The following is a 144,179-nucleotide window of genomic DNA, read 5'->3' as shown; positions in this document are numbered from 1 at the left end:
TGATTACTGATTGGTTCCCATGAGGATGAATTCGTTTCCTGAGCGATGATTGGCCGTTTTCAAATTTCTTCGCGAGCGCTCAAACAGGCGACAGCGCGGCGGCTGTGCCGGTTGGAACCGGCGTCCACGGATTCGCCGGCGTCCGTTTCAGACGGCTGGTGTTGTGTAGCGGTTGGGTTGGAGTATGAGTTGTGATTCCTGTGATATGTTGTGATTTCCTGTTTAAAAACGCAAGCTGTATCATGTGAGCCACATCACATCACATCTGCCAGGGAAGATGCCTGCGCAACATTTCTGCTCTGCTTCTTGGTGTAGAAACAATTCGAGAGTCCGAACGCCTCGTGCCCGATACCCGGTCAACGACTGCCGACAGGTAAGTCATTTGTCATTGCTTGTTGCCTTACAACACCGCATTCACTTCGTGTATTGTGAATAAGTTGCTTAGCAGTCAGTAAATCGGGACCGGAATACGCTCTGACCGAGACAGACAGCGTAGCTTTGCAGATACGATGGTAGACTATGTTTCTGTTTGTGAAAGAATATCATTTAAATGTTATGATTAAACACCCGCTCACGTCGTACCATATAAAGGTATGACGCTACTCTAAGTCACCTCTCGGTGATTTCGCTCGACAAGTTTCGTCAGACGTTGACTTAGTAGCTGTTCTGTACGTAGCGCCAAAGCCAAGTTTGTCAGGCTATTCGGCATGAATATCATTGTGAAGTATCGCAATAAAAGGTATTTTTTGTGCTAAGGTCGCTCATCACACCCAATGGCTACGAGCTTCTCACAACCCAACCACCGTTCTCAATAGCACCTTTATTCTTTCTATTTAAATTGCAACTTTCACACGCATAGCTGTATATCTGATACTAATTTTCATCTTGCAGCCACTGAGCTCCAGCCCCCAGTAGCAGTCCTTGCAAGAGGCAGTCCGACATTATCAGGCTTCTTCAAGCAACTTCCGGAGCAATATTAGTGTCATGTTGTTTTCGTTACCGCATCATGCTGTATACGTCTTGCTTTGTATAAACGCATGTCGCACAATAAAATGCTTCATGTGACAAAAACAACCAAGGCTCAGTCGTATCCCTGTAACTACTACTGCATTCCGACAAACGCGAACCAAAATACAGCGAATGGAAGAAAAACAAGGAACAACAACAGAGGACGGGAAGCAGACCAGAGAGGAGGGGAGTAGTGAGAGAGAAACGGATGACACGTCATTTACGTCATTCGCGACATAATCAAAAAAAAAAAAAAAAAGGGTGGCTAGTCCTCAGTCATTGGTCCAGCTCCGGAGGTCACGCGAGTTTTCAGCTGCAATAGATTTCTACTACAGCTTCGCGCCCCTGGCTCCACGACGTTCGCGTTGCAAATGGCGGACCCGGTGGATTTATATCTGCTTTTCCTCGAAGAAGATGTTGCTGAGGGGGAGCCGGTGCGCAACTTCCGCAGTCATCGAGATGCTTTCGAAGCATTATCGGAAGACGAATTCATCGCTACTTTCCGTTTGTCGAAGGAAGCTGCCAGGGAGGTGTGCGAAGCTGTTAGGCCGGACTTGCTGCGCAGTAAGTACACGGTCATAATGTTGTTCATTCTTTGCGCGTGTAAGTACCCATTTTTATAATATACATTTCAGCCCGAGAATCCCGTCGGACGACTCTGAGCGTAGAGCAGGAAGTCCTCATAGCCCTTCGTTTCTACGCTATTGGAGCTTTCCTTGGAAACATTGGGAATGAGGAAACGATCGCCTGCAGCAAGCGTGCAGTATCACAGGCTGACCATGAAGTTAGTGAAGCCATCTTGAAGTACCTTGCGCCCAAGTACCTGAGATTTCCCACAACACCTGAGGCAAAGCCAGAAGTGAAACGTGGCTTTTACGAGCTGGCAGGCTTCCCAGGCTGTGTCGGTATGTGACCACCTATGATAGCGGCATATACGTATGCATGATATATATTAAGAGATAAAAAGGCTAATGCACAGAGCTAATGCTGTGTTATCTTACGTGTTTTCAATGCACTGGTTTTCGGTGCAGAGGCGTTTCGTGCGATGCAAGGATCTATGTTAGTCACTATGTGCACTGTGACTTGTAATATAGTACAGTGTACATGCTCTACTGATGAATTAGGAGTGATCACATATAGTTCGTTTTGATTGTCAGTTGGAATGTGTTGCCTGCGGCATATATCTAAATATGTGTTTATGATCCCAGGGGCTATCGATGGTACACAGGTGGCAATTTTGCAGTCAAGCATTTTCGACCCGAGGTTTGTAGACGGCAATTACTATTGCCATAAAGGCTACTATTCCATCAACGTCTTAATAGTACGTGCCTTTTCTGCTCAAAATTTCAGTACCGTCGATGTCTCAAAACAATACAAGCACAATTGCCCCATCTCTCTCTCTCGTCCAATAATGCTGTCTGTCCATTAATGCTGCATTATGTCTGTCCACGAAGGTCGCCTACAATGAGGTTGTCATTAAATGTCTTTTCATTTACCCAGGTTTGTGACGCCTCCATGCGAATCCTCTTCCTGAACGCCAGGTTCAATGGTTCATGCCATGACGCAGCTGTATGGGCTGCCTGCAACCTACGGCAAGCCACCTCAACTGTATTTGAAGAAGGAGAGTGGCTAGTTTGTAGGATGCGTTTATCTGTGTATAATGTAACTCGTACTCGTACAGTACACAGTGCATTACACTTCATATTCAATTCATTTCAGCAATCAGTACATGAACTAAGTAACTGTATTCCATTAATTAATATGTACATTACATTAAATTAAGTAATGAATTAATTACCATCAATTTATTACACTGTTGCAAGTTGTATAAAAGAACATGTATCTTGATAACTATCAGTCGTGGGAGCTCTGTTTCACTTTATTGTGTTATTGTATAAAGGGATAAATTATTGTGTCAGACGCAACTAAGAATATTTATTTTCATACATTTTTATTTACATTATCTATTTGCACAAATTTCAGTATTATCTATAGCAGCATAACAACACATTGTCAAGATGAATACATACACACATGTAAATACACACTCCTCCCACTTCTTCCTGCTCTCATTTCCCTATCAATTTTTCTGAATGTCAGATATAGCTACAACTGTTTTTTTTTTTTTTTTGCACAAACGCCAAATGAACACATACAAGTACTTTTAAGGGCTACGTTGCCGATTTTCAAGAGTATGACTACAACTTTACAACTATTTACAGGTGACAGTGGCTACCCTCTCCAACCTTGGCTGATGGCACCAGTCCGCACACCAATGACACAAAAAGAAAAAGACTACAATGACGCACACAGCAGGACCCGCGTGTGCATTGAACAATGCTTTGGGTTGTGGAAGATGCGGTTCCGGTGCCTACAGAGGTACCGCACGCTGCACTTCGCTCCTGATCGAAGATGCAGAATCATCAATGCCTGTAGTGTGCTTCATAATATGTGTTTGGCATATAACACTCGGAACCTCGTAATGATACAGATGAAGGTGATGGGCCAAGTGGGGAAGGGGCAGAACGTGGAGCAGCAGAGGAGGCAGAGGAAGACGGAGCACAGGAAGAGGGAGTGCATGACCCTCAGCCTATGAGAAATCGTGCAGCACAACTTACGAGGGTCGCCCGGAAAGTAATGCACCACAGTTTTTTTCTTCAACAATTCTTTATTGAACACAATGAAAGTTACACACAAGAAAGAATGATGTTTCTTCTACACTCCCTATTTTTCCACGTAGTCTCCGTCCCGTTCTATGGCCTTCCTCCAGCGAGACACAAGGGCGTGTATGCCCTGTCGGTACCACTCCTTGTTCTGGTCACGAAGCCATTTCCGCACTGTGTGGATCACTTCTTCGTCATCCTCAAAATGTCTTCCACGAATAGCATCCTTTAGTGGCCCAAACCAAAGTCTGATGGAGCTAGGACAGGGCTGTAGGGTAGATGGGGTAACACTGTCCAACCCTGTTCAGTGATGTGTTCCGAAGTCCTCACCGAGCGTTGTCATGTTGAATCAAACATTCATCTGGGTTGTTATGGCGCCGAAGTCGCTGGAAGCGCTTCTTGAGTTTGGTTAATGTCTTCACATAAGCTTCAGAATTAATGGTGTTCCCTCTTGGCATCACATCAATGAGTACGACGACCTCACAGTCCCAAAACACAGTGATTATGACCTTACCGGCGGAAGCAGTTGTCTTGAATTTCTTCTGGTGTGGGGACTGGGGATGACACCATTCCATCGACTGTCGTTTTGTTTCGGGCTCAAAATGATGAACTCAGGTTTCATCATCTGTCAGAATCCTAGACAAGAACGCTTCCCCCTCATCTTCAAAACGTTTCAGTAGCTCAGAAGAAATGGTCTTTCTGAGAGATTTGTGGTCCACCGTAAGACAGCGCGGAACCCATCGTGCACACACTTTTGAGTACTCAAGAGCACGGATAATTGCATCCACACTTCCTTTACTGATTGAGAGCTTCAGCGCCAACTGCCGAATCGTGATCCGTCGGTCCTCGCGAATGAGTGCGTCAGCAAGCTGCGTCTTGTCAGATGTGACAGCCGTGGATGGCCGCCCCGAACGCTGCAAATCTTGAAGCTCTACGGAACCGCCTTTTAATGGCCTCACCCTCCTTGCCCAGCGACTAACCGTACTTCTGTCGACTGCAGATTCTCCGTAAAGTGTACACAAACGTTTGTGAATGTTCCCAACAGTTTCTTTCTCCGCAATGAGGAATTCAATGACGACATGCTGCTTGTAACGTACATCACTTACAGACGCCATTTCAAAACACTGCTGCAGCTACGCCATGCGTCTGAAGAAACGCAAAATTTACACATGCGCTCTTGAAGGTCCAAATAATGTGTTCGCATTCCTACCATTACTGTAAGCTGAGAAACAAACTGTCGTGCATTACTTTCTGGGCGACTCTCGTAGCCCAGCCCATTACGCATGGTTTTAGGCGAAGAAGATAACCTACCTAATTGACTGTCATTCCGCCTGTCTCTCTCCAGATGATACGCAAAATATTCGCTCACAGGAGTGAGGAGCTGCAAGTGATAAGCAAGCTGTGATATGTGCAGAGACTGGACATTTTATCATTCATAGAAAAAGCAACTGAGGCACATCTGTGCTGTGAATTTTTATATGTATAGTTTCCTAGCCAAGTCAACCCCTATTTATCCGGACTTTACAGATGTAGATCCAACATGGTGATAGATTCCAGTCCATACAATTTCATTTTTTCATTTCATTTATTTTCATTTTCATTTATTTAACCCTTAAAGGCCCGAGGGCATTACATAAGGGACATAGGCAAAGCAAAACACAGTAATGCTAATTACAATGTTACAATAACAATAATAATAACAATAACAAATTACAAACAAAAAAAAAGACTACGATGATGATGCATCTCATTAGTGTACAGCCTACTTTGCAACTATCAAGGTAAGTCTAGTGATAATGAAAACACCTAACAAGTTAGTTCAGTGTTAATCTTTCAGGTGTTCTGTCAGAGACTGTTGAAAGCGTGTGTTATCTGTGATCGTCACTATACTGTTCGGCAGGTTATTCCAGAGGTCAATAGTTCGTGGTAAAAAAGAGTTTTGGAACGAGGTTGTAGAAGCATGAATTGGACAGATTTTTTTCAGGTTGTTAATGCGTGATGAAGACCGGAAGGGTTTCAATATCATGTCGTGTTTTATGTCAAGAGGGCTGTGGAAAAGTTTATGAAGGAATGTTATGCTGCCATGTATACGTCTTTGTTTCAGTGTGGGTAATTCGAGGGTATGCCTCATATCTGTGATACTGCTGTGCGGGTTATAGTTGTTCATTATAAACCTGATGGCGCGGTTTTGAATAGACTCCAATTCAGTGCTTAGTGTTTCCTGCCAGGGGTGCCATATTACAGATGCGTATTCGAGCTTGGGTCTCACTATTGTTGTGTACGCAAGCTTTTTAACAAGTGGTGAAGCCATACGGATGTTTCGCCTGAGGTAGCCAAGGGACTTGTTTGCACTGGATGAGATAGCACGGATGTGTGTGCGCCATGATAGGTCTGGTGTTAGGTGAAGTCCAAGGTATTTATAGTTAATTTGCCTTCATTCATCCGGGCCTGAGTTTCTAGATCAGAATAATGATTTTCTGAAAATGCTTAGGACATTCCACACAGCTGCCTCCACATATCCGGATTGGAGGGCTCAGTACAAAGTGTGCTACATTTGTATGCGGTATTGTGTGAGAGACAGTGTGCGACCTATATTTCATCAAGGCAGTGTGACGACCTTGAAGAATTTTCCCTCCGACCTGTGTAACATGCATTGACCATCAAGTCATTTAAAGCCCTGGAGACTGGTGACTGTAAAGCTTTCACAGACACCTTCAGCCATACACATCACTTTGTGAGCGAATGACTCGAAGATTTGCATTTAGCATGCTAGGCAGCACTTCATCGTGCAAGAAGAAACGTAAGGGGAACCCTGTGGCGCAAAAGGATGCACAAAGTGCACAAAAAATGGCTTTGGCATTCTTTCAGTGGAAGAATAATGTTTCTCAATTTGACTACGTTGGTAGTAGTTTACAGAACTTGAATGTGTACAGTAATTTTATGCAAGTAGTACCGTTGTTGTACTGTAGTGAACTGTTCCATATGCCTTCTAAAATCAACATCTACTTTACTATCATCTAGTGACTGAGCCCCTCTTGAGTTCGATTCATCAGGATACTTCACTTTCCATGCAATTTTTGTTGTTGCAACAAACTACAAGATGAAGATAAAAAGGGGTTGATTGTGAAGAAGGCATTCAAAGGCTACCCGTACCTATTATTTCATTACATTTTCTTCGTCCTCTGCATAGCTGTCGTCATAACTCAAGTGAGGAATACAGTGTGCACAATCGGTACTACTACTACTGCTGAAGTCAGCTGACATGCTACTTTAATGTGCTATGACAATTATCATTCACAAAATCATTCAATCCTGTTTCCCTTACTGACAACATTGTCTTACATGTGCCTATGTAACGGTCAAACAGTTGACCGTTTTCTTTTGCTCTTCCAGGAGAGCCTTCTGCTCGCCGAGCAACTCTTGCTGGCGCTGCATTAGTTGCCCAGCAATAGAGGGAGGTACTCTCCTCCGTCGTCGTCGGCATGCGCCACCTGTGCCCTGGAGCCTGCTGTCAGACGCAGGAGGTGCTTGGTCCTGTAAGCCATGGAATCATAGGTTTTCAGAATAGTGGCAGGACAGTTTTCACCATATTGACATTACCGTCTCGGTTGGCTCAGCACCAGCAGGACCGGCTGAGGTAGACGGCACAGGTTCTTCAACGTCCTGAAGAAAAAAGTACAACACATCACTCTTTTCGAAGGAAGGAGGACTCTATATAAAAAGGATGGAATGTGAAGTGTTCTCCATTTGGGTGTGCTGTTTCATAATTGCTTCAAAATCGTGTTAATATAAGATTACTGTAGATGTCTTGCAGCAGAAACAGAAAGTCTCACTTCCATGACTCCGGTTTCCACAGATGGCTCCACTCCTCTGGGAAATCCTGAGGAGGAGTCCCATCCAACGAGGGCCATTACCCTCTGGTCGAGTCCAGACAGGTGGGCAGCGATCTCCACAGGAGTGGCCCCCTGGCTGGTCACCACGTATCCACTGCCTCCACCCGTGGCCTGCATTTTCCTCGTCATCTCCCGTGCGCGGCTGCGCACGCGGTACCTCCAGTCTTTCCAGAGCTGCTGCCACCCCTTAGCAGCTTTATTAAATGTCCCAAGAGCGTTAAGGGTGACAGCAATCCGGTCCCATTTGGCACGTCGATCAGATGCTGTCTCACCCCGGAGGAAGGTCCGGTTATTGCAGAGTTCTGGAGCTCCCTCCATGTAAGGTCGGTTTCTCCCGAGCCCTGCCTAAATGGTTCAAAAGATTGTTTTGTCCCATGGTCACTAGCCACCTGGGGCATAAGCAGTCAGACACGCGCCTTATCTAAGCTATGCTAAGCTAAATTGCTTTTAACTTCTGGCACCTGTGTTGCTGAAACGCTGTCCCTATACCTTCAGGGTCAGCTGGAAGCTTTCTGACGCACTGAAAGGGATCCTCAGTCTGTATAGCGGGGATTAACAGCGCCACTAACTAAAGGGGGATAACAACGCACGCGACTGTTGACTTTTGGCCTGTCCTTGGGCCGTGCACTTAAGGGATGTTTTCCCTTACAAAGGCTTTTGTCAACTATGGTAGCAGATGCCGGAACGAATATTACCGGCTGTCTTCGGATCCGCAAATAATAGGCGGGGCCACAGACTCTGGCTATAAGATGCTAAGTTAGCCTTGGCGAAACAACTCCGCCTGGGGACTTGCGGCTGGCAGGTCCGGGACCTCGTCGTCAGCCCTAACACCGGCGGGTTCCTGTCTATGTTCCTCTGCTGTAAATATTGCATAATAAACGACACTGCCTTCATCCTCACCGAAGAAATGAAAGACACCTCGTTCTCTCGTCTGATCTCCCACCTGGACGGTACGCGTCCGTCTTTGGACCGCCGAATCATCCGCCAGAGTAAGAACTTCACGTTCGTCGACAACATTTTGTACAAACGGAAGTTCTGCCCCGACGGTACTCGTAACCTGTTGGTCGTCCCGAAAACTATGCGCCCGGAGGTGCTCCGTAGCCTACACGACGATACCACGTCTGGACACCTCGAATTCTACAAAACGTACGAGAGAGTTCGCCGAAGGTACTTCTGGCCCCGCCTATACAGTTCCGTCCTCCGCCACGTCAATACGTGCATCACATGCCAGCGCCGCAAGCGCTCCCCACCACCTCCCACAGGATGGTTGCAACCCCTCCCACCTCTCTACCAGCCTTTTGACCAAGTGAGAATCGACCTCTTCGGCCCTCAACCTCTCACCGACACTGGCAATCGCTGGGTCGTCGTCGCCACCGACCATGCCTCCACTTGGAGACCTGCTGAGCGTGCTGGCACGTGAGACGTGCTGCCTTGCCCTCTGCCACATCTGAAGGCACTGCCCGCTTCTTCATCCACTACATCCTTCTGCGTCAGGGCGCGCCGCGGGTTATTCTCGGCGACCGCGACCGCTGCTTCCTCGCCAGGACACTACTCCAGGACATCTTCACAGCCACCTCTATGGTCCACACACCAACCTCGGCCTTTCACCTGCAAACAAATAGTGTCACCGAAAAGCTTAGCCACACCCTTGCGGAGATGCTCGCCTGCTATGTGTCTGCCACTCACATACCTGGGATGCCGTTCTCCCTTATGTCACCTTTGCCTTGTAGCCATCTTCTCCTGCCCATTCGCCTACCGGAGGAAATACACGCTCCACGCCAAGATGGCTTCGGAGAAGACAGCCTACAACTCTGGGATGAAATAAGGAGATAAGATAGAATCCCTGTCCGTACCATCGCCGGTGAAACCAAGGGGCATCTAATTCACAATCAACAACACATTTATTCACGTACCGTGACAACAGGCCAACACCGCGCGTCCGCTCCCCAAACGGTCAACCGAACCGCTCCAAGACGATGGTAGAAAGAAGGCCCCGCTGCTAACGCAGCTCTGCTTTTATTAGCCGTGATAGGCCCCAAAAATGCATCGCAGACACGCGTACAGAATGATAAGTTCTCGCGATCTTGTTGATGACCACATATTCAAAGATAAGATACAAATAGAAACTCTTGTTCCCACAGCCTATAACTCGGCAGTGCAAGCCACAACGGGATTCAGCCCTTTCCGGTTCGTTCACCGTCGCGACCCTCTCTCTAGTATTGACACTCTCTTCCCGTACAGCCCGGAGACAGACCGCAACGCCACTCTCGCCGACGCTGTATCCCGTGCAGAAGAATGGCGCCAGCTCGCAGCACCCGCACATTCGACTACCAGGCCCATGCGAAACGCCGATATGATGAGCGTCACAAGCACGTTGAATTCCACCCAGGTGACAAAGTCTGGTTGTGAGCTCCTCTTCGACAACCGGGCCTCTCCGAAAAACTCATCTGCCGCTACATGGGCCCCTACCAAGTCCTCTGTCGTCTTTCCGACGTCAACTACGTTGTCGAACCCCTTGGCCCACCATCCGATCATCGTCATCGTTCCACTGAAAGAGTTCACGTCACACGTTTGAAGCCCTGCACATACCTCTGATACCGGCTGTCATCGTCGCCAGGATGGCTCCCTCTCGGCCGCCGGGGAAGATGTGAGACAGAGCGGGGACACATCGCCATCGCGAGGAAGTCGCGCGAGATTCGAGCTAGATCTATTTCGCATCTTGGCCGACTCGGACAGACCTAGGGCCCGTTACCGAACACTGCGCGAGCTTGCGAGCTCGCGACGCTCCGCCCATCGTCGGGGCTGCGCAGGTGGCAGCCGCACGATCAGTAGGGGCCGGGCCCCATAGCTTTATGCGAACAGCAGCAGCAAAGCAGCAGTGCTGCGGCAGCAGCAACGTGGCAGCAGAGCAGCTTTCTGCTGCCGCTGCTCTGCTGCTGGAGGTGTCCCATAGCTTCATTTTGAATTAGCGGCAGCAGCGGCTTAGGAAACACAAAACGTGTTGGCAAGTGCGGCATTGTTTACATTTCGCTCCAACAAGGTGCGTTCCCTCAGGAAATGGCTGGATTTCGCCGCCACCGAAGTTCTATGGATGCCGTTCTCGATCTGGTCTCTACAGTCCAACATGCTCGTGCTCATCGGCGGATCGTTGTATCGGTCTTCCTGGACATTAAGTGCGCCTATGATACCGTCTCGCACATCTGTGTGCTCCACGGGGTGCGGTCTTTTGGAGTCTCTGGTCGACTTTTCAGCTGGCTTCACGATTTCCTTACGGACAGAACTGTCGCTGTCCGCGCATCCCACGGCCAAAGCCCCAAGCACCCTATTCATCAAGGCGTACCCCAAGGAAGCATTCTCAATCCTACACTCACAGGACTCCCACCTGCGCTGGGCTCGCCACATCAAGCCCCTTGAAACCAAAGTGCAGTGATTGCTTCCTACCATTCAACATCTTCCTGGCTTCGGCTGGGGCTGTGATCAACGCTCCCTCCCCACTGCAGTCACTGTGGTGCTGTTGAAGATCTCGGCTACTTTCTTCTCCATTGACCACACTACCACCCTTCCCGCTCCGTACTCTCCGCCTCCCTCAACCAGCTAGACTCCCGCCCCCTCTCCCTCACAAAATTACTTGGGCCCCTGGCCCCATCCAGCTCACCAACGCTCTGCCCTCAAGGCTCTCTTCGCCTTTTTGAGCGCCACAGGACTTCGATCCTCACAGTAAAGGGACCCATTACTTCATCCCCCGCTTCACCTCCAGCAATGGGGTAGAGTATCGCCCCCGACGATGAAACTCCTGACCCATCATCCTGAAATAAAGCTGTTGTGTTTTTACATTTCGCACATTCCGAAGGTGTACTAAGCCTTTTAGTACACGCACCTAGGAACGCAATCCTAGGTGAAAGCAGTTTGTGTGAGAGGTATATTGCGAATTTGTAGCTCATAAGTGATGGTGGTCTGAGCCTCGTTTTACCTGATTGACTCTTCGTTGATGTGTAGTCAGTTTCGTGACATTCAACGTAGGTTCGTCCCAATGCAGTCCTTTCTGTGTTGTGTTGAGATTCTTCTACGGGATTTTTTCGTATAAATATTGCCTCGTTACTAGTGTTCGATATTTTGATTTACGGTGACTGTCAAATGAGTAAGTTGCTGTTCGTGAAATAAAATTGTCGAACGAAGACAAAGGCCCTTTCTGCTAGTCTTCACTGCTTTCTGCCTGTTTTCACAAGCAATGAGTTCATTACCTATCTCTATCGAACTTTTTTTGTTGTCTGAACATTGTCTATCTCCATCTAACCCTTTTCAAGGGTCAGTTTCATTTACAACAACCAAGCTCGCAAGTTGTGGACCCCCACAAGAAATGTGGTCGGTATGGTTTTCACACAGCATGGACGTGAAAGTAATTTGCTTGTACGTTAAAGTACGTTCCAGAAAACAAGTGGACATGTTAGCTACAACTTTGGTACACAACATATGTACCACGTAGGTTCGGTCGAACACTTTATTGGACTTTATGAACTGAATTATGTCCTGTAAGCGCACTTCACGCAGTCCCGATGATTGAACACTCGCTCCAAACTACTGGCAATCACAAGCGTGTCCAGGTCTTCAGAAGCAAATCACAGAACAACCGGAAACAAACCTTCTGCCGTCACTCACCGCCCTGCTAACCCTAAACACTGTCGAACGAAAACAATACCAACCAACCTCCTGATTGGCTTGTGAGACCGGCTGCTCAGGCTGCAAAGCAACAGGGCAGCACAGCAACCAAAAATTCGGATACGGGAGCAGCAGGGAATTTCTGCGGCTCGGCAGCGCTGTTGCTCTCTCCCAGTGCTATGGGACCACTCCTGTCGCTGCAGCTCTGCTGCTCCGCTGCTGTTGCTCTGCTGCTGCTGCTCAAATCGAGGCTATGGGACCCCGCCCTAGCACTACCGTTGCGCCATCGCATCGCGAGCCGTGGCGGAACAAAGAAACTCTCGACAACACGTGCGTCTCGTAACAGCAATAAAATAACAACAGGTTGAAATAAACTTTAAGTGCAATGTATACTTTTGTTCACATGAATAAATGAGTTGTTAGTACACCTCGAAACAGCATTCATTTCGGTGGTGTGTCTTATTATTCAACTTCACCAATGGGAGAACACCTTCTCGTCTTCTGTTAACAAAAGCGCCAGATTCATCTCGCGAAAGTGAACAACGCAAAAATTTACCGATAAGTATGAAAGTATTGTCAGAATTAATTGTGTGTGCTATCGCACAGTCGTGTACCACCTTTTGCAAGTTTATATCCCAACAAGACTTAGTATAAACCATGAATATGTAAATCAACGAAATGAAATTGTGTAGCTACCTTCCCGGATTGCTTCGGGAGTTCGCATGCTGCACTTTGTTGTCATGACGAGCTTTTCGTATTTAACTTCTTCCACTGACTCGAGTTATATCACACCGCGCGACGCAGTTTTATCTCTCGTCACACACCACACATGATATGGGTCGTCAAATTCTGAATTCATTTTGATGTGCCTTCATTTAGCACCGGCGTAAAATTTAAGCAACCTTTCACACAGTATGTAGTGGCGCGCTACTGTAGGGGTTAGTTAGTAACTTACAATGATTACTTTGAATTAAGAAAAAAAAACAGCAGGGTGGTGAAAAATAAGGAGATGTAGTGACAAGTTTCAATGTCCAATCCCTCCTCTCTAGTGCAATTGACAAAGTGAGCAGTCGTCTCTATGAAGTAACATCTGAAACAAAAATAAAAAAGGCGAAAGGCCTGCACCACCCATCGTGTAAATGCTGTTCATGCTGGAACTGTATAGCTACCTATTCAGTCTCGCCTAAATATTACTAAAGCTAATGCATGAATACATGCAATTTCAGCCGCACCAAGTCCTGTACATGACCCACTGCCTCCATTCACATGTTTAAAGCGTATTGTACAGTTGCATGCAAAAGAATAAACCTGCGGAAATTTTATTAATTATGCAGTATTTCAAGTTTGACATGCGTCATATCATGTGGTCAACGTAAATGTTTTTCCTCCCTTTACAGCCATGGCAACCGAGGCACAACGGATGTTGCTGTTGTCACCTACTGGAGAGTAAAAGTTTCCCTTTCCGGGAGTGCAGGATGTTGAGATGGAAATTCCGATGATGGTTCCTTGATATCCCTGGAGTCGGACCAGTTGAAGTGGAAGCAGGACGTCGACGCAACTGAAGTTGGCAGCGTCGTACGCGACAAGAGAACAGTAGAGCAGAGAGAGAACCTCGTCAGTAGGGTTCGGAATCCCGAGCTGTTTTTAGAATCCCGGGATGTCGGGATTTCGAAAATGTGGACCGCGGGATCCCGGGACGGGATCGGGATTTTTTCGCAACTATACCCAGGATGTTGTATAGGACTGCTGTATCCACTTGCACAACCATGCTATCACAAATTGCGATATATCCACGGAACATTCCACGCGTTGCGAGCTAGAACTAGCTCGAATCTCGCGCGGGTTCCTCAAGATGACGATATCTCCCCGCTCTGTCTCACAATATATACATACCAACAGCTTTTTCCATTTTGACATTCCTAATGGTAACGCATTAAAGGACTTCGGGTATCCATAATAACAAGCTTTCATAGCACGACTGTCAGTGCATGAGAAAAAACATCTTGTTGATAGATTGATATTTTTCACAGTTCTACGATGCATGAAGTATGAGCCGTACTGGTTCTAGAGTTATACATATACTACCTTTCTGTTAGCAAAAGTGCATAAATATTTTCCTTTGTTCTCCTAAAGATAGTAGTGCCGAACAGAATCTAAGGTTATTATACGTATTCCATACAACTTCTATTAAAGGGGTACTTTGGAATGATCGGTGAAAAAAATTGCTGCACACCGTAGATAACATCATCATAACATCCATAGCATACCTGCCATCAACTTCGTTTCGTTCTCGTGTGACGAATTATGCATAAAATAAACGAGCAATCAAACCAAAACAGGAATGTGGAGAGGAGTCTCAAAAACGTTCCCTTCGAAAGGCCAACGCGTTTCGTCACCCTGAATGGATCTGACAAGTAGTATACCAACACGATCGTAGCCGCTGTGTTACATTCCCGGAACAAAACAATGGGGAAGATTGGGGATCAGATCACTCAGATACGGATGGAAAGGAACAACGGTCATCTGCTTCTGAGAGTCAGAAAACAGCGCAGGAGTGGTATGAGCACATGACTAATGCACGGTGACGTTGGCCGTGCAAAGAAAGGAAGAAGAAGTACTTCCATAGACGTTAGGGTGGGAGCTAGACCCTTTCAAATTTCGGAAGTCGTTTTTATGATTGCGCATTCGTTTCCAAGTGAGATATTTCACAACTGTGTTCAGTTCGTGTAAATGATTGTGGGAATAGCGCAAACTTGAAATTCATTTGGTTCCGAAGTCTCCCTTTAAGCGAATATTTCTGAAGCAAATAGGATACATATGCAGGACAAATGACAGTATACATTCATATGCCCAAGATTCGTGGACAAAAAGTTAAAGCGTGCTTCGCCTTCATTACACCCAGAGACGCAATGTATAAGAAACTTATATTTTCATTTTGGAGGAAAAATGTCAACACTTTTCACTAGTTCCACACTGGGTCCTGTGAGATATATATACAAGAAATTATGCCGAAAAAGAATTATGAAATGCTGTTTGCATGTATATAATGTATGCATATTTTCATGTTTCACACTTTTTCTTAATTTTTCCTCGTAACACCACGGGGACGCTTGGTTGCCACCAGTATGAAATTTCACGGGTAGTTTAGTGGCTGTGAGCTCGTATGTTTTGTATAACGACGTTATAACCTCTTTTTAAGAGAAGCGAACGCCAGGCATTTTTTTTCTTTCTTTCATGTGTTGACTTGTCTCGGCGACAGCATGCTTAATTTGTGCATGGCCGAGCCGTTGCGCCTGCGCTGTCCGACAGCATTATTCACGCACAAAATATAAATGTCATCTAGGTAAGACATATGCTTCTATGTTCAACTCATTCAAGTGCATCGAATACAACCCGAACCTGGTGATGCACCTGCACTGTGGTGATGGCAGAGCGAGCGCCTGAACGTCCGCTCCTGACGAGAGTCAGGCCACGCCTGATGTGGAGCTCCTCTCCGAGGGCGGTACGCTTTCGCGAGTGAGCACGCTCCTATCACCACCTGCAGCACCGGGTTTCGGTTTCGCTCTCCTTTCTCTGCGCTGCCGGCCGTCACGTACGCGCGTGCTACCAGTGCCACCCCTCACCAACGGGCTTCTTTTCTGTTTCAGTTTCACTTTTGTTTCTTTGTGCATGTTTATGTGGAAGTACTCTATAAAGCGAGTGCACACTGTGGTCACGTCATCATTCTGACCAATAGGTGGAAATTTTCTGCTGGAAATAAAAGCTGTTCAGTTACCACTCTTTGCAAACTTGTCCCCGCATCCAAGCTTCTTGGGAAGAAGTCTGTTTCAATAAGAAGAGCCCCGAAATGAGCTTCATCACTGCTTTTCGCCACATCATAGAAATTGTTCTGTTTGGAACACATCTCCAGGGCTGCTGCAAGAGATGGTGCGTCGGATCTACGCCCGTTACAAGAATGTCTCCATAAGCGTTGTGGTTGGGCTCTTGGGAGTGATGAGTGAAAATTTTCGATCAGCAAACAATGAACTGAGCTACATGACCGCAGACGATGTGGATCTCCTCACTCTTTCAATTGCACACGTTAAGTACGCACTGTGGTGTCGAAGCCATTTGCAATTGGTATACATTGTGAGCTTTGCCACTGATTTATTGAGATACCATGTACTTATCGAAACACAACGCATTAAACAGTCTGAATAACTTTGACGAGACTGTTTTTCTGACTCATAGAAAAAGCTTTATTGAATCGAAACATACAAAGACTTCCGCTGAGCTCGCATATAAGCGCTTGTGCCCTCCCTGACTTGACTGATCTCACGAGCAGAACCTTACAAGTATATTAGGCGGGCCAGAAAATCGAGAAGAATCGCTGTGTCATCAATGCACGGGTCATGGCACCAGCGCAATAACAGAGTGATTAGTCCTTTTATACGCCACCAACCTGCCACGATGACCTGTGCTTTTTCACTATTCGTCTTTTTATCGTAGCTTCTACCTTGCGCTTTGCTACCGACACAGTATGATACTGCAATAGACCGTCTTTTATGCGTTCACAGCACCATCCGCGACCGCGCTTCACCTGCATGCGATAGAGAGAAAGAGAGCATATCTCGACTAGAAGTTTTTACCTGCATTCTTGATTATATGTGCGTGTATGAAAGCCTTGCTCTTTGTTCCATGGTCACTCGATCCCCAATGATGTTCTCGGGCATTCTTCCGGGATGCTGCTCAAACACAGTACTACCGTAATACGATACACGTCGAAACACCAACAAAGCTTACCATATTCGCAGCTTAAGGGAAGGAGTGCACGGCGTTAACGAGATAACGCTTTTCATCGTAGGGGACCAAGCTCTTCTTGAGTGTTGAAATGGTGTAAATTGGTTGCTTTCTACTTTGGATGGTGCACTGCTTTTTGAGACTGTCCTTCCTTTAAACAGAGAATTTCAGTGAACTTCGTGCAATAAATGTCTCCTCGCCATGGCTTTCTTTACCCGTTTCGCTCTCGCGATCTGTTTTTGTGTTCCAGCAAAGAGAATGCTGTACAGTTTGGCACGGATGGCCACGACTTCCTGAATAACACTACCTCCCGTGTAACACCACCCCTTCTGGATCGCGTGCTCGTCATTGAGAAGCTGGTGCTCCGGTGGATAGGAGGACAGATCCAGCTCACTCTCAATTTGAATCGGCCTCTCTTCAAGGCTTCCGCGCGTAACAGAAAAAAATATACTATCTGTAGCACCATAGGTCAACTGCACTGGACAAGTCAAGCGAGAAAAGAGTGGCTCGTAAATGAAGCTGTACTTGCGGACAGTGAATACCTCAAGTATGGCAAAGCCCTCGTAATGGGGGCGTGCATTTGATGCGACGCTGTTTCATCTCGTATAAGATGCACTTGTCACTCACAATAAGAAAATGCTGACAGTCGACGGAACTAGCTTTTTGGAGCGCGGTTTCTTTGTCGTAGGCTAGGGCGTACCCTTTCATCCATCTCACACTTTGAATCGGGTTACTGAAGGTACTGTTCGACATGGTTGTGTGCAAAAGTGCTCGAGTTTCGTGGTCGCGGCATTCCTAAACGCGATATTTCTGTGTGCAAAGGTTCACGAAAAAATGTCTTAGCATAGTGAGAGGTTGCTGTGCACACGGTTTATTTTCATGCTCAACCTCACGTACAGAGCAAGCAACACATAATGAACGACATAGCATTCTTTATCGTATCACGTCAGCAGGAGTTTCTTTGCAGGTGGCGCGCTCAGGGCCAGTGCACCTTTCAAGAGTAGCTGGCAAATGAGCTTGCTCTCGCCCACGCACCTGTGGTCGGGTGCCAGGGGAAAATCCCTGGTGGGCGCATGTAATTCTTCTGGATACGACAAGTCTGCTACGTACACGTAGACCATTTCTGAATCGTTACGAATGTTAAAGGGACAATGAAGTGATTTTTTTCTCGTTTTCATCAGAAAGGAAACCTTTTCCCCAGTCTAGAACCAAAATTTTACCTTCATCATGCGAGGAGTATTCTCGGGAGCGAATTTAAACGGAGCGGCGAAGGAAGGACAGCTGGCGCCGCGCCGTGGCGAGCTGCCGAGCGGAGACACAGCGAGCAACTTGACGGGACCACGGCCGGCTCGGCAACACGTCATCGTGACGTGTTGCCCAGCCGAAGGATCCCGCGTATGCGTTCATCGGGAGTGGAAATCTCCATGACGGCAGCTTCCGCGCGATGGTCGCAGTCTATCGCAGTCGCATCTAGTGATGGGCAACTCGGTTCACTTTTGTGAACTAATTCATTTAGTTCAGTTCACTCCACTGAACTGTCTAAAAGAATACTTCATTCGTTCACCTGTTCGCAATTAAACACAATCAAGTAATATAGTCCCAAACTTTAAAGTGGCTCGACCAAGAGAGATACAACAAAATGATCTTGCAATTCAGTTTTCCAAAGGTTCGAGAACATCAACATAGCAAACGTAATCTTTTAGGTCGCTTTTTTATTTTGCTTTAATTTTCTACGCATATTTTTAACGAGAAAAGTTTCAGGTTTCAGGTTTATTTGGTAATGTGCACGCGCAAAAGGGACACAGTCCCCGACATGGCGAGAGCACAGCCAATACAGTCAAACAAACAAGACAGTGAAGACGATAATCTATTAGTATAAAGCAGTAATAAAATAATAAAGTAATAAAAGCAAAACAAATCTTACAACAATACGTATTCATCGATCAATGCTCCGAAGAGCTACAAGAGAACACCTGCTAATTCTTTTCTGAAAGTTCGAACAGAGTCGCATTTCACCATTAAATCATAAAAGCTGTTAAAGTACTTAGCAGCTAAGAAAGACAATCTTTCTTCCCCATATTTCGTCCTGCATCTAGGGATACAAACCAGTGGAGCAGTACGTAAGAGATAAGGAACAACGAGAGTATTAATACCATATTTACTACAAAAAATGTCCGGGTTCTTTTTAAATTCCTTGAAAAATTTTAACACCAAGTTATGCTGATACATAGCCTGTACACTTAAAATGCGATGTTTTTTCATGATGTCACTTACAGGCGAAAGAAACGGCAGATTACCAACGGCCCGAACAGCCTTGTTTTGGGAGCGTTGAATAACTGAAAAATTGGTTGGGGACGTCGAACCCCAAACCAAAATACAGTACGATAACCGCGAGAACACCAATGAATAGTAAAGAATCAATTTAACATGCATGGGGAGTATCATTCGTGCTCTGTTGAGCAGCCCGATAGCCTTTGCGAGCTCCTGCCTCAACATTTGAACGTGACTATTCCAGGAGAGATTCTCTTGAAAAACAACACCCAAAAACTAAGTAATACACAGATCAATATGCAAGGTGCCGTCGTCGTTCAATGTTACAATCGTGTATTTGTGATCACTTACGTCTGCTTGCTGCGAACTTGAGAACACAGAAGTGTGATGGAGTAACCGCAGTTTCAACTCATTTCATTCAAATGCATGAGAGAGCTTGAAGAAAAGTACAACATCTAGCGTTGTGGAGGAAAAATTGGGAAGTTTGCAGTGTATTGCGTGCCCGCTCCAGGGTGTGCCAGTCACAAGCAGTCAGCCAGAAGTCAGAACATAACGGCGCCACTAGCAGTCCACAACTGCGAGAAGGAGCTCAGAGCGATCTCAGCGCAAGCAGTTCTAAATGATTTACTCTTGTTCAACGTTCACCGTTCATATAGTTCACTTGCCCACAGTACTTCAATCCATACGGCGTTCAAAGCCGCTCTGCTGGCTCTCCCCCCCCCCCCCCCCCCGCGCGTTTCCTTAAGCGCATGCGCCGTGGACGAGTAACAGTTCTGACAGGCGCTGCGAGTACTTCCAAACGACCCGCGGCATCGTTTAGTTCTTTAGTTCATCCAGTTCTCTTCCTTCACACAGTCCACTCGAAGCTCTCCCTCCCCGCGCTTTTTTCTTAAGCGCATGCGCTGTGGACTAGCACCTTCTCTGACGGGCAACGGCAGACCCTGCGAGTGCTTCAAAACGTCCCGCGGCATCGTTTAGTTCTTTAGTTCATCCAGTTCTCTTCCTTCACATCTTCACTAAGTCCATTGAGGCTCTCCCTCGCCGCAACGCCCGCGCTCTTCCTTAAGCGCATGCGCTGTGAACGAGCAGCAGTTGTGACAGGCAACGGCAGGCTCTGCGAGTACTTCAAAACGACTCGCGACGTCGTTTAGTTCTTTAGTTCATCCAGTTCTCTTCCTTCACACAGTCCACTTGAGGCTCTGCCTCGCCGCACCACCCGCGCTTTTCCTTAAGCGCATGCGCTGTGGACGAGCAGCAGTTCTCACAGGCAACGGCAGGCTCTGCGAGTACTTCAAAACGACTCGCGACGTCGTTTAGTTCTTTAGTTCATCCAGTTCAGTTCCTTCACACATTCACACAGTCCACATCAGAGCAGCGTCACAACCAGTCAAGGCAACAGCCTATGCGCCGTGGTCTCCCGCCCTTCTTCTTGCGCGCATGTGCGTTGTTAGCTTTGCAAAACGTTCGTTAGATGGCGCAGATGTCACACTCCGAAGCGTATCAAAGCGTATGGCGTATGCGTTATGGGTGTCGAGGCCCAATGAACTGAATTGCGGAACTAATGTTTTGGTTGTTGTTGAACTAGTTCGTTCAGTTCACCCGAATGACTAGTTCAGTTTGAAGGGTTCGTCCACGAACGACGCATCACTCGTCGCATCCTGTGGTTTTCGTCGACGTGCCGAGACGATATTGGATTGTTGCTTGCCCTAATTTAAGTCAATATTCGCCTGGTATCCAATGTCTCATGCTTCCCAGTGACGAGACGGACAGCTTTTGATGCCACGGAACAATCGGACCGCAAGTGAAAAGACGCGTGGAAAGACGCCGGAGTGGAAAGACGTGGATGTGGTGCCATCGAGTGCTCGTGTTTGTAGCGGACATTTGCATGATCGAATTTACGAAGGGTATGCTGAATCTCTTCAACGTACTGGATAACGAGCTCAGTGCCGTCTGAATCAAGGTGTAGCATCATCACAATACCTGTCCACACAGGGAAAGAACATCCACCTAAACGGCGCAAAGGTGTGAGTATTTTTCGTTATTGGGGCTAACAAAGGTCTCTCAGTCCGTGTGGTTCAAATGCTATCATAGATTTCAGGATTTCGTAAATGGGTTAATTCTCATCTGTGTTATTTTCTTCTCTCAAATCAGGGCAGCCCATGTGTATGGCAGCTGAAGTCTTTCACCAGGGTAACATGCCAGGACAACTCCAGCAAGTGCTCTGCAGGTCACCTCCAATATAAAGGAACCTACCTTTGATGCACTATGTCCTCATAAGATTTTGTTCCTGCTACAACTCTGCGCTTTGTTTCGCATTACCAAAAAATAACCCTACCACCCATTATCATACAAGTGGTGTACTGCTGTGTTCAACCAGTTCAACTTGCTATGGGCATCCTGCAAGGCCATGCAGCTACTTCAGCCCTTATTTGCTGGTAACACTGGTGCCAATTGAGCTGTGTGACAGTGTAAAATGGAACATAACCTGTGTTCTATTAAAAATAAAAAATTATGCATGTATAGCATATAATGTGTATATGTAGATGTTAGGTCTTAGTTGTTGTACTATTTGAGCTAACCGTCGACATTTCAGCTGTTTGAGCCTGTAGTACGAATTACTTGTTTTTTTAATTGCAAAATATAGGGCATGCTACGTGACTATGTGGCTTCTTTCCAGTTACCTCAACTGGTGACTTCAAGCTTATGTAACACAATAATATAAGATGACAATGAAGCAGGCGAACTGGTGTCGTGAGATTGTGTCCCCCAGTCTTAGGGTTATGGATGTATTACACAGTATTGGAAACCTGGTTGAACAATAAATTCGTTAAACGACAAACAGTTATGAGAAATAAATACGATGTGCAGACTACTCTTACACAATACGCTGCAGCTGAGTTTCTGTAGGCATGGTGGTTGGCAATGCTAAATGTTGATTTACGACGTGCTCAACATTGAATACAGAATACGTGTCGTGCTCATAAATAAATTATTGCGTGAAACATATTCTTAGGCAAACAACAAGTCCTTCGACGGAAGGAAATACAGCCATCTGTAGAACAATAAATAAATAATAATAATAAAGTAAAGCAAATAAGTAAATAAATAAAGTAAAGCAAAATCGCCTGAAGGCGGGAAGCTGCTTTGAATAATAACAGTAATGATGTCGAAGAACACGAGTTGAAACAAAGTAAAACAAAACATTAGACCACCCAGTCTTTTAGGATAATTCGTGCAAACAAATCGAGCAACGAAGGGGGCATCTTCCAAATATCACAGTCACACTTCACAACGCACTTCCTTTGTTGTCAGATTGCCAACACGTAAACATAACTGCAACTGACGTAAATATAACTGCAACGCCCAGCAACCACCAGACACTTTCCATTGGTGACGGAGGTGCAACCAATACACGTTGCGGTGAATCGCTAGAGGCCCACATAACACGTCAGCAAAACTCAAAGCCACGGAGGTACTTGAGTTCCTTGTTGTGAACGGCCGCAGAGCAGAGGACGAATACATTCGATGAAAAAGTACAGCTCACATGTCATACTCGCGAGCTAAACTGTAGCAAACGATTCACACGCAAAAAGCTGTTCATTATAGCGTGGTATCCGAACGCCTCCAACCAAGAAAACGTAATGCTTCAACTTCAACCCTCAGACGCGACCTTGTGACCTTCTACGTGCGACTCATGGAGGTAAGAAACTAAGGAGATGCCCTAAGCGCCTCTCCCAATGCAAGCGAGCGTGCTGTGACCCGCGCATGGCATTGTGGTTAGTTGCCCACACACGTGACCCATAAACGTCACGGCAAGACGTCATAAAACATGGCGCCCACCATGTCCGCGGCGTACCTTACCTGAATACAGAGACGAGCTGCGGCCGAATAACTTGTTTTCGCTTTCATAACATCTTTGGAGTTAGAAGTTATCACACCCGTTGAAACACAAGATAGATCATCTCAGTGTGGAAGCAATGGATCACTAAATCGCTAGAAGACGTACGTACGTCATCGTGGCATTGCCTGGCTTCTCTTCTGTTTTGCTCAACCTTTGCTGTGATTTATCACGCGGCGAATGTTGAAACACCCCATAACCTTCAAAGTATTGTGCGAATGGACTCCTTGAAGGTAAGAGGTTTCCTGAAGATGAGGTTTGCTGAACTTCCAAGTCTCCGCGCAGACCGCCATAACGCCGAAACATGTGGGGATCACGTGACTGGGCAACTAGATGGGCGTGGTATTGCCAGGAGCGACCGCTAGAGGGGTCCCACGGCTCTCCGATCTTATAGCCCTCTCCTTAGTTTCTTACCTCCATGGTGCGACTGGACGGCGACAGCCACAGCGGGCTCGCAGCATTACTTGCCATTGTGCAACACCGGTGACGTAACGGGGTACAGAAGTGCGGTCCATACAGTTACACCATCGACGGGAGAACGTGCGCGGGAGAGGAGGAACGTGGAAGAGACATTTCGAGCGCGCGCTTCTTACGGAGTGGAGCGATTTCGTCCGGAAAAATTTGTGGCATATTAGTTTCTCGTCGGGAAGAACAGTTTCCAGCGAAAAAAAAGTATGGGGGTTCGGGAAATTTCAAAGTCCCTTTATTCTCGCTGAGAATCGATTTCACTCCACCTCGAAGGATCGACCCACTCCAAACTACCCTACCCTACTACAGAAGATGGAGAGTCATCGCGTATGAGTACAGATTGTTCACGTCGAGGACTAGATAAAAGTCTTTTCTTGCTGGGGATCGTAATCGATCCCCCCTCGTGAGTAGCCCGACAGAGCCTCTAGAAGCTGTTACAAATGCCTCTCGTGATTCCCTTGTCAGTCGTTTTGTACACCTCTTGGGAGTTGGACTTTGGTGAGCTTCAGAGCGCTGCTCCATGCATAACTGGCGGGGAACATAGTGCATAAGATATCTATCCCATCTTTCTGACATCACGACGTCGCACAGCTGACAGGTGTCGAGAGTAATGTAGCGACACGTGCGACCATCCAAGTTTCCTTGCATTTGAACAATTCGAAAATCTTGAGGGCATACTTTTAGTCCTCGTTCGTGATCTCTTGATAGTTCAGGTCGCTTGTGAAAGCTTCTTTTGGCAGTAGCGTGAGTAAATTGTATGTCTCCATACTGCTGGCGAAGGTGATGGATAAATGCCCTGAGGAGTTGCGGAAATGGTCAACAAACGTTTGACAGGTGCCGCCGCTGGCGAGCACCATTTCGACTAGGTTAGACAAGGAGAGGTTGAAGCAGTGTCTCGATGATGACAATAGTGCTGTCACACCCTTGATCTGGACGGGAGTAGTGCTGGCATGATTCTTAATAATTTCGTGATTCAATTACTGCAGAAGGTAACCGCAAGGGGATAGATGCATGGCTTTAATTCTGAAGGAAGAAAGCATCATTGTTCAGTTCTCTGCCTGGCTCTCGGATGGAAGGAACGTGGTAACTTTGTCCCCACTTTGTTGTGATTAACAGTGACGTGCGCGTGCATGTCCGACTCTGGTGGATGGTGTCGGAACACATCGTTCTGCACTCCTCGTGACTGCTGTTGTGGTGGACAGTGAACTCATTTGTTGTGTGCCTAGTCCTTTTTGTTGTTTGCCATTAATGATGTCCCTCGTTAGCATATTTTACTCCTGCTTTCACAGCAGTTTGCATTCCTCTATCTCGATTATAAGTGTTTTTCTTCTTGCTTGTCCAGAGCTGTCTTAAACTGCTCAGACATGCCTTGATAACGTCACACCTGACGTCCCAGGATGTTCAGAACTCGTGGTCACAAGAAGGATGACGGCGCCACCTAAAGTGATGCTTTGCAAGTAGGTAGTCACCTGTTTCTGTAACCATCGCCCCAGCGATGGTCAGCGGCCATTCTGAACCACTTCCTTCATGATGACATCGTTGATCTTCAATTAAACTGTTTCTCACTACTATATTTCTGTCTCTTTTTTCTGACGCCGCTGGTTGTCGGCAACACACAGGGTGGTGTGGACACGAATCAGATGGTCCCGAATTAGTGTAATGACTCACTGGATGATCCTATTTACTGTGGGGGTCCTAATTACTAATTGCTAATTAATGGCGTCCAGACCCTCTGTGTGTTGCTGGCAGCTAGCGCTAGCTGGCAGCTAGCTCACACCATACTACTGAGGAAATATGTGATTTCTTCCGGAATAGTCATTCACTTGTCTACTCACCCTACTTATCGAAACGCCGAATAATTATGCACGGTTTTGAGACACAGCTGATGATAGGGAACTGGTTTTAGGAATGACCTAGGTCGAAGCTGTTGTTGAAAATGGAATGAAAATGGGAAATATCGTCGGATAGCTCGTAATTTTTCATTGTAAATTATTGCCATTATGTACAACAAACATATACAATAACAGTGTGGATCATGTGTTTCCTTTTTTCTCCGAAGTGGTGGAAAGTACGTTATTAACACGAAGTTCCGTGAAATAATTTGTTTGCAGTATTAATTCATAGCAAGTCTATCATACTTAATGTGTACAGCAAATTAAGCAAATTCTTTATCGTAGTTGGAATAGCAGTTTTCGTATTTTGGGTTCCTTATTTTTCGACCCTTCGATAATTCACTTTCATGGCTTCTCGGCCGTCTGATTGTTCGGCGTTTTGACTTTCGGCCTTCTGATAATTCTTTTTTAATTCTGTGTTAGCGCCGCGAACCAACTGTGGCTATGAGCGACGTACAGGCGTGGACAGCTGGGGAGAGGACAGCTGGAAGGAGAGGGGGACAGGGGGTTAGTATGCTTCCTGGGCAGACTTCAGGGGGAACTGTGCCGACATTCGTCTGGAAAGTCTTCGGAAAACCCAGGGAAAACCTCAGACAGCACAGCCGGTGACAGGATTCGAACCCGTGTCACCTCCCAGTCTCGGCGTGGAAAACAATCATCGTAACCACTATGCCACGGGAGCTGGTCTGATAATTCTGCCTTATAAGTTTCGGCGTTATGATTGCCACCCCCTTCGGAAGCTGGAATGCCTTTTACAGACATAGAAAGTTCGTGGATTCGTGTGGTGAAATACGAATGTCGGATTTTTAAACACGGTATATCATCTTACGAAGCGATTGAGCATTCTCGTTGATTTTCCTTCTTTCGAGAACGTGAATTTGGGTTTCGGGTTTGGGTCTCCGATTGCGCGAGCGGAAAAAAAAAGGTCCCGTGGGCTTCTGTGCTCCGAAAAATATAGTTGGATCGTTATCAACAGCTGAGGAAACGGATCATAGCCGATTAAGGGCTACCTTTCTCCCTCATTATGTGTTGAAATAGGGAAACAGGCGTTTTTCAATATTAACATTGAATTTAATGAGCAATAAAAGCTGCGAACCGTTGAACGAGGAACACGAACGCGGTTATATCCGCTGCACCGCTTGTATTGCGTGTATTGCGTCTGTTCTTTCAATTCCTCTCTCCCTCTATTTTATTTTGCTGCGTACAGACAACGCGGCAAGATTAGGAAGCGATTCTCCAACAACAAATGTATCTGGACTATGACAGGGGGTGATCCACCATGGTGATTTTCCAAAGTCCTGCTACCTTCTACGTATTCCGGGCAGATGTGTTAAAAAATGGTAGCCGTATTTTTTATAAAAAGAAAGTACTACAGAATAGTGAGCAAAATGGCACATACCTTCTGTCTTCGTACCAATAACATGGAGCGCATATGCTCACAGGGTGGTACTCCTGTATCATATATCGTATCTCCTATATGGTATTTTCCCATTGTTTGTCATACACAGATTTTGCAGTTGTCCTCTCATAGTTTAGTAGTTTCACAGTAGTAGTAGTTTCTGCACAGTTTCTGCACAGCTTCACACGGTGTTTCCTGTGAGACAGCAGGTGGCGACAAAGAGTGACATGCTTTACTGGGGGGATATGTTTATTGAAAAAAGGAAGTGAGGAAATTGTTCATAAACATCGACACAGAAAAGATGCAGGGGACAACTGTAAAGCCCGTGTAAGACAAACAGTAGCAAAATACTAGTGTAGCAGCACTAGCTGCACCACCACCGCCTTTGGCCACATGACCCTTTTCTGGCCTGCCACCTCGCGCTTGCGAGATGCGAGCGAGTTAGTTCTTTTTCCACTCGAGCGACCGCGCCAGAACGGTCAATAAAATAGTCTGGTCCGACTTGACGCCTCTTGTCTCCTGGCCTCACTCAACTCGCGACAACTGGTGACCCGGACGTGATGGCCACTGGACCCCCTTCCGCTACTGGCCCTCTCGCAGGACCAGCGGGCCACTTTCCGCCAGTCCAGCAAGTCCCAGGACCTCAGCAACAGAACGTTGCGGTGCCCCCTATTGCGGCGCCCCTGTTGCCCCCAACTCAAGTTTCCGCCGTCGCTCTCAAGCTGCCGACGTTTTGGGCCGCCGATCCCGTCGTATGGTTCGGGCAAGCTGAGGCACAATTCGCCCTTCGTCGCATCAGTGACCAGCTGACGAAGTTCTACCACGTCGTTGCCGCACTTTCCCCTACTGATGCTTCCGAGGTGTGCGACTTGGTTGCCTCCCCACCGACACAGTCACCTTATGCCGTGCTCAAGACTGAATTAATTCGCCGGACGTCTATGTCAGAGCAAAAGCGATTCCAGCGCCTGCTGACCCCAGAAGAACTCGGAGATCGCGCGCCTTCTCAGCTCTTACGGCGTATGCGCCAACTGCTCGGCGACCGTCCCGACAGCGCCGTAATCGACGATTCCCTGCTCCGCCAACTCTTCCTCCAGCGGTTGCCGGCCAATGTCTGCATGGTTTTAGCTGCTGCTGGCACCATGAGTCTGAACGACCTGGCCAACCTTGCCGACAAGGTCATGGAAACCACCGCAGATCGCAGCTGCGTGGCACCACCGCAGATCGCAGCTGTTGCCTCGCACCCCCTTTTCCGCCTACGGCTACTTGTTCCAGCTCGTCGCAAGCAGTGGACCTTTCTCAGCTCGCGGAACAGATATCCAACCTGCAGCTGGATGTCGCAGCCCTCCGCCGCTGCAGTCCTTCTCCGTCTCCAGCTGGTTTGCTGGTATCATCGTCGTTTCCGCACCAAGGCTCGCAACTGTATACCACCATGCACTTTCCAGGGAAACCCCCGAGCCGGTCACTAGAGATAGCGGATGGTGACTCTGGCACTCGTCCTTCCCGCCTCTTCTTTGTTCTTGACAACAATTCCGGACTAAAGTTTCTTGTTGATACCGGCGCTGACGTCAGTGTGCTTCCGTCCTCTCTTTTTCGTTCACCAAGCAAGCCAACGTCCCGCACCCTGCAAGCTGTTAATTCCACGCCGATTGCGACGTACGGAGAGCATTCTCTCACTCTTAACTTGGGCCTCCGTCGCTCCTTCGCGTGGGTTTTCCTTGTGGCTGACTTGCAGTACCCTATTCTGGGAGCAGACTTTCTGAGCCATTTCGGTCTCATGGTGAACATGAAAAAACGCTTGCTCTGGGATGCAGAAACTCGGTTTCGCGTCAACGGCATTCCCTGTCGCCATTCACTGTGCAGCCGCATCGCCCGCTTCAAGGCTGGAAACTGTCCATACTCCGCCATCCTGCAGGAGTTCCCATCACTCTTGAAGCCATGTAACACCTAGCGGCCTGTGATGCACACAGTGACTCACCACGTTATCACTACAGGTCCACCCGTGCATGCCCGTCCTCGTCGCCTGGCCCCCGAGCGCCTCACCATTGCGAAAAAGGAATTCGAACACATGCTCCAGCTTGTAATCGTACGGCCTTCTTCCAGCAGTTGGTCATCAGCCTTGCACATGGTGCCGAAGAAGACCGGGGATTGGAGGCCGTGCGGCGACTACAGAGCCCTTAGTAAGGTTACTGTGCCAGATCGCTACCCCATTCCGCATGTTCACGATTTCGCCTGCAATCTCCACGGCATGACCATGTTCTCCAAGGTTGATTTGGTAAAAGCTTACCATCAGATTCCAGTAGAACCCTCCGATGTTTCCAAGACTGCCATCGTTACACCATTCGGCATGTTATAATATCTCAGGATGCCCTTTGGTCTGCGAAACGCCGCCCAGACCTTCCAACGTTTTATGGATCAAGTGCTGCGCGGCCTTCCCTTTGCGTTTGCCTATATACAGGGTGTCCCAGAAAACGTGTCATTGAATTATAATTAAAAAACTACACCACCTAGAGTCATGCGGTCAATGGCATTTGTTCTTACTGGGTTTTTGCCACCTCATCATGTGAATGACGTGTAACGTAAGTTTAATTATGTAAATTTTTGCGAGCTTAAGTCGGAAATTTGCCTAGTAAAGGTCACTTTTTTACCCCACCAATGTGAAGAGCGTGTCTAATTTTGTCAAATTAATGATAATTGACGGGGCTATTCAGGGGCTATCCCATCGGAAAAAATAGCCGAACATCATGCTCTACGGAGGTCGCACAGAATAGCGCACGATGAATTTTTCAGCGCAATCTTTGTCAGTCCGACGAAAGGAGGTTGGAAACCCAGCCCTCCCCGACATCGCAGAAAGAGATAAAACAGGCACGGCTTATCACGTTCGACTTTCGCTGGGATAATGCCTTCCCTCTCCCAATTTTAGGAACTGTTACTTTTTCTACTATTATTCTGTGGGCTTGCTTCGGAACCTCTTTTCGTCGCACTGATAGCGATTGCGCTCAAAAAGTCATCGCGCGCTATGGTCCGGTGCTGCGAAAAGCATGATATTCGGCTATTTTTTCGGATGGGATAGCTCGTGAATGTCACTGTGAATTATCATGAATTTGAGTGAATTCGGCACGCTCTTCATATTGGTGGGGTAAAAAAGTGACCTTTACTTGGCAAATTTCTGAGTTCAGTTCGCAAATATTTACATAATTAAACTTGGAGTACATGACATTCACATTAGGAGGTGGCAAACACCTAATAGGAACAAATGCTGTTGACCGCATGGTTCTAGGTGGCGTAGTTTTTTTATTATAATTCAATGACACGTTTTCTGGGACACCCTGTAGATGACATCCTCGTTGTCAGCGGGTCCCCCGAGGAGCACGAAGACCACCTTCGCGCGCTTTTCCAGCGTCTCCAAGACTTTGGCATTGTTGTGAACGCCGCAAAATGCGAGTTCGGCAAGCCATCGCTGGAGTTCCTCGGGCACATAATCAGCAGTGACGTCATCCGCCCTCTCGACCACAAAGTTCTTGCCATACGCAACTTCCGAATGCCAACATCACTGCGTAAGCTGCGAGAGTTTTTGGGAATGGTGAACTTTTATCGACGATTTATTCCCGGCTGTGCACGCATTTTGCGACCTCTGACCGACATGCTGCGCGGTACGCCCTTTTCAACGCCGTTTTCGTGAACGGAAGAAGCGAACACCGCTTTCCTTGCTGCCAGGCAAGCCCTGGCAGACGCTAATGTCCTCGTCTACCCGAAACACGGCGCGCCAACTAACATCATGGTTGACGCCTCTGACCATGCTGTTGGCGGTGTCTTACAGCAGTTTATCAACGGGCAGTGGAGACCTTTGTCCTTCTTCTCACAGAAGCTCTCTCCAGCGCAGTCCCGCTACAGCGCGTTTGGCCGTGAGCTGCTCGCTGCCTATTTAGCCATCCGCCACTTCCGGTATTTCGTCGAAGAAAGAATGTTCTACGTCCTGTCAGACCACAAGCCTTTGACTTACGCCTTCCTCTCCAAAGCTGCCGACAGTTACACTCCCCGTGAAGCCCGGCAGCTGGCCTTCATAAGTGAGTTCACCGTCGACATTCGCCAAGTGAACGGAACCGACAACCCTGTAGCGGATGCTCTGTCCAGGATGCACGTCGATGCTGTCACCTTTCCGAAGTTGACGATGGACTCGATGGATTCCAAGATCGCCGAGGTGCAGCAGTCAGACGAAGAACTTCGGAAACTGCGAGATTCTACCACCACTCTTTCTCTCGAAGAGGTGCCTCTGCTCGGATCGCTCCTCAAGTTAACTTGCGACATCTCCACGGGCAGACCCAGGCCGTTCATTCAGGTTTTCCGTCGCCTTGTCTTTGATAGCGTGCATGCTCTAGCCCACCCTGGTATCCGCGCCACGCAGAAGCTGCTCACCACCCGCTTTCTATGGCCATCGATGAACGCCGACGTCCTGGCATGAACCCGCGCTTGCCTCGTGTGCCAACGTGTGAAAGTCAACCGGCACAACAAGGCACCTTTAGCAGCCTTCCCGCTCCCTGACGCCCGATTTTCGCACGTGCACATCGATCTGGTGGGCCCGCTTCCCCCGTCGCATGGTCATTCATACCTGTTAACATGCATTGACAGATTTACGAGGTGGCCAGAAGCAATTCCCATAGCCGATTCCACTGCCGAGATCGTTGCCGAAGCCTTTTTGCACGGCTCGATAGCCCGTTTTGGTGTGCCGGCTACCCTTACCACAGATCGCGGCCGCCAGTTTGAAGCCAGGCTGTTCACCCAGCTCTTGGAGACCCTCGGCACACATCGGATACGAACCACCTCATACCACCCCCAAGCAAACGGGCTCGTTGAGCGTTTTCACCGACACCTTAAGGCCTCCCTTTCCTCCGCGCGTGAGCGTACCCAGTGGTTCGCCGCTCTTCCTACAGTGCTGCTCGGTATTCGGACGGCCATCAAGCAAGACATTGGCGCCTCCAGCGCAGAACTCGTCTACGGGACGTCACTGCGTTTGCCGTCAGAATTCTTCCATCCTGTGCGTCCCGAAGCAGCCGAGCCATAGTCATTCCTTCGCCAACTCCGTTTGACACTGTCCCAGCTCTGCCCTTCCCCAACCCGACGACGCCTTCTTAGCCATCCCTTCATCAGCCCCGAGCTTAAAAGCTGTACACATGTTTTTGTTCGCCGGGATGCCGTTCGTAAGCCTCTTCAGCCTCATTTCGACGGCCCCTTTCAAGTTCTCCACCGATACGCCAAGTTCTACCGTGTACAGCTTAATGGCCGCGAGGACAACATTTCCATCGATAGGCTGCAGCCCGCTCACCTAGACCCCTCATCTCTGGCGCATTTCACCCAGCTGGAAGTTTCTTCCGACTCTTTGAACGAGCCTTCCGCACAGCATGACGATCGAACCGCCCTCTCAGCTGCATCTCGACCTTTTCCCGTGCGCTCAGCTTCCAGCAAGCACATATCGTGGGATCTGCACCGCACTAACCGCACTGTCCAGCCTGCGGATTCAGCATCATATTTCTCCAGGAGGAGGAGGGAGGTGAACTAGCTGCACCACCATCGCCTTTGGCCACATGACCCTTTTCTGGCCTGCCACCTCGCGCTTGCGAGATGCGAGCTAGTTAGTTCTTCCACTCGAGCGACCGGCCAGAACGGTCAATAAAATAGTCTGGTCCGACTTGACGCCTCTTGTCTCCTGGCCTCACTCAACTCGCGACACTAGCATTCAGCGAACTTTATCACTGGCGACGTAATCACGGACAATTGTTCACGGACAGTCGCTCACCAAAAAACTGCTGAGGCCGTGGCTGTGTTTTTATGTGGTGTGGTTTTATTTCTCATTAAGGGCTCTCATATACTTGACTTTTTTATGTTAGCTGAAATTGGGTATACCTCGAAATGAAGTGCTCGAGATCCCCGTTGCAAAACAAACTACTGCAAATAAATGTTATCTGATTATAAAATGCACAGTCGCGCGCGTGAAACTGACAACAGCGAGCATAACTAACCTGGACATAGAAATGCAAACACTGAACTTAGACTAACCTAATAATAAACCATCCGACGTGCTGCGCCGTCGTGTCCGCCCTGCTGAGTCGAACAGTCGCTAAAATGTGGCTTTCGTTCGCTACACCGACTTTCACAGACGTAAAAAATTAATGACTTTGAGTGGTTAACTAGTGATCTGTTTTTTAAATCTCCCCACGGCTTCTTTCTTGGAAGACCATGGTGACGCAGGTATGGCCGTACCGAGAGCGGGGCAAGGTCACTTGTGACAATTGTTCACATTTTATTCATAGGTCATGATTTTTTCTCAGACGTCATAATAATATCAACTTGTGAACACCCGCACAGTCCGCAGCGTTCCTCTCCAGGAAAGGAGGCGAGGTGGTTGCACGCTTTGCTCCTGGAAGAACTTTGCTTCCCCAATTGAAAAAAAAAAAAAAAAAGGAAACACCTGTAGGAACGCCCTATGGACGCAGGTAGTCCTGACAAAGACGTTTCAGGCGCGCCTGCAAGTGGACGACCTTTCGTCTCGCCCTGTTCACTGGTGGATTTCCTAGATCTATTTGAAGCAACGTAAAAAAACAAACAAAAGAATGCAAAAAAGAAGTTCAGCTAACATAAAAACACTAAGTGCCATAAACGCGAAATAAAATCACAATATGATTGTGGTGAAAGAGGCGGTAATTGTCCGGCTTCAACGGTTCTGTGGTGAGCAACTGTCCGCGCCCCCTAGCGAACTAGTGCAGCGAATTTTATCGAATTGATGTTAACCATTAACACACGAAAAAAAAAAAAAAGAAGAGAAAACCTACGTCCTTCAATTTCAACAAATCGGGAGAGCGAATAATAACACTCGGCAGGGTGTGATGTGCCTCATTGGCTATCTGCAAGTACACTCTTAAAAATGAACTTCACCGCATAGCACGCTCCTAGCCAACCATTATCTCGAATGATATCGTTATCTGCCCTGATTTGTTGAAAACACGGGGCGTACGCCTTTTCTGTGACAATTATGAACAGCATAAGTGTCACAGAAATGGCGTACGCCCCCCGTTTTCAACAAATCAGGGCAGATAACGATATCATTCGAGATAATGGTTGGCTAGGAGCGTGCTATGAGGTGAAGTTCATTTTTAAGAGTGTACGCCCCTGTATTTTTGGCAGCGCAGGCGCTTGCAGGACCATCTTTTTTAATCCACACAACCAGGTATCATTTTTCTGGGACCATATTTTGCGGGACCATTTTTTCCGTGACAATTTTTTCCTACACCCCGTGAATTTCGGGGTCGGAGGTTTCGCAACCGGGAATATACCGCTAAGCTAGAATCTGGCTGTTTGCCCTTGGCTCCGCCGCTGTTTGTGGATAATAAAGATCAATTCAATTCAATTCAATATTGAGGTTCTCCCAAAAACTTCATAAGTTCAGAACTGACTGAGTCCTGCAGCGAAAAGAAAAGAAAACGGCGAATTATTATTATAGGAGGCGAAGGTTCAGTTTGTAAGCATTGTTTCAGCATCACGAACATTACAGGACCGTCCTGTTGAACGTTACTGGAATGGATGTAATGTGTCCGTAATTTCTCGTACTCCGAGGTACGTAATGGATGTAATGTGGCCGTATAATTGACGTTTCATGTGAAGCTTTGCAGGGCTTGCGCTAACAGGAAATACGAGAGGTTCTGGACTCAGACAACACGAAACTTTTTAGGGACATCCCAAACAGGTCCCAACATCCGCAGTCCCACAGGCGATGTATCTCGTACATTGGTTGGATGTGCGTTTGAAACGCAGCATTTGAAATCCGCGAAATCGCCCTGTGGATGCCAAATTGGGACGTTCGGCAATGAGCAGTACGGAAAGCGGCGGGAAGGAGGCCACTCTGGCGTCCATTGTGATGCGTGTCTGCTAGTCTGCTACGGAACTGTCGTAAGCAATGACAAGCAAAAGTAAGTATATTTAAACTTTCCGCAGTCTTGAACTGAATTGTTATGTGACTACTATTGCGGGTGCAGGCCCATCGTGACCACGTCAGTCAGATGCAGCTGAAGCAGTCCTCCTCAGGTAACCGAGGATGCGGCTGTAGAGTATGTACCACTGCGCCAATCTACAACGTTGCAAGCTCATTGGCCCAGACTGTGTGCGCGCTCCGATTGGTCGACAACGTTTTGAAATCGCATTTTGTACGCGCGCATGTGTGTGCAGCGTCCCGGCGGCCGTTTCAGCAGTTTCAGCATAGTTTCGAAATAGCTCGCATCGGTCGGCATGGCGTCCGTCCTCTTGTGTTCCGTGTTTCGGTGATGTCAATCGGCAGAACAGTTTGTGATTCTACGCGTGTTGTGCTGTTCCTGGACACGACTATTATCCCACGTACAGTCTATCAACTACGGAACTGGAATGCTTCGTGGGCTGGTGCGGTTGGAGCGTGAAGAACGCGTTCGGGCGCCGTCGGATTTTGAGGCCTGACAACAAAGACAGGATTACAATAACGTGCCACACAAACGTCTTTTCTGCTCTGCAAACAACGAAAGAAGATGCTCATCATAAAATCGGCCGGCAAGGCGTCCTCTTGTGTTCCGTGTTTCGGTGATGTCAATCGGCAGAACAGTTTGTAGAAGTGTTCGCTGGTTTATTCATGCGTCGATGTGATTCAACGTGTGTTGCGCAGTTCCTGGACACGACTATTATCCCATGAACAGTCTATCAACTCCGGAACTGGAATGCTTCGTGAGTTGGAGCGGTTGGAGAGTGAAGAACAAGCGCGGGCCCTGTCGGATTTCGAGAGCTGTTTTCGTTTTGCTTCAAGTTCGAACTTAGTTACAGTGCGTAAGCAACGCAGTGGACTTTGTATTCACAGTGCACCCATGTATCAGATCTCTGAATCAGTGCTTTGTGTCAAATAAATATTTCTTTTAGCCAAAAGAAGCTTCAGTTATTTTGAATATCGGGTAACGGCGGTAGGCGTGAAATCCGGTAGAAGTCGATGGTAGCCAGAACCGGTCGAAAGGTCAGCCAAAGTTAAGGCTCCTGATTGGCCGACTGGCATTGCATAATTTCTACAACGTTGCACTGTCATTGGTCGTGTGCCCAGTGTTGTGTGAATTATCTCAAACTATGGGCTCTATGGGGAGCTGTTGGAGCCTGGCTGAAGCACAAGGCGCGTCTCCCGCTTACATCTTTGCAGACGATGTGACGTGATCGGATTATATATGGGCTGCATAGTCTTGAGAGGTATTTCACTATAAAGAAATGTAGACAAACCGTCACTTACGGAAAGCGGTGCAAGGTAACCTATCAGCAATTAATGTGCCCTCACTTGCTGCTTTTACTTCCTCCAAAACGTGCCCTTCGAAGATGAAATGTGTTCTGTGTCCGTTGAAAATACGGCTGCGCCAGATAACATTTTCGCGGTTTATAGTCTATTACTCTTTCACAACGTTGACACCTTGTTGAGTGAAACATCTACGGAATCGAGTTGTCAGAAGCAAGAATACGAGGGAGACTCTTCCCCATCCAGTGTTCCTCCGCATGCTAACTTTGAAGAGCGGCCGAGGTTGTGGGCGCTTGCATCGTCTGTGTCACATGTAGATCTGACAAAACTGTTGAAATTGCTGAAGACGCAGCCGTCATTTATCGATCTCCCAACTTGTGCAAGGACGTTGCTACGAACCCCACGTTTTGCATCCGGTGTGGAAGGAATGGAAGATGGAAAATATTGCCATTTCGGTTTGGCCAGAGGTACGCACATGGAAGGATTAAGTCAAATACTATACGAAATTGACATAATTATGAACGCCAATGGACTTCCACTGACAAAAGATCAGTTTTGGCCTATACTCAGCCACATCGTGTTTGAGAGCAGGTTTCGCGTTCTTGTGATATATCTCCCATTTGTGGCATCGTTGCATACTCACCTGTACATTTAACTCCCTTTGTATGGTTGTCTTGCAGGGAGCCGTATTCGCTCCATCTCTACTTCTGCTCTTCCTTCGGCTGCCCAGACCAGAAGCGCAGTTGAACTGCCCCACATTCTGTACCAGGAACATTCCAGTTTGTACTCTTTCGTTAGTTTCGGTTCTTTTGTTTCTTGTTTCGTTTGGACGAGTTCCTTCCACACTCAGTGAATATTTTGTTTGAATTTTTTATATAGTCTACCGGCTTGTGGTATGTCTTGCATTTATAACATTGTTGCATATTCACCTGTACATTTCATTTCCTCTGTATGAACAGTGAGTTTTAGTGGATCGTACGTTACCGCATTTGCGTACGCAAGAGGTAGCGTTGCTTGTTCTGTGCACGCGCAAAACATAGAGAGAGCTTCGCGCATTGCGCAGAACCACCACGCTATTCCTTATGTACGCAAAGGCGATAGCGTACAATGCATTAAAACTCTCTATTGAATTGCAGTCAGCCGTATTCGCAATACATCCACCTCTGCCTCTGCTTCCGCTCCTTCCTCAGCTATCCAAGCCACAAATGCGCCTCTATGAGGTAACATAATACAATTTCAGGTAAAATTTTCAGTACCTGTCATTACTTACAACATCCTATTTGAACTTTTGTACAGCCGTTTCTTGCTGCAAGTTGCATTATCAAAGTCCGACGCTGCGGTGTGACGCCGAAGGGATTTCATGAATGTTGCAGTTGCATATTATAATGCCTATACTTGCTTATAATGAGCTTAAACTACTGCTACCTCACCATTTGACCCTTTCGGGTTAGGAACCTCTTTACAGTTTTTACAGAGGGCACTTTTAACAATCTATTTGGAGCTTTAAATTTCTTTAGAAGCGGCAGCTGCTATCTCCTCATTTGGATGTTTTCGTGTTTACAGGGAACAGTTATAACCCCGTACAAATGTTTGTATTCGTTCGAACTGTGATATTTTATTAGCTTCATAGTATTAATAGTCAACATGCTGCATGATGACAAATGTAACTCAAAGGAACAATAAAATGTTGCCATGTTTACTCAAAGTGTCTGCATGTTGCTTGCAGTGCTTATAATACATTATATAGCTTAAAAAGTGGAAAGAACAGCACTAAAATGGGGACGGGACGAGGGGGACGGGCTTCTCAGCGATATCCCATTCATATCTGATGCACATCCCTCGGGGACATCCACAGGATCTCCCTGAAACATTTCTCGGTGTCTCATTTCTTCATTTTTGGGACAAGTTTAGGCTGTGTTTGGAACATGCCTGGAACGTCCGTAACATCCCCAATGTGACATCCCAGTAACATTTATCGGGCCATTTCGTGTTGTCTGGAGGTTTATGAGACAGTTCAAACAGTTGAGTGAGTCCGCGCGGACTCGACCCGATATAATCATGCGTATGGCCGTATAATTGACGTTTCATGTGAAGCTCACCAATCCGTCTCACTTGTATACGCGCGGCGTGCATAGAGAGAGTGAGAGAGAAAAAAAAAGAAGACGGTTGTTGGACACTGTGGTGCTTTCTCTTTACATCCCGTACGGAAATTCCTGAATCAGGAAATAATCAGGTTCCCTGGTTCCGACCTGATTCCGGACTGAACCCAAAATTGGGCTGGAATGACGATCAGGAATCGTTCAGGACCAAGGTATCAAGAAGTAATCCGGTTCTTTATTGCGAAACTGAATGAGTTCTGGAGAGAAAACTGAACGTGACCGGAATAAATCTATCAGATGTCTGATAATAACCGGATAGGCGTCTGATCATGAACTGAGGCGAACCTGATGCTAACCGGATACCAGTCTGATCACAACCTGATAATAACCGTGTACAGGTTGGATCATAACCTGATGTGAATCTGATAATAACCTGACACGCGGCTGACAATATCCTGACAGGGACCTGATAGGATACCCGATATAAAACTGACCGAAATGGGACACAGAAAGGCACGTACGGAACAAAAATATTCAAAATAAAATGGCAGTGTGAAACTTCGAATACTGCATTGTAACCGTGCAAGGGTAAACCCACTAGAACTCTGCAAGTGTGAAAAGCACTGTGGTAGGGCTGAACATGACCATGCATCCTTATCATCAGAGAAACTTTGTGTAGACGTATAGAAGACGTATAAAACAACCCAATTGACAAAGGACTCAATCGACATTGTCATTTTTATTTTCATGATTTCGTCTGTCTCTCAATTCGCTTAACTTGGTGCCAAGGGACTTGACCAACGCAGCAGTCGAGACCTCCATTATGGCCGTCCTGCACCGTGCGCTTGAGTGACGTCTGCAAGTAAGGCATACATAATAAGACAAGGCGATCAGACTCACCCTAAAGCTGTGGCACGATACTTACCGATTATCGCATCGACGGCTCTAGGATAAAGCGGTGTCCGCGTCTCTTCCACGTGCCCACGTGCTCCGTTGTGACGCTCACCCTTCACTGAGCAGTTCATGAGCGCTTCTTCGTTGAAAATGTTGACCAGCAGTGATCTGGCCATTGTCGTTGCCGACTTGGCCAGCCGGGCGCCTGCCAGTGCCCTTGTGGGTACATATACGCCGGAGAGCGACACCAGCTCGACTACCTGCCCGAACATGATGGACACAAATGTGCATAAGCAACTCTCTGGCTCTGCGATAAGATTTCAAAATATGCAGACACAACAATCTTCACACACGTGACAGCTTTTGTGATATGTGGCGATGTAAATGAAAGAGTCCTTCACAGAAGTACATACCTGATAGTCATTGCGCTTGTGTTTAGGCTGTGCCAAATGGGGATTGTTCTTCTCCTCGATTGTGACGAACGAGTACTCCGTGTCCAGTGCGGCTGCGCTTGCATCATCCGTAACGGCGGGTGTTGGACCTGCAGGGTCACTGGCAAGCCGCTGAGCAGCTCTTAAAAGTCGGCGTGCTGCCTTAAGGTGGCCTTCTAACTCTGCAATAGGTAGCAAAAATTATTTGCTCCTCCTTTCTGGTCAATTCACTATCAATCGCGATCACAAAGTTCGTAAACGGCCTGCCTGTCCGTCAGCGCTGCTATATCAGAATCATCCCCCCCCACACCCACATACATACAAAAAAAGAGAAACGAGAACAGTAACTAGAGGAACACTCCAAGAAATACTTACCCATATGCTTCGTCAACTGTGTTCTCCAGCTCAGCCTCAACGCTATGAAGCCGCTGCTCTGTAGAATGAAGCTGTTCACATAGTACAGCATTCTCTTCCTTGAGGGAAGACTCGGCATTAAGTTCATCGAGCAAGGAAAGGGCTTGCCTTGTGACAGGGTCGTCCTCAGGAGTCATAGTCAAATTCTTGTTAAACTCTTCAATTTGGACGTCCATTTCCTGCTGGAGTGCCCCCTGGTCATCTATAATGCGAAATAAATGTAGTTATGTAATACCACGTGCACAAAAAGCGCACACAAAAGTGACCACTTACCAGAGATGTTTTTCAGTGTTGCACGATAATGTTTTCTTCCTTGCCAACGGACTTTCACTTCGCTACCTATGCCCATCTCTTCACTGAAGTTCTTGATTTCTGATGTGGAGCAGACAAAAAAGCGGTTTTCCTTGTCAAAGTGCACCAGCGCGTAAGCCATCTTGAAAATCCACGAAGTAACTGTGTCTGTGAGCCAGCTCCTTCACAAAATAAATCCGGGCCGGGTCTTCGCTGACGTTCGGTCTCCGCCAATCACAACCACTCTGTAGGTCGAGTGACCTACTGGGTTTCCCCAGATTCGGGAAGAGGGAATATTCCTCAGAATTCCAAAGTTGCCTGGGAGCACGGGTCACCGTACGGTTCCTATTGTGCTCTAGAATTCCCCATTGCCACAAAAGGGTGAAACCAGCTGATCTCTGTCATGACCACGCCAACAAAAGGGGTTGTGCGCATGGTTTGGGGGTCAGCTTCAGCCGAACAAGAAAGTGAAATTTGCGCCACATGAGTATAGGGAGCGAGGCAGTATAGTTTGCCGCAAATGTAGCGCCGCACTGCGGAGCCTCTGAAAGTGGCGTCGGGATAGCCGACTGGATGCGACTGGATCACAGCACGTTTGGCAGCAGTTTCGACGTATTTCGGTCGTTACACCGCTGTTCGGATGTCCAGCCACAATAATTGCTGCATAGTTGGATGCAACGCGACTTATGCGAACTCTCCAGGTGTGAAATTTTACAGTTTTCCCTGGAAAACTTACGAAAAAGAGCGACGCGCCATATGGGTGCAACTTGTTCGCCGGCTGACGTAAGTAACAGTTTATTTTCGCACGAAATATGTCTATTTTTTACCTGTCTACTTTATAGTGCTTCCGGCAAGCCGTGGGTGCCTACCAAGCGCTCTCGAATATGCAGCAAGCACTTCGTGGGCAATGCAAAGTCCGACAATGCTACACACCCTGCCTACACTCTAAATCGTATTACACCTTAAAGAGTGTAAATCAAAATGTTCATGGCGCACACCTTTTAAGGTGTATTTTAACACCCTCATGGCAATTTGGGTGTAAAGGGTGTAACGCTGAATAAAACTGCTGGGTTCGTGACAATATTCTGGTAACTGTGTATTCACAATTACCAGCATATTGCATATAATCACATTGAGATCCATATATGTATGCATATCAAGGTGATTAAATGTGTGTAAACACGCACAGGCGACAAACAGACAATCATGTATGGCACGGCAGCTGTGCATGACAATGAAGCATCGCAGCTGTATAGAGCCTTTCGTGAAATTGTACACCTTCTCATGAGCAGGCACCTGCCCCATGTGCATGTTAATTACTTAGAACGTTGCATTTATTCGTTTCTTCAAGGATTTGCAGTGTGGTATGCACAGATATCTAACCCCTGTAAAATGCATTACACTGTTCATTAACCGCGACTCATCAGGGTGTTTGGCCCTCTCCTAGCTCTATGGTGTATGCGTTTCGAAGGGAAACACTAGCATTTTAAAGATGTTGCTAGAAAAACTCGAAATTTTAAGAACGTAACCCTTTCATTAGCAAGAAGACATAAATTTTATCAAATGTATGTCTGGTCGCAACCCTTCATCAGAAATGCCACATCTACTGATGGTTCCAAGGAGATACTACTTCAGCATGGCCCAGAAGCAATTCAGAGTTACATTCATGACCGTGATATTCACGCAGAATCTATTGTCTATGTGAAAAGTGCAGTTGGTAATGATAACACATTTGCTGTTGGCTGTGTTGTTGCAAAAGAACCTTCCGAGGAGGACTTACATGTGTTCGTTGAGATTGCAGGCATATATGTTATTAACTCTGATACCATTTTTCTCATACAAACATTAACTGCAGTTGAGTATGATGAGCACTGTCATGTATTTGTTCTGTCTTGCAATGAGGAGCAACGTGTTTTAAGAAATTCGAGCACTATCTCAACAGATCTTCTAAATATGCATATATTATCTGATGGTAGACATGTTGTAAATCCACGCCATGCACTTTTGTAATGTGATTTTCCGTTCCCTGTTGTTGTATATATTTACTTTTGTTCATGTGAACGAAAATAAACATACTCCCTTTATACACCCAGGTGACACACTTATGACCATATTTCACCTGAGGGTGTACTACACCATTGTTACACCCTCAGTAACTTCTAAAACAAAGTTGTAGGGTGTGAAAGGGGTGTGATCTTTGTTAATACACCTATTTTACACCTTTAAAGGTGTGAAACGATTTAGAGTGTACAACCCGTCAATCTTCCCCGAAGCGTACAGGAAGCGACCGATACGTACCACCGATCGCTACGAAAGGTAAAAAGCCCTACTCTCTGTTGGAGGGTTTTCTTGGTCACTTTTGTGGCAATCTTGATCAATATTAGCAGGCAGCGGTTTAGAAACATGGCGTGTCAAAGCCACTATTTACGCGACTTGCCGGCTTAAATTGCCTGTGGAATTGCGTGTGTTAAATTCTAGTATGTACGCGTGTGCACATGTGAGGTCCACCGGAAGAGTTCATATTTACAGGGCATATTATCTGTAACAACTGAGTAATGCAACGACATTACAACGGCCAGCCTTACTTGGTGTTTTAGAATGTCGTCGCAGCCGTACAGGTAAAGTGGGAATGTTTTATGGTATTCAACGTATCCCTGTGGAGTGACGTAAACAAGGTGTTCACACCACAATTTGCGGGAAAGAACTGAGGGTTTATTTCAGTGGCGGTTGCCACCAAAAACGAAAGTGGAAAAACGTGCAGCGTGCAGGCCGCGGCTTAACGATGGCGATGCGGGCTGCTACACTGCCTCCCCCCCAGACTCCGAGAGGAGCGGTCAGCCCAAGTGACATGTCTGGTGGCGCTCAGAGAAGGCTGAGTGGGGAAGGGAGGCGGGAGGGCTACTGGGGGCTCGGGTGGCTCCACGAAGGCTGGCTTGAGTCTGTCCAGGCTCACGGTTTCTGTTTTGCCATCAACGGAGATGGTAAAAAACTTGTCCGAACGCCGGAGAACGGGGTGAGGGCCGGTGTAAGGTTGCTCAAGCGGGCGGCGGATCCTGTCACGGCGCATGAAGACATGTGAGGCAGAAGACAGCTGCTGGGGGACAAAGGAGGATCTGGGCGAGGGAACACGAGGTGAGGCAGGACGGACGTTTGCGAAAGCGCGACGAAGCGTGTCGACGTAAGTTCCGGGGGGAGTGGAGACCTCTGTTACGTCAAAGAAGTCAGCCGGGAGCCTGAGGGTAGTGCCGTACACCAGTTCGGCCGCGCTGCAGCCGAGGTCGGCCTTGATGGATGCGCGGATGCCGAGGAGGACGACGGGCAAGACAGATGACCAGTGGGCGGTGTCCTCGTGGGCCATGATGGCACCCTTTAACTGGCGATGCAGGCGTTCTACCATACCGTTAGAGGCCGGATGGTAGGATGTGGTGCGAATCCGTCGCGTGCCCAGGAGTTGGAGGAAAGCGGCAAAAAGCCTCGCTTCGAACTGGGCGCCACGGTCCGTGGTGACGACAGCTGGGGCTCCGAAACGGGCAACCCAGGTCGAAAGGAAGGTCGAGGCGACAGTGGCGGCGGTGGCGTCGGACATGGGGGCCGCTTCTGGCCATCTGGTAAAACGATCGACGGCAGTTAGGAGGTATCGATGTCCAGCAGAGATGGGGAGGGGTCCGACTATATCAATGTGGACATGTTCGAAGGGGGAGTCCGGGGGCAGGAAACGTCCCAGTGGTGCAGACGTGTGCCGCGTGATCTTTGACCTTTGACACGCGGAACAGGCGGCTACCCAAGATCGGATATCTGCGCGCATCTTCGGCCATACAAAGCGGGTAGCAATCAGTCGCTGTGTTGGGCGCGCTCCTGGGTGCGATAGGCCATGTAGTGAGTCGAAAACTGCGCGGTGGAGGTCGGGTGGCACGTAAGGACGAGGTGGAGTGGTGCTGGTGTCACAGGAGAGTAGAAGGTCTGTGCCGGGAACGGGAAAGTCGTCAAGACGCAGAGATGTTGTCGAGCTACGCATGGCCTCAAGCTCGGGGTCATTGTGCTGGGCGCGGGCTAGAGCTTCTGACGATAGCATCTGGACGGTGGCTACGCGACTCAGTGCGTCTGCTGGACCATTTTCCGATCCGGAGACGTGCTCAATGCGAGAGGTAAATTCGGCTAGAAAAGCGAGGTGGCGCGTCTCACGAGGAGAATAGCGGCTGCTGGCCGATCGCAGGGCGTATGTCAACGGCTTATGATCAGTTAGAATGGTGAAATCCCGGCCTTCCAGGAAGTACCGGAAGTGCTTGACTGCGAGGTAAGCGGCTAAGAGCTCCCTGCCGAAAGTGCTATACCGCGTCTCCGCGGGCTTCAGGGCATTTGAGAAGAAAGCAAGAGGTCGCCAGCCTGTTCCGACGTGCTGCTGCAGCACGGCGCCGACAGCTGTTGCGGAGGCGTCGACCATAAGTGCGGTGGCTGCATCGGGCGTGGGATGGGCCAGAAGGGTTACCGATGACAGCAGCGACTTGATGGACGTGAAGGCGTCAGAAGCAGCGTCGGTCCAAGAGAGCGGAAAGGAAGTGTCCCGGGACTTCCGCTTGCGGCTCTTGCGACCGCGGGAAACGTGGTCTTGGGACAGCATTGCTTCGAGGGGGCGCAGCGTGTGGGCACAGTGTGGGACGAATCACCGATAAAAGTTGACGAGTCCTAAGAAACGCCGGAGCTGGCGCACGGACTGAGGTTGAGGAAAATCGAGGATGGCGGCGATCTTCTGCGGAAGCGGAGATATGCCCTCGGCAGAGACAGTGTGACCGAGGAACTCTAGAGATGTTACTCCGAACTCGCACTTCGCGACGTTGACGATGATCCCGTGTGCAGCAAGCCGTGAGAAAAGTAGCCGGAGGTGTTCGATGTGCTCGGCAGGGTCTCGACTGGCAACAAGGATATCGTCTATGTACGCGAAGACGAACGGCAGGCCTCTGGTAACGGTGTCTATGAACCTTTGAAATGTTTGGGCGGCGTTCCGAAGGCCGAACGGCATGCGGACGAATTCGAAAAGGCCGAACGGGGTGGTAATGGCCGTTTTCGGCACGTCTTCGGCGGCGACGGGTATCTGATGGTAGGCCCTCGTAAGGTATTTTTTTCGAAAAGGTTCTCATGCCGTGGAGGTTGCCGGTGAAGTCTTGAAGACGCGGGAGGGGATAGCGGTCAGGAATGGTAACTAGGTTTAGGGCGCGATAGTCACCACAAGGCCTCCAGTCCCCGGTCTTTTTGGGAACCATATGGAGAGCCGAGGACCAGTTGGCGGAAGAAGGGCGAGCGATGCCGATCTCCAGCATGTGCTGAAACTCGGCCCTGGCAATCTTCATTTTCTCAGGTGCCAAGGGGCGTGGTCGAGAGAACACTGGTGGGCCGTTCGTCACTATGTGGTGCACAACCTCGTGGCTCACGGGCTTCGTCCAGTCCGGAGACTGCGTGAGCGATCGGTACTCGCGGAGAAGTGAAGCATAGGGAGCAGGAACGGCTGGAAGGGATGTTCCGCAGAGGTCGCGACAAGGTTGTGCGGCAGATATGGCGTGGACGTGAAGGTGGGTGTTGTCATCGACGAGAAGGCGGCGGGAAACGTTCACAGAAAGGCCGAAGTGATGAAGAAAATCCGCGCCGAGTATCGGCTGTGAGACGCTAGCGACGAGAAACACCCAGGGGAAGACTCTTCGTAAACCGAGGTTAACGTTGAGGAGCTGTTCTTTGTAGACAGGTATGGTAGTGGTATTAACGGCCATCAAGTGAAACAGCGGGTCACGACGCCGCTCATTAAGGGACGCGGGCAAGACGCTAACAGCGGCCCCGGTGTCGACAAGGAACCTAGTTTTGGTGGAACGGTCGACAACGAAGAATAGGCGACTTGCAGCTTGAGGAGGGGAAACGCCGGCCGCCATCAACGGTTCCCGGGTGAGTCTCCCGGCCAGCCGCAAGGGCGCGTACATCGCTGTGCGGCGTCGCCGAAGCGCTCATGGTACCAAAAAGGTGGTGGGTTGGAGTCGTCGAACGGAGACTGGCTTCGGCCGTCTTGTCTTCGCGGAGAGTGGCGGAAACGACAGGAGCAGCTGGATCTTCTGGGAGACCGGCGACGGCTATCGGGGTAGCGCAGGGCAGCGACAGTCTCGGAGAGGCGTTGGATATCCGCTCTCACGGCAGCCATGTCGCTCGTACTCGCAAAGGCGGCAGGTGAAAACGGCGGCACCGTGCCCTGCTGCAGAAGGCCTGAAGAGGAAGTAGGGTGGTTATGGCCGACGGCGCTTATGCTTGCTGCAGGGGAAGCGACCTCCATGACCTTGTCGGCAAGGCCGGCCAAGTCACAAAGTGGCAAGCTGGCGGCTGTAGTGAGAACCATCTGTACGGTTGGGGGTAGCCGTTGCAGAAATAGCTCGCGAAGCAGTGCTTCGTCGAAAGAGGCTGAGCGATCCGCCAGGAGAGCCTGCATGGCGCGAAGTAGCTGCGAAGGTCGTCGGTCACCGAGTTCTTCGGCATTCAAGAGCTGCTGCAGGCGCTTCCGCTCTGACATCATAGTCCGCTGGAGAACAGCAGTGCGCAACTGGTCGTAGGGCGCCTGAGGTGGAGGGCTTGCTATTAAGTCGGCAACGTCCATGGCTATCTCTGGTGGTAGGGAAGAGACGATGTGCCGGTACTTGGTGAGTTGGGAAGTAATTCCAGCGAGCAGGAACTGGGCTTCGACCTGCTGGAACCAGACGTGGGGTCCTCGATGCCAAAATGGCGGCAATCGAACAGCGACGTGGGACATGGGAGGCATCGCAGCAGCAGCGGGGGCGGTTGCGCAAGGCGGAGGGTGTTGCTGGTCGCCAGCAGGGTTCATAGCAGCGGTGTTCTTCTCCGGGTCACCAGAAATTGTGGAGCGAAGTAAACAAGGTGTTCACACCACAATTTGCGGGAAAGAACTGAGGGTTTATTCCAGTGGCGGTTGCCACCAAAAACGAAAGTGGAAAAACGTGCAGCGTGCAGGCCGCGGCTTAACGATGGCGATGCGGGCTGCTACATCCCCCTCACCTGATGCAGGTCAAAACGGCGCAGAGACTGGGTTGCCTGTAACGTTCTATCTGCTGCACCAGGACCTGACAACAATGACAACTGTGAGCCCATCGCTTCTGACACTGAAGATCTCGCAGTAGTGGAAGATTAATCAGGATGTGGCATGCATGAAGAAGAACCACCAATAAAGGCGGTATGATTAGATATTGTGAATGGTGATTCCTAACATTTCACAGGAATGCTTATTAGTGTGTCACATTCATAGGCCTTTACAATGATGAATGAGTCAGTCGAAAGCTCGAGGCTCTTAACTTTCTACTGCACTCGCAACGGTGATGACATTCCAACAGTTGACTGTGGCACCTTATGCCCAAAGGGAGTGCACGAGACACGGAGTGCTGGTCCAGCCTACAAGGAAACTTACTTCGGTGGCTATAAAAGCATTGTGGATAATGACCAGCGGCTGTTGGATTTAACTGGGGTGACATTAGTGGTAAGTCAACGATTTGTGGAGGTAAGAAAAGCAGTAAACTAGTATGAGGATAGTATGACTTCACTGCCGCAATTAAATTATACACTTACAAGTACATAATTTACATTATTTGCCTGCAGGTCCTCTCCCTTCTGCAAAGCCTCCCCCCAGAGAAAGGTCGCCATGCCCAAGAGCTGCACATTAACGACAAGCTCCTCCTTTTCCTGATAAAGCTGAAGCATGGCTTGCTCTTCTCATGTCTCGGCGCTCTATTTGGTGTCCATCGAACAACTGCTGCTAAGGCTTTCAAGGCTGTCCTTTTTCACCTCTGTGCCACTACAAAGTCATGGCTTTTCTGGCCCGGCAGGGCTGCAACCAAAGCAACTATGCCACCAAGCTTTCGTCATCTATACCCGGACTGTCGACTGATTATTGATTGCACAGAGTTGAAAGCAGAAATGCCAGACGGGGTCTGAGCACAGAACATGTGGTACTCTCACTACAAGGGCACATATACTATTAAGTATCTCATTGGAATAGCACCAAATGGACTAGTGACATTTCTTTCACCAGGCTTTGGTGGAAGAGCCAGCGACCCAAGTGTAACTGTAGAGTTAGGGCTTCTGCCGCGGCTAGAGCCAGGGGACCTTGTGCTCGCTGATAAAGGCTTTCCTGGAATCCGGACAGGTGTCGGGCAACAAAAAGCTACCCTAGTAATGCCTCCATTTGCAATCAAACCTCAGTTTACCGAGGCTGAGGTTGATGCAACCTACGAGACAGCGGCTGTACGCATACACGTTGAGAGGGTAATCCAAAGGCTACGGATCTTCGACATCTTAAACAGGAGGATACCACATGACCTCACAGAATACATGGACAAAATAATGCACATCATATGTGTCTTAACAAGCTTGAGACCGGGCATATTTCAAAAGAGTAGTGAAGCGGTGCACTGTTGATAAAAGTACACTTCGTTTAGCATGATCTTAGAAACCATACTTCAACAGAATATTTATGTAATATGTTGAACATACGTATCCGTTCTTTTCTTTTCACTCAGCTGCTTTCATGTTCACAGGTGACTTAGTCAGCGGAGCCGGAAACCCCTCAGGTGAGACATCTGTGACAGTAGCGTAGGTGTTTTGCAACAAGCCCATGAACAAGACTAGCCCAAATGTAAGACACTGTAGTTCAAGGATTATTAAAGAAATGGTTCTCCAGCATATTGTATACTCTGCCTTGTACTACAGCTACAGTACACACAAGTGACAGCGAGACAACTCTAGGAACAAGATTTTTAATTTTCCTCAGAAGACATTTTCAGCGCATTAGTGAATGGTAGTACAAGCCATGACTACTGCTTACAGTTATCCACTAATGTGGGCAAGAAATATGAAAAATAAAATTTTCTCACGTGTGGAATGCAGCATTCCAGAAACTCGTCGTTGCGACGGACATAGGTAGTTTGTCTCACAGTTGACAAAAAAAAATGCACTTTTTGAGACCGAGAACATACAGGGAGACTTGAACCTGGGTATAATACTGGTGCAATTCTCTTAAACGGTAGTCCGGCTTCCCCTGAAGATATATGAGCTGTGGGTCGTCAAGGACACTGCCCTTCCTCTTCGAATACGGACATTTTATTTCCAAGAGGCTAACTTCACCACTGTCATCCCTGCAAACCAAGTTCAAAGGGTCGATACAAGAGATCAAAATCAACTCTGAAAAAGCCTATACCTGAAGATCCCATCTGGTGAGCATGCAAGCCATGGGTTATCCGTGTCTACAACCACACCAAGCTGTGTCACCGTAACTCCACAGACATCTTCAAACTTCCGCCTTGCCAGGGGCCCCATGGCAATTCCATAGGCCATTGCGGTTGTCCTGACGGGCACTGGAAGTATCATTTTTTTGGCGAGCTCCTCTGGAGACAGAGTCTATCGTAGGATCTGGTTACTCTGCAGGTAGGAAACACAAGCATCAGTCATCTGAAACATTACAACAGGCGTGAGAAAAGGAAAATATAATGGGAAGTTCCACAATTCACACAACACTTGTGAACATAACAAGCTAACAGAAGGGAGTGTAGATTAGAGCCCTGCACGGGCCGACTTTTCCGGGCCCGACCCGGCCCGGAGCATCGAAAAATGGCCCGGCCCGACCTGGGCCCGGAACTTCATATTTTTATGCGGCACGGCCCGGTGACCCAGTGACTAGAGCCCGGCCCGGTCCGGCGTCTAAGCAAATAGAGCCCGGCCCGGCCCGGCCCGGTGACCCGGCGAGTAGATCCCGGCCTAGTATTTCCAGCCGCGACATACGCGTTTCTGGCGATTATCAAACAAATTTATAAGTAAATTTATAAGGAGAGAAGACAAACATACAAGTGATGGCGGTTTAACACCGTAACCGCACGAGACCAAATTAAATCCAGAACGCACGCGGGCATGGGCGTTATCGTTACACTGTCAAGATTTTGCGGAGGTAGAGCATGCTCTCGACAAACTGCTTCTCTCAGTCCCTACCCCTCTCACCAAGCTTTGCCAAAGTGATTGTGAAATACGTGAGGAGTGAGGAGCAATATAAAGTGGCTTTGAGAATGTTCTAGAGGGTAGAATCATATGCATAATGCAGCATCCTTTGCTTGCCTTTGCAAAATCTGCACAGGAATGACGCAAGCGCATGATGATATGAACTAATGCATCTCCATTGTGTGGAATTAGCTGCGTGGCCCGGCCGGGCCTGACTCTCCGGAACATATTTGTCGGTCCGGGCCCGGCCCGGCCCGCGGTGCTGGCGCATTTTGTCGGCCCGGGCTCGACCCGGAGCACACAGCCAATAACAAGCCCGGCCCGGCCGCGGGCCGGGTCGGGGGCCCGTGCCCGTGCAGGGCTCTAGTGTAGATCACTGCCATACCTTGGTTCCCGTTATTCGGGACTCACGAGCTTTCAGCCATGCAGATCTGTCTGCGGCTGTCGCGGAACAGATCGCGGGAATGTTATCCTTGGTGACTGACACCTTCTCGGCGTAGAAGGCTCTGTCCACATTCCTAACCTTGTCAATAGGAGAATCGCTCTTGAGCAGCACTCCTTTCGCAGTTACAACAACAACAACTTTATTTTCGACCTTGGAGAGTGGGGAGCTTCATCGCCACAGGCGATACTCTACCCCATTGCTGGATGGAATGGGGGGAATAAAATAACAGTTATACTGCTTGCATAATTTGGAAAAGCTGGCCTAGACAGCTCCCAACTGTACACCGAAATACTATCTCGCTCTGCCATGCTTCCTTCAGCACCTGCTTCTCCCAAAACATTTGGCGCTCTGGTCCATTCGGCACTTAACATGGCTACCATTGGGTAGCCAATGCCGCCGAAATGGTCCGTAATGTGGGTTAGGAGGACCTCACGAACATTGCTGGGCAGCCCTGGAAAAGGTTAGTAGTATAGGGGGACCGCTATAAGAACATCCTTTTTCTAATCCAGTTCTAGGAATTTCTAATCCAACACAAGCCAGTTCTAATCCCTCTGGTTAGTGGCCCCACTTTGATTGACAGGCCCCTTTTGGCTCGCCCATTCATGCTGATTGGTTTGAGATGACCCCACTTCGATTTACAGGCCCCTTGTTTGGCTCCACCCCTTCACGCTGATTGGTTCAAAATGACCCCACTTTGATTGACACGCCCCCTTTTGGCTCCGCCCACTTCACGCAGATTGGCCCCTCCAAACCTACTGATTGCTGATTGATCCATCCACTTCGCGCTGATTGGCTCCTTCTAGGACAGCTGATCGACCAACCCAGTGACCCCACTACAGCTCTATCTTAGACAAACAAAAGGAATACATTGCAACGTTTATTGAGTACATCATGGCTGTCTTGGAGAGATTGATTCCTTTGATGCTGGGCATGGTTCCTCGGAAGTGACGAATCATGTAGGTGTCTCTGGGACAGCGGCTAAGAAAAGTTTCATCCTCCGTGAGTTGACACATTCCACGCGCACTGGACGCTTATGTCCAGTGGTTGAAGGCACGTGCGTAGCGATCCAGTAGCGTTCTTGTCCAGCTTAATGTTGGACAGCATAGGTACCACATACCAATCTGTGATAGTGAAGATATCACCAGGGCATTCAAGCGGGTAGGTGTGCTTATCCTTCTCGAGCTTCATGCGTCTTCAGTTGCAGGTGTCCAGCGCCAGCGTGCATGAGACGAGCGAGAAGAGAACGAGCTACCATATCCTTCCACTGGTCCAACTGACGCTACTCCTTCTCATCCTCTGCATTATCTGAGGAGAGAAAGAATGCCCAGTTAAATCACGCTATCTCCATCATACACTCAAGCTTACCATATTCGCAGCTTCCGTATGAGTAGGAGTCGATGTCATTGTAGAGGTATCGTTTGTCGTCGTACGCCATCAGACTTCTTTTCACATTTCTGATGGTGTACATGCACTGTTTCTTTCCCACTATTGACACCTGTTCGTGCGATACGCTAGTGTGCTTGAACAGGGTATCGTGGTACGTATCATGGAGGAGGTGTTTGCGCACAATGTTCTTCTTGACCCCTTTAGCTCTTGCAATTTGTTATCCCCCAGCTAGTTTGATGGAGTGCATTTTGGTTTCAAGCATATTACTTCCTCTATGGGTATGCTACCGGTTTCACTTTTGAATGCACCAAGCCTACCACGATTCCTCTCGCTGTACAGTGGATGACCCCGATCGAAGGAAGACAAGTCTAAATGGTCGTCGGCGATCACACGTAACTGATCTTCGTAATCCTTGCAGAATAGGCCGAGGATCAGAGAATCCGTGTCAAAGTAGCAGGTAATCACCGGACAAGTGAGCTTGCTCAGCAGAGTTTCGTAGTAGAACGAGTACATCGTTAATTTACTCAGTTCTAAAATCGTGAAGCCAATCTGCAAGGGGAAATCACATCGCACTTTTCTTTTGCGCATTTCGTACATGACACAATCGGGGGACAAAATTTCCATTCGCACGCATTCTGCCCGACTCCCGAGGCGACTCGCCGTCTCCTCATCGAAGGCTACTCGAATATCCCTCATGTTAAATTTATTTAAAAGCGTTCTTCCGAAGACCACATTATTTGAGATTTTATAGAAATTTTTTTCAAACGTCGTGCCTGAGGCAACGCGCCTGGCAACATTTTCCTCAATGTAGGGACGCAGGAATGGTGCCTGACGAAATTTTAGGATTCGGTGAATTTTTGTCACCCTCGTGCCCAATCTACAGTAGAGTGCGAGCAGTGCATAATGAACGACATACTCGACCTTGTCCTTGCACGTCAGCAACAGCTTTTTGCTGTTAGCTGGCTGATACATTAATTCTTCGAGAAGACCTCGCTGGAATGGCGAGAGCCATTCCTCCGGGACCACAGCCTTCTCGGGAGCCAGGGGGAAGTACCGCGTTAGAGCGTGGATGGATTTTGGATACTCCAAGTCGCACACATACACGTACCCCACCTCTGAATCCGTGGGGTGACGCATAAAATCCACAGAGCTAAAATCCTCGACACACTCGAAATCGCTGACGGGGAGGTGCTTTACCATACTGAATCCATAAAGATTGTTGCAATCTATGTATGATATGTACACCTCCTCTTTTTCGGGATCATAGCCACTACACAGAGGGTTGTTAGCCCGCAAATGACGCCTGCTCGCCTGACAGAGCCCGACCCTAACACCCGACTCGATGGTTCTGTACATGTCCTCGTCGATGATTAACTCCAATTTTGCCTGCGTGTAATTTAGAGCACATTGCCACGAATAGGATGCCAGAGAAACACAATGAAGCAATTCTAATCCACGCGCGTCGTAGCACAGTCGTCGAAAGTGCTGCATTACATCAGCATGTAATAGGGCATCCGTTTTCAGGTACAGTGCATTATAATCCCTCAGATTCGAGCATCCAAAATGTTCAAATACTTGCAGCGCATACTGGTGGTCTTCCTCGCTTATATCCTCCCCAGTGAGATCATTTCGGAAGGCAGATTTTGCCGGCAGAGCCAATTCGTCGTACACCGCAAAAGAATTAACGTGGCTGTATGGGAATACACCTTTACGAAGCAGAATTTCGTAGTCGTTTCCAAATACCTGCTTCAGGCACTGGAACGCCTCTGCGCCCCCCATGGATTTGACGGTTTCCACGAGCTCTCCCAGCGACAAATTGAGGTACTGCATGGTATCTCTGAATAGGAAGGTGCCAATTTCGAACGATCGAATTTTTTCCATGGAACTGGCAACGATGAAGGGAGCTCGCTTCCACCCGAGAAGGTGAAATTCCCGCAGCAGTCCGGCCAATAGGGCAGATTGTGCACCATGATCGGTAATTTTTCTCTCGTCGTGCACGCCACATTACAGGGGCTGCACAGCGTCGCAATGTAATTTGTGTCCCCGGTAGTACATCGCTTGGAATGGTCGTGATGACGGACACGGGGTAGATCTCGCGTGAACTCCCGTTTACAGTACCCGCAATGGGTGGCAGCTCTGTGCTCGGCCCGTTGCCCATCATTCAGCACCATTGTGGCGGGGCAGGCATTCAGGGCAACCATCTCGTCCCGCATTTTCCATCAAAGCCTTCACGCACTGCCTCGCGGAATCTTCACCGTGGTGCGTCCTGACGCGCATCACCTTCGAGTCGTGGGTGCGGCACAGAAGCTAGAGGTGACATGACGCTGCATGCCAACACCACTGGGCGCGAGTACGCTCTCTGTGTCCAACGCGACGACGTAGTTGTACTGCTGCTTGTACTGTATTTTATTAAATTCTACAAAATTTTTGCCAGGTTCGCAAAATTCCAATAAGATTTCGTTCACGTCCGCGCACAGGCGACGATGTTTCGCCATGCTCTTTTCCTCGTTAAAAGAGCGCGTGCAACGTTCGCATATGAAACACCTATTGTCTCTCATAAGTAACCGTTCGAGGGACTTGATTCCAAAAAAATGTTCATCTATAGCCAATAAGTGAATTTTCTTTTCACACTCGAGTTTTGGGGGTCGCGACACGTGCACTCCCTGATCGACGTACTCGTACACGTAAATGGATATCTTGTTTTTGTCTTCGAATTCGTCCAGATCAGAAAATGAAACGGGGAAGTAGCTTGGCAACCAGTAATCTACTGCATAATTTTCACATTTTTTCCACGAATTCCTTTCCTGTGGGTGCAGGAGAGCGAGCGTATTGTATTTAAAACATTCGCCCTCCTTGCGTGCTGGTAAATGGATATTCGTTAACACGTTCCTGCGTTTAGCCATATTCGTGGCAAGTACCCCATTGCACCCGAATTTTTTAGTTTTCACAGCAGAAATACACATTTGAACTTTTTGGACGTCAGTGGATACAAACCCACTACCCTCGCGCTGGTAATTTTCAATGCGCCCGGTGGACTCCTGAATCACATCCATCAAAGTATTTGCGATAGCTCCGTCGCTGTGGACTTCGCGAGCAAGCGCCATAAAATGAGCTCTGTGTGCGGTTACATCCCCTCGATTTTCTTTCATCATTAGAACGTCAGAACAAATGCAAAACCTAAAGGGTATTCTTTGCGCTCGCAAAATAGCAATTATATTGTGGAGGTGGTTCATTAAATATTGTCGCAAGTCCTCTACTCCCTGATCGTGAACAGATGCCAATAGCACAAACGCTTTGACGATACCTCGAAATGCGCTATCAGTTTGAAAGAAAGGCAGGAAGGAAATGTCCACATAGGGATGTGATCGCTCGACGTGAGCATGCAATGTGGCAGGTGAAATGTCTGGAGAAGATGGTGAATTCTCTTCCATTGGCTCATCATCCCCGATATCATGAGGATAAAAAAAGCAGAACACGCATCTAGGCACTGAAAAAAAGAAGAAACACTAAGAAAACGTGCACCACAAAGCGTGGATTAAAAATGCTCACTCTTGAAGCGAGCTCCGCACACTCCCGAAGTGACGCGAAGACTGCTGCCTCTTTACACATCCTCCCCATTTATATAGCGGCGACCTCGCTGCATGCCCCAACATGCACGGGTGCGGCGAGTCGTCATAGCCTAAAAATAACCTGCTCTGCATGTTCAAGGTCGCAGCTTGCCCTTGGCTTCACGTAATGCTCCGTCCGCCTACACCATTGCCGTACCTGAGCACAAAGTTCGCTCTCATCACATGTCATTCCGATATGCAAGTTGCTTTCATGAGCAGGCACACAACCATCCCTTTTTGTTCACAGTGGCTGTGGAATTTCAATAATATTACTCAAAAAAGAAACAAATTGCAGTGAAATGCAGATTCATCTCAGACAGGAATTTCTACCCTCAGCGTTAAACCTTCAGATACCAGCATTTCTGCTCAAATAGCAAAATAGCTATGACCTCAAAAATTAAACACATGCTAACAAACTACCATCAACTGCTATCAGATAATTATTGCATAATGCTAAATACTCAATTGCATTGCCCTTAAGTGAAGAAAGCGCAGGACAAGGGTACACAAATTCACTTAAGCGATGAGGAAAAAGGCTTAAAACCTCAGGAATAAGCGCAGAGTCACCACACATCGCTACGCAGCTAACACAAGATAACAACAAGATACTAGCGGCGGGTAAGATTGTAACACTGCTAAACAAGCCCCAACATGCCATGATGACGTCACAAATCAGGAAAAAAGCACACACAGCAGCTCAGGAATGCACAAGGAGAGGTGCTTTATTGGAATCTCTACTCCTGGCTCAGTCACCAACATCTCTGCTCAAACATCCATAACTGCAAGATTAAGCTCTGCTTACTTTATCAAGATATCGAACACCCAACAAAATCAAACAAACAACCCCACTTCCACTGACAGAACAGTATTCAGCTTTTACGCAGGAGGCTTTCTTCTACATAAAAGTAGAGAAAATAAGAAAAGAGCAGCGAAAAATTACACGCACTCGCTCGCATAGCTATAAGAGGAAAAAAATAAAATAAAATAACGACGCACACGCTATTAAACTGTGACAAAGACACCCATTTCTGCTATCAGATAATTATTGGATAATGCTACATACAGTCGCATTGTCCCTGCGTAAAGAAATCACAGGACTAGGGTACACAAATTCACTTAAACGATGAGGGAAAAGGCTTAAGACCTCAGGAATAATCGCAGAGTCACCACACATCGCTACGCAGTTAACAAAAGATAACAACAAGATAATAGCGGCGGGTAAGATTGTAACACTGCTAAACAAGCCCCAACATGCCATGATGACGTCACAAACCAGGAAAAAAGCACACACGCGCGCACACAGCAGCTCAGGAATGCACAAGGAGAGGTGCTTTATTGGAATCTCTACTCCAGGCTCAGACACCAACATTTCTGCTCAAATACCCATAACTGCAAGATTAAGCACTGCTTACTTCATCAATATATCGAGCACCCAACAAAACCTAACAAACAAACAAACAAACAAACCCACTTTCCGTGATAGAACACTATTCAGCTTTACCAAGTGATTTTCTTCTGCTTTAGCAGTCAAAGAAGAAAAGAGCAATGAAAAATTACACGTACTTTTGCCTGAATAGCTATAACTGCAAAAAAACAAAACAAAAAAAAAACAAAAAAACGAGGCACATGCTAATAAACGGGGAAAAAGGCACTCATTTCTGCTATCAGATTATTATTGCATAATGCTACATACACAGTCGCGTTGTCCCAGTGAAAAGAGAGCACAGGACAAGGGTACACAAATCGAATTGGGAAAATCACTTCTATTCGCGCAGCATAATACGATATACGCTGTTTTTTTTTACGGGTGAAAATTACAATAAGAAGCCACCTGCTATGCAAGTGCAACAACCCTTACTTTTAAAACAACACTTCATGCAATACCACATAAATTTATAACTCGAGTCACACGAAAAGGCATACACAATGTACTTACTGGTTAAAGGTCAGATATGCCGATTTTGAAGTGCCGCAGAACTGAGCGATACTCGCGCTGTGTGTTCATTACCGAACACTGAATATGTGTGCGAAATATCTTGCTCCAACTGTTCGTAGTTTTTTAGAAAACAGTTTTTTTAGTTACCACGCCCGGCCGTCAGACCGTCGGCAAACCCTGCGCACGGGCGCACCGACGTCACTGCTCTCGGTTTATCTGTCTTTGGCTTGGCATGGACTCTTGGCTTGGCTGCTTGGCTTCTTTCGTTTCCTCCTCTGTGCATCGTACATTCGTACATAAGCGAACAGCTGTTATGTTGTTGCTAAGCCGGAAACAAAGCATGTGAATGTTTTTTTTTGGCACAGCGTCGTTTGGAAAGTGCACTTCCTTGTTCTGACCTTGCCTTTTATGGGCTGGAGCGATATGATTCGTGAATATGCCACGGCGAAGTTGTCGAAGATGCGACAGTGCTACGCTGTTAGAACAATGCCCATCGGAGCATTCAAGTGTTACCTATTATAAGCTGCCAAAAGACCAAGCAGTGCGAAGCTCTTGGCTGACAGTGGTGCCTGCTAATTTCCACTGCAAGGATTTCGTCCACGAGTGTTATCATAGGTTACGCGCGACTCCAGAGGCAATTTGGAATCTCGGCACGAAATCGTCTGATGAAAATCTGAGGTGCCCGACGCATAACATTTTGAACGTGCCACGGAGGATCAAGGCAAAAAACGAGAGCAAAAAATGGTAAGTCGCGGTTCAGATATAAAAAATAGCAAGCTTAACGAATCGATTGTGCAGCTGTCCTACTGCGCTTACTCTGATATAACCACGATTAGTTAGACAATAGTACTATTGATAATCTAACTTTTGAATTATCACAGGTGCACGCTGAAGGCGGAAATGAAGCATGATCTGGCTTGCATCTGGTCATGAAGAAATTGCTGACACGTTAGTTGCAGTCCACCTCCACCAACAGGTATGACAATGTGATGTTATAATTTGAGTATTCATCTATGTTCAACTTTTCATGTGCGCTCGCATGCAGACATCTTGACACCACTTTTAAATCTGCCCTCAAAGTTACAACCTGTGCTTTCAGGGTGGAAAACAAAGGTCGCCATTCCGATTAGCTGCTATCTCCCAGTTCAAGCACTTTTGTGTCTGGACACTGGTTCCTGTGGATGGGGTGTTACAAGCTTCACTGTCTGATATAGAAGGTACGTTACATTAGTTCAGTTAATTTGTCTTTTGCACATTTTTGTTACTGTTAGCTAGATGACTGTCGGACATACAATCCTTTGACACACCGAAGCTGATGTTGCCTCTGATAACGTTTTAGAATTTTCAGTGTCATCAACGTCCATTGAGGAAGGTGCCTTTACTATCTGTGAATCTTCAAATGAAGAATAGCCCAGAATTCATGTTAACATTGTCTACTCTTATTAATTCACTGTCTGTTTTCTGAGAGCTAAGAAAAATGGAAACTATTTATTTGTCACAACTTCACACTGGATACTGGTGTGGTACTGGCTTGACATGTAAGCTAAAATACCTGGATTCTACAATAATTGTGTTCAACTTGGTGCATTACCGTGGGCAATGCCACATTCACTACATTTTTAGTGGGTCCGGTGCACAAATACTGTGTGCATACTGCATACATACATTCTGTTCGATAGGCAAAAAAAAATACCTGAGCAGTGCTGTCTAGTCTTTTTACCCAAAGTCCATACTCTTACTACAAAGTCACAGTACGTAGAACAGCAATGTGCAGGTATGCTGAGATAGAGATTCACAACAGAAAGAAGACTGCTGAGAGCATCTAAATTTTAATGAGACGAGACTTTCGTGCACAAGGCTGCTCTTGTTAATGTCTAACATGAAGTTACAAAATCCCAGAATATATAAAACATGTTGTAATGTAGAGAGCGAGGGGTGGTACAGACATAAAGATAATTATACAATCATATATAATAAAATAAAAAGGGGTACAACTCCCCCCTCAACTCAACTCCACAACTCAATAACTCTACTTATTCTCTACCTTACATGTCATATATTCTGGAATTTTGTAACTTGATGTTAGACATCAAGAAGTACAGCCTTCTGTGCAAAAGTATTCTTTCTGTTGTGCACAATCATTATACAGTAAATGCGACTATCCATTTCTTGTCATTAAATGCTTTTCCTTTCTTTCTTTCTTTTTTTCTGCAGTGATGAGCATCCAGAAGGACACGTGCCAGAAAGGGAGTCTCTTTGGGATGACGAACCGTCATCTCCTCATGAGGATACAATGGTTGACGAATGGTTCTCAAGCCCATTGAAACTTCCAACAAATAATTCATGAAAAAGCCAGTCAGTGAACCAGGAATTGAACGTGGACCGTCCTGCTACCAGTCAGATGTTCAGTGGCGTAGCCATGGGGGGGCTAGGGGGGGCTCGAGCCCCCCCTACCTGCCACTGACCGACCCACACAAATCGTGCAAATTCGAGAACATAATATATGGGGGGACCAGTGTAACTATCGCGAAAGTTCTTGCAGTTCATGGCGTCTATCTAAGAAGCGCTCTTGAATGGTTTTCAAAGTATGAGCTTTTCAAAATACTTCCAATCTCATGACACCACTTCATTGGTCATGACAGCCTATACATGTAATCGTACTGTGAATGTCTAAATCAACTATTTTCGTTCCCTTTTTTAATCCTCAGTTTGCAGTGTGCACAAGTATGTGTGTGTAGTCGACACAGGATCAGCAGGGGGGGGGGCGAGTTTTCGTATTGAGCCCTCCCCCCCCCCCATCTTTGAGGTCTGGCTACGCCACTGGAGATGTTACATTTCAGGCGCTCATTGACTTTTGGTGAATTACTTGTTGACTTTGTCCCAAGGTGGAGCTCGCTACAGCTCATTTGCTATTTGTTAATGTTGTGGCGTGTGTTGCGTTGTTCTCTTTGTGTGTTCCAGACTCAGAACGGTTAATTTGGATCAGGTCAGGTACGTTTCATTTAGACATGGCAACCATAAAGTGGTGTTTCTCAACACAACTTAGCAGTGGTCTTCATGCATTACTGCTACGGCCATTAAGCGTGAATAGAAACCTGTACATTATCCATGATGTAAAACCCCAAGAGTAGGGAACACGAAGGGACAGACACAAACATGTCCCTTTGTGTTCCCTAGTCTCGGGGTTTTACATATGCATCATCTTCACCAGCTGGCTTGCTTGCAGCCATTTTTTCTGCACATTATGTTCACTCTACTTTTATCGTGTGCTATATAATCTTGTTCAAGTTCTGTCAAACAACCTGTAATGCTATAAAAAAATTCAGTACACTGTTTGTGTGGGTTGAATGGTAGCGCATGAATGCAGGAAGGAAACTGTCATGTTATGGCAAGTGTTTACGTATTGTACATTTAACTACTAATTTTATTGGTTAGCTTTCGCTGGCGTATCATGTCAAGCCATGTTATATTAATTTGGAACATGTTCTTCTTAGTAACCAGAGCAGCTGATACACAGAGAGAACATAGCCCGTGTGTGTTTGTCTTTTCCACCGCAGCCCTTGGGTTTCCTCCCTGATGGCTACACATGTCAGGGATAGGTTTCAGAACCGGTAGTTCCCGCCAAGTGTGAATTGCTTTTCAGGGGATCATCACGCTGGCAGATGAAACATACGGTTTAAATTATTTGCAGGACAGGAATTGCGCAGCTTCACACAAATACTACTACTACGACGTAAGAGTGGTTTCAAATCTAGCTTTTTTGTGTTCCTGACATTATCGCACAAGATGTAGTATCCACTATGATCCTTTATGTGGGGGGTATGTACAGTGCAATCAACAGATGCTATTTACAAATCTGTGTTTTCTACTGTGTTGAAATGGGGTAGTTTGTATCTGAGAGCCATAGTGAAACACAGGCCCTCGAGAAACATGGCAACACATTGCAGGGACTCTGGATGCTGCCTAAATTTCCAGAACACACAGCTCAAGGCAGCGGTTAAATAACAAGTGGTTAGAGAAATCCAAGACAGTTGCATCCGTAAGCAGTCCGTTGTTGAATTTCCTTCTGTCAGAGATACGTTATCTCAAAGGGAACGCACGGACACACTCAGAATGATACTAGGGCTGCCTGTGAAATAGAATGAGGAGAGGGGAAGATATATAACCCATTTTCTTGTCTGTTATTCTATTGGTTAAATTGTCATTTTCTTAGCAGCATATGTGTGTATATTCCAGAGTCTGCTAATAAATATATCAGTTTAGAGCTAGCAGTCGCATTGTAGATGTCTCATCCTGTCCTTGGTTGCTTGTGATTCACTATGGCCATGCTTGCTATTGCAAAAACAGAAAACAAAATAAGACAATAGAAAAACACGGAAAGAGCGACCTAAAAAGCTGCCTGTTCTAGTGCTCACATGGAGGCAATGCAATGAGGTAACATGTTCCATTCATGAACTGTGCATAGTAGTACATATCACAACGGCAACCGATTATTCAGATTTTTCTTGAAGTACTTTGTTTTTTTTTTTGCTTTGTTTGCACAGTCTATTATTGGAGCTTTATGTGATTCCCCTCTTCAGATACTTCAGATTGCTGATGCTGTGCAGTTTGTTAATTTTGAAACTGTACTGTGCTGAGGTACAAAAACAGAATTGTCATATCTGCATTTGAGCACATAGGAATAATTTGTAAGTACTTTACTTGTTGACATTAATATTTGCACCAGGTCACAACATTGTTGATTTATGGAAAGTGTAAATAAATATATTTATTTGCTTGCCAAACAATGCACAAATGTCTTCTTTTCTAGTGAGATATTCCCTGTTCACCAGACATAAATGTGGAAAAGTTAAAGGGGCACAATGATGGTAGAGTCTAGCATTGCTTTTTGCCACTTCACATATATGCACTGTTATTCGTGTGCACATGTAGGAATTGGAAGGTAGAGGATGCGCATAAAAAATTTCGTATGCAGCCACACATATGGTTCAGAAGATTAATTAGATGATGTCCAAGCATATATAATTGTGCTTCATGTGCAATGGGTATGCTAACGGATTGCTTCCATGAAGCCTTTTTATTTATTTTTTATAAATTTTTTTATAAATGTTATTTCTGATTTTATATAAATTTCATATTACATATTGTACACTTATATTTTTATAAATTTTATAAACTAAAAACTCAAGTTACACGGCCCCTGTAAGAGTGCCCTTTGCAAATGGTTCGGTAACGTGTCTCTAACTGTAAAGGTAAGAGGCAATCGAGAATGCTGCAGACAAGGTTGCAACTTACATATTGCTTATCATAGGAAGGGAGTTGCCTCAGGCAACTCCCTTCCTACATCTCTACCGGTTCGCTGGATTTCTACCCATCTATATTGCTTATCATGTCCTACATACAAAGTGATTTGTACAATAATTCCTGAGCACGGAATTAATCCCGAGGCTGGCCAGTGAAGTCACCCAGGACGACAAGTCACATAATTGCCTTTAACACTTTTACACCCCATGGGCTCAGTTGTGAATTGAAAGAGCACTCTACAGAAGGATAAGGTACACCTGAATTTTAGGATCTATGCTATGCCCTAACTCTTCAGACACCACATTTCTAAGTGGCAATATGTGCTCTGGTACTTCTTTTGCGTCTGCATAGTGTGCAACCACATGGCTACTGGAGCTTTCGTGTGCATGTTTTTTGTGCGACGGTGTTCATTACAAACAATATCCAGATGTTCGACATAAAATGCAGTAGTTTGTAGCGTACCACACAACGCAGCGTGACATGGGAGTGTGTGATTCAAAGAAAGCTTCTGGAAAATGCACAGAATCCCACAAAAAGTTTAAAATGTGATTTGTATTTCGTTTTACGTCTTTCGTCGTTACATACCATCGTCGACGCTGTTGCACATTGATAAATCGTACGTAAAACTTGTCCCATAGCAGTATGCGGTTTCTCAAATACATAACACAATTTTCCTGCAGTAATAAAATGCTGTCGGCATTTTCTTGCTGACACGGCTGTCGAAACGTCAGCCTCTACAATGGGCAAGTGCTGTAAAGGGGCTAACGCAGACGCGACTTGATACAAATTGTACGTGTTCACAAAACACAAACGACGAATTCCAGTCACAACATCGCACAGAGGTTGGATCGCGAATGAGTTCGCAGCTGCTGCACTGTTTACTTATCGCGGAACGGTGGAACCCAACTGTCCGCCATCTTCAAGCACAGATACGTGAAGCCGAGAGAAGCCGTAGCTGAAATCCACTGACAAGTACGAAGGCGCGTACACGTCACAATGCCCGTTCGGGTGCATCTACGTCATAAAAATGGCTGCGCCTATGTGTGTTTCGGAATGAATTACCTATTTTTTTTACATTGTACTGTACCGAACTGAGAGAATGAAGGTGTATTTCGGGGAGAGCTGGATGTGGGCTTTCAGAATATCACAACCGTTTAGACTACTTGGGATATCGGCATAGCTGACCTTTAAGTGGGGTCACAGTTGCACACACACACACAACACAGACACAACGAGCGACAGTGAAAAATAAGAAATTACACGCACTTCTGCTCGAATAGCAAAGTGTCAAGCATGACAAAACAGATTTTCTACCACCAGAAAATTATTAAACAGAATAACACAATATTCGCAAAAATTAAGCTTGTGTGGCAAACACACAACCTGAGGAACACACCTATTCACACCTGCTTTCTGAATTTGTTATACAGGCGTGAGCGATTCGATAAGAATAAAGCACGCTGCTTTGAGAAAGCATATACCATGTGTAACGCAGTCTACTCTATTGAAAATGCGATAAACCTTATTTTTCAAACAAAAAAGAAATCACAGTCGGCATAATATACGGCAATATCGGCAATATCACTGAAGTCAAACACAATGAACTTACTTGTCAAGTGGGGACCCAGCTGCACAAACGCGCACGCACACTCACATATTTTTAGTGACTCACAACGAGCAAAACCCCAAGGTCTATTCACAGCCACATAAATTCACATTATTCCTCACGTCAATAATTATCCAACCATCGTCAAAACGGGAACACGCATATGCCAATGCGAAACAATAGGCCTTCCCGCCGGATGTAATACGATATCGCCAGTATCGCTGTGTTTCTTTTTTGCTTTGGGACGGTCGACTGGCGATATCGTATTATCCGGCGGGAAGGCCTATTGTTTCGCATTGGCATATGCGTGTTCCCGTTTTGACGATGGTTGGATAATTATTGACGTGAGGAATAATATGAATTTATGTGGCTGTGAATAGACCTTGGGGTTTTGCTCGTTGTGAGGCTAAAAATGTGTGAGTGTGCGTGCGCGTTTGTGCAGCTGGGTCCCCACTTGACAAGTAAGTTCATTGTGTTTGACTTCAGTGATATTGCCGATATTGCCGTATATTATGCCGACTGTGATTTTTTTTTTGTTTGAAAAATAAGGTTTATCGCATTTTCAATAGAGTAGACTGCGTTACACATGGTATATGCTTTCTCAAAGCCTGTATAACAAATTCAGAAAGCAGATGTGAATAGGTGTGTTCCTCAGGTTGTGTGTTTGCCACACAAGCTTAATTTTTGCGAATATTGTGTTATTCTGTTTAATAATTTTCTGGTGGTAGAAAATCTGTTTTGTCATGCTTGACACTTTGCTATTCGAGCAGAAGTGCGTGTAATTTCTTATTTTTCACTGTCGCTCGTTGTGTCTGTGTTGTGTGTGTGTGTGCAACTGTGACCCCACTTAACCAGTAAGTACATTGTGTATGCCTTTTCGTGTGACTCGAGTGATAAATTTATGTGGTATTGCATGAAGTGTTGTTTTAAAAGTAAGGGTTGTTGCACTTGCATAGCAGGTGGCTTCTTACTGTAATTTTCACCCGTAAAAAAAAAACAGCGTATATCGTATTATGCTGCGCGAATAGAAGTGATTTTCCCAATTCGATTTGTGTACCCTTGTCCTGTGCTCTCTTTTCACTGGGACAACGCGACTGTGTATGTAGCATTATGCAATAATAATCTGATAGCAGAAATGAGTGCCTTTTTCCCCGTTTATTAGCATGTGCCTCGTTTTTTTTTTTTTTTTGCAGTTATAGCTATTCAGGCAAAAGTACGTGTAATTTTTCATTGCTCTTTTCTTCTTTGACTGCTAAAGCAGAAGAAAATCACTTGGTAAAGCTGAATAGTGTTCTATCACGGAAAGTGGGTTTGTTTGTTTGTTTTTGTTTGTTTGTTTGTTAGATTTTGTTGGGTGCTCGATATATTGATGAAGTAAGCAGTGCTTAATCTTGCAGTTATGGGTATTTGAGCAGAAATGTTGGTGTCTGAGCCTGGAGTAGAGATTCCAATAAAGCACCTCTCCTTGTGCATTCCTGAGCTGCTGTGTGCGCGCGCGTGTGCTTTTTTCCTGGTTTGTGACGTCATCATGGCATGTTGGGGCTTGTTTAGCAGTGTTACAATTTTACCCGCCGCTATTATTTTGTTGTTATCTTTTGTTAACTGCGTAGCGATGTGTGGTGACTCTGCGCTTATTCCTGAGGTTTTAAGCCTTTTTCCTCATTGCTTAAGTGAATTTGTGTACCCTTGTCCTGCGCTTTCTTCACTTAGGGGCAATGCAATTGAGTATTTAGCATTATGCAATAATTATCTGATAGCAGTTGATGGTAGTTTGTTAGCATGTGTTTAATTTTTGAGGTCATAGCTATTTTGCTATTTGAGCAGAAATGCTGGTATCTGAAGGTTTAACGCTGAGGGTAGAAATTCCTGTCTGAGATGAATCTGCATTTCACTGCAATTTGTTTCTTTTAAGTAATATTATTGAAATTCCACAGCCACTGTGAACAAAAAGGGATGGTTGTGTGCCTGCTCATGAAAGCAACTTGCATATCAGAATGACATGTGATGAGAGCTAACTTTGCGCTCAGGTACGGCAATGGTGTAGGCGGACGGAGCATTACGTGAAGCCAAGGGCAAGCTGCGACCTTGAACATGCAGAGCAGGTTATTTTTAGGCTATGAAGGCTCGCCGCACCCGTGCATGTTGGGGCATGCAGCGAGGTCGCCGCTATATAAATGGGGAGAATGTGTAAAGAGGCAGCAGTCTTCGCATCACTTCGGGAGTGTGCGGAGCTCGCTTCAAGAGTGAGTATTTTTCATCCACGCTTTGTGGTGCACGTTTTCTTAGTGTTTCTTCTTTTTTTTAGTGCCTAGATGCGTGTTCTGCTTTTTTGATCCTCATGATATCGGGGATGATGAGCCAATGGAAGAGAATTCACCATCTTCTCCAGACATTTCACCTGCCACATTGCATGCTCACGTCGAGCGATCACATCCCTATGTGGACATTTCCTTCCTGCCTTTCTTTCAAACTGATAGCGCATTTCGAGGTATCGTCAAAGCGTTTGTGCTATTGGCATCTGTTCACGATCAGGGAGTAGAGGACTTGCGACAATATTTAATGAACCACCTCCACAATATAATTGCTATTTTGCGAGCGCAAAGAATACCCTTTAGGTTTTGCATTTGTTCTGACGTTCTAATGATGAAAGATAATCGAGGGGATGTAACCGCGCACATAGCTCATTTTATGGCGCTTGCTCGCGAAGTCCACAGCGACGGAGCTATCGCAAATACTTTGATGGATGTGATTCAGGAGTCCACCGGGCGCATTGAAAATTACCAGCGCAAGGGTAGTGGGTTTGTATCCACTGACGTCCAAAAAGTTCAAATGTGTATTTCTGCTGTGAAAACTAAAAAATTCGGGTGCAATGGGGTACTTCCCACGAATCTGGCTAAACGCAGGAACGTGTTAACGAATATCCATTTACCAGCACGCAAGGAGGGCGAATGTTTTAAATACAATACGCTTGCTCTCCTGCACCCACAGGAAAGGAATTCGTGGAAAAAATGTGAAAATTATGCAGTAGATTACTGGTGGCCAAGCCACTTCCCTGTTTCATTTTCTGATCTGGACGAATTCGAAGACAAAAACAAGATATCCGTTTACGTGTACGAGTACGTCGATCAGGGAGTGCACGTGTCGCGACCCCCAAAACTCGAGTGTGAAAAGAAAATTCACTTATTGGCTATAGATGAACATTTTTTTGGAATCAAGTCCCTCGAACGATTACTTATGAGAGACAATAGGTGTTTCGTATGCGAACGTTGCACGCGCTCTTTTAACGAGGAAAAGAGCATGGCGAAACATCGTCGCCTGTGCGCGGACGTGAACGAAATCTTATTGGAATTTTGCGAACCTGGCAAAAATTTTGTAGAATTTAATAAAATACAGTACAAGCAGCAGTACAACTACGTCGTCGCGTTGGACACGGAGAGCGTACTCGCGCCCAGTGGTGTTGGCATGCAGCGTCACGTCACCTCTAGCTTCTGTGCCGTGCTCGTGCGCACCCACGACTCGAAGGTGATGCGCGTCAGGACGCACCACGGTGAAGATTCCGCGAGGCAGTGCGTGAAGGCTTTGATGGAAATGCGGGACGAGATGGTTGCCCTGAATGCCTGCCCCGCCACAATGGTGCTGAATGATGAGCAACGGGATGAGCAACGGGCCGAGCACAGAGCTGCCACCCATTGCGCGTACTGTAAACGGGAGTTCACGCGAGATCTACCCCGTGTCCGTCATCACGACCATTCCAAGCGATGTACTACCGGGGACACAAATTACATTGCGACGCTGTGCAGCCCCTGTAATGTGGCGTGCACGACGAGAGAAAAATTACCGATCATGGTGCACAATCTGGCCTACGATTTGGCCGGACTGCTGCGGGAATTTCACCTTCTCGGGTGGAAGCGAGCTCCCTTCATCGTTGCCAGTTCCATGGAAAAAATTCAATCGTTCGAAATTGTCACCTTCCTATTCAGAGATACCATGCAGTACCTCAATTTGTCGCTGGGAGAGCTCGTGGAAACCGTCAAATCCATGGGGGGCGCAGAGGCGTTCCAGTGCCTGAAGCAGGTATTTGGAAACGACTACGAAATTCTGCTTCGTAAAGGTGTATTCCCATACAGCCACGTTAATTCTTTTGCGGTGTACGACGAATTGGCTCTGCCGGCAAAATCTGCCTTCCGAAATGATCTCACTGGGGAGGATATAAGCGAGGAAGACTACCAGTATGCGCTGCAAGTATTTGAACGTTTTGGATGCTCGAATCTGAGGGATTATAATGCACTGTACCTGAAAACGGATGCCCTATTACATGCTGATGTAATGCAGCACTTTCGACGACTGTGCTACGACGCGCGTGGATTAGAATTGCTTCATTGTGTTTCTCTGGCATCCTATTCGTGGCAATGTGCTCTAAATTACACGCAGGCAAAATTGGAGTTAATCATCGACGAGGACATGTACAGAACCATCGAGTCGGGTGTTAGGGCGGGCTCTGTCAGGCGAGCAGGCGTCATTTGCGGGCTAACAACCCTCTGTGTAGTGGCTATGATCCCGAAAAAGAGGAGGTGTACATATCATACATAGATTGCAACAATCTTTATGGATTCAGTATGGTAAAGCACTTCCCCGTCGGCGATTTCGAGTGGGTCGAGGATTTTAGCTCTGTGGATTTTATGCGTCACCCCACGGATTCGGAGGTGGGGTACGTGTATGTGTGCGACTTGGAGTATCCAAAATCCATCCACGCTCTAACGCGGTACTTCCCCCTGGCTCCCGAGAAGGCTGTGGTCCCGGAGGAATGGCTCTCGTCATTCCAGCGAGCTCTTCTCGAAGAATTAATGTATCAGCCAGCTAACAGCAAAAAGCTGTTGCTGACGTGCAAGGACAAGGTCGAGTATGTCGTTCATTATGCACTGCTCGCACTCTACTGTAGATTGGGCACGAGGGTGACAAAAATTCACCGAATCCTAAAATTTCGTCAGGCACCATTCCTGCGTCCCTACATTGAGGACAATGTTGCCAGGCGCGTTGCCTCAGGCACGACGTTTGAAAAACATTTCTATAAAATCTCAAATAATGCGGTCTTCGGAAGAACGCTTTTAAATAAATTTAACATGAGGGATATTCGAGTAGCCTTCGATGAGGAGACGGCGAGTCGCATCGGGAGTCGGGCAGAATGCGTGCGAATGGAAATTTTGTCCCCCGATTGTGTCATGTACGAAATGCGCAAAAGAAAAGTGCGATGTGATTTCCCCTTGCAGATTGGCTTCACGATTTTAGAACTGAGTAAATTAACGATGTACTCGTTCTACTACGAAGCTCTGCTGAGCAAGCTCACTTGTCCGGTGATTACCTGCTACTTTGACACGGATTCTCTGATCCACGGCCTATTCTGTAAGGATTACGAAGATCAGTTACGTGTGATCGCCGACGACCATTTAGACTTGTCTTCCTTCGATCGGGGTCATCCACTGTACAGCGAGAGGAATCGTGGTAGGCTTGGTGCATTCAAAAGCGAAACCGGTAGCATACCCATAGAGGAAGTAATATGCTTGAAAGCCAAAATGTACTCCATCAAACTAGCTGGAGGATAACAAATTGCAAAAGCTAAAGGGGTCAAAAAGAACATTGTGCGCAAACGCCTCCTTCATGATACGTACCACGATACCCTGTTCAAGCACACTAGCGTATCACACGAACAGGTGTCAATAGTGGGAAAGAAACAGTGCATGTACACCATCAGAAATGTGAAAAGAAGTCTGATGGCGTACGACGACACACAATACCTCTACAATGACATCAACTCCTAACCATACGGAAGCTGCGAATATGGTAAGCTTGAGTGTATGACGGAGATAGCGTGATTTAACTGGGCATTCTTTCTCTCCTCAGATAATGCAGAGGATGAGAAGGAGTAGCGTCAGTTGGACCAGTGGAAGGATATGGTAGCTCGCTCTCTTCTCGCTCGTCTCATGCACGCTGGCGCTGGACACCTGCAACTGAAGACGCATGAAGCTCGAGAAGGATAAGCACACCTACCCGCTTGAATGCCCTGGTGATATCTTCACTATCACAGATTGGTATGTGGTACCTATGCGGTCCAACATTAAGCTGGACAAGAACGCTACTGGATCGCTACGCACGTGCCTTCAACCACTGGACGTAAGCGTCCAGTGCGCGTGGAATGTGTCAACTCACGGAGGATAAAACTTTTCTTAGCCGCTGTCCCAGAGACACCTACATGATTCGTCACTTCCGAGGAACCATGCCCAGCATCAAAGGAATCAATCTCTCCAAGACAGCCATGATGTACTCAATAAACGTTGCAATCTATTCCTTTTGTTTGTCTAAGATAGAGCTGTAGCGGGGTCACTGGGTTGGTCGATCAGCTGTCCTAGAAGGAGCCAATCAGCGCGAAGTGGATGGATCAATCAGCAATCAGTAGGTTTGGAGGGGCCAATCTGCGTGAAGTGGGCGGAGCCAAAAGGGGGCCTGTCAATCAAAGTGGGGTCATTTTGAACCAATCAGCGTGAAGGGGTGGAGCCAAACAAGGGGCCTGTAAATCGAAGTGGGGTCATCTCAAACCAATCAGCATGAATGGGCGAGCCAAAAAGGGGCCTGTCAATCAAAGTGGGGCCACTAACCAGAGGGATCAGAACTGGCTTGTGTTGGATTAGAAATTCCTCGAACTGGATTAGAAAAAGGATGTTCTTATAGCGGTCCCCCCTATACTACTAAGGTTATACTTGCATATGCTCTTATGGTACACACAACATGTCCTGAAAGTCTGGATCAGCTATCAGTGTCCCACTATGTGCATAACATTAATTCACAATTGACAAATGGCATAGTAAACTATATAAGGGATCTGCTATAGGGACTATGGACTTTATAAGGGCTCGAACAAATTTGGGGTACTTCGTTCGCTTCGAGCGGGCAGGTATACCCCATTGTCGCGCTCTACTTGTCCTGGTTGAGCTGCCTTCTTCCTGCACGTAGAGTGCAACAGCAGCAGCGTGTTTGCACTTTCCAGCAGCTGGAAAGTGCGTCCTTTGCACTTTCGTGTGTATGTCGCGAATGACGCTGTTTGTTAGGGTGTTTAGTGTGCTTCTCTGGTGCACTGGGGGTGCACCAGTAAAAGTATAAATTTCATTCTGAGAAAAATCAGGCTTAACAAGAACGTGGCAAAGATTAATTCGCAGGGTGCTCATCGAATTGAATGGGGACTTAACAAAACGCTCGCCGTTATAATTGAAGAGGGTTGAACAATATTTGTGGTTCAACACCCAAATAGTTGCTCTTTCCTGGGACCTCTGGTTATGTTCTCCGCGTGCGGGATGTTCACGACGCTACCATGAACACAGAATAAACAGCCATTGGGCAACGCAGTTCCAGATGATTTCGAAGCGTTTTCGGGCACAGCCATGCAGCGTCAGCAAACTTCTCGACTATTTAGATTTGGAATCAGCTATCATATGTCCGCATCGTTCAAACAGATGCCCTAACTTTTTCTTAAATATGCATACGGAAACAAAGGTTGTGCACATATACACGAGGCTATATTGTCACGAAGCGAAATGGGTCGGCGAGTCGTCGAATAAACAGCGAACGGTTTTTTAGACTACTTGGTAGCAAAACACAAGAGTGATAGCTCTCTGAACACAACTGAGTCCAAAGAATGAATGCTCCAGCTTGGAGCGCACAAGCATTTAAGCGTCGCGCCGAAAAGTCTAAAAACAGCACGTGCGTTTGCCAGAGAGCAGGCGATGTGTCTGGAAGCTTCTTCCATATCGAAGCTTCTTGTTTCTTCTTCAGCATGCGCCAGGATGAGATGTACTGTTTCGTGCCTGCCCTGGAAGTTTCGCGATGTTCATTCGTGGCATCGCCCCCTCCGTAGACGGGGCATCGCTCCGATGCCGTTTCTTCTCCTTCTTTTTTTTTCATGTTGTTTCCTTCCAGCCAGCCTTCAGCGCTACCTGCTGTAGTACGGCTTGAGTCGAACGACGTGAACTATTTCAGTCCTCGGGGGTCGTCGACAGGGAACGCTGCCCTCAGGTACCACTTCGTAATCCAGGTCTCCAATGCGTCGAAGTACTTTGTAGGAACCGAAGTACCGCTTCAGTAGCTTCTCGCTCAGGCCTCATCGTCGAATCGGCGTCCAAACCCATACCAAGTCGCCTGGACTGAAGCGTACGTCTCGTCGGCGCAAATTGTATCTTCTTTCATCGACGCGTTGTTGTTGACCAATCCGTAGTCTGGCCAGCTGGCGGGCTTCTTCTGCTCGCTGTGTGAAGTCCAGAGCGTCGTTTTCCACATCACTGGGTTCGTGGGGCAGCATCGCGTCCAGCATAGTCGATGCGTCATGGCCGTGTGCAAGGCGGAACGGTGTGAATCCCGTTGTTTCCTGGACAGCCGTGTTATAGGCAAACGTGACGTAAGGCAGTATTTCGTCCCATGTCTTGTGCTCGACGTCGACGTACATCGAAATCATGTCGGCAATGGTTTTGTTTAGGCGTTCGGTGAGCCCGTTCGTCTGCGGATGGTACGCCGTTGTCCTCCGGTGAGCGGTGTGGCTTAGTCGAAGGATTTCTTGTGTTAGCCTGCTTGTAAATGCCGTTCCCCTATCGGTGATTAAGCCGGTCGGAGCTCCGTGCCGTAGTACGATGTTCTCGATGAAGAACTTCGCCACTTCTGTTGCTGTGCCCTGTGGAAGTGCCTTAGTCTCAGCATAGCGTGTCAGGTAGTCGGTGGCGACGATTATCCAACGATTTCCGGAAGACGAACGTGGGAAGGGCCCGAGTAGATCCATCCCAATCTGCTCGAACGGCGCCGATGGCGGTGCGATTGGCTGAAGGTACCCAGAAGGTCGTACGTCGTTTTTCGTCGTTGGCATTCCCGGCACGTCCTTACGTAGTGGTGTACAGTCTTGGCCAGTTTTGGCCAGTAGTACTTTTCCCTTATACGGGGCAGTGTCCGGCTGTATCCCAAATGACCTGATGACGGTTCGTCGTGGCAGGATTCAAGAATCTCGGTGCGAATGTCCCCAGGCACAACGAGAAGCCACGTAGCGCCTTGTGGTGCGTGGTTTTCTTTGTAGAGAACACCATTACGTAGGGAAAAACTTGGGAGTGATCTTCTGAAGATGGGAGGAACATTGTCGGCGCGGCCCTGCAGATAGTCGACGACTGTCTTCAATTTGGGGTCTACTGCTTTGTAGACATGGTAGTCGCGCTCATTAGACCGAGGAAGGCGTCGTCGTCCTCGAGGCTGTTGTCCTGTCGCTGGAGTGGTGCTCGGGACAGGCAGTCGGCGTCGTTGTGTTTTCTTCCTGACTTGTAAGTGACGGTTACGTCATACTCCTGTAATCGGAGGCTCCATCTCGCTATGCGTCCTGAGGGGTCCCTTAAACCAGCCAGCCAGCACAGAGAATGGTGGTCTGTTACCACCTTGAACGGCCGTCCGTACAGGTAGGGGCGCAACTTTGTGATGGCCAATATGAGTGCAAGGCACTCTTTTGCGGTCGTCGAATAGTTCTTCTCTGCCTTGGTTAGCGTTCTGCTTGCGTAAGCGATGACACGTTCGACGCCGCCGTGAAGTTGAACGAGCACGGCTCCTAGACCATCGTTGCTTGCGTCGGTGTGTATTTCTGTTTCGGCGTTTGGATCGAAGTGGGCAAGCACGGGTGCGGTCTGTAGACGCGTCTTCAATTCATCAAACGCCTGTTGCTGGGCTTCACTCCAGATAAACGTGGATCCGTCGTTCGTGAGGGCATTCAGGGGGGACACAATTCTTGAAAAGTTCGGAATGAACCGTCGGTAGTAGGCGCAAAGGCCAAGAAAGCTTCGAACGTCTTTCACGTTAGAAGGAACACGGTAATTTGCGATGGCCGCCGTCTTCTCGGGGTCGTGGCGTACGCCGTCGCTGCTCACGAGATGGCCGAGAAATCTGAGTTCCCCGTAGCCGAATCGACACTTCTGAGGCTTCAACGTCAGCCCTGCAGTTCTGATAGCCTCGAGGACTTGCTTTAGCCGTTCAACATGTTCTTCGAATGTTCTTGCGAAGACGACAACATTGTCGAGGTACACCAGGCAGGTTTGCCACTTCAACCCGGCGAGAACTGTATCCATAACACGCTGGAACGTCGCTGGTGCTGTGCAAAGGCCGAAAGGCATAACCTTGAATTCGTAAGGTCCATCCGGAGTGACGAAGGCAGTCTTCTCTGTGGCATCTCATGGCCGTCGATGAGTATTTTCATGTTATTGGTAATTTTTCGAGCGTCGTGTTGGTGCTGTTTGCTGTTCGTCGAATTGTAACTTGTCGTCGGCCCGCAGCTTAACCTCCCGGAGCTGCAGTCTTCAGTTTTCCCTGTTAGGGCTGCGCCACACAGGTCGTCTTGCCGGTGACGGTGAACGTGCTCTTCCTGGCGACCTGCTGCGGCGGGGGACGGTCAGGGACAGGTCGCGTCGCGAGCCAGCAGAAGCATTCTGCTGCCGTAGATAGTCTTCAATTGCGGCGGGGCGACTACCGCGCGAAGGCCAAGTCGTCGGTAGGGACATCGGCGATAGACGTGGTTGGCCTCTCCGCAGTGGTAGCAGAGCGGTCTGAAGTCGGGAGTCCGCCAAACGTCCGTTTTGCAAACGGCTGAGAGTGTGGCGGGACGCTCGGAGTAGGTTGAACAGGCCGAGGAGGCGTCCAACGGTTTCCGTAGTACGACGGACGAGTAGGTGGCACCTGTCTCACAGCGGCGGCGTAGGTTGGTCTCGGTACTTCGGCGTCGGGGTTGGCGGTTGACGATGTCTGGATTGCCTGCTGAACCTCGTCCTTGATGATCGCACCGACCGAAGACAAAGGGTATTGAGCCTTCTCAAGACAGAGGAGAGCTCGTACTTCTTCGCGTACCACCTCTCGAATCAGCTGTCTGAGCGATCCGACGTCGAGGCCAGCGGTCGTGGAGAAAGCCTCGCAGCCCTGGTGTCGTTCGTTGACGGTAGCGCGAGAGAGCAGGGTCCTCTCAATGCGGACGGCTTCGTCCAGAAAAGTGTCGGTCGTGGCGGGTGGATCCCGGGACAGGGCGCGAAAAATTTCTTCTTTTACGCCCCTCATGAGTCGCTGAACCTTCTTCTCCTCGGACGCTTTGGGGTCAGCTCGCCGGAAGAGCCGCAACACATCTTCGACGAAGTCTGTAACGCTTTCGTTTGGCAGCTGGATCCACCTCTGGATCAGATGTTCAGCGCGTTCAGCTCGTTGTTGAAAAGCGAACGCCTCGCGGAGTTTGCTTTTGAAGACGTCCCAGGACGTGAGCGAAGTCTCCCGGTTCTCGAACCATGTCTTCGCGGTGCCTTCCAGGGAGAAATAGACGTTGACGAGCTTCTGGTCGTCACTCCAGGTGTTGTACGTGGCGATCCGCTCATAGTGGTCGACCCAATCGTCCACGTCGTCGTAATACTCCCCGCTGAATGTCTTCGGCGACCGTGCAGGGTCTATGGGCGTGGCAACAGGTTGCGCCACTTGGGTACTGGTCTCCGCAGTCATCTTCTTCTTGCGTTTAGAGGGTTCTAATGGACCGAATTCTGCAGGCAGACCAAGCTGTCTTCTGCTTTGTCGCAGTTGGTCTTCCAGGCCGTTGGACAAGGAATGCCCCGCACCTCCACCAGAAATGTCACGAAGCGAAATGGGTCGGCGAGTCGTCGAATAAACAGCGAACGGTTTATTAGACTACTTGGTAGCAAAACACAAGAGTGATAGCTCTCTGAACACAACTGAGTCCAAAGAATGAATGCTCCAGCTTGGAGCGCACAAGCATCGCGCCTAAAAGTCTAGAAACAGCACGTGCGTTTGCCAGAGAGCAGGCGATGTGTCTGGAAGCTTCTTGTTTCTTCTTCAGCATGCGCCGGGATGAGATGTACCGTTTCGTGCCTGCCCTGGAAGTTTCGCGATGATGATTCGTGGCAATATATTGTATATGTATATGTTTGTAAGAGCTCCAAACAACTCCGGCTATATTTTTTCCTTGTATATGTATATATGGAGTTTCTGGTGACGACGACCCAGTGAAAGAATTGAGAAAAACAAGTGGGCTGGTGAGTGTAATTCATGACAGTAAGACCCGGAGACTAGGCACGACGAAAACAGACACATACAGATGTCTAAAAACTCTATCTGTTAGCGACTTTTTTCGTCGTCCCTAGACTCGAGATCTTACTGTCACACAGCGACAATTATCCGAAGCATCGGCTGCACAGTCAACTTTTAATATAAAAAGTAGAAAACTGCAAGGCAAATACAGTAAAACGAAAAGTAAGGCTGGTCAAAGTTTTTGGGCAGCTTTATTCTATTTAGTGGCCAAGAGCCCTCGGGGCACAGAATAGCTGACTGCAAGCCATGCACATGCGGCCCGCGTGTGTGAGAGCCCTGATTACCCTGATCTAAGCATTGCTTCATCTTAAGCGCGAAATAAATAATGTACTCGAGGGCGCGTAGCACTTGTTTAGCGTTATCTCCAAATCTGCTAATGAACAACTTTATTTTTGACGTTGGGGTGTCTAATAGCCACCGGCGATATTCTGCCCTGTTCCAGCTTCTACTCCCCTATTATACAGGCTATGCTCAATCCCATGCCAGTCTTCATACCATGAATCCATACAACTGGTTATTGGAAATCTACAATAAACATTGGACATCAAGTTGAAAGGTACAGGCTGGGATTGAAGGAACGGGTCGCACGATCAAACCGTGTTGTTGTTGTTTCATTTCAAGCTGATCTAAACTCGCTGATTGCTATGCAATTATTTTTGGAGCACCTTACATTTTCCACGCATAACTATACTATTGAATACAACAGACATCTGTCGACGTCTGTACGCCGCTCACAGCCTCAGTTACTTCGCGGCGCTAACACGCAATAAAAAAAACTGGATACAACAAGATCCGTACGGTGCATCCTATGCACCGTACATTTGTAGTTGTAAGGAACTAATGTCGCCTTGGTAGAAATACTTTCACCCGCTGGATCGCGTCACGGAAGTGTTTCCTTTCCAGGCGGGGGGGGGGGGGGGGCAGCAGACGTGCATTGTCATTCAGAGATGCGATAACACACTACCGAACGCGTTTCAAAATGAACCCCAAGAAAAAAGCTCATTTTCATGTTATTTTGGTTTCGTCACTGATTTTCCTTTCCCACACTTCAGCCAATCAAATTTTCCTACCTGCGGAAGGCAATATCTGACATGGGACTTTAAGTTAGAAACTGCAGCATCCGTTGTAATTGTCTGGTCTTGTGTTGTTGTAAATTGCCGTGTGACGACTATACCTCCAAGTATGGGTGAACAGTATTGTAAATACACTAAAATAAAATTCACTCAGTGTTCTCTACTTCTTCACCGCCTCGTGTGTCGGTGACCTTCTGTACTCCTACCCACTGCTGGGATTTCAGAATATACACGCCTTTGATTCTGAATGTATTTAGTTCTGCACCAAAATCTCTGGTCCAACGAAGTCGCGTTTGATCAAATCATTGCCACTCGCAGACGCCACCACTCGCATCGCCACAGCACTCGCAGACGCCAAATTGTCAATGTCTTCCATTTCATTTAGTAATAACTCTGGATATAAACGTGATATCGAAGATGTCATCATTTAATTACGTAGTCTGTATATTCATGCTTAATAGCTATGAGTCCACGGCCCATACCAGTTTCCCTTGCTACAGCCTGCGAAGTAGCGTTTTGTCAAATCGTTCATTTTCAAGCGACCACAGAACAAACAGGACACAAGATCACACACAAGTCCCTCTGTTGTTGTTTCGTGTTTGTTCTTTGGTCGCTTGTGGATTTACACCAACCAGCCCAATCTATATACTTCAGACATTTTGCCAAATCGTCGCCCAAGTGGCACTCACTGGCGCCAAATTGTCAATTTCGTCTATTTTAGCTCGTAATAACTCTTCATTACCAACTTGATACTGGCGGTATCATCATAAAATTACGTAGTCTTTGTATCGTCTACGGACCGTAGCTGTTGTCCTTGCTGCACCCTTAGAACTCGCATTTAGCCAATTTGTCATCCAGAAGGCTATCACAGGCGCCAAGCTGCCAGTTTCATCCGGCAATCCCCCGATATCTGGAAAGTCTCATGCTCGTTCCCACAGTTATTCATCACGTCTTATACCCTAGTCAGACAGCATTTCAAATGTCAATTGCGAGAAATGGCCTTCGGACTCTCAAATGACCTTTGTTCGGGGGCGCCTGCCAGACAGGCGGGAAAGGAGTGCTCCTCAACTGACTGCCCTCACCGGCTCCCTTTTTCGATTTCGTTTTCCCTGTCTGCTGTGGAAATTTGAAATTGGTCTGTGCGCCACAAATCAAGATGCAGAAGCCATATGCACTTCTCTAAATAGGATCTAAATACGTTTATACAGTTTCACTCCATTATCCGCACTTTATAGGTTTTCCTACATTCAGCTGCGAAGGTAGCGAGGGTACAACGGCATAACACTGTTGTCGAGATTGCTCCTTTCTGCTCCTCAAATGTCGTTGGGGGCCTCCTTTCGCGTTGATGGTCATTTCTTAGAAAGGTCCTTCGAGCTGCCGTCTGACACGGCTGTCAGAGGTCATTTTTTTGCAAATGACAATTCCCCGAAGTCCTTCGAGCATGCAGTCTGACTGGGGTATTATTCTTTTTCTTACGCTAAAGCTCCCGGGCGTGTTATCGGTGTTGTTATCAGGTCGGGGCGCGAAGAGGGAATTGTTGGCCTCAGATATGTCCTCCTCTCCCTGCCCAAATCTGTTCCTCCTCACGTACACACTCACCACCCTGTAAACTTAGCTTCCTTGCGTAGTCCTCTGCTATCAGGTCAAGCCGGGTTTCAGAGGAGGTGTCCCTGAATGCTGCTCTTGCTCCTTTGCGCGCCCTCTCAACTCGAGAAAAGTGTTTTCAATTTAATCTCCTATTTACACACAGTATTGTTCCGTAACAATACAGTGTGTCAATAAGTGCTCCTTTACATTGTTATAATGATTTGTGAAAAACTGGGCATTTCTATCGAATCGTTGTTCATATCTTCAGTACCCGATTTGGCAAGGCAGCTTATTTATGTCTCTGGGTGTATTAAGTGGAACCTGTCAGTAATGAATTCTGCACACACCGTCCGGCGCTACAATAACCACATTGATCCTCTTCTTGTGTGTGTATATTTTTATTTTCATTTCATTTCATTTGATTTATTTACCTAAAGAGCCTCAGAAGAGGCATTTTATGGTATATGTTAGGGTACGCTGTAGTAATACAGTCATTTCTTTTCTGTGTGGCCATCCATGATGTGGTCCCCGGTCAATGCGGCCGGGGACTCCATTTGAGCTTGAGGCCTCTGGCTATCTCAACTAGAGTTGCAACAATTCAGGGGTCGGATTCACAAACAGTTCGCACGACAAAAATTGTCGCAAGTCCGTCGGAACACAAAGTTGCGATGCGGATTCACGAAGCGGGGGCGTCGTAAGATCGTCATAAGTTACGGCAAAATCCTAAGCGAGCCCCCGAGCTGTCGTAAGTCAATCAACTGCAGACATGGCTGCCTACTTTGACCGCTGTGGATTTCGAACAGTTGGAACCGCAACGAGATTTGCGACGTGAGAGGGCTTGTTGGAATCGTGTGACCTTGTCTGACGTCTCCGAGAGCCACTTGCTACGCTACCACAGACTGTCAAGTGCTGGGATTCGTATAGCCTGTGCGACGTGTTGGCTCCTGCTTTGAGGCGACCAACTGCTCGGTGCCACACTATTCGCGGGGACGTGCAGGTGATGGTTGCGTTTCGATTTTATTCAAGTGCAAGCTTCCAACTGGTGATTGGAGATTTGGCGGCCGTGAGACAAAGCAGTTGTTCCGGCATCGTCATTGGTGTAACAAGTGCAGTCGTGGAGCGGGCGATCGCTCAAGCCAAGTTCATTCGCACACCGAGTGAACTTCTAAAGACCACCCTGGGTAAATTATGTTTGGTCATGTCCAGGCAGTTGTCATGCAATGTAGCGTAAGCAATTGGTTCTGTGAACATTCCGTCTACGTGTGCATATTCTGAAATTGTGCAGGTGGAGTGCGTGAGGGATGGAGAGTGTGGTTGTTTTAGAAAACACATTTATGTCTGAATACGCTCCTAAATAATATCGTAACTGAAGTCAACTAAATAATTCCACATACTTATGTACGCAGTCTATTCACTGTTGTCATGGTTTAAGCTTCCGCCTGGTAATGTGTTCACCTCTTACTTATGCTGCTCTATGGCAAGCATTCGCCTTTGCACTAGCAGGCCTGCTAAATGTTTCTCAGTTTTCTTGTGAGCCTCCAAAACTTCCTCTGCCCCAGTGCGGCTGTTATCTTGACGCCTTCATGAAATGCCATGCACACACTAATCTGAGAACACAGGCAGATAATTATTGACTCAATTGACTGTACACTGTGAATGCCCGTGAGGAAGCATGAGGAGGTAGAGTATGCTTTTGGTTCTACGCATGGTTCTACTCTGAATGCCCCTGCTCAAACATGAGTCCTTGCTTGACCATGAGGCGGATGCCTGAGGCTGCTAAGAAGGCTCAGCATAGATATCATTCACAATCGCTTTTTCTGAAGGTAAGTACACATGGGAGAAAGCGTACTCCCTGAAAGGGGTGCCGTTGGACATGGTCGATGGGATGGGCCTGGATTGGTGAGTTATTGTGCTGAGTCAGAGCTGAGCACAGCATTCTCAGCGTATTAATTAACACAAATTTGTGGTGAGAATGTTCACTGGACTCACCCCCCCCCCCCTTACACACACACCAATTTCGAAACTGCCAGGAATATCATGGACAGCAGTTCGGTCAATGGCCCCAACCACTCTTTCCTCCAGTAGCGTCATTGGTCCTAGCTGCGCTGCTGTCTACACTTGCTCCTGGCGTTTGAAATTAATATAGTTGTGAATGTTAAGAAATTTCATAACCGTCCTTTCCTTTCCTCTCTGTAATATCCACCCTAACAACTATCGTAATTCCCAATGAACTCTCCCATTGTGCTGATCCTGCGAACGTCCACACCGTACCTCTCTTTTGCTTGAACTTTTAAAGTCTGTCCACTTCTACTTCTGCAAAGTTCCGTGTAATTCCCGAAACCGCGAAGAGGGATGCAGTGATGTGCTTCGAAGCCTTTTGCTTGTCTTTAGCTCCTTCTGCTCCATCGCCACTGGCGTCGATAGCGTTTTTGTTTGTTTTATACCATATCACGAGGGTCTCTATCTCCCTCTCCGTAAAATTAGACCGGCGGACACGCTTTGAGGCCCGATGAGTGTCTTCTATATCAATTTCAGAACACACTTCTGACAATACCGGGTGATTTTGTTGACAAACACCGTGGCATGTGGCGTAGAATGCAACGGGTCCCATTGGTTGAGCTAACGTCGTTGCCATAACAATAACATACCCTCGGGCCCCCTCGCTCATTAATCTCACGGTCACATTTCTGGAAGCACGTCAGCTGCTCTTTCTTGCTCGTTCTGCCCATCATGAACCTCCCTCTCCTTTACCATCCTTTCGTGAATACTGAACCCCGCGATTTGCGACGATGTCTTACGACGGTTGTAGACTACGACATCGTAGCGAATTTTACGAACTTGTTTGTGAATCCGACCCCTGGTAATTTGAGGAAAACGAAAAAGCGGGATTTCTACAGTTTATTCATAGCATTTTGAAAAACTATTTCATATAGTGGTCTGCACACCAGGCGGTTTCGACGTATATTACGTGAAATGGGTACAGGCGTGTTTATTGTTTTAACCAAGCATAAACCCACAATATTCATCACGGGGAAGACAAATTAACCCGCACTGCAATTTCCGTTTGTGACGCATTAAATTCCATTTGATGGAGGAAAAGTGTTCGTTACGGATGCTGCTTTCTTTTACCTGACATCCGGCGTAAAACAAGGAATAAGAACACAATAAACCTTTTTTAAATGAAAATTGTTTGGTTCTTGGAAGGCATTTTCAACAGTAATCCCGCTCGGCAGTTCGCCTGCTGACATTCCTTCAGGGTGCGTCACCGTCACGTGAGCATCAAATCTTTTTTGAAATTGCGGAACACACACAAAAAAGGAGAAGATAATAACAAGCCAAGGAACTCTCTTCAGACCCTGTTTTGCACTATTCTAAGTATCAGGGGCCGGATTCATAAACAGTTCGCACGACAAAAATTGTCGCAAGTCCGTCGTAAGACAACGTTGCGATAAAGTGCGGATTCACGAAGCGCGGGCGTCGTAAGATCGTCATAAGTTACGGCGAAGTCCTAAGAGAGCCCCCGAGCTGTCGTAAGTCAATCAACAGAAAACATGGCTGCCTACTTTGGCCGGTGTGGATTTCGAACGGTTGGAACCGCGACGAGGTTTGCGACGTGAGAGGGCTTGTTGGAAACGTGTGACCTTGTTTGACGTGTCCGAGAGCCACTTGCTACGCTACCATAGGATGTCAAGTGCTGGGATTCGTATAGCCTGTGCGACGTACGTGTTGGCTCCCTCCTTGAGGTGACCAACTGATCGGTGCCACGCTATTCGCGGGGACGTGCAGGTGATGGTTGCGTTTCGTTTTTATTCAAGTGGAAGCTTCCAGTTGGTGATTGGAGATTTGGCGGCCGTGAAACAAAGCAGTTGTTCCCGCATCGTCGTTGGTGTAACAAGTGCAGTGTGGACGCTCAAATGAAGTTCATTCGCACACCGAGTGAACTTCTAAAAAACACCCTGGGTAAATTATGTTTGGTCATGTCCAGGCAGTTGTCATGCAATGTAGCGTAAGCAAGGTCCTTCTCTATGAACATTCCGTATACGTGTGCATATTCTGAAATTGTGCAGGAGGAGTGCCCGGGGGATGGAAAGTGTGGTTGTTTTAGAAAACACGTTTATGTCTGAATACGCTCCTAAATAATTTTGTAACTGAAGTCAACTAAATAAATGAAGATTCCACATACTTATGTACACAGTCTATTCACTGTTGCCATGGTTTAAGCTGCCACCTGGCAATGTGTTCACCCCATACTTATGCTGCTCTATATGGCAAGCATTCGCATTGCAGAACAAGCAGGCCTGCTAAAAGTTTCTCAGTTTTCTTGTGAGTCTCCAAAACTTCCTCTGCCCCAGTGCGGCTGTCATCTTGACGCCTTCATGAAATGCCATGCACACACTAATCTGAGAAAACAGGCATATAATTATTGACTCAGTTGACTGTACACTGTGAATGCACGTGACGAAGCATGAGGAGGTACAGTATGCTTGTGGTTCTGTGCGTGGTTCTACTCTGAATGCCCCTGCTCAAACATGAGTCCTTGCTTGACCATGAGGCGGATGCCTGAGGCTGCTGAGCAGGCTCTACATAGATATCATTCGCAGTCGCTTTTTCTCAAGGTAAGTACACATGGGAGAAAACGTAGCCCCTGAAAGAGGCGTCGTTGGACATGGTCGATGGGATGGGCCTGGATTGGTGAGTTCTTGTGCTGAGTCAGAGCTGAGCACAGCATTCTCAGCGAATTAATTAACACAAGTTTGTGGTGAGGGTGTTTGGTGCACTCATCCCCCCCTTACACACATACCAATATCGAAACTGCCAGGAATATCATGGACAGCAGTTCGGTCAATGGCCCCAGCCACTCTTTCCTCCAGTATCGTCACCGGTACTAGCCGCGCTGCGGTCTACACTTGCTCCTGACGTTTGAAATGAATATAGTTGTGAATGTTATGAAATTTCATAACCGTCCTTTCCTTTCCTCTCTGTAATATCCACCCTAACTCCCAATGAACCCTCCCATTGTGCTGTTCCTGCGAACGTCCACATAGTATACCTCTCTTTTGCTCGAACTTTTAAAGTCTGTCCACTTCTACTTCTGCAAAGTTCCGTGTAATTCCCGAAACCGCGAAGAGGGCTGCGGTGATGTGCTTAGGGACCTTTTGCTTGTCTTTAGCTCCTGCTGCTCCATCTCCACTGGCGTCGATAGCGTTTTTGTTTGTTTTGTACCCTTCCACGAGGGTCTCTATCTCGCTCTCCGTAAAATTCAGCCGGTGGACACGCTTTGAGGCCCGATGAGTGACTCCTATATCAACTTCAGAACACACTTCTGAAAATACCGAGCGATTTTGTTGACAAACACCGTGGCACGTGGCATAGGATACAACGGGCCCCATTGGTTGAGCTGACGTCGTTGCTATAACAATAACATAACCTCGGGCCCAATCGCTCATTAATCCCACGGTCACATTTCAGGAAGCACGTCAGCTGCTCTTTCTTGCTCGTTCTGCCCATCGTGAAACTCCCTCTCCTTTACGATCCTTTCGTGAATACTGAACGCCGCGATTTGCGACGATGTCTTACGACGGTTGTAGACTACGACATCGTAGCGAATCTTACGAACTTGTTTGTGAATCCGACCCCTGCATTGTACGTTTCTGACGTTTATCTATGACGAAGATTTATGTTACTTTCAAAGGTATTTGCTTGCTTCAGACACCCAAGCCTTCAGCAGCAGGAAGCCGATGGTAGTTCAGGAGAGGTTCAAAAAAGAAATCGGCGTTGTCCACGTTCGTCGTCTGTCAACACTGGTGCGATCTGTGGTCACCTGCCTGCTGACTCCCACATAGTCGCGCGCGGCTTTGTGTTCGTCCCATATCATTCGTAGCCCTGTGTTTTTGCGTACTTGCACAATGACGGTCGGCTGGCTGCGTCATTAATAACTGCTGTTGCTCGAAATCGAACATGCAATGAACAGACATCGCAAGAGGGGTCTCTACAAGCGGTATTTGAGCGACTGCAGCCTTGAGGTAAGTTTGTTTATTTTACTACTAACGTAGCGAGGAAGATACAGGCTAACGGTAATATAGTTACCAGAGTCGTCAATCGTTTCGGTCTGGGGTCGCTACGTCCAACGACACGTTACATCCAACGCGCCGTTACGTCAATCGGTGGACGTATCGGCGCATTGGATGCAACGGGGCGTTGGCTATAACGGCACGGTATGGATGTACCGACACGGTGGATGTAACCGGACGGTGGACTTGGTGGCCTTTTGGACGTAACTGCTCGTTGGATAAGCGGCTTCAGGATATGTCGTGTCCTAACTAATATGGCATCGATGCAGTTTTGGAATCAGCCACTCCGTAACAGATATTTCGTGGCGTATCGTCGGAATGTTTTTGTTTGTTTGTTTGTTCGTTCGCTTGTTTCCGTGAGAGTCCGTCAAACTGCGCTGTTTTATGATTTGATATGTTCACAAGTAACGGACAGAGTTGCTGTCGTAAGAGAATAAATTAGGTGAGGTTCTAAATTACGAGGTTGGTGCACAAGTTGAAATCCCCAAATCTCAAAATATTCACGAAATAATATAGTTGCGCATTAGGTAAAAAAGCTGCTGGTGTCATATTCTGCTTGCCGTAGTTGGCCTCGCTGAGGGCGGGCCGCTCGTCACGACCAACACAACGCGTCATTTAAAGGGACTCTGACCAGAAGTTGTGGGAGCTCTTTCGTACTTGCAGTCGATAGAGCACCCAACACGGACTCTCCATGCGAAAATTCACGCATTAAAACCCCACAGTTTCTCCAAACTCGAATTTTAAACATTCGACATCATCCGAGTAGAGCACGCCTAGCGTGAAACCGAGAAAACATACGTTTATATAGAATATCCACCACGGCCAACCATCAACATGACGTCAACATGAGGGCCACTGGCAACACCCACAATTGGCTCAAACGCGTCACATGGTCACACAAAACTCTGTCAATTCCCTTTATGAAATGTCATTTATATGTTAATGTGTTTTTGTTACAGAGTCTCAAAAAGAAAAATATACCTTGCATTTAACACATGCAGTAGGTTTTGCGATTGCTTTTTCAATCTGCGTTGATGTTGTCCTGCGTTCCATATGGTTCCGTATCCGGTCAGCTGTAATGGCTGCGATATGACGAGCTTGCGAAAGTGTGTGATTCACGGCTCATCCTACCTTTTTCGGGTCATTGTATTTGGTGTTGGAGTTACTCGCCATAACCTGAACGTTTCACCTATCATTGCGGCGTACTGTTCTTGATCTGCTGCAAAGCAACGAACCGCTACGACAGTCACTCGCCTCAGCGAAATTCTGTTTGCTGCATATCAAAGGAGCATCGGGACCTGATGATGTACTGCAAATGCGGAAGTTGAATTCTTTGAACCTTCCCCACACAACCATCGATGTCCAGAAGACGTCCTGAAATGGTTAAAATTTCTTTGTCGTAAACTGACATAAATAGGATATCTTCTGGATGTCTATTAGCGATGTCCCTTGGGACAATAAAACCATACGTCCTGCAGATATCCTACAGTTATCCTGTGGCTCATGTCTTATGTGATATCCGAATTTCCCATTGAAATCATGTGGTATGAATTCCCTAAGCACGTGGTAGGTGTAATTTTCTTCCGACTTTCACGCCACATTAAACAATGTAGGTAATGTATAGTAAAAAGACAAACTCGCTTGAATAAATGAAATCGATCCAGAAACACGAGTGTGTTGAGTACACAGAAACCTAATAAAGCCAAATCGCTGCAGTATTTGAATTCCCCTAAGGCTGTGGAAAAATGAAGTCACTTGATATCAGAGTCGTCTATGTGTGCTGAAGAGTGCTTGACAGGCTTTTATTTGTCTCATCTCGCGCAATACGCCGGCCAACTTACGACGGCGCACGTTACTGTTTTGTCTACCTCTGTACGTTTTGTAATACTTTGCAGCGTTTTTTGCTACTTGCTTACACGGGGATTTCCTCGTGTCTCGTTGTTGACCGGCGTATTGTGTGAGATGAGACAAATAAAAGCTTGTCATGCACTCTTCAGCACACATAGACGGCTCGGATATCAAGTGACTTCAATTTTCCACAGCCTTAGGGGAATTCAAATACTGCAGTGATTTCGCTTTATTAGGTGTCTGTGTACTCAACACACTATTTTCGAAACTATGTAAGTTGCGCAAACGTGTGCAAATAATTCATGCACATACAAAATAAATAAATAAACAACATAATCAAACAAAGACAATAATAACATAAATATACAACCAAAAGTTCACGAAGTTGTGCACGCAACTCCACGTACCTTAGTAAGTTGCAAAAAATGATTATGCAACAGTTCCTGCGAGTCGTGAGCTTTCCCGGTCTTTCAAGCCGAAACTAAACATAGCCATATTGCTCTCGTAGTTATATGCGACCAAGTAGCATTGGCATCAACACGGAGTCTGTTTTCAACTTGAAAACGTGTGTTAGCGTGTCGGCGTCTACGCAGCCTGTTGAATAGACCTCTACCTGTTTGTAAACAAATGACGTCGTAATGTTCGACAGCGCCACGAGTTTGGTAGAGTTGAACGTTGAACTACTTTCAATGCTCGTGGCGAACAAGGTCGCGCCCGAAAGCCACGGGGCCACGGTCTTTAGGGGATTACGATGGTCTCTGAAAAGGACGCGACCTTCGGTCCTACTTTTCTTTCAATAGGAGGCAGCGAACAATTGCCCATTCGTGGAACCCAGCTCTCTCCTTCCGATCTGTTTTGGTTTCGGTGTGTCTACCAACGTCATGATGACGTTTCTCGGGTAGAGGTTTATTGTGTTTCCTTCTGTCTTGCAACTCCTCAGACCCACGTGGTCTGACCGCATAAGAATGTGAACGGCTTTTTATTGCTGTAGTGAGATGGGGGGGGGGGGCTCCATTATGCATTTTGTTCCTGAAGTCTTGCACGAGACAACAATGGGCAAGCAGTGTGTGTAGGACAGTTGATCTTCAAGTCGCAAGTCTGAACCAGCAGGTGCAGTAATCACCAGATATTTATCTATAGTTGTATGAACTGCATTCATGATGTGTAGTCGTGCACTGCTCAGAGCTCTTAAAATCTGTAGAACTTCAACATTATCTTGCCATGTTTATCTGATGCGATTTGCATTAAATGCCCATGTTCCGTGTACACACTTACGAAATACCGATTTGCGGTGCATAGTTTTACTCCAACTCGTCATCTCTGGAACAGGAGCATTGTGGTACTGGTCTGTTATTTCTATTCAGACATTTTTGCTATGCAGAAACTGCTCGAACTATATATAGGTGTCATATGATTATATGAGCTCAAGTCCAGAGCCAAAAGCTTTTTTTCTTTTCAAATTAGGAGGTAAAACTATTGGTGTCATTAAATTACATGAGCTCATCATATAGAATACAATATATGCAGGAAACATCATCAGACCGCGAGGACACCGTCAGTCGTCCGCATAGAACAGAAAAAGTCTAAATTTTCTGTTTATTTATTCTATTTATTTATTTACACTACCCTGCTGCTCCACCTAAGTGGCATTGTGTAGGGGAGAGGAGATAACTTAATAACAACACAATCACAAAAGTTCAATTACTCTAACACATACGTACATAACTTTTCACAAAAAATGGCACTTGGGGAAGAAACGATCTCGTGGAAGTCTATTCCATTCTTCAACTGTTTTAGGAAAAAGAAGAATTTCTGAAAATGGACATATGAAAACGATAGGGTTCAACCTTATACTCATGGTCTACACGTTCTGAAATGTAACTCGGTGGGAAAAGATAATGCCCTCGAGGAATGCCTGTATGTCCGTGATATATGTGATGAAAAAGTTTTAATCGAGATTGTCTCCTACGGCATTCTAGTGAAGGCCATCCCAGCATGGATCTATGTTGATGGATATGTTGTGTTGATCTAACCTGAGGAGAGTAATTATTACAAACAAATCTAGCCGCTTGGTTTTGTAGTTTTTCTAGTTTTTTCCGAAGATTTATTTCAGTGGGATCCCACACCGCGCTACAATATTCTAAGGACGGTCGAACATATGAGTTGTAGACAGTTCCTTTAATATCTCTAGGAGCCCTTTTGAAATTCCTTTTAACAAAACCCAATGTTTTACTGTTGAATGATGTCAGTGGGAATCTTTTTTGGTTAGTGCGATGAGCTTTTGGAACATTTCCAACTTTCAGGTTCAAGAGGTTGCTCGGCTTGGGCGCAGTGAAGTAAAGCAATTTGCACGAAAAATACTTGAGCACCTTCTAACGGACTGCGTTGCTGCAGAGTTCAGCTGGGTTGGTCAAAAGCGCAAGCGGAAGTTTGTGTGCAAATTTGTTTCAGTACGCCCCCCCCCCCCCCCCAATTGTCTACTTAAACTGTTCCTCCAACATTCCTTGGTGGCAGTTGCTGTTTATACTACATGTCAGCTCTACACTGTAATATCTTTCGGGTGGGAGCAATTTTCATATTTTTTGGCGTACCGAAGTCTCTGGGCTAGCTTGCTTCTATATTCCCGTTTTGGTGCTTAATTAACCTCCTGCGTTTCTCAGGGTACTCACCCATTTGTCTCGTAGATCTAGTTGTAGTTGCTCATTCAACGAACTGATGTTGACATGGTACATAGCTAGCTCGTTGCCAGGTGATATACAGATGATGTTCTTGTGTGGCAATGCAGAATATTCAATAAAATTACTATTCACTGTGGACAGGCTTGTGTGATGGAGTAGTTTGCATCAAGATGTGTATACAGGGTGCCCAGAAAACGTGTCATTGAATTTTAATTATAAGAAAAACTACGCCGCATAGAATCATGCGGTCAACGGCATTTGTTCTTACTAGGTTTTTGCCACCTCCTGATGTGCATGTCATGTAACCTAAGTTTAATTATATAAATTTTTGCGAACTGAACACGGAAATTTGCCAAGTAAAGGTGACTTTTTTACCCCACCAATGCGAAGAGCGTGCCGAATTTACTCAAATTAATGATAATTAACAGGAATATTCAGGAGCTATCGTATCGGAAAAAATAGCTGAAAATCATGCTCTATGGAGCTCGCGGAGGATAGCGCGCCACGAACCTTTCAGCGGAATCATTGTCAGTCCAACGAAAGGAATTTGGAAACCCAGCCCACACCGGCACTGTACACTGTTAAAACAGAACTTCACCACATACCACGCTCGTTGCCAACCATCATTCCGAATGATATCATTCTGTCTATTGATTTGTTGAAAATGGGGGGAGACGCCTATGTGGGACAGATTATCTTGTCCCAGATAGGCGCCTCCCCCCTGTAGACATAGCTTATCGCGTCCAGCCTCGGCTGTGACCATACCTTCCCTCTCCCAATTTCACGAACTGTCACTTTTTCTACTGCTATCACTCTGTGGGTTGGGTTTCCAACCTCCTTCCGTCGGACTGACAGCGATTGCCTTCAAAAAGTTTTTGCGCGTTATACTCCAACGCCCGAGAAGCATGATGTTCGGCTATTCTTCCCGACAGGATAGATACTGAATGTCACTGTCAATTATCATGATTTTGAATAAATTCGGCACGTTCTTCATGTTGGTGGGGTAAAAAAGTGACCTTTACTTGGCAAATTTCTGAGTTCGATTCGCGAAAATTTACGTAATTAAACTTAGGTTACATTACATGCACATCAGGAAATGGCAGAAACCTAGTAAGGACAAATGCCGTTGACCGCATGATTCTGGGTGGCGTAGTTTTGTTTATTAGAATTCAATGACACGTTTTCTGGGATACCCTGTATAACATACGGGTGGAGGACGCATACTGCATTAACGTCCTGGAATGCCGAGAAAAACATCCTGAAAATGTCACAAAGGACGCCGCCAGGATTGCCCAAATGAAGTCCCCGGCTGTTGCAATGGCAGTACGAATGATGTCCTATAGTATGTCATTCGGACAATCCAGGATATCTTATGGACATCTGATTGTCCCGTTGGTGGCATCATATGGACGTCCTCAGGACGTGCCTTGGTTGTGTGGGTCATCTAAAGAAACAAAGTGTGCTCTCGTGTGGTTCTGACGGAAAAGTAGTTTCAACAAGGTTAGCGCATTTATTTTTCAGTTACAAGTCCACGCACTCAAAACAATACAAGTGCATTCGATCATTCTCGTAGCTGTTCTGTAACACGTATGCTTTCTTATACGTATCCCACAGAACCCTCCGCTTCAGGAACCCAGTTATACTTTATGTGACCCATCTGATGGCTCCTGACTAGGCTATGCCGCTCTGAAGCATTGAGATGGCGAAAGGTCGCGAGGGCTGCACCTCTGCTTTCGAAAGATGAATCAGTCATTCCACACTGTGCTTACTGGCTTTGCATCGAGTCTAACAAATCCGACGTGCCTGGACTGCCGTTTTCAAGGACGTTTGAAATGTAAGTGTGTGTTATGTTGGTTTCACATATCCCCACCACATATTGAGTGTATATCGCTGTACTTTTGATGCTATAGCATATCTACGTACATTATTATTACACCTAGTGTGGAAAACTCGACACCAGCCACACAATGCAAACAATTGTTTATGCCTTTTCTTCCACTGGTTGTTTTTATTATGTTATTATTTTAGTATAATCGTCTGATTTTTAATAGTCACAATTTCCCCATGGTTATGGCGCACTATAGCCTGAGTTGTTTATGCGCCATTAAAATTGAATCTTCATCATCAACTTTAACTGCCATTATTCAATTGAAGTGTCATGTTTCAGTTGGATACAATGATGTGGCCAGAGATAGTTTTTCCTTTCGTTCCGGAGTTGCTCATTTCAGAAGAATAGTCACTGTGAAGTTTGTTTTCGGAAACATTAAGAGGGCTAACACCAAACGCTTTTCTTTCAGAGCATCCCTTATGCACCTGCATTTCAATTAAGATCTTTGTTACAAGAATGACAGACCACTCAACAGTGATGAACAGCAGTGTTGAAAGGTGGAAGTGCTGGAACGAAGATGCGTTAATCTGTGTGAAAGGTGCTTTGTATGTGTCTGAGTCATGGCCATAGGTCACAAGCTAATTTCTGTCCTCATAAGAGGTGTCAACTATGCTCTTTGTATCTACTAACCTGCTCCACTTTAGGGTTCCCTGTAAACTAATGGAACACATCATATACCAGCATGTTGTTAACCACGTTGAGTCTATAAATTTCTTTTTTTAAATTCCAGCATGGCTTTAGAAAAGGGTATTTAGACAAAAGTAACATAATTCGGTCACAGCATTTTAAACTGTCTTGATTTCTGGGTTCACGTAGATGCAGTATTTTTTTTTTATTTTGTGAGGGCTTTTGGCACTGTGTTTTATGCTTGCTTGTTGGCCAAACTAGCCCCATTAAACTTTGATCTTGCTGGATATGCAGTTTCTTGACTAACCGCAACCATGCCAACAATTCGTGAGGAGAACCTATCATATCGCCACCATGCAGCATTCCTCGGGTTACATATGCATCACATTTTAATCAAGTGTGAAGCAAGGCCTTTAGGTGATCGGTCTTGTATAATTACACGTCCCTCCGTTATTTAACACCACACGGTTCTTCAACCTATGACAGATAAATAAATATATTGCCAAGTAAATTGTTTACAAGACTGATTACCCCATTTCACCACATTAACGCAAACAATTGTTAGAGTAGTGGCCCAGGGTATGAAGCTTGCCACTAATCATCATTCAAACAAAGTTTGTAATGAGAACAAATTGAGAACAAAGAGAGTGAACGTTTCGTCGCCTATCCGGGTGGGCATCATCGCTACAACAGAGAACAGCCACAAACAACATCGACGGAGTCAAATCAGTGGTGTGGATTCCTTTCATCCAAGGTGTTGATAGGCCATTTGAAGGGAACTGTGCCCATCAGGCATTAAGACTGTGCATATAAAGTTAAGTGCACAGACTGTGACACAACCTACATTGGCAAGACAGACAAAAGACGTGGGAAAAGACTAAAAGAGCACACTAGGGACGTTCCCAAGGCTTCTAATGCTACTGAAACCAGGACCAAATTAGTCTACTATTGTTGGCCTGATGAACATGTATTAAATTTTGATGGTGCGGTAACCTTTGCACATGACTAGCGATGAGGCCTTAGAAAGTGCTTAGAGTCCTCGTTTATCGGACGTGATGCATCAGCCTGTAATACAAACAGTGGCCCCCTATCGGATGTGTATGATGCCCTCTTAGATAAGTAGGCTGAGGTGCTTGTCTTTGGCCCTTGTTGTACTGATGATACCACCCAGATAGGCGGCAAAACGTTTACGCTCCGTTTTTAGTCGTTATGTTAAGCGGTGTTTGCAGTAAAGGATGCTACATTGTAAGGTCGTCACCCGGCGTTTGGAATATATTTTCAAATAAAGTTGTTGTTTTACAAAGCTCATTACATTGTAGAAATCATTCTTGTTGCCTATTGTTTAGGGGATACCATTCTTGCAGTCACGTGGAGCACTGAAGGGCCAATTTCAAAAGCAAAGGCAATCTGATTTATGTTCTTACCAACATGGCACAGCGTACGCACACGGTAGCTCCATTTCAGGAGCCTGAGAACACTCAAAGCAACTAGTGTGCTAGAATTAGATATTGTCTGCAGCATTACATATTTGCTTTTGCTAGGGCAACTAAGAAGGGTGGATAGAAAGACCATGACAACCTGTTTCCACAGAAGACACTCCGATTCATAATAATTTCCTGCAAGAGAGCTAAGGCTATTCCAGATTACTAGAACACAGGTACCGGATTGTAGATAACAAGAACTCATACACCAGAGCTCAGAGCTGCACACACCCTGCTTTCCATCAAAACTGTTAAAAGGCGTGACCCCCTAAACCTGCACAAAATTTCTGGAGTGTCTTCGCTGGGCACTGACGCTGTTCATCTCATAAGGTGCTCTCTATGAACCTGACTCCCTGTTCTGGATGCACTGCCTAAGGGAACTCCAGCATGCTTTCCCAACATGAATGGTCGCAACTTCTACGAGCAGTGTTGTATTTACTGAAAGCAATATGAAATGCTATGCCTTGACAGGTTATGTTGATATCCTTCTTAAGACCGTAGAGAGATGTTGCTTGCTGCCCTTGTTCCAAATCGCACTATCAGAAACAAGCCCACTTGCCACCAAGCCGACGAGTATTTCCTCACAGTCAGGACAATCAAGGGAATCAATCACTGAGGCTCAGAAAAGCTGTTTTCTATGTGGATCTCATCCAGGACAGGGACATGAGTAGCCCCAAGAAAGCACCAGGTTCCTTTGAATTTAGATGTTCATCTTTTAATTTCCTCCTTCCCCCTTTTTTATGTAGTACCTGATTTAGCCTTTTACAGCTTTAGAGATTGAGGATGTGGAGGTGATGTAAGAAGTGGAATTAGCCTTTAGGCACAATGAGGCAAAGTGTGACAACAAACCTTCTGAGAATGTTTATGTATCGTACACACAGAGAGGATAGGTATTACAATAGATGTTACACCTTTTTCTGGTTTTGATATTTATTTATTCATGAATATACCTCAAAGGCCCTTGCGGGCATTACATGAGGGGGGACAACATGGGTCACTTAACAAATACAGAAGTTACAAGGAACATGCATATTTGAAAGACAGACGCTGCTTTTCATTTGTTCATCACTTTTGCTCAAGCAATTGTAGCAACGGTACACAATGTCACAACGAAAGGAGTGCTCATCTACCCTTCCGCAAGACTCATTAAAAAGGACACAACATACTGAACTGATGAACCATGCATCATCCTGAGAGCTATAAGTAATCCTAAATACATATGCTGAATTAGTTTAAATGTGATAGACTAGCTGTGCGAAGAGCTGCCTCCAGTTAGGGTGTTGGGTACTTGAAGCCTGTGGCACTTTCTGTGTGGAAGGCTCGCCAGATCCTGTTCACTGCACAGGCTGGGATGACGATGTTCTTGTTTTTCCCAAGCTTGTGGCAAAAACACGTTGCGAACTGCCGATATGCAGTATATCCATATCGTATACGCAGGTGTACATAAAATATAGTTTAGGCAAATAGGCAACCGGTCACAGTACAGGGTGTGTGTCGTGGCATTTCTACATGTACTTGAAAGCAGGCGCGGATCTAGGGGGGGGGGGCATCCAGGGGTCCGGACCCCCCTCAATTCCAGACTTGAACATAGGGTTCAATGGACCAACCCCAGCATGCACCTGGCACTTGTCCAAAGTGGACCCCCCCCCCCCCCACACACCTTCAGGAAAAATCCTAGATCTGCCCCTGCTTGAAAGCGACTGCAATTTATCTGCACACGCCCTGTATATTACTACACATGCTGTATTCTTTTAGAAACTAACATTTTTTACTCTTCAGTGAATCGAGAGTAAGAACACTCAATATCGCTAAAAGCCAACGCTAAAAACATAAACACAGGGCAATACACAAAGAGGTGATTTAGGACATATCACCTTGACAATTACACAGTTGCCCAATACTGCTTTTCTCCAGTTCACAGTTCTGTATTATGTCGTCTTTTATGTGGTGCGCCCTGCACTGGAGTTTTTAGCGACCTTAATGCAGGACCAAACCAATTTCGAGCGCCCAAATTTTAACATCGTTCGACAGGGCCAAATGTGACTTACTTGTGAATATGGTCGCTCATACGTTCGCGCTGCCCACGGAATTCAATATCCACCTTCAGGACATTCGTATTGAGGCATAGAAGTTACAGATCTTCGTGGGTTGTAATGCACTCATATTACTGTCATTCGGCTGCGCTTTCGAGCTCCTTGCAGCACAAGCATATTCGATCTCCTTCGGCAGTATGACACACCAGTCGCACCGGCACCTTAAACAGGAAGTACGCATTAAATATGAGGACACAAAATTTCAGAGAACACGTTTACATGTTTGATCACAGTGTGCGTTAAAAAGCTCATCGCTTACCTGTCTGTCGAAGACAGGCGACTGATCCTGTTTGCTTCATCTGTGACCGATGTTCGTAGAGCGTTGACTTAGGCTCGCATTTGCGGCATCGGCGACGTTTCGAAAGCGAGGCTTCCGAACTGTTCAGCACACACAATTTCCTTCTCCATCGCAGAAAGGTCAGAAAAAAGTTCCGGGCTCGAAGTCTCCGCATTCCTTGCTTCGACGTCCATATTGAAGATCGCTTTCCGGATGCCGCCGCTCTCACAAACTAACAGCAGAGCTTCCGGTCCGGGCGGCCAATGAAACATGAACCTCATGTTTTCGTCACGCACACGAAAATTGGCGGATATCCACTACAAAGAGGCTAGATTTCGGCGCCGATTGCGTGAGTTGAGGAGGAAAAGCCAAGCGGGTTTTCAGCTCCCCATTTGGCAAACGTTGCCGCCGCGCATAGCCAAAATATTTCGCGTGTAGCTTGGAGGCATATTATACCTTCGTAATAGATGCAAACGAAAGATTTGTTGAACTTCTGGTCAGAGTCCCTTTAATGGGAGCAGCGCGCGTCCTAGACCGACTTCCAAGGAAACCGTCGGGGGAAACCCAGGCAAAACCTCCTGGAAGCACGGCCGGACTGGGCATAAGTAAGAAAGCAACCAACACAGCTTTACAACAACGAATGGCGCGAAGGCAGCGAACGATAAAAGTGACAACAAAGCAGCGACAAAGATAACTTCCCGGAATGCAGACGCGGCATTACGATGTTCTCTATTTTCAAAGTGCCGTCCGTTGACAATACAAAAAGCCATCTGCTGTACATCTAACATTTTATTAATATGCACGTTGCGCCACAAATGCGCGTTGCTTAGAACTCAGTAACCTGCCTCACACTCTAACGACCTTCGTTTTGTGGTTGTACCAATATAGCAGCTGTCGATGAACCAATCAATGTCCATCCGTATTACAGGTCACTTCTTTTTATTTATTTATTTAGTTTTTTTTTCTAATCAAAGAAGTACCCGTGAGGTACCGCGTTAGCATCTAGGTTTGACACAGGCGTCTATGTTCAGCTACACCTGCGTTCTTTGCGCTGGCATTGGAACCACTGTCCCACACTTTCCTATGTCTGTGGATGTAATGGCGCAATGGACGTAACAGGTCGTTATGTACGGTTTTCCGTTGTGTGTAACGGCTCGTTATATGTACTGACTTATGGATGTATCGGCCAGAAATGGACGTAAAGTCTCGTTGGATGTAATGGTCGTTTGTATGTAACAGCAGGGTGGATGTAACAACCCGTTTTTGGATGTAAGAGCACGATGGACGTAACGGCGCGTTGGATGTAGTGGCACGGAATCCCTGGTTTCTCGGTGCATTTTACATAAGGTCAATCAGTTGGAATCTTTCGAACAATCTATGCTTGCAAATGCTTTTCTGGCCTTTTTTCTTATTTTTTCTTTTTTCATTTTTGACATACGATCTGTGTCTTGTGTGCCTCTGCCACCAATGCTATTTTTCAACGTTGACGCTTGGTGCGGCATCCAGTAACAAATGTTCTTCTTCAGGTGCCTCGCCAAACGCGTAAGCGATTGTCAACCCAATCGTCACAGGCTGTCAGCAACGATCATCACGAAGGTGGATCCTTGTCGAACAACGGCGTGCCTGAGGTATTCATAGCTCCTGCACCTTACTGGGAGCGCATTACACGGTCCAGCGAACCTCCTTAACGATCACGTGCTTCCGGCCAAGATACGATATGCTGTTATCGCTGAAAAGTTATATAATAAGTTGGCTTGGCATGACCTTGGCATGGAAGCAATAACAGCACTCCCAGGACCAGTCATTCGCCCAAGCAGCACAATGTACTGAAAGTCGAGTGCAATAGGGGTGGACGGGTAGGTGAACGGCCTTGAACAGACGCGTGAATCAACAGAACATTGATAAGATGCATACCGTCCACCCCTATTGCACTCGACTTTCAGTACATTGTGCTGCTTGGGCGTACGTTCGCGTAGATTCGTCACCGATAGAAAATTAACTGGGTGGCGCGTAGTACTTCTAATGACGCACAACATCAAATTTAGTCTAGGGTGTGTCAACTGTTTTGTTTCTGTGCCCTATTCTAACCTGTCTGACCTATTTGAGTGCGTTATAGCCCTATGAAATAATTTGCAGCTGGGAATTATCAACGTTGCGTGAGATAATGTGTTCTGTCAGGTCTCGGATGTACGGAACAGTTCTAAGGGACCCAACAACAATAACAAATAAATCGATGATGACGTTTAATTTTGTTCTGAAAAATGCGTTAACATAAAAACTATTGTTTTCTAAGGATATGGTGTAAATTCACTGAATTTAGTAAGCAGCATAACACATCATAAAACTAGATTATGCTTCTATATTACTTGTTATACACCCAAGCCCTGACTATTGCATTCTCTATTAGGAGGTGAACAGCTCCATGCCTTCTACTTCGAGAGAGTCTGATGATGATGATGATGCCACCACTTCAAGTACAGACTCATGTTCAACGTCGTCTGAACAATCAGATGAGGAAGTCGATTATGCTGACAGCCGCATAGAAGAGGACACTCCTACATTCAACATAGAATCCCCCTAACACCGACTGTGCTCTATATGAAGGTTCGGAGATATCTGTGCTTCAAGCGTGCTTTATACTTGTGACATTCTTCACAAAGTTTGCTTGGACAAAAGAGTGCCTCCAAGAACTCCTGTTCATCATAAGTATCCTGCTGCCAACTCCTAATTTTCTGCCAAGAAGTTGCTCCACATTGTTCAAGCTCGTGAGCTCCTTTCGAACGGGTGCCAGGGTTGTAGAGCACTTCTATTGCACCTACTGCCATCAGTACATCGAAAAAGACGTCGACTGCTGTCCTTGCTGTAGCAAAGTGGCATCTAACAAAGGCATGCTCCTCCAAATACCTGTCTCTGATACGCTTCGTAGCTTCCTGGAAAATGAACACCTCTATGAGTACCTCACATATCTAGAAACCAGAAAAAGGATTTCATCCACCGCTCTGGAAGACCTGGTGGATGGGGAAATGTACAAGAAATCAAGGGCGACATTGCCAAGTGAGGGAGTGAATTTGATATTATTTTGGAACACAGACGGCGTCCAGGTATTCAAGAGTTCGAAACGGTCACTGTGGCCTATTCTCTGTGTCATTCCAGAGCTACCTCCGTCACTCAGAAAGCGGTTTCAACTCCTGACTGGCTTGTGGTCTGGCGCAAAGCCAACAATGAATACGTTTCTTAGGCCATTCTGCAAGGAAATAAAAGACCTCTTCAAAAATGGTCTTGCATGGGTTCATCCAAGAACTGCAAAAAAAAAAAAAAAAATGAAGTCCTACATAACAGCGCCAGTTTGTGCAGTGGATGCTGTGGCACGTGCCATGATCCAAAATCTGAAACAGTTCAACGGCATGTGGGGCTGTCCATTTTGTGAACACCCTGGAGAAAGTTATAGTGGTGACGACACACAGTCAAAACATGTTCATGTTTATCCGCCTGGGAAGGAATATACTCTTTGTGATTCTGCAAGAATGAACATTCAGGCAATTGAAGCTATCAAGGAGAAGGAAGTAGTCAAAGGCGTAAAGGGGGCCAACAGTTGTGAGCATGATTCTCGGTTTTGACCAGGTACGCAGCTTTCAAGCGGGATACATGCACTCTGTACTTCTCGGTGTTGTGAGATACTTCCTTCTGTCCTGGCTGAATTCTGGGAACAAGGACAAGCCCTGGTACATAGGCAGATGTGTGAATCAGATTGACAAGAACCTGGAGAAGATTCGCAGCCTGACTACATCACAAGAGTTCCCCGCTCCGTGAAGGATCGCTTCTACTGGAAAGCTGCAGAATATAGAGCATGGTTGCTCTTCTATGCTATTCCTGTTCTCTATGGTATTCTTTCTGATGAGTATCTCCAACACTTCATGGTGCTGGTGAGTGCGGTTCACATACTTGTGGGACGGTCAATATCCCGGAATGAACTGGAAACAGCAGGGCAGCTTCTGAGTTTGTTTATGACACAGGTCCCAATTCTTTACAGCCCAAGATACTGCACATTCAATATGCATCAACTTAGCCACTTAGTGACTTCAGTGATGAGGTGGGGTCCACCTTGGGCTTCATCCACATTTCACTTTGAAAGCTGTAATGGTGACCTCCTTCATGTTATAAAAGGCTCGCAAGCTATTGAGAAGCAGCTCGCCTCGCTTGCACTAGTAGGGAACTCTCTTTCTGCCCTAGAAGTGTACGCAAAGAAATCTTCCATTTGTGCTCTAATTCTCGATAGGCATCAAGCAGTACACTTTACAAAATGCACTGTAGGCAACGGACCATATGTTCTACATGGCAACCGGTACATTGCATTGAGCGTTTTGAAAATTACTTTGGCCCAAACGCATCCATTACAGTCTACGCTCGGGCAACATTGGGCTGTGTTACATTTTCTTCGAAAATATACAAAAGGGCAGTTCGTCATAATAATGACTACGCTGTTATGTATGAAAGAGCAGGAGTGACAAGGTACGGCCACATTGAGTGTTTTGTCAAGAAGCAAGAATGTGCCTTTGTTGTTCTTCAAGAGTTCGTGGTGGATGATGCAACACAGTTCATTCAGAACCAGACTGATTATGCAATACCACACATAAAGCTTGTAAAAGCTGATGTTAAAGTGATTCAGCCGATAACGGTATTGAAGAAGAAATTCGTGCAAGTTTTAGATTACGTTTGTGTACCACAAAACTGTATTGAAATAAACCTGTAATTGCCATGTCCAATTATGCATTTCTTGGTCGTTCTGTTTTTGCCCTTAATATAAAACACGACAACAATAGTGGTCAGTTTATTCATTGTCCAGTCATCTTGCCTCTTCTGTGTGACTCTGGCCCAGCTTATTTTGAGGGAGCATCCCCATTTTGAGAGAAAAAAAAACTTTGCAATTTCCAATTACAGTGCATATATTGTCAATAGTTTGAGTAGTTCAGCATAAGTCATTATCAAGAACGAATTAAGTCACGTGGTTATTGACGTCGATAAGTGTTTGCGCATCCATTTACGAAGGAAAAGTGGCTTCGTTCGATTGACCGTCGAACTCGTTCAGGTTCGGGTGCAGTTACGAATCTATACGAGCGGGTGCAGTTGCACGTATATCATATACCGTAATCATCTTACATAAATACCGGTCTCTGGAATTTGTCCTGATTGTGTTTGACCATCGCCGGAATGCGCAGGATAATTCCCGGATTCAGGCCTGATTCAAGTTATTCAGGAACTTTTGTGCGTTAAATGATATAACCGTAACACCACCTAGCATATGTGCTTGGAATAAGGGTCGAACGAACGCCGCAACTAAACCGTTATCGCCGCGTGAAACATATTTTTACGGAATGGTAACATCGCGAGAGCTAGAAGAAGAAAGAGCGCACACACAAACAAACAAAGAACGAGAGAAAAGAAAAGATGAAAGAACCAAAGCAATAACTTAGTTGTAACATATGTACTCTAGTGATCAACAATGAAGCACGCACGTGTCTAGCAGTCTTCGTTCCGGCGACATTCAGACGGATTCCGGGAAGGGTCAGCAGGAATCAGGCCGGACATACTCTGGAATGACCTGATTGTGTCTGAACATCGCCGGATAATTCTCGGATTCAGGCCTGATTCGGGTTATTGCATTCCCAGAATTGCGGGACACCTACTCTTAAAGTTGGCTTAACCTGCGAACTCGATGCCCTCCATTGAAGCTATGCATTCCGTCTGCTTTCCATAAAATAAATATTAGTACTGAGGGTTTGAAAAAAGTGTTCATATCTAGGCGTGACGAAAGAAGGTTCCTCGATTGTCCACAAGTGGATTGGTAGCTCGAGACCGTCACACTTTTTTTCCTGAGAGATTTATTTTCGCCGTGTTGGCTTCATGGCAGAATACATTGGTGTGTCTTAATCCTTTAAAAACGTCAAAACCAGGGCTTCCCCAAAAAGTGTCCACATTGGACATGAAAGACTGGCCTGTCTTGTGCGGCCTGCAACTTTATGCCCAGTTGCAGGAGGTCCTAATTTTTTTCCCACGACAAAAAAAGGACAAGACAGGCCTACGATGACTTTCAGAGTATTTCTAAAAGTGCTGTACGGGATTACACGAGCAACGGCTACGCAGGCTCAGAGGATAATCCCTTTAGCAGCAGCTAAGCAACCTTGTGTACTAGTCTTCAAGGCCACGACGAAAGCCAGTGAGTCATGAAAGTAAAAGAGAGAGAGAGAGAGACTGGATGCAGAAACCAGCACCTCCGATTTTATTGCGGAGTCAGCATTATGCTGCCCATGCGCGCCGCTTGCTCGACGGATGGATACCGTCAAAATGTTCCGCACGATGTCTCCTGTGAGACAGCAGGTGGCGACAAAGAGTGATATGCTTCACGGGGGGGGGGGGGGGGTAGTATGTTTATTGCAAAAAGAAAGTGAGGAAAGGTTAGTCAGGCGTAGGCCAATTTGCTATTGCTTTAAGAACCAAAAATAACAAAGACGGTTAAGAGCATCACCCGTATTTGTTATTTTTGATTCTGCATCGCCAGAAACTTGTACATTGTTTTTTCTTCACGTTCTACGATGTCATTCCTTTAAGAGAAAGAAAAGAAAGAAACCACACACGCACACACACACACACACACAAGGGGCCTTAGAGGTTGGTCGAGAGGCCGGTGGCACGAAGAAAGCTCAAGATAGGGCAGTCGTAATTGCACCCTGGTTGTGCAGGACCGGGCCGAGCAGGGCGGCCAAGGAGACGTCAGGGCAGCCAAGTCGAAATTGATGGAGTGGCGTTCACTGGGCTTTCAGTAGGTGTGTATGTGTACTCATATTTCATGTTTTCTTATAAAAACGGAAAGTGGTAGACATATAACTTTGGTGTCTATCGACTCCTGAAATATTTCCACAATACAAGACGCAAAAATATTTTTAGTGTCTATAGAAATTGAATAAAACACCTGTTAAAACAGGGAGAAAAAAATGTGTGTTTCTTGCACTGTCGTGACGTCGCAGTAAAATACATACGGCACGTTTCAGAATCCTTTATGCACTATGTAATTCATTTTTGCTTTCTGTTTACAATGAAACCACCCGCGTTAAAATCTGCATGGTTGTTACCGAGAAAAAGCATAAAATATGTTCCATGGGAAATACATTAGGACGGAGAGCTGGTATGCCCTCTTAAGAGCTCTCTCACTTCCGGTAAAAGGTTCCTCATAGGACTGCCGTCATCGCTGGAGAAGTGTTCTACAATATCTTGAAATGCTTCCAAGGGCACTACGCAACGCTGCTGTGCAATATCGATCGCCATGTCCCAGCGTAACTCAAGACGTCCCGCGTCAAAACCTGCACACGCACTTGCGCACCAAAGACGGAACCTGCTCGTGCTGTGATGTAAAAACAGCATCTCAAATAAGGGCTTTTGTAGCTTTCTAACGTTGCCTAAGACCTTCGTTGACAAAAAGTACAATTTAGGTAATATGTTATGAATTACAGTTACATTTTTGCTGTTGACCTTGGCGTGTCAGCTAATCACTCAAATGTTTTGCCATGCCCACGGGTCCTTCGAACCGTGGCACCAAGTTTATTATGCCGAATATGACAGAGAGTTCTGAAGTGTCTGCTGTACGGCTGCGTAGACATCAGAACAGTTGCATTTGTCGTAGACAGAAATCTTCGTCGGGCCACAGAGGTAGTCGTACATCTCGAGGCAGCACGGGGAAATGTTGCCAGGATCCACCACCGATAAGAGGCAGGCGTCATCTGCTCGAGGCGCAGTACAGAGAAAGACAATGATGCAATTTGGGAGGAGCACGAACGTATCATGTATTAGCGCTGAGAACTGTACAAAGACAGAAAGATAATTAGGCATGTATTCCATTGTATTCCATGCAGGATTACCCTAACAATTTGAAGTCATACTTCATGCAATATATCAACAACAAAGCACAATGAAGAAGTAACCGCACCATGTAGCTGCTGTGTAGTGCTTACCCATAATAAGCAAAATTCACGTTCTGCTATCAGTGTCACAGACAGATAGTGCTTGTGCGATATAACAAAATGGAAGGGGTGGTGGGGAGCTTGTTGTTTACACAAAGGGAACACAAAATCCTGCTGTCGCACCGCTCAATTGATGCCATATTTGCTGTTTCGAATGCAGCAGAGGCCACGAGAAATCATGTGTATGGTACAATGTACTTCTACGCAGCGTCCTGCCAGCAGAGCTGTAAAGCAATTAATTACAAGAAATTCGATTGAGGTAATTAATTACATTCTGAGTAATTCATTACTTCCAGAATTACATGCAATTTAACTAAGTAACGCTAACTCGCAATGCGAAGCTCAGAAATCATACAAAGTGGTTGTCTGTTTTAACGTCCTGTCTTCTGTTCGTATAATGTCTACGTTTGAGTCAAACCAACTCGCTCACAGACAGTGCTCTTGCAGCTTTCGTTTTCTATCCGTCGCACAAATGTTGGTGCAAACGTTCATACATGCATCTTTTATACCTATTTATTTATTTTAAAGATAGCAGAAACTTCTTGAATGGGATACAACAAACTGCCTGTTTACAAGGCACGCGTTGCGTGTTCCAGAATAAATGCGACATTCATTTCCAATCGGCCCATGCCGCACATTAAACCCCCACCCACTGTCCCCCAATTCTTCGTGCTGCCATCTCAACATCTGTCCACATCAGTATGCCGCTCCTTGCGACTACTGCTCTGTTTCTCCGCAGCTGCAACCGACATTTCGACACGCATTACAATGTAAGACTGTGGCGCCTTCTGTGAGGCGCGGGCGGAATCACTTTTAAGCAGGCTTACCTAACGTCAGAGCTGATTAAAAGGGAGTCTGGCCACTAATGGGTCATGCGCATACCTGAAGGTCCACCCAATTTTTCAGCTTTCTGGCATATGATGTCTGGAAATGCGGAAGCGCTGCTAGTCGGGGACATTTCTTTCAGCGACATCTTTTCTGGCGACTTTTCTTCCGTGGTCATTTTTTCCTGGGATATTTCTTACACCCTTCGCGCGTACTCTTTTCGTTACTGGCGGAGTCTGTTAATGGTTCCCAAAATTCGCCACCATTCCTTTAGCCACCTTCCCGCTGTTTTGGCACTGTGGCGGCCCGTGGACGACGATGAAGACGTGCCTCTGCTGGCGCGGCCCTTCGCCTGCCAGCCAGTTCCACCGGCACCGTCCTAGCGTGAGGCCACGACCACCTGCCCGCTGGGACGTTCCATCACCGCCCCTGAGGACTCATGTAGGGGAACACCACCTCCTCTACATTTGGTGACCCGAACTATGAACATCAAGTTCGACGTAATTTGGCCCTTTTACCATCCCAAATTCGGCAACTTTCCCGCAAGTCCGGCACCGATGGCAACCAGAAAGAAACGGGAGACACCGAAGACACCGTCAGCTGAGGACACCAAATTCGTTTTAACCTCAAACCGAAAAAGTGAAACTGAACGAGCGCCTCGCGTAAGGCGCGCTTCTTGGCCCCAAGGTATTCTAGGCCCCCTCCTCATTTACTTGCAACACCCTCCCCGGCCGCGACTTCTCGCAGGTCGAATTCGAGGCGACTGAGGCATTCAATAGACCGCAGAATTGAGGAACCGTTGGGTAGGTAGAGAGAGCATGCCCGGATTATCTTCGCCACATGTGCGAGCTTCCAAAATAGGGGACAGGTATTGACATCTCGATCCTGAACCACATCCCCTTCCCGCAAGTGAGGCTGTGTCGATGACGTGGCTGCGTGGGCGGACCGCAATTGAAGCAGATACTCGCGAGTCCAGCGCCTCCAAAAGCATAGCTTGGCATCTTGAATCGTCTGGAAAATGGTGTTGTAGCCCAGTAACATGCTGCAGGTTGTGCGCGCACAAATCTGGCAGGGCGACAGCACGTTTGCCTATCAGAAAATGAGACGGTGATAGCTGCTCGGGCTTTCGGGGGTCGTCCGTCATATAGGTGAGGGGGCGAGAATTCACAATGGCTTCCACTTCACACACGGTCGTCGTTAATTGCTCGAAGGTTAGTCGATGTTTCCCGAGCGAGCGCCTCAAAGCTCCCTTCACCACGCGTATGAGGCTCTCCCACCAGACTCCTCACCAGCGAACGCCTTCAGTGGCCCGAAGAGATGGAAATCGCTGCGGGGCGAGGTCTGGACTGTAAGGGGGATGTGGCAGCAACTCCCAGCCAAGTTCCTGTAAGGTGCATGCCGTGAGATGCGCGATATGTGGGCGTGCATTGTCCTGTAAGAGGAGGACTCCTTTGGTGATGAGGCCCGGTCGCTTTTGCTTCAGCACCTTATGCACATCCCTGAGAGCCCGGCAGTAATATGCACTATTAATGATGGTACCACTGGGCAGAAAATCAACATGAACAATTAATGAACAGTGCCAGCCTTGTTCCAGAAAACACTGGCTGTGACCTTACCCGCAGACTAGGTGCTTCGGTACTTGTTGGGAGCTGGCGAGCACGGATGCTTCCACTGTTTTGATGCGCGTTTAGACTCAGGAGTGAAATGGTGCACCCACGTTTCATCGCACGTGATGATCCAATCAAGGAACGGCTGTCCTTCAGTGTCAAAACGGCACCTTAGCTCTTGGGAGATTTCCAGTCTTCTGTGCCGGCCAAACAGGGAGAGCTGCCTCGGGACCCAACGGGAACTAACTTTGCGAAACTGGAGGTGTTCATGAATGATAGTGTTCAACGTTCCCACAGAAAGGTCCGCCTTGCGAGCCAGTTCGAGACATGTTATTCGTCGGTCCTTGAGGATCAGGCGCTCCACAAGTTGGATGTTCTGAGGAAGTCTGGCACTGGGCTCTGAGCCGCCTCTGCCGGGATCGTCCTGCACTGATGTACGGCCGTCTCAGAACCGTTTGCACCACTCAGACTCTTTGTTGCGGCTAAGTGTATCGTGGCCATACTGAGCCTGAAGTCTTCTGTGAATTTCAGGTGACTTTACGCCTTTATTCACGAGAAACTTCATGACAATTCGCGGTTCGATGTGCGCGCTCACCTCGTTGTCGGCCATCTTGTCTAGCACGTGTCTTCTGTTTTGCACAAACTTTGGACCGCCGCGTGGTGAACGCGGAGGCCTGTCGCGTGTGAAAATGGCGAAAAAGAAGTAGCACCAGCCATTTGTACACTCAGAAGACAGAATGTCCCGGTTTGACGTGAACACCTCTCGTAGTCTTTAGTCTTTCGCGCTTCGTGATCTGTTGTGGACGCGAGAAGGCTACAGCACGATGAGTTGACAACACAAGCAGATCTGCGTCACGGTCCCAGAGCAGTCCGAGAACCTTGATAGTAGCCTCGCCGGTAGATGCGTTATCGTACGAATCGCAGTCGTCTAGGAACATCTGGCGTAGGGCGGACGAATTAGACGTCCACTTCCTCTCGTCAATTCCAGCATCCTTCAAAATCTCCACTGTACCACGGTACACTCCACGGGCGTCTTCCTCGGAGGGGCAACCCACGACCAAATCATCGATGTAGAGAAGCCTGTGCGAAGTCGGGGCACAGTGTTCGCGTATCGTTCGGCCATTGCGAGCAAGTTACCGCCTTCTGGGATAGGAACCTTGCCACCTGGTTCATCCAAGCCGAAGACGCCAAGCCCAGTCGTCCCTCGTCCAAGTGCCGTCGTCATTCTGCCCGTCTTAGAATCGATGCAGATTTCAACCGCAAATACCTCTCCGCTTCTGACGGGGGAGTGATGTGGCGGCCCATGGACGACGATGAAGACGTGCATCTGCTGGCGCGCGCCCCTGCGCCTGCCAGCCAGGGGCGCGTTCCCGGACACTGCGCGAGGTCGCGACTTCGCGCTTACCACGCCCATCGTTGCCGCTACGCAGGAGGACAACGAAAGTGCGGGAACACTACCGTTGCGCTATCGTTGCGCGATCCGCCACGAGGTTTGTAAGTACGACTCCAAACAGCATTCCTTTCAGCTGTTTGATTTCTGGTTCAAATCAACCAATGAGAAACTACGTGCCGTCGTCTGCTGAAAAAGCGATTGAGAGTCAAACTTGGACGCGCGCATCACTGCAAAAGTTTGGTGAGTATGAAAGTTCTTCTGATATCATTCTGTATGCTATAACTTAGTCGCGTACTACCTCTTGCAACATCGTAACACAAGAAAACTTAGTGTGAACCATATTTATGTAGTTCCTCGTTGCATTTCGGTTTTTGCTTCGATATTTTGCATGAGTGCTCACACTGTCTGCAAGGCGTCGTGCATAAAATGTTGCTTGCTATCTATGGAATTGTATCAGCTTCATCAACTTTTACCTGTGTAGCGGTGAAATTACGTTTCTCTGCGTACTTGTCGCCGGACGTTAAACCACTTGTAATATGTTTTGATGTAGACGGAAGGTTTAAGTAATGTTATGTTAGCACAGTTGAAAGCTCAGGTGGTTGAGCACAGTTGAGCAGTGGTTGAGAGTTTTGAAACATGCAGCCATGTACAGTGAAACAAAATATGGCCATAATTTTTGTCCAACTTAGCAGGGGAAACTAGCTCAGTCCTGCTTTAGTGTACTCTCAATTATAAATCAGGTGGTCGTCAAGAAGTGACAGTTGGTGTGCATCCTATATTTTTTCTCGCATTACAAATATGGCGAGCGAAACCCAAAAGATGCTGCTGTTGTCACTGCTCGAGGAGTCGCCCGAACTGTGTAGCAACAGGGAATTCCTCGAGTGTGTGACGGCAGCACAGCGCAGAGCGAAGTGGGACAGAATTGCTGCCACCCTGAACGCTGTTGGAACATACAACAAAGACGGCAAGGGGTGGCAGCAATTTTGGAAGCACTGGCGCCACAGCGTGCACAGCCGTGCCAGAGAATTGCCACGAAGTCTGCAGGCCACAAGGGGAGGAAGCGGCAACGTTGTCGCTAACATGGGACCAGCCCCAGTGGACACCTCATTGCGCCTGTCTGGGCTCGACCGACGTGTCATGGCCCTTGTGAGCTGGGACACGACGGTCGGCGTACCAGGAGCGGTGGAGATGTCCATCGAGACCGGCCTAATGGAAGTGATGTTGCCCGTCTCAGTCGTAAGTAATATACAGCGGTCGTAGCCAAACACGAATATAAAACAAGTGGAAAAGATAAAGCATGAGTGAATGCAGCACACCTCACAACGTTTATATCAATTGCATGTTTTCAGAACGAGACAGAGCCGGTTCCCTCCACCTCGGCCGGTCTTCGTGGAACCCAGGAGTCGGGAAGCAGAAGGTAAGGAGGTTTACCAAATAAGTGAGAAATGAGCAAAAGGAAATACAAACAGCACATGCAAGGACACACATAAGGGACAGTGATAGACAACAGAGCTAGGATTTATTTACTTTGAGGGTCATGGCTTTTTCACTTAACAGTGCATTTCTGTTGTCACAAACATGCATACACTTTCTTGGGTAATACTAGGGCGACACTGCTGTACAATACTAAAGATGTAAGGAAATTATTGTTGGCAGTTCTTGCCCGGTTAATATGACACCTTTGTCCCCGACAAAAAATTGTTTATAAAGGGAATGGTCCCTATTATTATGTGCTAAGGAAATTACAGAAAACAATGGAACATTTCAAGATTGACATTACGGATAAAGCAAGTCTGTTATGGTACAGTTTTTTTCTCTCGGAATCCTTATGACAAAAGGAACTACTGTGAATGAAAAGCCATAGCTTTTAGTTTGTACAAGACAGCACTTGGACTGTCCTACTTTAAGAAGTTCTCGTGATGAATGTGGGGAGAGACTTGCTACCCTCCATGCAGATATCGTCCATAATAATTACGAAAACACACTAACTACTTGGGGTTTGTACCCTGTTCTGCTCTACATTGTTGGAACAGCAAGTTAAGGAGTGATCAATGCACTAAAAATGTTTAAACCTCAGTAACGTCTTCCATAATTCGGGATATTCATATTAACAAGGCTCAGATGCACTTTTACAATGCCCCTATAGTGGAAGGATGAAAAATTAACAAGGTTTCTGCATAGTAACACTGTATATTGTTTACAGCTGCTCTCTCCTGTGAACGTCTGAGGTGAGTCATCTGTTCTGTACGTCTGAAACACTGTCTGATAAGTTGGCTTCTCAGTTGTGATGCACAGTTTCTCACGAACAAAGGGTCAGGTTTAAGGTCCCCTATTCTCTCCTCCTCAGTCTCTCCGGTGGCACCGCCTTCCACCTGTTCCCCCCTTGGCTCATCACCCTCACCAGCATCATCCAGAGGCTCAAGAGTGTTGTACACAGAGCCATGTTATGGAGGACGGCAGAGGCATTGATTATCTTGCAACACTGGTCAGCAGCGAAGTGCAGTGTGCGGTACCTCTGTAGCCACCGGAATCGCGTCTTCAGTACCCCAAAGTAGTGCTCAATGCACACATAGGTCCTGCTGTGTGCAGTGTTGTGCAGTTATCCATGTATATCCAATGTCAGATTAACGAAGACTCGGGAATCCTTTCAGCTATTCGTAACCTGCATTCCTAATCCTTCCACAGTACGTACTCTCTTTTGTCTCTTTCCAGGGTCACGGTTCAATATTCTGCTGCACAGTCCAGACAGGCTAAGTTCATTTGTGGTAGACATAACTTGAAGCGTCGAGATAAGTAATCAGGACACGCCTATTAGACAATGCTGCGCCCGGTGTTGGCCGCTGCCCAATTGACGCGTTCCGATTATTTTTCTGGGTGCATCATGTTATCTCTACAGTGAACGAACTTAGCCTGCCAGGTCATTCGCCTTTCACGTAGCCCTCAAGCTATGTCATTCATCACAAAAGCGCATGCGCTGCACTCTTTCCCTTGTTCCATATTTAAAGCTTGTTGTTGTCACCGGACCCCAGTGCTGTCGAAGGCGGAGCTGACTGCCGAAACGTCGACCCCTACCCATATATGTAAACCACGTTCTAAACCTGCTAAACCACGTGAACTTTGTCGTGCGGGCCAATGAGAGCACTCGCCATCGTTGGGGTGCGAATGTGACGACACCGGATATAATTAGTAACCCGCTCCTCGATTGTTTCAGGGCCGGGCGAAAAAGGTGCTAGCAAATTCAGGGCGCTCGGAAAGCGCCACGCGAACATGCGACATTGCTTCGCTTTGACCAAGCGAACATGGCTGCTTGGGATGTGACAAAAAAAAAAAAAAAAAGAAGAGAGAGAAAAAGTTGCATGAAAGAGCCACCCGAATTCGCCATGTGATTTGCATAGTGCTTAAATCACGATCGATGCAACGGATAAATTATGTTCCGTGTGCACTGCTATCAAGGTAACAGCATGTTTCATTGCGCGAAGGCGATATCGTTGCACGTTAGCCCCTCTTTAACGGGCGAAGGCGAAGTGGAGGTTAGGCTAACATATTGGTAAATAACTTTGGAGAAGATCACGATCTGTTTGCATAGGCAAGGTGCGGGTGAGCTAACCCATCGGTTCCGAAAAGTAAAGTTGAGGAATGTACGAGATAAGGAAGATCGTCTGTGTCATTAGGCAAAATAGGTGACCGACGGTGAAATACTGCTGGGCTAGTGTATTTGAGCAAGGCAAGACAAAACACTACAATTAGCCACACACACAAAAAAAAACGCCATCTATCCTGGTCAGGAAATACTGAACCAATTTTAGGACTCAGCGCCAAAGTCTCAAAGCAATAGATGCGCACCTTCGTGGACAGTGAGAAAATGAGCCAAGGGCTCATTTTCGGCTACTTTATTTCGGCAATTGCCATTGCATTACGAGTAGGATTATGTGCTATACTGAGTAAAATGACCACGGGGTACCCAAAGAAAACGTTAGGTTGCCTTGGGAAATTTCGGAGTTCAATTCAAGAAATTAACTTTCCGTCGATTGAGATGAGGTAAAAATGTTACCAATATGTGGCAAAAGTTATTGGCAGAAAAAATCCCTTGACCGCATATCTCTCCGGGGCCTACGTTTTTCACTATGAAATTCTATCATGGTTGGTGGACCACCCTGTATATACGTTTCGGCAGTCAGCGCTGCATTCAACAGGACTGTTGAAGGCAGCGGTGACTGCCAAAACGTCGACCCGAAACTGTAACTGTAAATCTATTTCTAGTACCTCCCGCTTAATTTTAATGTAATAAAAGAAGCAATTGTTTTTCATCCTTATACGGCTTCCCAAGTCTCTTCATTACTTGTAGTATTTAGGACTCAGCGCCAAAGTCTCAAAGCAATAGATGCGCAACTTCGTGGACAGTGAGAATTCGTGAGAATTTGACGAAGGCTAATAAACAACTGTTGCGACAAACGAGACTCATAGCTAAGGAGAAGGGATACATGTTCGTTTGGATTCGCAACGGACATGTATACGTAAGGCAAAATACCTCAGCTCAAAAAATTCAAATCAGCCACGAACGTATGTTAATTGCGTTGTAAATTCTCACTGCAGTGCGAAGTGTACGACAAGATTCTATACCTCTGTATCTTCTTGCGTCTCTCACATTTGCCGACTGATGCCTTGTTACCCCTAAACGAATTTCAAGCAATCGTACAAGATGATATATTTAGTATAATTCACATGAATGTGAGTAGCCTAAACAAGAACTTTGACCTGCTCACTACGAATGTCCTGCTTTTTGCTCCTACCCAAGCATTATCGGGCTATCGGAGACATGGCTACGTGATGATATGGGTGCATTTTTTTCACTTGAAGGCTATAGCTGTATACTTGCTAACAGAGATGTCTGTACACACGGAGGAGTTGCTTTGTATATTCCTAATAATTTACCATACCAGCTGTATGATGGGCCTCGTCTGGACGTACTATTGCGTGAAAGTTTATTTATTGAGCTGCCTGACATCGGCTCTGTGCGCTCTTTATTGTATAAAAATCGACCACTAGTTGTTGGTGTAATTTACAAATCGCCAGCAGTAAACGATGCTGCATTTCTCTGTGCACTAGAAGCGGTTCTTAATGATATGTCCTCACGAAAAGTTAATATTTTATTAGTTGGCGATATTAATATTGATGTACTAAAAACTCAATAACTAGTCAATACTTGGAGTGTATTACATCTACGGCCTGGAGCAACTTATTAAGACACCCACAAGATACGGGGAACACGCTCCAGCATCCTTACTGGATCACGTCCTAACCAATCTTAATTCCCAACTGCTTGTAACTGGTGTGGCTGCAGCCAACATGGCGGATCATGAGATGTTTTTTTTTTTTTTTGTATGATAGAGCTGGTTTCTTTGACGCACTGCCACAGGTACCGAACAGAACAATTAATTACGGTGCGCTAGAACAACTACTGCGAAACGCGAACTGGGACTTTATACATGGTAATGAAAATGTAAACACGAAGTTCGGCCAGTTTATTGATACCATTAGCAGCCTGATCTCCCAAGCAACCTCTCACACTGCACCTAGTAAAAGAAATGTTATAAAAAAACATTGGGTTACGAAGGCCTTACTTCAAAGTATCAAAAGAAAGAATAACCTCTACAAGAAGATACGGTATTCTTCGAATAACTGGACGTTACGCGAATGCTTCAATAGGTACAATAACGTACTTCGTTCGACACTGCGCTCTGCTAAGATCTTGTATTATCATAAACGTATATTCGAAGCACAGGGCAATATGAAAAAAAAAAAAAAAAAACTGGCAGACGATTCACCATGCTCTGAACAAGACCGCATGTGGGCTCCGGATAACAGCGGTAAGATGCAGCGATAATAAACTTGTCGACAATAAACAAAGTATCGTGGTTCAACTCCTTCTTTATCAATGTTGGAAATGTTGGAAACGATATTACGCCCACTGATTCTCTTGATATCCTACGTCTGCACCGCAATCCTACATCTTTTTTTCTGTTGCCGGTGGTCCAAGAGGAAGTTAACTCCGTTATTATCAGCCTAAATAACACATCAGCCGTAGGTTATGATAATATATCTGTTTTTACCATGAAGAAACTTCGTCACTTGCTTATCACCCCACTTACGCATTTAATAAATTTAGTCTTCTCTGAAGGGTCCTTCCCAGAGAAACTAAAGATCACTAAAGTGATACCAATTCACAAAAAGGGGGACCAGCTTTCACTTCATAACTACTGCCCCATATCGATCCGTTCAGTTTTTAGCAAGATAATTGAGAAGCTGATCTTACTTAGATTAGAAGAGTTTTTCTTGATCACAATCTGCTGACTTCCTCCCAATATGGTTTTAGAAAACAAAAGTCAACAGAGCTTGCTTTAGTGGATATGATAGAGAAAATTAAAACCAACATCGATAAAAAGTTACTTACTCTAGGCATCTTTATAGATTTATCCAAGGCGTCTGACCTTGTTGACCATCAAATTCTTTAAAAAAAATTAATTACTATGGAATACGTGGTTGCCCCCTTCCAGTGGTTTACCCAGAATCCCAAGCATGGAGGGGTGTGGGAAAAAATTAGGGGGGGGGGTCACTATTATAGTTATATCATTACAGCTTAACATACCATTACCGACATATGTCTAAAGCTCATATCGCAAGGGCACCCCCTGTAGGGGGTACACAGGTGAAAAAGTTAGGGGGTGTCACTGAACATTTGGGGGGTTGTTAAAGGGGTGCATGGGGGTGTCTGGATAAATCACTGCCCCCTTCGGTTACTAAGTAGCTTTCTTGATGGGAGATCTCAGCAAGTGTCCTTAGGTCCATACCGTTCGTCGGCACAGTTTGTTGCACGCGGCGTTCCCCAGGGGGTCCATTTTGGGACCCTTCCTTTTTTTAGTTTACGTGAACGACCTACCGAAATTTCTATCATCCACTATTGCACTTTATGCTGATGATATCAATATCTTTTTGGAAGGTCAGTGCCTTAATGAGATTTATGGGAAAGCTGCTCAGGTTTTAGATGGTTTCGACCTCTGGCTGTCTGTCAATCGTTTGTTGCCAAATGTTGAAAAATCCTGCTACGTGATTTTTCATCCAATCCAAAGAAATCTGCGACTACAGCATGGTAAGCTGTTGCTGCGAGGTGTGGAATTACGAATGGCAGCTGTGACTAAGTTCCTGGGGGTGCACATTGACTCAGACTTATCCTGGTCATTCCACATAGATCACGTACGTAAAAAGAAAGGTTACGAATGGACTATTTGCTATTTCCCGGTTGAAGTTTGTTCTACCACTATAAACATTGTTGATGGTGCATCATGCTCTGATTCAAAGCCACATAACATATGCCCTCGAAGTTTATGGTGTTACGTATGAGTCCCGACTGTGTGATCTTTACGTATTACAAAAACGTGCGTTACGCATAATGTTACATGTGCCAGCTCGTGACTCAATTACGTATGCTTTTTCGTTATTGAACATTAAGCCCATTTTCGTTCTACTCAAATATAAGTGTTTATTACTTTTGTATAAGATTATACAAATATAGCAAGTTCATGTATGATACAACCCAAGTTCCTGATATATGGACACAATCTCAGAACCGATACTTTAACGCTAACTTTGCCTTGTCCTCGTACTAATTTTGGATTGTTTTCCTTTTATTACTTCTCAGGTATATTATGGAATCGCATTCCCTATGTTATCCGTGATACCCCGTCATTCCTCATTCCGCCGTAAATTGCAAGTGTACCTCGGGTAAAAAGCTTGCTGTTGTTCCCAGCTTCTTTTTTCCTTTTTTTGCCTAGGGTATTTATTTTGATATGCAATGTCTTCACCCTTAAGTCTATAGCAGAGGCGGTGCCTCTTTTTCGCTCCTTGAATAATTTCATTGAAGTGCATACGAGTGTTATATGATTGGTGTCTTTCACCTCTTTTCTCTGTATTGATACTTTGTATTTCTTTTTGTGCCCTCATTGCTGCCAGAACCACGTCACAGGCTTGCCTTGTGGTTCTGTTTATTCTGTATTTCAACATATTGCACAAAATAAAAGACTTCTGACCTCTGACCTCTGACATGGGTGACGCGGTCAAAGACTATCGCGAAACATAATACATAGTACTGCATGCACCTGAAACACGGTGTCCAAGCTTGTGAAAATATCGTGAGTTACGCCGGTCAACTCTGTCTCGCACGAGTAACCGCCCCAGCACAAATGCTGTAAGTGGATACGAAATGTGTTTGTTCCAGGAAAGTCGTCCTCGGTAAACCAGTCAGAAAATTCATTATAATTATGTGTATTCGAACTCAAATACAGTCGTGCCTCGTTAATATGGACACTTGCGTCACCGACCAAAGTCGTTCATACTATCGAATACTAATGAAATAACAACAACAATGATGGAAGTTGATTAGAAAGATCCCGAATTAGTACCTGCTCGCAGGTAAACTTGCGTGCACATCGATTTAAGCTTCGCAAAATGTCAGCAACACGGAGAGCCTGCTCCTCTTCACCATTGTCCTCAACGAATTGAAGAGCTGTTTGTAGTCCCGCTTGAGCCGTAGGAGATCTAACCGTTGGATTGGCGTTACTCAAATCGTTGACGCCAGAGCCTGAACTTGCATTGACAAAAGTACCGCCTCTGTTCACGTAAGCTGCCGAGCGACTGCACTATGTTTAATTAAAGGCACAACTCCTTGCACGAGGGTCATTTGCACGTGGACGTGTTCGGAACAGTCATGACGTTGTACTGAATTTTCCAGGCCCTTCACAACCACAAGTAACCCCCTTTCCTGTTATACTTATTGTGGACCGTTATAGAACGCTGTAGAGGGGTGGGCATAGCTCTCTTGGTGCAACGGAACGTCCTACATTTAAAAGCTCTTCTGCAGAATGGTGGGAGACGCTTGCCATCCATACCGATACCGTACATAATAAAGAGACGAAAATACATGTGCTACATATGGTTTGTAGCTTGCTGGACTGTCCATTGTCCGAAATGCAGACGCTTGCCATCCATACCGATACCGTACATAATAAAGAGACGAAAATACATGTGCTACATATGGTTTGTAGCTTGCTGGACTGTCCATTGTCCGAAATGCGAGTTTTGATATTAACGAGACGAAAATGCACTGAAAAACTTTGATGCTCACAAAAATCGTCCATAATTCGAGTTGCCCATATTAACGAAGCACGACTGTATACGGATGACCTCCCGAACGTGACGATTCGGCAATCTATCGCTTGCTGTTAATAGAGTCTCACATGAGACTGATTTAACAGCAAGGGATAGTTCAGCGATATGTGAATGTGACAAACTGAACGATTCGTAACACTGATGTAACACAATGTCGAAACACCATGCAACTGATTCGATGCTCTTCACGTCCAGAGAGTTAAAAAATGTTTCTTACATCTAAGTTGAAGATCGATGTAGACGACGCAATTCCCACACTTCATGTAAAGAATAGGGAATTCAGAGAGCATCCCGTTTGGATCTGGAACGGGAAAATGCAGACGATGTTACATGCACACGTATTTATTGTAGTACGTTGAACGTTTTATTTTGCACTTATTATTTTCAGGCGAAATCAAACGGACAGACTGAATGCTCCCAGTCTTTGAAATTCACCTCCACTCATGATTGTCACTTTCGTCCCTTTTCTTGCGCTTTCGTCTTAAATATTTCGTCTTATCGCATTTTTGCTCTCTACTTCCTCATTACCTGACCAGGCAACCTAGGAGAGAGTGAGCACGGCTGCTTGTGTTATTTACAGAGTTAACTGTGCTTCACAGCAGGTTATGTACAATCAGTTACCGGGATAACAGCTGAAGATTTGGAGTTCCAGAACAAGCTAAGCCATATTTAAATCAGGGTTGGGATAAAAGAGTAATGCTTTGTGTTATAATACTATTCCTGTAATACTTTTGAGTACTTGTATTATCTAATATAACACTCATTTTTTTGAATGTATTTGAATATGTATTATAATACCCAAATCGAAGTATTACATGTATTACACTACTCTAAAAGTTAAAATACTTGTGTAGAAGTCTTGCCTACCCAGTGTCACCAGTGCACTTTATCAGTAATTTTCCTGTGTTGTAGAAACGTTTGGTCACGAACAATGACCAACTATGCGCTTACTCCAACTTCTTCCAAAGAGAATGACATCAGGGCCAGAGGAGGCCCTCATGTATTCCTTCTAGGTCAGCATCCCTAAGGATGAGTCATTCCATTTACAAGGCTTTTGTCATCTACAGCACTGGGTGTACCTCGAGTCGTACGAATTTGAACTGCCAATTTTTTGTCGTTCAAACTGAGCCGAATAATGACGGTGCAAGACTGAGAGCAAACTGTCTGATTGTGCTTGAAATTAATGAACGTGAAACATGAAACAATTGATGTTCTGTGGATGGAACACATACAGCGCCTCAAGTCCTAAGAAATTAATGATGAAAGATGGAAGTCACTGAAAAGGTTAGCCAGCTGTAGTGGGTTCGAGTCCTACAGCTAGCTAACCTTTTCAGTGACTTCCATCTTTCATCATTAATAAACGCCTCGAGACACTCCGCATAAAGTTTAGAACTCCATCTCAATTGGCTAGAAACAATAAGTCATCATCTGTTTACTTAGTTGGTGAATAGTACAAGCATGACATCGGCAAATGATCCTCGTTGCCCACCCTTGGTGTATTATTGTGCACCAGCTATAATTGACAGCATCGGCGTCAATCCAACAGCGCTATCTAGAGCACACTTGCAAACGCGTGTTGTAATATTTCACCGTGGATGCATTTGGAGTATGCAGAAAGCTTAAAAGAACTGTAAAGCGAAATTCAACCCAGGGTAACCTTGTGATTTTCTGAAAGCCTAGGAAGAGTACATCTCGGTTACGAAATATTTCTTTAGGAATCACTTTTTTCTTTGAGTAATCGAATTTTAAAGATTTCATTCGAGCGCAAAGCTGAGTACTCCCTCAGCAACAACACTGGGTTGGCTCGTGTCGGCTATGGCAGTCTAGCCTTTCTCATCTGCGTTCCAGTCTGTGTGGCGAAACCGTAATGGCCGAAATGTTCTGGGTTCCACGACGTGTATTTACCAAACCTGAACGCCCTCGAGCTTCAGTTAGTCCAGCAGTCACTGTGGCAAAAACTTATGTTCTTAAGAGGGCACGCCGGAGACGTGGCATGACACGATGTCAACCGCAGAACCGTCCACGGAGGACGAATTGCCGTCTTCGCCGTCACGTGGCCGCGTGGGAAACAGTCTTCATGTGTAATGAAAATGTTAAGACCCTCACAGCGGAAATATGGTATTGCTCCTTTCAGGTGTCCTTGCGGCAAATGCGTGCCGATGCTGACGGCAGACAAATGCCTTTGTTGCCGCGAAACGAGACGTTACAGAAGAAGCGCAGCGATTGCATTTCAAGAAATTTGTACTTTGAAATACTGTGGCTTGAAGATCAGACAGCATATTTCGATACTTTTTATATCTTCTAAGAAGTGTTAAGTTGTGTCTGTCTGAGCGCACTTTTCTGTAAAGGTTGTTGTGAAATCGTTCCTTGGGGAGCTTCGCTGAAAGGCAGGGACTCAAGCATTCCATCGCAGCATCATGTATTTGCGACCATGTCTCGCGGTACCCGAACCAAGAATGACAAAAGCAAACACAAAAAACAGTTCACGTGCTCCCGGCACGATCGTTGTCTTCTTCCCTTTGTAACACGTTTACAACTTCAGCCCAAAAATGTTACACGCAAAAATGTTCTAACACACTCCCCCCAAAAATGGGCTAGCGCGCATTTTTAACAGTTGGCCAGTTCTAGCGGATACAGCAGTTGCACCGGTCTTCTTCGCAAAGTCCCATCAGGTAGGCGTACGGTGCAACCCCTGACTCTCTCATCTCTACCGCAGAATACGTCCACAATCCTGCACAACTTCCAGACCGGCCGTGGTTGTTTCTTATCGTGCAAGATGACTATGTCGCCAGGTTTGAGCGCTGACTCTCGACGAACGAGATGACTGCAGTTCGGCCAAGTATTCCTTGTGCCATCTTTTCCAAAAGTGGGCAAGACCCCATTGTCGACTTGTCCAAATTTCGTTGAGGTAAGTTCTCTGCATTGTGGGGTAGGTAGAGACGTCAGACGTTTACCGACGAGGAAGTGTGCTGGGGAAATTGGCATTTCTTCAGAGCTGTTGCTGTAGAGGAACGTTATAGGACGTGAGTTAATCACCGCTTCCACTTCAGTCAGGATGGTGATTATCTCTTCCGTATCAAGGAGCTTCCTTCCTAATACCTTCTTCAGCGATGGCTTGACGGGTCGCACAAGTCGTTCGTAAAACCAGCCCCACCAGGGCGCCCGCTCCATAATGAACCGCCACTCAATTTTGCTCTTCTAGAAATGATCTTTCACCACCGGATCCCTTAAAGGGTCTCTGACCAGAACCTGGTCAATGTCTTTGTTTGTATGGATAACGAACCTACATGGTGCCTCCAAGTTACAACTGAAACGTTTCGTCTCTGCGGAGCCGCCAACTATTCCAAACAAGGAGCCGAAAAGCGGTTTCGATTTCTGCCCTCAACTTGTGCGATCAGCGCAAAACTCTAGCTATTATGCAGTGGTTTTCCCATGTGTATGACGTCAAACGCCCGCGACGTTTATTGGTGGAAAGTCCACACCGGAAGTTTGGGAGGTTTAAGCAACTTCCGTATTGCTGGGTCCTTTTTCAATATGGACGCGGAAGCACAGCGGAGTCGACAAGTCAGCTTTTAAGCTACATTGCAGCAGCTGAGAGGCACCTGCTACGTGCAGCAGAGTTTGGAGGCCTTGCTTTTGAAATGTGGAGCCGCGAATCGACTTCAGCATGAAGAGGAAGTTCCAACGACAGACTGTTAGATGAGCTTTCAGCATCGATCACGATGAAGCACATGAACAGATTGTGTAAATTCCACGTTTGACGGCGCCGTGTAAAGGGGCCGGAGTGGTTCATTGCATAATAATGCCGAAAGAAGTCGAGTGCTTATGTTGCAAGGAGCTGCTCTTAAAGTAGCATATTTAGAACTTCGAGGGCAGCACGAACCTAGCGCTCATATTCACAAGTAAGAAGCGTACGTGTCTCGTGCACAATCATGCTGGTTGGTTTCAATACAAAATAGTTTTTCTGAACTTTTCGTTATTGTTCGTCACATATTCAGAAAGAGTGCAGCTGAATTAATATTCGGCGTCCTACTAGCTTTAGCTTTGTTCAAAGCTTGCGTGTCTCATACAGGAAATAGATATGTACACTACATACCAACAGTTCGTGAGATGGATGTTGCACAGACTTGAAAAAAACAAGAGTATCGTTATACCAGTCTGCGCGGTGAACTGGATACGCAAAGCCTTTCCCAAAGTAACTACTACATGCTTTAAATACCCAATATACTAGGTGGAAGTACCCCCTACAGGGGGTGCCCTTGCAATTTCAGCTGTAGACACATGTCGGTAATGATGCAACTATAATAATGACCCCCCCCTCCCCCCGAACTTTTTTCAACACTCCTCCATGCTTGGGATTCTGGATAAACGACTGTGCTGACCCCTGACACAAAGCACCATCTCATCACCCTGCTCTGCCTAGTAAGAATTACATTGGGCTCTCAATTCCACCACAGACACAAATCCAATCCTGTTCTGCCGCATCCTTTTGTCCACCCATTCAGTCAATATGTCGTAAGTCTTCGAACTCTTACTGTCTGATAGCACCCAAATAGTATTGTTCAAGCACCTCAAGTATTTTAATGATCGTTATGTGGAAGTAAATCAGACTGTTATGCAGGTTACCCTGTGTGTGACCTCGGTTCCTGCTCTCAGTCCTCCAGAAGTGCTCACTACACAAGTTGACTATCGAAAACCTCAATCTTCCATGCATGATGTAAAACCCCAGTTCGCTTGCTTCCTAGCCATTTTTTCATTCTCAATTTTCCTTTTGTGTGCAAAGTGCACACCCAGTTCGAGTAGGATGTAGACCTTGAGGAACCAAGCTTTGCATCTTGGCCTGCTCAAATACTCAAATAGGCATGTTGTAGTCGAAGATGATGTAACATGAAATGTGGTTCATATAGTTTATTGTGGCACTCAGATAATATCTTCATAATATGTCTGCAGAGATTGCTCCAAAATAACATATGTGATGCAGCGTTATACATTATTGGGCTTCTGGGAAAAATCATGATTCACCTGATACAGACGGCAGCCTTTGTAACGGTGTCTGACACATTTTTAGCAGCCACTGTTTTAAAATATGCATTAAAAATGCTCCAACTATGAAAGTATCACGAAGTTCTTCATTTCATTTGTTTACTTAAACACCCTTGTGAAGGGATTTACATAAATGCGGGACATAAAAGACAAATACCAAAATGATGCAAACAAAATTCGTTCACTCACCACAAAGAAATTCATTCGATCTGAAAACGATCATAGCACTTGGAAATAAATGACGATACATTTTGTTCTGATGCTATGTGGGCAGGAACGTCATTCCAGTTTGACACCATCAGCTGGTGCGGAGAGTAGAGGAATTTTTTTGTTTGTGTAGGTGGAGCAAGTACTTTGTGCGAGTCATCAAGTCTTGGAAGTAACTTGTGAGGGGATTAACAGTAAGTGGGGTGGGGAGGAGTGTGACTGTAATATAACTTATGAAAGAATGCCAGGCGTGATACCTTTCATCTGGTAATCAAAGGAGTAAGAAAGAGTTTGGCTTTAATGGCTGGGACGCTGGAAAAAGGATGATAATCACGAACAACAAACCGTGCGGTTCTGTACAAATTCTACTTTGTCGATTAAGAGATGTTGGGATGGGTTCCAGATTGCAGAGGCATATTCCACTTCTTTTGAACATGGCAGTTGATGTTCCTGAGACTGGAACACATAGAAAAGGCAAATACATACAAAGCATCAAGTGCCTAAGAAATGAATGATGAAAGAAGGCAGTCACTGGAAAGGTTAGCCAGTAGTAGGACTTGAACCCACATCTTCTGTATTACCGATCCAGGGCCCTTACCAATTGAGCTAAGCTAACACGCCTCTCCAGTGACTTCCAAGGGTGCAGATGTACCCTAGGAATAGGTTTATGGGCAGGAGAACATTAGTCACTGTTATTATACAGGCATAGCTCTCTGTCCAGTATGATCACCGCAGAGCACATTTACAGGAACTCACAGGCACAAAACTTGCATAATAAATATGTAATAACCTCAAACAGCTATTATATATAATAACTGGGACATGGAACTCCAACGGCAGATGGTCTGGCAGTACAACACAGGTATCTTGCCATCACTATATTTTTCCCAAAATGCTGAAAATAAATCTATGGAATTACTGCAGTGAACTGCTCAATTTTTCACCTCAGATATATTTTTAGCACTCTGTCTTTCATGTTTCAAAATATACATGCATCGAACCTGCAGAAGCTTGTGTGTGTAAGTAGAGTCACACATCTCATGTGCAACAGGCAGGTCTAAGTTGTACTGAGATATCAATTCCTTACGCATGCTCACCACCTGTAGATTCCTTTAAAGGGAACAAAAAACTTTTGGTTAGTAACAACTTCACGCTATACACCACATTTATAAAAGAAATTGGTCCCGTACCTGACGGACAACTGTCATGACCATTGCCAGATGTCTTCCTCTCCTGTTCCTTCCACTTCCCTGAAGTCATCACCCTAACATTGTTAAAAAAAAGCCATATAAATGCGATAACTGAGATATTACCACTACGAGCATACAGCAAATCACAACCACATAAATAAAATACACAATTGTACAACAAACACACAACACACAAAAAAAAATACATAACAGAGTCGACTGTCTCTAATAACACTTCAACAAGTTTGTGTAACTCTGTTTTGAAACTGGACACAGGAAGGCCATTTCCAATCAGCTGAAAAAAATTGTTCGGAAGAGGAACAGTTTCTGCTGATTTCAGTAGTTGGTCCGTAGCAGTGGAACCTTGTAAGGTGGTACAGTGATAGATTTCATACCGTAATGACAAGTGTTTGGGATGGCGCTAAAAGATCCTGAATTTGCAAGGCAATTTTGTGTAAATGTCTGATTTCTAAGTGAACACTTTGTCTACTGTATTTTACATGTCTTGAAGGAGCTGAGGGGCTGGATAGATGGATTGTAGTGGCACCCCTGCTGGGCCTCTTTGCAACGAGGGTCCAGCACATTGCACCTGTAGACAGCCTGTAGACATGGTTGTTGTATACCAGGCATTCTTTCTTTCTTTTTTTGTGCACTGCAATTTTATCGTAGTTGCCCTCTGTGGTGTTTCCCCAGATTAGACAACAATAGTACAGCTTGGGGTAAACTAAGGATTTCAACTGCGTTGGTTTAGAATCCAGAACCCTTTACTATGTGCAGTATGCTGCATATTATAAGGAAAACAAATAGAAGAAAACTTGTACCTGATCCCTGCCTTGTATTTCCAACATTTGGTTCCACATCTTGTCCAAGGAAGTCATGAACTACATTGGTGCACACTGCTGTGACAATTATTATGTTACATCTAGATGCTGAATACACAGCTTCATTTTACGTACTGTGAATGTTGCTTACTGCATTGGCATGGCTGCATTCAACAACACTCAGAATTGTACAGTAATCTTTTGATTGAGTGCGTAAACTTCAATTTTCTTTAATCCGTATTTTTCTTTGTTGCGTAAATGGTCTTTGTTGCGTAAATGTTGCGTAATTCTCACAAGGAGAGTAATCACTGTATAAATTATACAGAAGACACTAACCTCGTCACGTCCAGATGCAACAGTCTTGGAAGATAGATTCAAGGAAAGCACTGCGGACTTCTGTAGGCGGAGGTTCTTTGTACTCAAACTGAGGGGTCCGTCTCATAGTCTGCATTCTTCAAATATGATTGGCAAAATCCGCCGCGGTATTATCCTGCCGCTGCGGTTGAACGCGCAGTATCGTACGGAACTGAATGCCCGCCGAGAAATCTCGCTTTGACGACACAACCGAGGCACGTCAAATGAAGTAAGGGCTGTACCTCGATAAATTGGTCGCTGTTCCAAAAGATATAAATAAAGAAAACTTGGAAATACACACACTACGCTAACGCAGTGAAATAGCGCGCTGGATCCCGAAAGTCGTCGTAGCTCGTAGCCTTGCAGCTCCTCTTTCCACGGAAGTCGCTAATTGGATTATCGCAGTTATAAAACAGGTCGTAGATTTCGAAGTATATACATACTTTTTATTTCCAGACATTGTGACAACAGTATATCGGCATAAAAATGTTGGTTCTTGCTGAAAGTTGTTGCTGTAGTGCTCGATCACGTGACGGCATTCTGCGCGCTGATTGCATGGGCGATTGACGTCATCCCAGTGGGATGACCAGATGAGTTTTCTATATATGCGTACGTTTTCTTGGTTTGACGCTAGGTGTGCCAGCGTCGGCGTGAACCGCGATGTTCAAAATTCGAGTTTACGAAAACTACGAGGTGTTGAGGCATGCATTTTCGTATGTGAAGTTGCTTTTGTGTATTCTATCGGTACCCACTGCGGAAAAGGCTCTCCAGCTTCTGGTCAGAGACCCTTTAAGGCCAACCACAGCTCTTTCAGTTCGCTCCAACTTCTCTTGAACGATAAGAAATTGTCAAAATACACAATGCGGCATAGCCCTCTCCGTGAGACGAACCGTCGTAGAGCCTGTAGAAAACTCTTGCTGGACATGTCCTTGGACAACTAGAGATGTATTGCCCTCGTGACTGCACATACAGAAAGGACGATGTAACGTTTCTTGGTACCGTTAGCTTCCTTCACCATCAGAGGTCCGGCAAAATCAATTCCTACCACTTCAAACCGTAGGCATTCCGTTACTCGGTCCGCTGGCAAAGGAGCAACCGTTTCGCTTGCTGCCTTGGCGTTCAAACGCTCGCAGGTCACGCAGTCGTGAATTTCGTTTTTTTACACGTCAACGAGCTATGGTAACCCAAAAGGTCTCTCGTAGTTGCACGAGTTGCACTCTGCCCGCATGCCCGCATGAAGAAGTTGATGATGAGTCTGACGAACCAGTACCTTCGTGTAATGATGATCTCCAGGCAAGATCCTGGGATGCCGCTCGTCGTACGTTCCACGGCTGAACTGTAGACGTCCGCCAGCCCTGATAATACCGTCGTTGTCGATGAATGGTTGCCCGGAAATTTGGAGCCCTTTTCGATACAGCTCCGTTCGTGCTGAAAGGTCATCCGTTGAACTGTCTTCATCCAATGGAATTCGGCCTTTTCGATCTCTTCTGTTGACAGTACTTCACTCCTCCTGACATGCGATTTCAGGTTATGAATGTAGCGCAGGACCCATGCTGTTGTCCTATGAAGCTTGAGTACGGAGCTGTACTTGTTTATGTCAAGTAAAACCGGTACTGTGGATGTTGAAGTAGCTGTGGTTAACACCTGGGACTTCATTTCTTCAAGTTATTCGGACGTTGGGGGCCTTCCTGACCACGGGCTCTCGTCACTGACGATCCAGGCTGGTCCCTTCCACCACAACTGAATCTCGATCAGTCGTTGAGCTGATATTCCTCTGGTCATTAAGTCAGCGGGATTTTCTTTGCTCGGACAGTAGTGCCAAGGATGCGTATCGCTGTTCTTTTTAATTTCGGTCACTCGGTTCCTTACGAATGGTTTCCATCTTGCTGCATCGCCCTGGATCCAATGGAATGTGATCATACTGTCTGTTCAGAAATGCACGCCGCTAGCGTCAAGCTTGAGGTTTCCGCCGATGTACTGAAACAGGCGTGATGCCACGAGGCTCGCCATCAACCCTAGACGGGGCAGCGTCAGTTGTTTTAGTGGAGCGATTCTTGACTTCGCCAGAACCAGTGTCGTCGTCGTCCTTTCTGTTAAGTCCCTTACACACAGGTACACTACCGCGCCGTACGCTGCTGTGCTTGCATCCGCAAAGACCTCCAGCACTCTGCTGTCGGCGACATCACTTGAGCCATACTCGTAAAATCGCGGTACTTGTATCCGCCATAAATGTCTAAGGTCGTCGCACCAATCAGCCCATTGGTGTCTGATCTCATCTGGTCTAATTTCATCCCATCCAGGTTTAAGTTGCCAAGTGCGTTGAAAACAGAGTTAGCGGTTAAGAGAAATGGCGAAATAAATCCCATTGGATCATACAGCCTTGCTGCCGTCTGTAATACGAAACGCTTCGTATCTTTACGTTGCTCGGAGAACTGCCTGACACTGTTCACTGCGAATGTCAGGTTGTCCGTCGCCGGATTCCAAGACAACCCAAGAACTTTCAGTACACCCACCACTTGACCTTTGAACCGAAAGGAGGTTCTGGGACGCCGAAAACATCTTGACACGAGTCAAATAAGTTTGAACACTAGATATGCCAACTAACTCTCAAACGTCAAACCGTTCCACGGAACCGGCCGTTCTACGGAAACACGAGCCCCCTCTTCTAATGCAATGACCGACTCAGGAGTACATTCACCCATCCAATACAGGTAACATCCCGACGAACGAAAAGCCTAGCGGATTCCTTTGTCAACAACAAAATCACCAAAACGAGCACCAAGTACTATGGAACACGCCCCTGCTACGTCCGGCGCTGCAAAACATGCACGCATGTTCAACACGCTACCACCATCAAAAGCACTGCGAGCAACTACAACGCTAACCAAGCATTCACCTGCACAAGCCCCAATGCCATATACTGCAAGTAGTAATCATTCAACCCAAGTTTTACACAGAAAATCCACGGCAAGTATAGCACTTTTACTTTAAATTATTTTAAAATTACTTTAAATTTTTTAAATTTAAATTTTAAAAATTTTTGAATTGGGCAAAATCTAACTCAGTGCAATACTTGTCGTGGATTTTCTATGTAAAACTCAGGTTGTAGGAAAAAAAAACTAGATAGAAAGGAAGCAGAGAGTGGGAAACAATTTATTTGAAAATCAACGACTCCATCTTGATGTAATCACACTGGTGTGGGCGACTGGGGGGGCACGACGGTTGCAGAGGCAGGTGGCCACCTAGTTCCAAGGCATCACACCAGATGGTGCCAGCATCGTAGCTCTATGCGAGAAAGACAAAGAACAACAAAGTACTAGCGTCACGTAAAAATGGCAGCACTGCTCAACAAGTCTAGGCGTGCGAGAGAAGAGGCCTAACCACAGCGTCACAACACTATGCGGCTAACACAAGGCGGGAACCACTAGCCACACGACGGTAAACGTGCGTCAACGGGCTTGGTATGGGACACCGCTAAACAAGTCTAAACATGCGCGTACAGCGAGAAAAGGCTTAACACGAGCATGGTAAGACAACGCGCAAACACTGGTAAATCACTCACCTTTTTCCCCTGCGACTGCTCATCAGCCAGGCAGAAACTGAGCGGGCGGACTGCGGAGCAACCGAGCGCATGTCTGCTCTCCGCGACAGCCAGCGAGCAACTCACTGGGACGCCGCTCCGCAGCCGCTACGCATGCGCGCGCGCTCTTAGCGCCCTCTACGGCGACCACCTGAGAGGCTAAGAGACAAGAGCATTCCTGCGTCTCCTGCAGGCGGTCGTGACGTCATCCTATTGTCTCAGGGCTACTCTGTTTTTTTTCCACTAATGCTGCTTTGGACAAGGTCCACCTGAAACAATAATGCCACGGTATGATGTCATCATGCACCTGCGTGGCTCAAGGACGCGTGCGTTCTAGACAGGGGACCTATTATTTATTGAATCACTATCCCAAGATTATTTCCTTTATTCTTCTATAACGATTGCATAGGAAGCTATTGCAGAAGAGCACCATGTATGAAAGCTGATCGTAGGAATTCCAAAGTCTTACTAAATGAGACTTGCAAAAGAAAGAAATATCCTAACACGTAACTCCATCAACGGCTAATATGAGGACTAGGCACTCAACAAATCAACACAGAGTACAGGTAACAAGGAGCGCAGAACGATGCGTCTACTCCATCCGACAGCCAGGCACGGAACTGAGTCGTAATGCTTTTTCTCCTCTATAAAGTCATGCATCTGTCCCTCTTGCGGTTGATTTCTGAACTAATTTAATCACGTAATTATTAAGAATAGCACTATTCCCATTCAGGGCAGCACTATCGACATCGTCAAGACAAGAATGTTGCTTGTCAAAAAAGAACAAATACAAAGCATCAACAAAGGAAAGCATGCATATCGGGGCATGTCAGGACACGTCAGGACAAATCGCACGACTGTTGGGCAACAGAGGAAAACAAACACTTGAACAGAGTGAAAAGACACTCACTATCATCGGACACGTACACTACATTCCGTCATTGTAAATGCGCTCGTCACAAAACCCACCTGCATCGTCGAACACCTTTCACCAGTGACGAACCACACATCCGCACCCCATCAGAGGCAGACAGAACCCCACCTAAGCTACGCTCTTCCACTGACGATCAACGCAATTGCTACGAGTACAATTAACGTGTCTACACCCGCCAGTGTCCAAGAGAGAAGTGAGTCCTTGCGCCCCTGCAGGCCATTCTCATTGGTTGTGACGTCATCCTATTGTCTCAGGGCTACACTGTTTTTTTTTTCACTAATGCTCCTCTAGACAAGGTCAACCTGAAACAATAGTATCGCGGTATGACGTCATCATGCAGGTGCGTGGCTCAAGGACGCTTACGCTCTAGACAGGGGATCTGTTACTTATTGAATCACTATCCCAAGATTATTTCCTTTATTCTACTATAATGATTGCATAGGGAACTATTGCAGAAGAGCACCATCCATGAGAGGAGATTGTAGGAATTAAGCATTTTATTCCCAAAGTCTTACTAAATTAGACTTTCAATAGAACGAAATATCCTAACACCTTCAATGCCTACATACAACGAGCTAATCGAGACATGTCCATTTCTTCCGAGAGCCAGGCAGCTAACTGAATAATGTCGCTTTGTTCCTCAACTGGATAAAGCCATGCACCTGTCCTCCATGCGGTTACTCTCTGATCTAAATGAATCACAAAATTATTAAGAAGACGGTCGACTGGTGATATCCTATTACATCCGGAACGAAGACCTATTGTTTTGTGTAGGCATATGTGCGTTCTCCCCGTTTTGACGCTGGTTGGATAATTATTGACCTGGGGAATAATATGAATTTATGTGGTTGTGAAAATAGACTTTGTGTTTGTGAGTGTGAAAATATGAGTGTGTGTCTGTGTGTGTGCGCGCGCGCTTTTCTGAACCAGGGACCTCACTTGACAAGTAAGTGTTTGCCTTTTCATGTGACACGAGTGATATGTTTATGTACTATTGCGTGAAATAGTGGTTTAAAAAATAAGGGTATTAGTCGCGTTTGCATTGCTATCTGTAGGGTAGGACGAGCGTTTTTAATGAAATTGCCTGGCGAACCTGGTGAAGTCTTTGTTTAGGGCAGGGTATTTTATGAGTGCCCGACGCTGGCACGAAAATTTGTGCGTCGTTTTCCAGGCAGACCGCGTTTAGTTTACGCGAAATAGAAAAATGAAGTTGTGTATGCTCTATGATTTTCTGTTGCAGGCTTAGACCTTTTCCCCGATGAGCAGTATTTTGTATGCAGTGTCGCATGTCTGGACTTGTTCAGTAGTGTCTTGCAAATTTTACCCTTCGCTAATATCTTGTTGCTGTCATGTTGTGCTAGCCACGTATAGGGATAAGCGGTGATTATTCCTGAGCGGTTCGACTTAAGCCTTTTCCCTGCTCGCTTAAGGAATTTGTGTATCCCTGTCCTGTGCTTTCTTTACGCAAGGACAATGCGACTGTGTATGTGGCATTATGCAAGAATTATCTGGTGGCAGAAATGGGTGTCTTTTTCTCAGTTTATGAGCGTGCGCTACGGTTTCTTGCAGTTACAGCTATTGGAGCACAAATGCGTATAATTTTTCGCGGTTCTTTTTTCCTTTCACTTCTGTTACTCAGAATGTAGGTGAGGGGAAAAAGTCAGCATCCAGGTAGAGCAGAAGAATGCTGCTTGGCAAAGGAGAGTTCATAAGAATTGAATTTGTTTGTTTTTTGTTATATGACGTTGAGTGCCAGTATTCACTTTGCTCGATATGTTGATGGAGTAAGCTGTTTGCATTTATTGGTATTTGTGCAGAAATGCTGGTATCTGAGTGTGGAGTAGAAATTCCTATAAAGCACGTCTCCTTGTGCATTCCTGAGCTGCTGTCTGAGTGTGCGTGATTGTTTTCTTGATTTGTGACATCATCATGGCATGTCTGAACTTGTTTAGCAGTGTTGCAATTTTACCTACTGCTAGTACCTTGTTGTTATCTTGTGTTAGCCGCGTGGCGATGTCCGGTGACTGTGCTATTATTCTGAGGTCTTAAGCCTTTTCCCAGCTCGCTTAAAGGAATTTGTGTGCCCTCGTCCTGTGCTTTCTTTACGAAGGGACAATGCGGCTGTGTATGTAGCATTATCTGATACCAGACATGAGTGTCTTTTCTTAGTTTATTAGCATATGCTTCAGTTTTTTTAAGTCAAGCACAAGTGCGTGCAATTTTTGCTGCTCTTTCCTCAAATCATTGCTTTTGTGCAGAAGAAAGTCGCATGATAAAGCTGAGAAGTGGGTTTCTCTGCTTGTTTGTTAGATGTTGTTAGGAGCTCGGTATGTTGAAGAAGTAAGCTGTTATAGGTATTCGTGCAGAAATGCTTGCATCTGAGCGCAGGATAGGAATTCCTGAAGCACGGCACCCTCAGTGTCAATTAATTATTTTGGATGTGAGTCTGCTTCACTGCATGACAAGGCTGAAATGGAAAAAATTGGAGCGCTTCATTAATAGCGATCCAACTAATAGGGCAATTATAGTTTCCATAGAAAGTAGAATTTTAATAGGCTCCTAAAATTATAGTTTTGTAGTAGTTTTTCTAAACTCCAATGCAATAATCATTACTATGGTGGGAATGCCATGATGTTCCCGTAAAGGTTTTCTGTCTAGTCCTCCGTCGAGCGCGAATGCAACTTTGCCCCCCGGCTTTCGCGCCTTTTTGCTCGCAGGTGTAGCCTCAGACAATGAGTATACGAGCATAGAAAGGGTCGTGTATTACATAAGCCTGGTGATGATGTTGAGTGGACTCACTTATTATTTTAAAAGAGCAGTGGTAGTTTACTGGTGTGCTTTTTTGTTGAATTTTAATGTAAGAATGAATATCATTAAGAGTAGGACAAAGGAAATAATCTTGCGATTCAATAAATAATAGGAGTCTTTGTCTTTGCCACTGTCTTCTTCAGGCAGGATGTGATGACGTCACGCAGTCTGTAGCAATGCATTGACCGTTACTGGAAAAAAGTGTAGCAATAGAAAAATGGTATGTATTGTCCTGGACGGATTTATGATGAGCACTGTTTTTGAATAAGAGGAGTGCGTGTGCTTAGAAATAGTTTGATGTTGGTTTTTTGCTTTGTTCAAGTGTTTCTCTTTGCTTTTTTCCCCCTTGTTGTCTGACAAACATGCGCTGACATGCCCTGGCCTGTTCTGTCATGTTTTCCTTCTACATGTAGTTTTTTTTTTCTTTTTGACAAGGGACATTCTTAACGATAGTGCTGCCTTGAATGGGAGTAGTGCTATTCCTAATAATTTTGCAGTTCATTTAGTTCAGAGAGTAACCGCAAGGGGGACAGGTGCATGGCTTTATCCAGTCGAGGAACAAAGCGACATTATTCAGTTTGCTGCCTGGCTCTCGGAAGGGATGGACATGTCTCGATTAGCTCGTTGTATGTAGGCATTGAAGGTGTTAGGATATTTTGTTCTTTTGAACGTCTAATCTAGTAAGACTTTGGGAATGAAATGCTTAATGCCTTCAATCTCCTCTCATGCATGGTGCTCTGCTGCAATAGTTCCCTATGCAATCATTATAGTAGAATAAAGGAAATAATCTTGGGATAGTGATTCAATAAGTAACAGGTCCCCTGTCTAGAGCATAAGCGTCCTTGAGCCACGCACCTGCATAATGACGTCATACCGCGATACTATTGTTTCAGGTTGACCTTGTCTAGAGGAGCATTAGTGGAAAAAAGCAGTGTAGCCCTGAGACAATAGGATGAAGTCACGACCAATGAGAATGGCCTGCAGGGGGTGCAAGGATTCACTTCTCTCTTGGACACTGGCGGGTGTAGACACGTTAATTCTGCTCCTATTAGTTCAGAAATCAACCGCAAGAGGGACAGATGCATGACTTTATAGAGGAGAAAAAGCATTACGACTCAGTTCCGTGCCTGGCTGTCAGATGGAGTAGACGCATCGTTCTGCGCTCCTCGTTACCCATACTCTCTGTTGATTTGTTGAGTGCATAGTCCTCTTATTAGCCGTTGATGGAGTTACGTGTTAGGATATTTTGTTCTTTTGCAAGTCTCATTTAGTAAGACTTTGGAATTCCTACGATCAGCTTTCATACATGGTGCTCTTCTGCAATAGCTTCCTATGCAATCGTTTAGAAGAATAAAGGAAATAATCTTGGGATAGTGATTCAATAAATAATAGGTCCCCTGTCTAGAGCTCACGCGTCCTTGAGCCACGCAGGTGCATGATGACGTCATACCGTGGCACTATTGTTTCAGGTGGACCTTGTCCAAAGGAGCATTAGTGAAAAAAGAACAGGGTAGCCCTGAGACAATAGGACGACGTCACGACCAATGTGAACGGCCTGCAGGGGGCGCAGGAATGCTCTTCTCTCTTAGCCCCTCGCAGGTGGTCGCCATAGGGGGCGCTAAGAGCGCGCGCGCATGCGTAGCGGCCGCAGAGCGGCGTGCCAGTCAGTTGCTCGCTGGGGGTCGCGGAGAGCAGACGTGCGCTCGGTTGCTCCTCAGTCCCCGCGCTCGCTCAATTTCTGGCTGGCTGTCGTGGAGAGCAGACGTGCGCTCGGTTGCTCCGCAGTCCCCGTGCCCGCTCAGTTTCTGCCTGGCTGATGAGGAGTCGCAGGTGAAAAAGGTGAGTGATTTACCAGTGTTTGCGCGTTGTTTTACCGTGCTCGTGTTAAGCCTTTCTCGCTGTACGCGCATGTTTAGATTTGTTTAGCGGTGTCCCATACCAAGCCTGTTGACGCACGGTTACCGTCGTGTAGCTAGTGGTTCCCGCCTTGTGTTAGCCGCATAGTGTTGTGACGCTGTGGTTAGGCCTTTTCTCTCGCATGCCTAGACTTGTTGAGCAGTGCTGCCATTTTTACGTGCTGCTAGTACTTTGTTCTCTGTCTTTCTCGCATAGAGCTACGATGCTGGCGCCATCTGGTGTGATGTCTTGGAACTAGGTGGCCACCTGCCTCTGCAACCGTCGTGCCGCCCCAGTAGCCCGCACCAGTGTGATTTCTTCAAGATGGAGTCGTTGATTTTCAAATAAATTGTTTCCCACTCTCTGCTTCCTTTCTATCTATTTTTTTTTCAACAACCTGAGTTTTACATAGAAAATCCACGACAAGTATTGCACTGAGTTAGATTTTGCCAAATTTAAAAATTTTAAAAATTTAAATAAAAAAATTAAAGTAATTTTAAAATAATTTAAAGTAAAAAGTACAATACTTGCCGTGGATTTTCTGTGTAAAACTTGGGTTGAATGATTACTACTCCTGCTTGAGTGCGACGACTGTTCTATGCTATACATTGGTGAAACCTGCCAATAAATCAACCAGTCACAGATCCGATACCTCCAATAATCTCTCCCAAAGCAGCCGCCGAACACTTTAACGTTTCTGGTCACAATTTTGGCTATTCATTCTAGAAACCAGGATCAGATCCACACGTGACAGACGTTACAGGGACTCGTACATGTTCAATGTCCTTCAACGAACAACAAATAATAAGGCACCCACTCGACAAATTCAACTATGCCCAGACCGTTTTTCTTCTACTATATTCTATACCGTTTATCATCTATCTATGTTCTGCATGGCCACTACTTTGTACAAGGTATTCAAAACAAAATAGATTGCTCTGAAAATTTCCTCGCGTAACCACTAACGTTCTTATCTATCGGTATGCTCGCCCATGCCTGCCTGTTGTCCTGTTTCGTCCCATTGTTTGTGAACTTCGCATTTTTTTAACCAATCTGGCGCAAAGATGCCTTGGTTCACATAATCCCCTCCACACTCTAACAAAGTAGTCGTTCACCGGAAGCCGGCCTTGGAAGTATTAACAACGTTTTCTTCCCCTGGGCTGTCGATCGTTCACGAGGTTCCCGCTCATCATTGAAGGTTCACCACTCGCATTTGTCCCGTACGGCAAGTCCCTGGGCGTGGTACTCGACCGTGACCTTTCCTGGTCTCGCCACATTAAGACCCGAGATCTGTGCCAGAATCCCAGGCCTCCAGAGGAAGAACGATGTGCATGTGACAGTAGTCCGCCAGCTCGCGCTCGAGCATCTCAGTTCGGCCTATCCGCTGAGCCGCGCCATCTATACTTGGGTCGGTAGCGAATGAGTCATCAGCAGCGGCCTACTACGTCTCGCTGGAAAACCGTGGCCTCGCGCTCCGAGTTCCCTACACAGTGTCCTCCACCGATGCGGAGCTGCTCGGACTGCTTGCCGCTCTGCGGCATATCGCTGAATCTGTGCCTGTGGTCGTCCTCACAGACAGCAAGGCGTCTTTGGCAATCCTGTCAGCATACTACCCGAGTGTCGTGAGCAGAGGTGGGCATCCTCACGAGGGCAAATGAGGGTGAGGGTGCCCTCACATCACCCTCACCTCACGCACAATGAGGAGGTGAGGAAAATTTCTAAAAGGGAAATTGAGGTGAGGTGAGGTGAGGAAAATGTTTCGAGAGGGAGGTTGAGGTGAGGTGAGGAAAATTTTTTTACAAGGACTCTGTGGTGAGGTGAGTGAGGAAAAATTTTTGAGAGGGAGGTTGAGGAAATGTGGAGCGGCTATTTTCGATTGCGCGATCTCTTAAAAGGGCACCGAGAGCCAGCTTTTTCTATTACCAATGTAGCAGAAATGTTACTGTGAGCATAGGAAGGGAGCTGCCTCAGGACAGAAGCCGCCGATATTTCGAACAGAGACTGTTCTTCTTCTGGGCACCGTCCTCATCATTGGCATGGTATTTAAAGGGTTAGGTGTGACGTGTTTAAAGGTTCATGCGAATTGTGGGTCAACAGCCCGGAGGGAAGAAAGGGTCCGTACGGGCTTCTACGGCCGGAGTGAATGGCTGCTTTGTTAGAGTGTGGAGGGGATTATGTGAACGTAGTGATCTAGGCTACAGACCGGTTACAGAAAAATGGAAGGTTCACGAACATGTGGACGAAACGGGACAACAGGCAAGAATTGGCAAGCATAGCGAAAGATTAGGAGGTTAGTGGTTACGTGGGGAAAAATTCCAGAACGAGCAAAGGATTTTTTTTAAATATATATTTGTAATACAAAGTTGTGGCATGCAATAAAGAGAGCAGAAAGCAGTGGCCATGCAGAACATAACAGATGATAATGAAGGTAGAAGGGAAAAGCATATTTTATTTGTGAAGTGTTTCTAGGGTACCTTGTGATTTGTTGATACCGGACGGGTGAAGAGCGTTGAACTTGTATATGAGATAAGACTCCCTATCACGTCTGTCACGTGTGGATCTAAACCCGGTTTCTAGAATATATAGTTTAATGTTGTCAAAATTGTGACCAGGAACGTTAAAGTGTTCGGCGACTGCTTTGGGGAGTTTGTTGGACGTGTCGGTTCTGTGTCCGGTAAGGCGGTTGTTCATTTGTTGGCCGGTTTCACCAATGTATTGCATAGAGCAGTCGCCGCATTCAATGCAGTATATGACATTGGAGCTTGTGCATGTGAATGTGTGGTTAACGGGGTGGGTGTAATTGCTCGCAGTGCTTTTGATGGAGTTAGCGTGTTGAACGTGCTTGCATGTTTTGCAGCGCGGGAGGTTGCAGGGTCGTGTTCCCGTGTACGGGGCGCTCGTTTTGCTCATTTTGGCATTGACCAAGGAGTCTGCCAGGTTTCTTGCGCGTCGATATGTCACCTGTATGGGATTTGTGAATATGTTGCTAAGTCGGTCAGTGCTTTGGAGGAGCGGCTCGTGCTTCTGTAGAATGGCTTTGATGTTTGGAAGTGCGTTGGAATATCTTGTGATGAAGCTTATTTTGCACGCGTCGGGATTTTTTCGGTTTTCCAGAACCTCGTTTCGATCGAGTGTGAGTGCCTTGCGACGGAATTCGGTTAGGAGGGAGTCTGGATAGTCCCTTTGGGCAAGTGTACTGCAGAGTTCGTCAAGCTTCTCAGCGTAATCTGTGTCGTTTGAACAAATTTTGCGTAGTCTTACACTCTGCCGATTAGGAATTCCAACCTTACAGTGACGCGGGTGGTGACTCTTGAAGTGAAGGTATTGTTGTTTCTCAGTTGGCTTTTTGTACAGGGTTGTGATGAGGTTGCCGTTGTCTAGTGATATCGTGGTGTCGAGGAAGTTAATTAAGTGAGTTGACTGTTGTGATGTGAACTTTATGTTGCTATGCGCGGTGTTCAGTAGATCTACGAACTTTTGAAATTCATGTTCCCCGTGTTCCCGAACACGGGGAACACGGGGAACATGAATTTCAAAAGTTTTTCAAATTTGTTTTTTGCTGAGAGAGTGGATGGTGCACGTTCCACCGTGTGCTATTAAATTTATATTGTCAAGAGAAAAGTATACGAAAAAAAATTCCAAAAACGCAACAGAGAACCGTTTTACCGCAGGTTTGGAATGTCATGGTCGCGGCGCTGGATCTCCGACTGTGATGTTCTTTGCATGAGCGGAAAGATCATTCTTTGCTCTTTCGTTTGACGTCAAACACATTGCTTTATCTTCAGCCATTATCTCGTAAGAACGCCGTGAACACGGAAGGGTAGGGGAAAATTCTCATTTTCGCGGCAGTTTTTACCCAAAAAGGACATCTTGAAATTTTCCAATATTTCGTACTAACATAGCTGAGACATAGCTCTTTCACGATATGCAATAAAATGTTTGCTTATTTTGGTCCCAGAGGGCGCGCAATTTTTTTTCGCACCCCTATTGGGCAGAGCTCGCAGGGGTCAGATAGACGTACAAAGAATGGACTTCCACCCCACCCCCTCATTTTTTTTTTTTTTTTGCTTTCGGTGAGGGTGCCGTCATGCCGAAGGCCGACTACAGTAATATGCACAGACCACTGTGACGACGTCCGCAGACAAGCAAAAGTTCGTTGCTTAGGCTTTCCCACCCGGTTAATCCCTTCAAGGTTACGTGCTTGAAGGAAATCGGGTATGGGAACATGACATTTGTAAATACTGCGGCTTTGCCGAACCGAAGCGCGAGACATCTATTCTCTTGTAATTTTGTTTTGTTATTTGCTGGTTTCTTCTACTTCTGTTTCTTCTACTTTGTCTACTACGGGTGCCTCAGTGGGCTCACACCAATATCTTGCTCTGATATGCTCCTGTTCACAGTCTGCACAATTTCCGTGGGGTCAGTGAAGTCAGCGTCATCAGGGCTTGAAACCGGAGGATCTTGTTCACCTGAAGGCCCTTCCTCAGCAACCTGCAGTCGAAACGTGTTGTAGCAGTTCACACATATTTCTTCAGTGTCGTGGACATGAACTGCCTCGGAGGTGCTCAAGATGGTATTCAAAAGCCCTGATCCTATCAACGATACCGGCCTGAAGTTCTTGTTCCAGGGAATTTTTTTCTTTTGGCGTTGAGTTTAGCCCGTGCAGTATAGTCGACTTCTGGTGTGGCTACGGCTGGCCATGGGGAGCGCAGAAGTACACGCTACGCGGACGACAAAACGAAATCCAAACGTAGCATCGAGGAAAGCATGGCCCTTGTCTTAAAATGTGGACGGCGGCGGGAACCCCGTAGACGCCTAAAGACCATCTTTTCCCACGCAGCGCCCCGACTTTCTCACCCATTGGACGGCTAACTCCCTCAAATAATATTTCTAAAAGGAGTTCACCTTGAAGAAATAAGGGACCGGACATGTCCTATCATTCCCAGGAAGACCAGGCAACCAGTCCTTGGGCGATCTGTCGGCATCGTGGCATATCACCTGAGTGTTTCAAATTCCGTCTTTGTTCACAAGTAGAAGAAACCAGCAAATAACAAAACAAAATTACGAGAGAATAGACGTCTCGCGCTTCGGTTCGGTAAAGCCACAGTATTTACAAATGTCATGTTCCCATACCCGATTTCCTTCAAGCACGTAACAGGCAACAGTCTTGCAGTATTTCAACAACTCCACAGGCATTAACCGGGTGGGAAAGCCTAAGCAACGAACTTTTGCTTGTCTGCGGACATCACAGCGATCTGTTCATATTACTATAATCGGCCTTCGGCATGACGGCACCCTCACCGAAAGCAAAAAATCAGGGGGTGGGGTAGAAGTCCACTCTTTGTACGTCTGTCTGACCCCTGCGAGCGCTGCCTATAGGGGTGCGAAAAAAAATTGCGCACCCTCTGGGACCAAAATAAGCAAACATTTTATTGCATATCGTGAAAGAGCTATGTCTCAGCTATGTTAGTACGAAATATTGGAAAATTTCAAGATGTCCTTTTTGGGTAAAAACTGCCGCGAAAATGAGAATTTTCCCCTACCCTTCCCTGTTCATGGCGTTGTTACGGGATAATGGCTGAAGATAAAGCAATATGTTTGACGTCAAACGAAAGAGCAAAGAATGATCTTTCTGCTCATGCGAAGAACATCACAGTCTGAGATCCAGCGCCGCCACCATGACATTCCAAACCTGCGGTAAAACGGTTCTCTGTTGCGTTTTTGGATTTTTTTTTTCGTATACTTTTCTCTTGACAATATAAATTTAATAGCACACGGTGGAACGTGCACCATGCACTCTCTCAGAAGAAAAAATTTCGTTGAAATGGGACATCTCGTTCAAGAGATACAAGGCCACAAAGTTGGAAAAAATTTAAGCCGCGAAATCACGCCGGTTGCTTCGAAGCGCCGTGGACGGAGAAGAAAATATCGCAGAGACCTGCGGTCAGGCACCTTTTGCATCTCTTTGTGGGTGGGATAACATATATTTTTTTTTAGAGAAATAAAAAATGTGACCGGCGGGCATCATTCGATTATAAATTAAACTACCCTCCTGCGTTGTCAGTATGAAAAACAACTCAAACTTGCTCGGTTTGTGCAACTTCTCTACCCATGTACCCGACGTCCAATTTTTACTGATCGTACATGTAGTGGATACTTGTTGCAAGAAGGACGAACGAAGCAAGGCAATGAATCTTAGCTGTGGGTACTTGCAACTTGTTGTCAGGAATCAACCAACGAAGCAGTAAAAATCCAACTGCAACGTATACACCTACCCACCCCTAATACCTTTTTGATTCCGTGTTAGCACCACGAAGCAACTGTGGCTATGAACAACGCCACTCATTGAAAGAGCAATTGTGAAGTGAAAACGTTTTACAGAAACTGGTTAAGGTGAGCTCGACGAGGCAAAAATTATAATAATCATAATAATAATAATAATACAGTCGACCCCCGTTGATCCGGACTTTGCCGTTCCCGGCGAAATCGTCCGGATACCGGGGCATCCGGATAAATGAAACGACTGAATAGAAACGTCCTACAGAGCAAGGTTTAATTAAAACACAGAAATCTCGTCAATGACAGCTGTTGCATAGTAGTGTAGGCACTCGATTCCTGCAAACTTTTGCTAATTGCATAGAGTTGAGCCACGCTGTTGCGCTGCTCAAAGAATGTCAGTGCGGAGGCAAAGTGTCAATGTCGGAGCCTTGTTTCTCACTGGCGTCATCGGCACCGTCTTGCTGCACATCATCGGAGGCAACAGCAGCAATCACACTGTCATCAGTCATAGCTGCGCACGCGTCATCATCCTTATCAACGTCAACGTAGTCAGAAACCGCAGCATCGTCTACGGCAGTCACAGTGAGCCTCTGCATCAGGGGTCGCAGCTCACCTAGGGGAATGTCTTCATCGGCCAACGGGCCGTAAACAGCAGGCCCCCGGGTTGGAGTTTTCCCCCCTAGAACCGGACAGTTACCCAAGATATCTCCAAATGACTCGACTGGTCAACGTGACCCAACGCCCACAAATAGAAAAGGGGGTCATCGTGCACGGTTGTCTCCCCTACGGAGGAATGTAGGTCCCTAACGTGTGACGGGAATAACCCCAACACAGCGAAAAGGGTGACAAAGCGGGGTCAGTGTCTCCTCTTACTCACGGTAGTCCGGGTAACTGAAGCTGGATTACAAGAATTGTCGACTTTCGTTCCCTGGAATTCTTGTCCGAGTCCGGAAGCTGAAGTCCGGATAAACGAGAACAAAATACATGGAGGAAAATCCGTTCCCGTGCCTTTTGTCCGGATACCGCGGGATCCGGATAAATGAAGTCCGGATAAACGGGGGTCGACTGTAACTTTATTAGTAGAAATAATCATATTTAAATTTTTGGTAAAGTTCGTCAGTGTTAACGAAAGTTATTTTGGAACTCTTATATTTGTATTTTGTGCGTTCCTGCTCCCGCGTTGAATGATGCGTTTACTCTGCAACGGTCGCTTGCTTAGCAGCGTGCTTGTACAGCGATTTTTGCCCGTTATGTTCTTAGCGTGATGTGTGACATAGGCGTTGGTTTTATAATCTAAAGGATTTGTCTGCAAGTTACGACAGTGCGACAGGACAATGAGCGCCAGCGGCCGTGCGGGTGGGTGTTATAGGATTACAGCTCGACTACAACTGTGGAGATCGCTTTATATCGTGAGTACTATATGCTTAAGTGCTTCTCCCTTGTGCACCATTTAGAAATATTACTTCCACTAGAACCTCTTCTCTTTGTTCCGCGTCACATTCGTGGCACCTGCGAGTGCATGCCGTTTTACGAGTAACATCCGGTTTATGTTAACGTTACCAGCAACTTTTTTCATTCGTGTTTTTGTTTTTGCTTTTTTTTCGTTCATTCTCGTGTTTTAGATCCTTCAGACCACGGATGTTGTCGAACTAGCGTAGTGCGCCAGAGTAGTTCTCATTGCCCCCGAAAGTCGGCGAATCTCTTAGTTGAAAGGCCCAACTACTGCACAACGGAAATGTTGAGAGATTCGCGTACTTTCTGGGGCCACGACTGCTCAAATTGAGTGGCTGTCCAGGCGCACACTACAATTACATGTTGCAATTGAATGCATATTCACTTGTGCCTTTTCAACTTTCCAGAAACCTTAAAGGGACTATGAAACGATTTTTTTCTTGGTTTTGTTCGAAAGAGGACATTTTTCTGAGTCTGGAACCGAAATTTTACCTTCGTCGCGCGAGCGGATTTCTCGGGAGCGAATTTAAACGGAGCGGCGAAGGGAGGACAGCTAGCGCCGCGCCGTGGCGAGCTGCCGAGCGGAGACACAGCGGGCAGCTTGACGCGACCACGGCCGGCTCAGCAACACGTCATCGTGACGTGTTGCCGAGCCGAGGAATCCCGCCAGGAGCATGCGCCGTACGATCCCGCGTATGGGTTCATCGGGAGTGGAAATGGTGGAAATCTCCATGACGGCAGCTTTCGCGCGACCGTCGCATCCTGTGGTTTTCGTCAACATGCCGAGACGATGTTGGATAGTTGGTTGCCCCAATTTACGTCAATATTCGCAGGGTACCCAATGTTTCATGCTTATCAGTGACGAGACGGACAGCTTTTGACGCCACAAAGCAATCGGACCGCCGGAATGGAAAGACGGTGCGGTGCCATCGACTAGCTGCTCGTATTTGTAGCGGACATTTGCATGATCGAATTTACGAAGCGTACGCTGAACCTCTTCAACGTACTGGATAACGAGCTTAGTGTCGTCTGAATCAAGGTGTAGCACCATCACAATACCTGTCCACACCTGGGAAAGAACATCCACCTAAACGGCGCAAAGGTGTGAGTAGTTTTCGTTATTGGAGCTGACAAAGGTCTCTCAGTCCGTGTGGTTCAAATACTGTCATAGATTTCAGGATTGTGTGAATGGGTTAATTCTCATCTGCGTGACTCTGAACCTTGCCGCCGCTTACGGCACAGAGAGAGTAAAAAAGAAAGAAAGTAGAATCTAGTCCCTAAACTCAGGTGGTGCACTGTTCATAAAAGTACACTTCGTTTAGCATGATCTTAGAAACCATATTTCAACAGAATATTTATGTGATATGTTGAACATACGTATCCGTTCTTTTCGCTTTACTGACCTGTTTTCATGTTCACAGGTGACTTCCTCAGCGGAGCCTGAAACCACTTAGATGAGACAGCATGATCATTGTAACCCACTATTCAGAGCAGACAAATGCTGTGCACCCTCTTTCCAGATTCCTCTTTAATGCAGTGTCTTGTCTACCATTCGGGCTCTGTATATTGTTCACACCTTCGGAGGAGCCTGCATAGCGAGGACTCTGTCCCGGTGGCAAATGGAACAGCTCTTTCACAAAGCAAGCAGATTTCCGCCAGAAGACCAACAAGCAGTTAACTTGAAATAGTGCCAATTACTTGTCATTTTTCTAATTGCAAAATACTGGGCACTCTACGTCAGTACTGGGGTTTGCTTTTTTTCAGTTACACAACTGTTGACTTCAAGCTTACGTAACACAATAATAAAAGAGAGCAACAAAGCAGGCGAACTGGTGTCGTGAGATTGTGTCCCCGAGTCTTAGGGTTATGGATGTAATACACAGTATTGGAAACCTGGTTGAACAATAAATTTGTTAAACGACAAACACTTATCAGAAGTCAATACGATGTCAGAATACTCTTCCAGAATACGCTACAGCTGAGTTTTTGTAGGCATGGTGGTTGGCAACGCTAAATGTTCAGATTTACGACGTGTTCAACATTGAATACAGGATACGTGACGTGCTCATAAATAAATTCTTGAATGAAACATGCCACCCGTAAAACAATAAATGCGGAGTAAATCAAAATCGCCTAAAGGCGCGAAGC

The 144,179-nt window shown here is 46.3% G+C and overlaps 6 protein-coding genes, 2 long non-coding RNA genes and 1 pseudogene across 12 annotated transcripts; 5 read left to right on the top strand and 4 right to left on the bottom strand.

Annotated features, from left to right (window-relative positions):
• Positions 1-27,487: 27,487 nt before the first annotated feature.
• Positions 27,488-28,393, top strand: LOC135398443 (uncharacterized). Its single transcript, XM_064629844.1, has one exon. It carries the CDS (start codon positions 27,488-27,490, stop codon positions 28,391-28,393), a length of 906 nt encoding a protein of 301 aa, XP_064485914.1.
• Positions 28,394-28,701: 308 nt separating this feature from the next.
• LOC135398442 (uncharacterized) lies at positions 28,702-30,606 on the top strand. The gene is made up of 3 exons (XM_064629843.1): positions 28,702-28,864; positions 28,919-29,104; positions 30,260-30,606. Exons 1-3 carry the CDS (start codon positions 28,702-28,704, stop codon positions 30,604-30,606), a joined length of 696 nt encoding a protein of 231 aa, XP_064485913.1.
• An 8,426-nt stretch (positions 30,607-39,032) lies between these two features.
• On the bottom strand, positions 39,033-40,482 carry LOC135397799 (uncharacterized). The gene is made up of 4 exons (XM_064629367.1): positions 40,007-40,482; positions 39,614-39,813; positions 39,232-39,460; positions 39,033-39,162 (listed from the first exon to the last, which is right to left on the bottom strand). The coding sequence occupies exons 1-4, from the start codon at positions 40,131-40,133 to the stop codon at positions 39,128-39,130; spliced, it is 591 nt and encodes a 196-aa protein (XP_064485437.1). The 5' UTR covers positions 40,134-40,482; the 3' UTR covers positions 39,033-39,127.
• A 5,768-nt stretch (positions 40,483-46,250) lies between these two features.
• LOC135398440 (uncharacterized) lies at positions 46,251-47,186 on the bottom strand. The gene has a single exon (XM_064629842.1). It carries the CDS (start codon positions 47,184-47,186, stop codon positions 46,251-46,253), a length of 936 nt encoding a protein of 311 aa, XP_064485912.1.
• A 450-nt stretch (positions 47,187-47,636) lies between these two features.
• LOC135398439 (uncharacterized) lies at positions 47,637-48,790 on the top strand (annotated as a pseudogene).
• A 324-nt stretch (positions 48,791-49,114) lies between these two features.
• Positions 49,115-117,769, bottom strand: LOC135396508 (uncharacterized). 4 transcript variants are annotated; one of them, XM_064627519.1, is made up of 6 exons: positions 64,648-64,832; positions 55,740-55,955; positions 52,170-55,677; positions 51,672-52,109; positions 49,569-49,789; positions 49,115-49,506 (listed from the first exon to the last, which is right to left on the bottom strand). In XM_064627519.1, exon 3 carries the CDS (start codon positions 54,069-54,071, stop codon positions 52,419-52,421), a length of 1,653 nt encoding a protein of 550 aa, XP_064483589.1. In that variant the 5' UTR covers positions 54,072-55,677; positions 55,740-55,955; positions 64,648-64,832; the 3' UTR covers positions 49,115-49,506; positions 49,569-49,789; positions 51,672-52,109; positions 52,170-52,418. The 4 variants fall into 4 exon arrangements, 2 of the variants coding, with proteins under 2 accessions (XP_064483589.1, XP_064483590.1); XM_064627520.1 differs by lacking the exons at positions 55,740-55,955; positions 64,648-64,832 and having other exon boundaries at positions 52,170-55,726; XR_010423413.1 differs by lacking the exons at positions 51,672-52,109; positions 52,170-55,677; positions 55,740-55,955; positions 64,648-64,832 and adding an exon at positions 117,685-117,769.
• Positions 58,237-60,016, top strand: LOC135397798 (uncharacterized). Its single transcript, XR_010423762.1, has 4 exons — positions 58,237-58,478; positions 58,616-58,710; positions 58,834-58,951; positions 59,949-60,016. It is a non-coding gene; the product is annotated as an uncharacterized LOC135397798 (long non-coding RNA).
• Positions 64,968-70,970, top strand: LOC135397797 (uncharacterized). Of its 2 annotated transcripts, none has more exons than XM_064629363.1 (4): positions 64,968-65,105; positions 66,672-66,887; positions 66,950-70,482; positions 70,543-70,970. In XM_064629363.1, coding segments are annotated over exons 2-3 (2,286 nt in total). In that variant the 5' UTR covers positions 64,968-65,105; positions 66,672-66,886; the 3' UTR covers positions 69,235-70,482; positions 70,543-70,970. Both variants share the same exon structure in this region, with proteins under 2 accessions (XP_064485433.1, XP_064485434.1).
• A 6,023-nt stretch (positions 117,770-123,792) lies between the features above and the next one.
• On the bottom strand, positions 123,793-125,389 carry LOC135397796 (uncharacterized). The gene is made up of 3 exons (XR_010423761.1): positions 125,065-125,389; positions 123,908-123,981; positions 123,793-123,827 (listed from the first exon to the last, which is right to left on the bottom strand). It is a non-coding gene; the product is annotated as an uncharacterized LOC135397796 (long non-coding RNA).
• Positions 125,390-144,179: the final 18,790 nt, after the last annotated feature.

Source organism: Ornithodoros turicata, chromosome 6 (assembly GCF_037126465.1).
Source record: "Ornithodoros turicata isolate Travis chromosome 6, ASM3712646v1, whole genome shotgun sequence".
In the NCBI taxonomy this organism is placed as follows: Eukaryota; Metazoa; Arthropoda; class Arachnida; order Ixodida; family Argasidae; genus Ornithodoros; species Ornithodoros turicata.
The sequence above is the reverse complement of the archived record's forward strand: the minus strand, read 5'-3'. Positions and strand labels throughout refer to the sequence as shown.

Coding starts and splice junctions, on each gene's coding strand:
- LOC135398443 (XM_064629844.1), top strand. CDS start 27,488: ATGGCCACTGGACCCCCTTCCGCTACTGGCCCTCTCGCAGGACCAGCG.
- LOC135396508 (XM_064627519.1), bottom strand. CDS start 54,071: ATGGAAAAAATTCGATCGTTCGAAATTGGCACCTTCCTATTCAGAGAT.
- LOC135398442 (XM_064629843.1), top strand. CDS start 28,702: ATGGTGAACATGAAAAAACGCTTGCTCTGGGATGCAGAAACTCGGTTT. Junction 28,865..28,918: donor CCCATCACTCTTGAAGCCAT/GTAACACCTAGC, acceptor TTATCACTACAG/GTCCACCCGTGCATGCCCGT. Junction 29,105..30,259: donor CGGCGACTACAGAGCCCTTA/GTAAGGTTACTG, acceptor GACACCCTGTAG/ATGACATCCTCGTTGTCAGC.
- LOC135397799 (XM_064629367.1), bottom strand. CDS start 40,133: ATGAACTTAATGCCGAGTCTTCCCTCAAGGAAGAGAATGCTGTACTAT. Junction 39,814..40,006: donor ACAGTTGACGAAGCATATGG/GTAAGTATTTCT, acceptor TACCTATTGCAG/AGTTAGAAGGCCACCTTAAG. Junction 39,461..39,613: donor ACAAGCGCAATGACTATCAG/GTATGTACTTCT, acceptor ATGTTCGGGCAG/GTAGTCGAGCTGGTGTCGCT.
- LOC135398440 (XM_064629842.1), bottom strand. CDS start 47,186: ATGAACCCTGCTGGCGACCAGCAACACCCTCCGCCTTGCGCAACCGCC.